This window comes from Furipterus horrens, unplaced genomic scaffold (genome assembly GCF_987537825.1).
Source record: "Furipterus horrens unplaced genomic scaffold, mFurHor1.1.pri manual_scaffold_3, whole genome shotgun sequence".
Taxonomy (NCBI): domain Eukaryota; kingdom Metazoa; phylum Chordata; class Mammalia; order Chiroptera; family Furipteridae; genus Furipterus; species Furipterus horrens.
In genome coordinates this window covers 101,506,639-101,650,817 of record NW_028327173.1, presented here as the reverse complement: position 1 = coordinate 101,650,817, position 144,179 = coordinate 101,506,639, and the positions used below count along the sequence as shown (strand labels likewise).

The following is a 144,179-nucleotide window of genomic DNA, read 5'->3' as shown; positions in this document are numbered from 1 at the left end:
GATCCAACATATATGGCTGTGTCAGACAGATCCAGTGTTAAGCAACCGTTGTTGATTGTTTTTAACAAAAACCTAAAGGTTAGGGCTGTTAGTCCAAAATGTCTCTGAATCAGGCAAAATAATGACAATCTCTGAAAATGGAGCTTTTTAGTAAGCTGCAAGAAAGGTCAAATAGGGATGCTTTTCTCAGGTGTTAAGCAAGCTTAAAAGCTGTTTGCACCCTGCAGTGGCAGCTAGCATTCTGGTTTTCAAGCTACAATACTTGTGAGACTGTTGTTCAAGCCTCATATGGAGCTGAGGAAGAAGAGATGAGAAGAGGCAAGATAAAAGGCCACAAAGATCATGGTTCTTCCTGACATTTAACCACTAAAAAAGAAGACTCTTCTTGGATTGTTGCAAACCTTTAGTTAATTTCCTAAAGTCTAAAAAATTGAATTTTAACAATTTATACCAGTGTTCTTGTTACAGAACCCCTGGGCTGCTCCAATTGAAAACAAACCCACGGGCTCTTTAGTTAGGGGTCCGATTGCCCGCCGTCAGAATTACAACTCTTAATACTTCAGTTGAGTGAAAAGAAAATTGTTTATTTAACAGTTACACATATCCTTGCCTCCCCCCTACCAAACCTAGCCAGTTTTAGGAAGGTCAGAAACACCGTTTCCCTACTTCCCAAACAGTTCAGTTTTACCAGCGGCTGCCAATCATTCAGTCTGATTGGGGAGGTCCTTTCTGTGCTGTGGTGTCCTTCAGCTCTCAATACAAAACCGCCAGGATTCTCAGCCTCCTTACAAACTGTCTTCTTTCTGTAAACCACGTGGATCTCCTCTCCTTATCCAGAGCACCCATGCGAACACCCACCAGCAAGGGAGACAGCCCCAGAGCGCGCCCCCCTAAAGTGTTCGCAGCTGCCTATATATCCCTGACTGTATCATCTGACGCAGTGGGTGTTGCCAACAGTTCTGACCATTCACAGAACCCCACGTAGGCTCTGTGTGCTTTCCATACCATCCCCTGGTTCAAGACTCCTCCCATCCACCTGAGGCCTTGGAATCATCCAAGCAATTTACATAATGAAAGACACCGGACATCAGCCTCAGGCATGTGGAGGCATTCTGAAAGCTGCTTCCTTCTCCCCATCCCCCAGCCACAAACTCCGGGGATTCTTGGACTCCCCTGTTTCTGTAACATTCTGGTTGTTTTTATGGAGAAAGTAGCATTCTGGAAGGCCTTACTCTGTCATTTCAGAGGTGTTTTTCTTTGGTTCAGAATTTAAACACAACTCTGGAGAAAAAAATGGGGTTAAGTCCAGTGTAGATTTAATTGTGATCCCGGACACGCAGATCATTCCAGCAAGCAGAATAATAAAAACGATCGGGGGAGCTGCAGTACTCTCTGGCAGTCAGCGGAGAGCATGAGACCCCCACCATCCTTTTATTATGATTTCAAAAGTTACAAAAAATAGAACAGTGGGGGGGTGACTCTACAGCCAATAGTGAAAGAATTTTTACAATGTATCATTAGCGTGTGAAATACAGCTAGGGTAACTTATGACTTAGCACCTATCAAGGATTCAAAGCAGACCTCAAGGCCAGCTCCAATTAAGACTTTATTTACAAGGAGGCAGATGGAGTACTTAACAGACCTCTTTGATCTCAGGATTCCATGACTCAGTGGCCTGTACAGCCTAGAGCCACAGGCGGAGACAAGGCCAGCTTATCTCCTGAGCCACAGGACACCTGGATGGAGGAGCATGTAGACATGCCCCTACCCAGAGATCTGAGTTCCTGCTACAGTCCAGGCTTGATTAGCAATATTGTTTTTCATTAATACCAAGATCTATTTTTTCTTTACATTTTGTTATCTCCAAAATTGAAATGTTTGTTGTTTTCACTATTTGCCAGTTAGCAGTCCTGAAGAACTTTTTATTGTCTACTTATGGACATTAAAATTATTCAATGTATCAGTAGCTTAGAAGAAATCCTGGAGAGAACAGTAAAGCACTATTTAAAAAGTGGTGTGTCACTATTGTTTATGAAAGTGTGGGGCAATTTTGGGTGAAAAAAAAGCACACAAATTAATGACTCTTAAAAAAGTTATTAAGAGGAGTCTAAAGGCTCTGAATATGAATGTTTTAGAATACCCTAAATTAATTTTTTCACTTATAATTTGATTTTCTGTAATACAAGGGTTATATGTAATAAAAATTTGGGTCTAGGTAAATCTATAATCTTTTCTCAAAAAATAAAATATAATTTTTTTACATATCTGTATCTCTATGTATATTAGGGACTTAATTTTTCAAATAAAGAGAGAACTATTTTCACTAAAAAAAATTGTTTTTCTATTACAATAGTCCCATTTTTTCCCCCATTGTTCTCCCCTACCCTGACCAAACCACCCTTCCATTGTCAATTCCCACCCTGCTGTCCATGTCTGTGGGTCATTTATAGTACCTTAACTAGACCCTTATTCTTTCTGCCCTTTACCCCCCCCCCCCCCCCCGTCACTGTAGTCTCTTCCTTGTTTACATGCCTCTGGTTCTATTTTGCTTGTTTGTTTGTTTTGTTCATTAGTTTCCTGCATTAGGTGAGATCATGTTATTTTTCTTTCATTGTCTTGCTTATTTCACTAAGCATAATCCTCTCTAGTTCCATCCATGCTGTCACAAAAGTAGCAGTTCCTTCTTTCTTTCTCCTGCATAGTACTCCATTGTGTAAATGTACCACAGTTTTTTCATCCACCCATCTACTGATGAAAACACGCTGTTTCCAGCACTTGGCTATTGTGAATAGTGCTGCTATGAACATAGGGGTACATAGGTTCTTTTGAATTGGTATTTCAGAATTCTTCAGGTATAATCCTAGCAATGTAATCGCTGGATCACATGGCAGTTCCATTTTTAGTTTTTTGATGAAATTCCATACTGTTTTCCATAGTGGCTGCACCAGTCTGCATTCCCACCAACATTGCACTAGGGTTCCCTTTTCTCCACATCCTCACCACCACTTGTTGTTTATTGATTCGTTTATGAAAGACATTCTGACTGGTGTGAGGTGGTATCTCATTGTGGTTTTAATATGCATCTTTCTGATGGCTACTGATGTTGAGCATTCTTTCATGTAGCTATGGGGCCTCTGTATATCCTCCTTGGAGAAGTGTCTGTTCAAGTCCTCAGTCCATTTTTAATTTATTATCTGTCTTCTTGCTGTTAAGTGTTGTGGACCTCTGACCAGCAGAGTCCACGGCATTGTGGATGAGGGAATAAATGCACAGCAACTGCAAGAATCCTATGGAGAAGAGGGGACAGAAGTGGCCACTTTCTAGAGGAGAAAGTGTGCTCTGCCACTGCCTTAACAGGCTTTTATTGATCTCTTAGGTGGATTACATCCAAGAAAATTGTGAATCATAGTGCCAATCATTGCCTTATGTGATGATTACTTTTACATATAAGAGAAAAGAATGTTACACATGCATAGGTGATAAGAATTACTTGTCTAGCCACATCCTGTTCTTAGAAATGAGCCCAGAATACGCTCTAAGAGACCGGTTCAAGGTTACACGCTGAACATCTGTTGTTCTCAGCCCAGGATGAGGGGGTCCTTTAACAGAAAGTAAGCTTTTAAACTATTACATAAATGCAGGCCTAATTCCCCACAGGAAAACCAGTGTGTGGAGTGGGTCTGGCGTGCCACCATGCTCCCAGTGGTTTTCACTCTGGGGCTGAGCTACATTTGTCACCACCAAAAACTCTGGCTTCCCATAGTTAAGTCATTAATTCTCTATATATTTTGGAGATCAAACCCTTGTTTGAGGTATCTTTGGCAAATACGTTCTCCTATACAATTTGTTTCTTTTTCATTTTGCTGATATTTTCTTTTCCTAAGCAGAAACTCTATAGTTTGATGTAGTCCCATGTATTTATCCTTTCCTTCATTTCTGTTGCCCTAGGAGATATATTGGTGAAAATATTGTACATGGAATATTTGAAATTTTCCTGCCTATGTTTTCCTCTAGGACTCTTATGGTGTCGTGGCTTACAATTAAGTCTTTAATCAATTTTGAGTTTACTCTGGTGTGTGGTGTAAGTTAGTGCTCTAGTTTCATTTTTTGCATGTCTCTGTCGAGTTCTCCCAACGGCATTTGTTGGAAAGGCTATTTTCATTCCATTTGATACTCCTTGCCCCTTTGTCAAATGTTCTTTTCTTTCTTTTTTTTTTTATTTTGGTTTTTCAATTACAGTTGTCCCCTTTTCCCCTAATTTCTCTCCCCCACCCAACCCACCCCCTCTCCCGCAATCATATCCCTCCCCGTTGTCCATGTCTTTTTCTTTTTAAAATTGTATTTTTTGGTTTTTCAATTACAGTTGTCCCATTTTTCCCCATTGCTCCCCCCCACTCAGCCCACCCCTTCTCTCAAAATGATATCCCTCCCCGTTCCCATGTCCATGAGTCCTTCATACACGTTTTTTGACTAAAATCTTCCCTCATTTATATCCCTTTTCTCTTCCCCTTCCACCCTTTGACTGTTATTCTGCTCATTGTCCTATTTAGTTCATTTGTTTACGTTGTTCTTTAGTTTCCTATATTAGGTGATATCATATGGTATTTTTCTTTCTTTGCCTGGCTTATTTCACTAAGCATAATTCTCTCTAGTTAGATTCATGTTGTCACAAATGGCAGGAGTTCCTTCTTTCTCTCTGTTGCATAGGATTCCATTGTGTAAATGTACCACAGTTTTTTGATCCACTCATCTACAGATGGGCACTTAGGCTGTATCCAGCACTTGGCTGTTGTAAACAGTGCTGATATGAACATAGGGGTGCATAAGCTCTTTTTAATTAGGGTTTTAGGATTTGTCGGGTATAATCCTGGCTGTGGAATTGCTGGTTCAAAATGCAGTTCCATTTTTAGTTTTTGAGGTAATTCCATACTGTTTTCGATAGTGGATGTATCAGCCTGCATTCCCACCAACAATACAGTAGGGGGCCTGATTCTCCACATCCTTGGCAGCACATGTTGTTTGTTGATTTGTTGATGGCCATTCTGACTGGTGTAAAGTGGTATCACATTGTGTTTTTTATTTGCATCACTCTGATGGCTAGTACTGTTGAGCATTTTTTCATGTACTGTGGACCTTCTGTATGTCCTCTTCAGAGTGTTTGTTCAATTCTTATGCCCATTTTTAAATTGGATTGCTTGTTTTCTTGATGTTGAGTTGTATAAGCTCTTTATATATTTTGGAGATCAGTGCCCTGTCTGAGATATCATTGGCAAATATGTTTTTCTGTATGGTTGGTTTCCTTCTCATCCTGCTGATATTCTTTTGCTAAGCAGAAACTCTTTAGTTTGATGTAGTTCTAATTGTTTATTTTTTCATTTATTTCTCTTGCCTTAGGAGATGTATCCATGAAAATATCATTACATGGGATATGTGAAATTTTCCTGCCTATATTTTCCTCTAGGACTTTAATGGTGCCACGGCTTACATTTAAGTTTTTGATCCATCTTGAGTTGATTCTCGTGTGTGGTGTAAGTTGGTGGTCTAGTTTCATTTTTTTTGCATGTCTCTGTCCAGTTCTCCCTGCACCATTTGTTGAAGAGGCTCTTCTCACTCCGCTTTATGTTCCTTCCTCCTTTATCAAATATTAGTTGACCATAGGGGCCTGAATTTATTTCTGGGCTCTCTATTATGTTCCACTGATCTATATGTCTGTTCTTATGCCAGTACCACACTGTTTTGTAGTATTGTTTGATGTCTGGTATTATGAATCCTCCTGCAGTGTTCTTCTGTCTCAAGATTGCATTGCTATTCAGGGTCTTTTTTGGTTCCATATAAGTTTTTGGAGTATTTGTTCTAGGTCTGTGAAATATGTCATTGGTATTATAATAGGGATTGCATTGAATCTGTAAATTGCCTTGGGTAGTATGGCCATTTTCATGATGTTGATTCTTCCCATCCAGGATCATGGTATTTGCTTCCATTTATTTGTATCTTTGTTAATTTCTTTCTTCACTGTTACGTAATTTTCAGAGTACAGGTCTTTTATCTCTTTCGTTAAGTTTAAACCTAGGTACTTTATTTTTCTTGTTGCTATAGTAAATGGTATTTTCTTTTTTGTCTCTGTCTCTGCTATTTTATTGTTGGTGTACAGAATTTCCTTTGATTTCCGTATATTTATTTTGTACCATGCTATTTTACCAAATTCACTTATTATAACGAATAGTATTTTAGTGGAGTTTATCGGGTTTTCTAGGTATACTATCATGTCATCTGCATATAATGATAGTTTTACTTCTTTCCCAATTTGGATGCCTTTTATTTCTTTTTCTTGTCTGATTGCTGTGGATAGGACTTCCAACGCTATGTTGAATTGGAGTGGAGCGAGTGGACATCCTTGCCTTGTTCCTGATTTCAAGGGAAATACTTTCAGTTTTTGTCCATTGAGTATGATTTTGGCTTCAGGTTTCTCATATATAGCCTTAATTATGTTAAGGTATGCTCCCTCTATTCCCATTTTTCTGTGTGTTTTCATCATAAATGGGTTTGTTCTTTATCAAATGCTTTTCCTGCATCTATTGATATGATCATGTGATTTTTGTCTTTCATTTTGTTTAGGTGATGTATTATATTTATTGATTTGCGAATATTAAACCATCCTTGCATCCCTGGGATGAATCCCACTTGATCGTGGTGTATGATCTTTTTGATGTATTGCTGGATCCTATTTGCCAATATTTTGTTGAGGATTTAGCATCTATGATCATCAGTGATATTGGCCTGTAGTTTTCTTTCTTTGTTGTGTCCTGACCTGGTTTTTGGATTAGGGTAATACTGGCTTCATAGAAAGAGTTTGTGATTTTTCCCTGTTCTTGGATTTTTTGGAATAGTTTGAGGAAGATAGGAGCTAGTTTTTCCCTAAATGTTTTGTATAATTCTCCTGTGAAATCACCCGGTCCAGGGATTTTGTGTGCTGGGAGATTTTGATTACTGTTTCAATCTCCTTCTTTGTTATTGGTCTGTTGAGACTTTCTACTTCTTCTTGGTTCAGTTTTGAAGGTTCTATGTTTCTAGAAATTTGTCCATTTTTTCTAGGTTGTCAAATTTCTTGCTATGTAGTTGTTTGTAGTAATTTTTTATAATCCTTTGTATTTCTGTGGTATCAGCCATGGTTTCTCCTTTTGTTGTTTCTGATTTTGTTTATTTTGGTCTTCTCTCTTTTTTTCTTGATGAGCCTGGCTAAAGGCTTGTCGATTTTGTTTATTTTTTCAAAGAACCAGCTCCTAGTTTTATTGATCTTTTGAATTGTTTGTTTGGTCTCCATGTCATTTAATTCTGCTCTGATCTTGATGATTTCCTTCCTTCTCCTTGCCCTAGGCTTTGTTTGTTGTTGTTGTTCTAGTTCTTGTAGCTTTATGATTAGGTTTTTTATTTGAGATTCTTCTATCCTTTTCATATATGCCTGTATTGCTATGAGCTTCCCTTTTAGGACTGCTTTTGCTGTGTCCCATTGCTTTTGGGCTGTTGTGTGTCCTTTATTATTAGTTTCCAGAAATTTCTGATTTCTTCCTTGATGTAATTGTTAACCCATTCATTATTTAATAGCATGTTATTCATTCTCCATGAGTTTGGATGTATTTGAGTTTTTTTCTTGAGGTTGATTTTTAGTTTCAAGGCATTGTGGTCTGAAAAGATGCTTGTTATGATTTTAACTTTCTTGATTTTGTTGAGGCTTGTTTTGTGTCCTATCTTGTGGTCTATATTTGAAAATATCCCATGTGCATTTGAAAAGAATGTATATTTTGCTTCTTTGGGGTGAAAATTTCTATATATATATCAGTTAAGTCCATGTGGTTTAGTGTGTTGTTCAATACCTCTAATTCTTGGTGTTTCTTTGCTTTGAAGATGTGTCTATTGTTGATTATGGAGTGTTAAAGTCCTCTACTATGAGTGTGTTATTGTTAATATCCTTCTTGTGGTCTTCTTGTATTTTCTTTATGTATTTGGATGCTCCTATGTTGGGTGCATATATGTTTATCAGTGTTATATCTTCTTGATGGATTGTTCTCTTGAGTATTATGAAATGTCCTTCTTTGTCTCTTTTTATTGTCCTTGCCTTGAAATGTGTTTGTCTGATATGAGGACTGCTACCCCAGCTTTTTTTTTCATGTCCGTTTGCTTGAAATTCCTTTTTGTATCCCTTTACTCTCAGTCTGTGTAAATCTTTTGTTTTGAGGTGTGTTTCTTGTAGACAGCAAATATGCAGGTCTTGTATTCATACCCATTCCGTTACCCTATGTCTTTTAATGGGAGCATTTAATCAATTTACATTTAAGGTTATTATTGACATGTATTTATTCATTTCCCTTTGTACCTGTGTTCCTCTCCTCTTTTTTTTCTTTTTTATCTTAAAACATTCCCTTTAGCATCTCTTGCAATGCTGGTTTTGTGGAGATGTATTCTTTTAGTCTTCCTTTGTGTGAGAAACTCCTTATTTCACCTTCTATTTTGAATGAGAGCCTTGCTGGGTAGAGTATTCTTGGTTGTGGGCCTTTGTTTTTCATTGCTTGAAATATTTTTGAGCATTCTCTTCTGGCTTGTAGTGTTTCTGTTGAGAAATCGGTCTATAGCATTATCAGAGCTCCCTTGTATGTTATTTGCTGGTTTTCTCTTGCTACTTAGAATGCTCTCTTTATCTTTCAATGTTGCCATTTTAATTATAATGTGCCTTGGAGTGGGTTTGTTTGTTTTGTTTTGTTTTTTTTGGTTCCTCTTCATTGGCACTCTCTGTCCTTCTTGAACTTGCATAACTTTTTCTCTCATCAAGTTCTTAAAATTTTCTCTCATTATTTCTCCTATCAGCTTTTCTATTTTTTGCTCCTCTTCTTGTCCGTCTTTAATTTTGATGACTCCGATGTTTTTCCATACTATCCTGTAATTCCCTTACATCTCCTTCCTACTTTTTCAATCTTTTTTCATTGTGTTGTAATATGTGCGAATTTTTTTCTACATTGTGTTCTAACTCACTGATTCCATCCTCTGCTTTGTTTATCCTGCTTTTGATTGATTCTACTGTGTTTTTCAGTTCAGTGATGGTATTCTTCATTTTTTCCTGGTTTTTGTTAATAGTTTATATGTGCTTTTTTATGCAGGTGTAGTTCTCTGTAATTTCCCTGTAATTTTCTTGGAGCTGTTGGTAACTTCCTTGGAGGTTGTCATAGTTGTTTTTGAGGTTGTCGAGTATATTGAGCTTCTTCACCACCATTGTTTTGAATTCCATGTCTGACATTTGGGCTATGTCTATTCCATCTACCTCTCTTTCTGGGGATTCCTCTTTTCTTTTCATTGAGAGGTTGTTTCTGCGTCTTACCTTGTTGAATTTTTCTTCTTTTTTTTTTGTTTGTCTGCTTTGACTTCCCACCTTTGTGGTATGAGATTCTTTATAAGTCATCTGGGGGTTTCAGTGGTGCAGTCTCTTTGGTCTTTTTAGCCTGATGTTCTGGGGTTACCCTTTATGTCGTTTGTTTAAGCTGTCTGTTTATATTTCAGATGCTCTTTGGTAGGATCTTCCTTCTGGCTAGTTGATTGAGAGTCACTCTGTCTACTTTGTCTTTAGTTTTTTTGAGTATATGCTGTTAAAAACATAAACATATAGCCCAGGCAGGAAACCCACACCCTCAAAAATATCCCCCATTTTCTATCCTATCGTCAGCAAATGAGCTAGTATTAATATAAATGTAGAGAGATTAGGGTGTTTATACTATAGGAAGAATAGTTAAGAGTTATTTTAAAAGAGAAATAATATGATTTTTTGAGAGAGAGGCGTGATAGATTAGTTATAGTAGCAAGTAGTGTCGAGACTATGCAAGACAGTAGGTTAAATTTACATTGTATGTTAATAATAATAAAAGAAAATGAGGGAAGAATGCAGAATATAGTAAGAAAGTGAAATTTTATAGTATTAGATTTATATAGTACTTATATTCTATTAAGTGTGAAAGGAAGACTAAACAAAACAGATAAACAAACAAGAATTAAGGCAGAAGGATGAGAAGGAGAGATGATATGAAATAAATTAAAGAGATAGTTAAAAATTTTTTTAAATAAAAGTAAAAATTAAAATTAAAGTTAAAATAAAAAAATAAGAAATTTAAAAAATTAAAATAAAATAAAATACAAATAAAAGACCTAAAAAAGAGATAAAAATTAAAAAATATATATATACACAAAAGGAAAGTTTTTACTCAGTGCAGCCTTTGTGTGTCATCTTCTTTTTCTGTGTTCACAGCTGGTCTAATGAGGCGGGCCAGAGGTTCCCGATCTTTGCAGGTTTGATGCCCATTTGGAGTCGGCCAGGGAGCTTGTGTGCACGCTAGCCTCAGGCCTGCTGAGCCGCGCCCCGGGAGTTGGTCTCTTTCCCCTTGGTGCGGGGCCCCAGACACTTGTGCACAATGGAGGTGAGGTCTGTGAGTCGCTGTTGCTCGCTGTTCCCGCGCCCCAGCTGCCTGCTGCCTGCAGTTCCTGCACCCGCCTGGGAGGACACTAGCAAAGCCCACGGAAGTGGTCTGCGCTTTGGCCTGGCACCCACTGGGGCTGGCCAGTGGTGTCTGCGCACGGTCTTTTGTGTGCCCAGTGGGCCCTCCCTGTGCCTGTTGAGGCACTGATCTTATGTCTGTTGGGGTGTGTTCGAGGGGCACCTGGACATGCGGCCCTACGTATCTGGGGCAGTGAATGAGGGCACTTCCCTGTGCGTGCCTGCGCGACCCAAGGGGAACGTTGGGGAGTGGGTGAGTGCACTTCTGTGCCTGCACCATTCAAGAATGTCCTATCACCCCTGACCTTTTTTTCCGTCTCCGCAGTTCACAAGAGAAAATTATAAAGGAAAATCACGTTCTGACATGTACAGCAGTACGCTGTTTCTTGTCTTTCAGCGCCAATGCCACATGGTCGAGTCCTGTCTCTGCCAGCAGGCAGAGATCCGCTCTCCTCTTGATTCCTCTCTGGGGAAGCCAAACAGGTCATTCTCCGATGGTTTTTTATAATCCAGCTGTGCAAGGGCTTGACTCCTGCCAGTGTCCAGCTGCTCAATGAGATGTTCTGTCTGCAATTAGCCCAAACTGCAGACGGGTCTCAGGAGCCAGAAAGAGCAGCTTCCCCTCACTGCTCCGTCATCTTCTACCTGTCTCATTTTTTAAATTGTTGTTCCATTACAGTTGTCCCATAGTTCCCCCATTGCTCTCCTCTTCCCACCACCTCTCCCCTTTCCCACAGTCAACTATATGTCTGTTCTTATGCCAGTACCAGACTTGTTTTGATTACAGTAGCCTTGCAGTATAGTTTGATATCAGGTATTGTGATTCTCCTACAGTTCTTCTTTCTCAGGATTGCTGTGGCTATTTGGGGCCTTTTTTGGTTCCATATAAATTTTTGAAGTATTTGTTCTAGGTCTGTGATATATGTCACTGGTATTTTAATAGGGATTGTGTTGAATCTGTAAATTGCTTTGGGTAGTATGGACATTTTAATGATGTTCATTCTTCCCATCCATTAACATGGGATATGCTTCCATTTATTTATATCTTCCTTAATTTCTTTCTTCAGTGTTATGTTGTTTCTGAGTATAGGTCTTTTTACCTCCTTGGTTAAGATTATTCCTAAGTTCTTTACAGTATTTTTCTGGTTGCTATAGCAAATAGGATATTTTTCTAGTTTATATTTCTGATATTTTATTATTAGTGTACAGAAATGCTTTGGATTTCTGAATATTGACTTGGTACCCTGCTACTTGCCAAATTTGCTTATTAGGTGGAGTAGGTTTTTTGTGGAGTCGATAGGGTTTTCTATGTACATTATCACGTCAAATTCAGAGAAGGAAAACTCTGACTCCAAAAAACCTCCGCTGCCTTGCGGCATACCTCTTCAGGGGAAAGGCTAAGGGAGTAAACCCCGACAGAAAATCCGGAGCCGGAGTCCCTAAGGCGGTTTGACGTTGTAGTCAACACCGGCAACTCCTGCGGCGCACCTGAAGCCAAGCTGTATTGACTCCGTCTTTCCCTTGGATCCTTCAGCTGCGAAGAGAGGGGGGGTCTGCTGCATGGGCAACAGCAGACCCTCCATATCACCCTGCCCAGGCTCTGTAGCTTCAGCTTCACTGGAGAGGACACTCCAGCGTCATCGCAAGATGTCGATTCAACACAGGAGGAGACAGATACCGTGTCACTCCCAAGTCGGACTGCACAGCCATTCTCGGCGGTGCAGATAGACTCTTAAGAAGCTACACCATCGTCTCTCGAGACGGACGGCTGCCGAGGATCATGTCAAATGCAAATAATGTCAGTTTTTCTTCTTCTTTTCTAATTTGGATGCCTTCTATTTCTTTTTCTTGTCTGATATCTGTAGCTATAACTTACAAAAATTTGTTGCACAAAAATGGAGAGAGTGGAAGTTCTTGTCTTGTTCTTGATCTTAAGGGAATGCTTTCTGATTTTGACCATTGAGTATGATGTTTGCTTCAGTTTTCTTGTATACGGCTCTTATGTTGAAGTATGCTTTCTCTATTCCCACTTTGCTGAGTGTTTCATCATAAATGAGTGTTGTACTTTATCAAATGCTTTTTTGGCATCTATTGATAAGAACAAGTGATTTTTGTCTATAATTTTGTTTATGTAGTGCATTGTATTTATTGATTTTTGAATATTAAACCACTCTTGTATTCCTAGAATGAATTGAACTTGATTGTACCTTTTTAATATAGTGCTGGATATGGTTTGTCCATATTTTGTTGAGGATTTTAGCATCCAGGTTCATAAACAATATTGGCCTGTAGTTTTCTTTCTTTGTTGCGTCTTGACCTGGTTTTGGAATTAGGGTAGTACTGACTTCTTAGAGATTTTGTGAGTTTTCCCTAAATCTTTGATCAAATTCGCCCGTGAAGCCATGAGGTCTGGGGCTTTTGTGTGCCGAGAGGTGTTTGATTACTGCTTCAATTTCACTTGTCATTATGTGGTACATGACTCTCCCTGGCTGGTTTGGCTCAGTGGATTGAGCGTCGGCCTGCGAGCTAAGTGTCGCTGGTTCGATCTTCCAGTCAGGGCACATCAGAGAAGGAAAACTCTGACTCCAAAAAACCTCCGCTGCCTTGCGGCATACCTCTTCAGGGGAAAGGCTAAGGGAGTAAACCCCGACAGAAAATCCGGAGCCGGAGTCCCTAAGGCGGTTTGACGTTGTAGTCAACACCGGCAACTCCTGCGGCGCACCTGAAGCCAAGCTGTATTGACTCCGTCTTTCCCTTGGATCCTTCAGCTGCGAAGAGAGGGGGGGTCTGCTGCATGGGCAACAGCAGACCCTCCATATCACCCTGCCCAGGCTCTGTAGCTTCAGCTTCACTGGAGAGGACACTCCAGCGTCATCGCAAGATGTCGATTCAACACGGGAGGAGACAGATACCATGTCACTCCCGAGTCGGACTGCACAGCCATTCTCGGCGGTGCAGATAGACTCTTAAGAAGCTACACCATCGTCTCTCGAGACGGACGGCTGCCGAGGATCATGTCAAATGCAAATAATGTCAGTTTTTCTTCTTCTTTTCTAATTTGGATGCCTTCTATTTCTTTTTCTTGTCTGATATCTGTAGCTATAACTTACAAAAATTTGTTGCATAAAAATGGAGAGAGTGGAAGTTCATGTCTTGCTCTTGATCTTAAGGGAATGCTTTCTGATTTTGCCCATTGAGTATGATGTTTGCTTCAGTTTTCTTGTATACGGCTCTTATGTTGAAGTATGCTTTCTCTATTCCCACTTTGCTGAGTGTTTCATCATAAATGAGTGTTGTACTTTATCAAATGCTTTTTTGGCATCTATTGATAAGATCAAGTGATTTTTGTCTATAATTTTGTTTATGTAGTGCATTGTATTTATTGATTTTTGAATATTAAACCACTCTTGTATTCCTAGAATGAATTGAACTTGATTGTACCTTTTTAATATAGTGCTGGATATGGTTTGTCCATATTTTGTTGAGGATTTTAGCATCCAGGTTCATAAACAATATTGGCCTGTAGTTTTCTTTCTTTGTTGCGTCTTGACCTGGTTTTGGAATTAGGGTAGTACTGACTTCTTAGAAATTTTGTGAGTTTTTCCCTAAATCTTTGATCAAATTCGCCCGTGAAGCCATGAGGTCTGGGGCTTTTGTGTGCCGAGAGGTGTTTGATTACTGCTTCAATTTCACTTGTCATTATGTGGTACATGACTCTCCCTGGCTGGTTTGGCTCAGTGGATTGAGCGTCGGCCTGCGAGCTAAGTGTCGCTGGTTCGATCTTCCAGTCAGGGCACATCAGAGAAGGAAAACTCTGACTCCAAAAAACCTCCGCTGCCTTGCGGCATACCGCAAGGGGAAAGGCTAAGGGAGTAAACCCCAACAGAAAATCCGGAGCCGGAGTCCCTAAGGCGGTTTGACGTTGTAGTCAACACCGGCAACTCCTGCGGCGCACCTGAAGCCAAGCTGTATTGACTCCGTCTTTCCCTTGGGCCCTTCAGCTGCGAAGAGAGGGGGGGTCTGCTGCATGGGCAACAGCAGACCCTCTATATCACCCTGCCCAGGCTCTGTAGCTTCAGCTTCACTGGAGAGGACACTCCAGCGTCATCGCAAGATGTCGATTCAACACGGGAGGAGACAGATACCGTGTCACTCCCGAGTCGGACTGCACAGCCATTCTCGGCGGTGCAGATAGACTCTTAAGAAGCTACACCATCGTCTCTCGAGATGGACGGCTGCCGCCGCCGCCGACGATTGGTCTAGTTAGGCTTTCTTTTTCTTCTTGATTTACTTTTGGAAGATTATGTTTCCAGAAATTTGTCTATTTAATCCAGGTTGTCAATTTTTCTGTCATACAGTTGTTCATAGGAATTTCTAACAATCCTTTGTATTTTTGTGGTGTCGCCTGTAATTTCTCCTCTTTTGTTTCTGTTTTTGTTTATTTGGCTACTCTCTTTTCTTTCTTGATTAACCTGGATAAAGGCTTGTCTATTTTGTTTATCTTTTCAAAGAACCAACTCCTGGTTTTATAGATCTTTTAAATTGTTCTTTTAATCTCTATGTAATTTAATTCTGCTCTGAACTTGATGATTTCCTTCCTTGTACTCTCTCTGGGCTTTCCTTGCTGTTGTTCCTCTAGTTCTTGTAGCCATAGGGTTAAATTTTTCAATGTCAGATTCCTCTATCTTTTTTACATAGGCCTGTATTGCTATGGACTTCCTTCTCAGGACTGCTTTCACTGTGTCCCGTAGGTTTTGGGCTGTTGTGTGTTTATTATCATTTGTTTTCAGAAACTTTTTAATTTCTTTCTTGATGTCATTGTTAACCCATTAATTATTTAATAGCATGTTATTCATTCTACATGAGTTTGAATGTCTTTGAGTTTTTTCCTTGAGGTTGGTTTTTAGTTTCAAGCCACTGTAATCTGAGAAAATGCTTGAAATAATTTCAACTTTCTTGAATTTACTGAGGCCTGTTTTGTGTCCTATCATGTGGTCTATATTTGAAAATGTTCCATGTGCATTTGAAAAGAATGTATCTTTTTGCTTCTTTGGGTGAAATGTTCTAGATATATCAATTAAGTCCATTTGATCTAGAGTGTTGTTCAATGCCTAAATATCCTTGGTGTTTTTTTGCTTCAAAGATCTGTCCATTGTTGACAACATGGTGATAAATTCCCCTTCTATGAGTGTGTTACTATCAATATCGTTCTTGAAGTTTTCCAATATTTTCCTTATATATTTGCGTGCTCCTATGTTGGGTGCATATATGTTTATCAGGGTTATAGCTTCTTCATGGATTGTTTCCTTAAGTATTATGAAATGTCCTTCCTTAACTTTTTTTATGGCCTTTGCTGTGTAATCTATTTTGTCTGATATAAGTATTGCTCCCTCAGTTTTTTTTTCATGTCCACTTGATGGAAATATTTTTTACATCCCTTCATTTTTAATCTGTGTAGATCTTTTGTTTTGAGGTATGTCTCTTGCATACAGCATATATGTGGGTCATGTTTTCTTATCTGTTTAGCTACCTTATGTCTTTTGATTGGAGCATTTAATGCATTTACATTTAAGGTTATTATTGATAGGTACTTATTCACTTTGATTTTTCCCTTTGTACCTGTGTTCGTTCTCTCTCCCTCTCTCTCTCTCTCTCTCTCTCTCTCTCTCTCTCTCTTTCTCTCTCTCCTTTTCACTCAGTCTTTTAATTCTTCTTCTTAAAGCATACCCTTTAGCAACTCTTGCAATCCTGGTTTGGTGGAGATGTATTTTATTAGCCTTCTTTTGCTTGGGAAATGATTTATTTAACCTTCGATTTTAAATGAAAGCCTTGCTGGGCAGAGTAGTACGGGTTATAGGCCATTGTTTTTCATTGCTTGAAATACTTTTTGCCATTCCTTTCTGGCTAGCAGTGTTTTTGTTGAGAAATAAATTAATAGTCTTACTGGAGCTTCCTTGTATATTATTTGCTGTTTCTCTTTTGCTGCTTTTAGTATTCTCTCTTTGTCTCTAAATATTGCCATTTTAATTATGATGTGCCTTGGAGTGGGTTTTTTTTTTTTTTTGGTTCCTCTTCATTGGAATTCTCTGTGCTTCCTGAACTTGCAGGACTTTTTGTCTTTCATGTTCGGGAATTTTTCTGCCATTACTTTTTCAAACAGGTTTTCAATCCATTGCTCCTTTTCTTTTCTTCCTGATATCCTTATGATATGGATATTATTATGTTCCATGTTGTCCAGTATCTCTCTTAAAACCTCTTAATTGTTTTTTATCTTTTTTCATTTTGTTGTATTGTCTGGAATTTTTTTTTTCTACATTGGCCTCTAGCTTGCTGATCCAATCCTCTGCTTAATCTAGCCTGATTTTGATTCCTTCTACTGTGTTTTTCAGTTCAGAAATTGTATTCTTAATATCTTCCTTGTTCTACTAGTAGTTTATATGTCCTTTTTAATGCTGGTATAGTTCTCAGTAAGTTCTTTATAGCTTCCCCAAGTTCTTTGTAGTTTCCTGGTATTCTTTGTAGTTACCCTGGAGTTTGTTGTAGTTTTCTTTGAATTTGTTGAGTTCATTGAACTTCCTTATTACTATGATTTTGAATTCCATGTCTGATAGTTTTCTTGCCTCTATTTCATTTATTTCACTTTCTGGGAATTCCTCGTTTCCTTTTTATGGGGTGTTGTTTCTTCATCTTCTCATTTTAGGTGACTTTTCTTGTTTGTTTTTGATTCCTAGATCGAACTGCTTTGACTTCCTGCCTTCTTGGTGTGACCTTCTGTGGTAGGTGTCCTGTGGAATTCAGGAGTTCAATCTCCTTGATATCCTGAACTTGATGATCCTGAGATGCCCTTTATGGCTTTTGTTTGAACTGTTAGTATTTTGGTTTTGGTTGTTGTTGTGTTGCTCTTTGGTGGGTCCTCCTCTCCAGCTACCTGAGAGTCACTGAGCCCATCACATCTTGTAAACTCTTGTTGAGCTGCTGCTAAATAAAAACCACCATCCCAGTCAAGAAATCCACACCCACAAAGATATCCTGCACCCTCAATCAATCGCTGTATCAACTGCAAATGAGCCAGTATTAATAAAAATTTAAGAAAATAAGACTATTATAAGAAAAGAAAAACAAATAAGAGTTTACTAACTGAAAGAAAAATAATTTTTGAAAGGGGGAGGAGCAATAATAGCAGTGAGTAGGGACAAAGCAATGCGAGAAAGTAAAATTCATATCGTATGTTAAAAAGGGAGGGAAGAAGGCAGAATAAAATAAGAGTAGTATTAGGTTTAAACAGAAGTTATTCGTCGTCGGCAGCCGTCCATCTCGAGAGACGATGGTGTAGCTTCTTAAGAGTCTATCTGCACCGCCGAGAATGGCTGTGCAGTCCGACTTGAGAGTGACACGGTATCTGTCTCCTCCCGTGTTGAATCGACATCTTGCGATGACGCTGGAGTGTCCTCTCCAGTGAAGCTGAAGCTACAGAGCCTGGGCAGGGTGATATGGAGGGTCTGCTGTTGCCCATGCAGCAGACCCCCCCTCTCTTCGCAGCTGAAGGATCCAAGGGAAAGACGGAGTCAATACAGCTTGGCTTCAGGTGCGCCGCAGGAGTTGCCAGTGTTGACTACAACGTCAAACCGCCCTAGGGACTCCGGCTCCGGATTTTCTGTCAGGGTTTACTCCCTTAGCCTTTCCCCTGAAGAGGTATGCCGCAAGGCAGCGGAGGTTTTTTGGAGTCAGAGTTTTCCTTCTCTGATGTGCCCTGACTGGAAGATCGAACCAGCGACACTTAGCTCGCAGGCCGACGCTCAATCCACTGAGCCAAACCAGCCAGGGTCAAACAGAAGTTATTATATATATAATAACAAACACACACACACACACAAATAAGGAAGATGAATAAAGAAGAAAAAATAGACACCAAATTAGAGAAAAAGTTTCACCACAGCACTATTAACACTCTGTGAGCTATGATTAATATAGGTGGGATGGGTGTAAGAAGTAAAAAAGAAAGAAAGAGGAAAAAAGATGGCGGCAGAGTAGGTAGCAGTGTTGTCTGCTTGCTCCCATCGTAGAAAGACTTAGAGTACGAACACGGTGTGGAGCGAGTGAGTGCAGACTTCAGATAGGGCAAACAGGGATGGGAGTGTAGGAGCAGTGTGAAAGAGGGCAGAAAGCTTGGCCGACGTTCTCCAAGCGGAGTCACTGGACTTCCTAACCCGGCACCTCTGCTGCACTGCACCCAAAAGGGGCAGCTGCTGACTGGATCATTAACCGGGATCTGCTTGGAAACTTCCCCCTGCCATAGTAACCCTGACCAGCAAAGTTCAGGATGGAGTCAGTGAGAAGGTATGATTTAAACAGTCTGAGGTGTGGGAAGAAAGAGAAGAGCCCCAACTGTGAGAAACTGTGTGTACTGAGTCTTGGTGGTAACCCACTGGGCTGGCAACCCTGTTCTCAGGGGCGCTCATGTCAAGGCTCCAGCAAAAAAAAAAAAAAAAAAAAAAAAAAAAAAAAACCCACAGAATTGAGCTGCAGAGAGAGGCCCACGTTGAAAAGCTGTGTCAAAATCCCAGACTTGGTGGGGACCCCGGGAAGGCAACATTTGTGCCTGTATGCATGCGTGCGCACACTACGGCTCCACCAAACAAAAATGCAGAACTGATCTGTGGAGAGGGGCCTATATAAGAAAGCTGTGGCGGAACCCCAAACTTGGTAGGGACTCCAGGCAGACAACTCTGTACGTGAAGGTGCACAACAAGGCTCTGCCAGGCAGGGATGCAGATTGGTGCTGCAGCTTTGAGGCAACTCAGAGACTTTTTGGAGGAAGAACAGAGACAGGACCCAAGGCAGGGCAGGGACTATGGGCATGCGCAGTGGATCGACAGCAGAGTAGTGTTTCTAGACAAGCCTGTGGAGTGCTGGAGTGTGCCGCAGGACCAGTAGTGGGGACCAAACTCAGTGTGGCTCACAGCAGAGAGCTGCGGCAGGCCCACAAGTGAGAGAATAGCAGCCACGGAGTCCAGCTAGATATTCTCACAGACAGAGAGCCAGAAAAGAAGATTTGAAACTCATGAAATTTTGACCAGGGGCAGATCCAGGAAAAGAAGACAGTGCTCAAAGCATCTCCACAAAAGAACTGAAGATGTGGAAGGCAGAGTGACTCTCAACTAGCCAGAGGTAAGATTCCACCAGAGTAACTGAACTACAACCAGACAGCTTAAACAAATGGTATAAAGAGTGTCCTAAGAGTATCAGGCTCAGGATATTAAAGAGACTGCAGTACTGAATCCCCCAGGTCTCCTATACAAAATATCATACCATGAAGATGGGAAATCATAGCAGAAAAATATAAAAAACAAAAACAAACAAGAAGAAGCACCCAACATGGAGAGACACAGAAACAACCTCCCAATGAAATGAAACGAGGAATCCCCAGGAAATGTGCTAGATAAAACAGAGCTAAGTAAACTATCAGATATGGAATTAAAAAAGAAATGGTTATAAGGAAGCTCAATGAACTTGACAAACTCAGAAAAAATTACAATGAACTCCAGGGGAGCTACAAAGAACTCCAGGGACACTACAAAGAACTCCAGGGAAGCTCCAAGGAACTTACAGAGAACTATACCAGCATAAATAGAAACATAGAAACTTTCAATAAGAACAAAGAAAAAAATGAAGAACACGATTTCTGAAATGAAGAACACAGTAGAATCAATCAAAAGCAGGCTAAATGAAGCACAGGATGGGATCAGAAAACTTAGAGGACAACATAGAAAACATTCCCAGACAATACAACAAAATGAAAAATGACTGAAAAAGAATAAAGAGGATTTAAGAGAACTGCAGGATGACATGAAATGAAACAATATCTGCATCATAGGGATACAAGAAGAAGAAGAGGAGCATGGGATAGAAAACCCGATTGAAAAAGAAATGACAGAAAACTTTCTTAACTTGAGAGAAAAAGTCATGCAAGTCCAAGTAGCACAAAAGGTTCCAATGAAGATGAACCCAAAAGGCCCACTGCGATGCACATCATAATTAAAATGAAAATATTCAAAGACAAAGAGAGAATCCTTAAAGCAGCAAGAGAGAAACAACTAATAACATACAAGGGAGCTCCGATAAGACTATCAACTCATTTCTCAACAGAAACACTGCTAGCCTGAAGTGAATGGCAAAAATATTTCAAGCAATGAAAAACAAAGGCCTACAGCCAAGATTACTCTGCCCAGCAAGGCTCTCTTTCCAAATGGAAAGTGAAATAAAAAATTTCCCAGACAAGGGAAGACTAAAAGAGTACATTTCCACCAAGCCAGCATTACAAAAGATGCTAAAGGGAATGCTTTAAGAAATAGAAGAAAAAGAGAGAGGGAGAGGAACACAGGTACAAAGGGAAATGATAATAACCTTAAATGTAAATGGATAAATGCTCCAATCAAAGGACATAGGGTAGTGGAATGGATACAAAAACATGACCCACATATATGCTGTCTACAAGAGACACACCTCAAAACAAAAGATTTACACAGACTTAAGGTGAAGGGATGGAAAAAAGTATTCCAAGAAAATGGACAGGAACAAAAAGCTGGGGTAGCAATACTTACATCAGTCAAAAAAAATTTCACAACGAAGGCCATAAAAAGAGACAATGAAGAGCATTTCATAATACTTAAGGGAACAATCCATCAAGAATATATAATCCTGGTAAACATATATGCACCCAACATAGAAGCACCCACATATATAAGGAAAATCTTGGAACACTCCAGGAAGTTTATCAACAGCAACACACTCATAGTAGGGGACTTTAATACCCCATTACCAAAAATGGACAGATCTTCAAAGCAAAGAAACACCAAGGATATTGAGGCATCGAACAACACTTTAGGTCAGATGGACTTAATTGATATATATATATAGAACTTTTAACCCCACAGAAGCAAAATATACTTTTTTTTCAAGTGCATAGGGAACATTTTCAAAGATAGACCACATCATAGGACACAAAATATGCCTCCACAAATTCAAGAAAATTGAAGTTATATCGATCATCTTCTCAGATCACAATGCCTTTAAACTAGAAATCAACCTCAAGGAAAAAAACTCAAAGAAATTCAAACTCATGTAGAATAAATAACATTACATTAAATAAAGAATGGGTTAACAATGACATCAGGGAAGAAATTAAGAAGTTTCTGGAAACCAGTTATAATGAACACACAAGAGCCCCAAACCTATGGGACACAGAAAAAGCAGTCCTGAGAGCAAAGCTTACAGTAATAAAGGCCTACCTGAAAAGGACAGAAGAATCTCAAATAAAAAAATCTAACCCTACAGCTACAGGAACTAGAGGAACAACAACAAACAAAGCCTAGTGCAGGTAAAATGAAGGAAATCATGAATATCAGAGCAGACTTAAATGACACAGAGACTAAACAAACAATTCTAAATAACCACAAAAGTAGGATCTGGTTCTTTGAAAAGATAAACAAAATTGACAAGGCGTTCACCAGGCTCATCAAGAAAAAAAGGAGGACCCAAATAAACAAAATCAGAAACAAAAGAGGAAAAATCACGACCAATATAACAGAAATACAAAGTACTATTAGAAATTACTACAAACAACTGTATGGCAAGAATCTTGACAACCTAGATGAAATGGACAAATATCTGGAAAAAATATAATCTTCCAAAACTGAATCAAGAAGAAAAAGAAAGCCTGAACAGACTGATGACAAAGAGTGAAATTGAAACAGTAGTAAAAAATCTCCCTGCACACAAAAGCCCTGGACCGGATGGCTTCACAGGCGAATTTTACAAAACATTTAGGGAAGAACTAACTCCTACCCTCCTCAAACTATTCCAAAAAATCCAAAAAGAGGGAAAATCCCAAACTCTTTCTATGAAGCCAGTATTACCCTAATCCCAAAACCAGGTCAAGACACAACAAAGAAAGAAAACTACAGGCCAATATCACTGATGAACATAGATGCTAAAATCCTCAATAAAATTTTGGCAAACAGGGTCCAGCAATACATCAAAAAGATCATACACCATGATCAAGTGGGCTTCATTCCAGGGATGCAAGGATGGTTAAATATTCACAAATCAATAAATATAATACATCAGTTAAACAAAATGAAAGACAAAAATCACATGATCCTATCTATTGATGCAGAAAAAGCATTTGACAAAGTACAACACCCATTTATGATGAAAACACTCAGCAAAATGGGAATAGAGGGAGCATACCTTAACATAATTAAGGCTATATATGAGAAGCCTGAAGCCAACATCATACTCAATGGGCGAAAACTGAAAGTATTCCCCCTGAAATCAGGAACTAGACAAGGCTGTCCACTCTCTCCACTTCTATTCAACAGAGTGTTGGAAGTCCTAGCCACAGCAATGAGACAAGAAAAAGAAATAAAAGGCATCCAAATTGGGAAAGAAGAAGTAAAACTATCACTATTTGCAGATGACATGATAGTATACCTAGAAAACCCTATAAACTCCACTAAAAGACTACTCGATATAATAAGTGAATTTGGCAAAATAGCAGGGTACAAAATAAATATACAGAAATCTAAGGCATTTCTGTAAACCAACAATAATATATTGGAGACAGAGGCAAAAAAACAAACAAACAAAAAACAAAAAACCATTTACTATAGCAACAAGAAAAATAAAATACCTAGGAATAAACTTAACCAAAGAAATAAAAGACCTGTACACTGAAAATTATGCAACAATGAAGAAAGAAATTAAGGAAGATACAAATAAATGGAAGCAAATAATACCATGTTCTTGGATGGGAAGAATCAACATCGTCAAAATGGCCATACTACCCAAAGCAATTTACAGATTCAATACAATCCCTATTAAAATACCAATGACATATTTCACTGACCTAGAACAAATACTCCAAAAAGTCATATGGAACAAAAAAAGACCCCGAACAGCAAAAGCAACACAGCAGGAGGAATCACGATACCAGACATCAAACAATACTACAAAGCCACTGTGATCAAAACAGTCTGGTACTGGCATAAGAACAGACATATAGATCAGTAGAACAGAATAGAGAGCCCAGAAATAAACCCAGGCTTCTATGGTCAACTAATCTTTGATAAAGGGGGAAGGAACATAAAATGGAGTGAGAAGAGCCTCTTTAACAAATGGTGCTGGGAGAACTGGACAGGGTCTTGCAAAAAAAATGAAACTAGACCACCAACTTACACCGTCGTCGGCAGCCGTCTGTCTCGAGAGACGATGGTGTAGCTTCTTAAGAGTCTATCTGCACCGCTGAGAATGGTTGTGCAGTCTGACTCTGGAGTGACACGGTATCTGTCTCCTCCCGTGTTGAATCGACATCTTGCGATGACGCTGGAGTGTCCTCTCCAGTGAAGCTGAAGCTACAGAGCCTGGGCAGGGTGATATGGAGGGTCTGCTGTTGCCCATGCAGCAGACCGCCCCTCTCTTCGCAGCTGAAGGGTCCAAGGGAAAGACGGAGTCAATACAGCTTGGCTTCAGGTGCGCCGCAGGAGTTGCCGGTGTTGACTACAACGTCAAACCGCCTTAGGGACTCCGGCTCCGGATTTTCTGTTGGGGTTTACTCCCTTAGCCTTTCCCCTGAAGAGGTATGCCGCAAGGCAGCAGAGGTTTTTTGGAGTCAGAGTTTTTCTTCTCTGATGTGCCCTGACTGGAAGATCGAACCAGCGACACTTAGCTCGCAGGCCGACGCTCAATCCACTGAGCCAAACCAGCCAGGGCTGACCAACTTACACCACACACAATAATAAACTCAAGATGGATTAAAGACTTAAATGTAAGCCGTGACACCATAAAAGTCCTAGAGGAAAACATAGGCAGGAAACTTTCAGATATCCCACATAACAATATCTTCATGTATAGATCTCCTAAGGCAAGAGAAATAAAGGAAAAAATAAACAAATGGGAGTACATCAAACTAAAGAGTTTCTGCTTAGCAAAAGAAAATATCAGCAAGATGAAAAGGAAACCAACCATATGGGAAAACATATTTGCCAATGATATCACAGACAGGGGACTGATCTCCAAAATATATAAAGAGCTTATACAACTCAACATCAAGAAAACAAACAATCCAATAAAAATGGGCAAAGGACCTGAACGAACACTTCTCCGAAGAGGACATACAGAAGGTCCATAGGCACATGAGAAAATGCTCAACATCATTAGCCATCAGAGAGATGCAAGTAAAAACTGCAATGAGATACCACTTTACACCTGTCAGAATTGCCATCATCAACAAATCTACAAACAACAAATGCTGGTGAGGATGTGGAGAAAGAGGAACCCTACTGCACTGTTGGTGGGAATGCAGACTAGTGCCGTCACTATGGAAAACAGTATGGAATTACCTCAAAAAACTAAAAATGGAACTGCCTTTTGAACCAGCGATTCCACTTCTAGGATTATACTAAAAAAATCCTAAAACCCTAATTCAAAAAAACTTATGCACCCCCATGTTCATAGCAGCCCTATTTATAATAGCTAAATGCTGGAAACAGCCTAAGTGCCCATTTGTAGATGAGTGGATCAAAAAACTGTGTTACATTTACACAATGGAATACTATGTAGCAGAGATAAAGAAGGAACTCCTGCCATTTGTGACAACATGGATGGAACTAGAGAGAATTATGCTTAGTGAAATAAGCCAGGCAAAGAAAGCAAAATACCATATGATATCACCTGATACAGGAAACTAAAGAGCAACACAAACAAATGAACTAAATAGGACAAAGACTAGAATAGTAGTCAGTAGGGGGGAGGGGGGAAGGAGAAAAGGGGGATAAGTAAGGGAAGGGTCTAATCAAGGAACGTGTTTAAATGACTCATGGACATGGACAATGGGGAGGTACATGATTGTGGGAGAAGGGATGGGCTGGATGGGGGGAGCAGTGGGGGAAAAAATGGGACAACTGTAATCGAAAAACCAAAATATCAAAGAAAAAAAAAGTAAAAAATTATCTTTTCAAATAAATAAATAAATAAATAAATAGAGAAAGAAAGAGAAGCTTAAGAGATATCTGGAGGAAAAGGAAGTGATTTTGAGAGGAATGAAAACCAGGTTAAGACAGGGAAATATTGAAATTTAAAATGAAAGAAGGAAAGGGCTGGAGGAAGGTACAAATGGAGTAGGAAAGGGAAACAATAAGATTTGAGATTTGAAATACCAAAATAGTGAATATCTATGAATAAAGTTGCAGAATTGCCTCAACTACCACCATATCACACTCAATGGGCACAGACTGATCAAGGGGGAGAGAGAATAAGTGTATTTTATGAATGGGAAAAAGAATGTGAGGTGACTAACGACAGGAAAAATGATATGGAAAGGCTGGAGAGGTGCAGAAATAATAAGTGCAGATTGGAAACAAGTTGTAGCATTAGAGAAGATAGAATTTAAAACAAAAATAAAAAGAGGAAATTAGATGGTAAAATTGATTAAGAAAAGGGAGGAGCAAAATATGAGATGAAATAAACTATAATATAAAGACTAGTTACTTAGAATGCTAAGGGAGTAAACCCCGACAGAAAATCTGGAGCCGGAGTCCCTAAGGCGGTTTGACATTGTAGTCAACACCGGCAACTCCTGCGGCGCACCTGAAGCCAAGCTGTATTGACTTTGTCTTTCCCTTGGACCCTTCAGCTGCGAAGAGAGGGGGGGTCTGCTGCATGGGCAACAGCAGACCCTCCATATCACCCTGCCCAGGCTCTGTAGCTTCAGCTTCACTGGAGAGGACACTCCAGCGTCATCGCAAGATGTCGACTGAACACGGGAGGAGACAGATACCGGTTACAAGCTCATCCGATTGGCGAAGGAAACGAGCGCCAGGGGTCTCCTCTGACGGTGGGAGAGGTCATCGCACCTCACTGGACAGCTACCGTCTCGCCATGGCTCGCCTGCCCCACTGGGTGCGTGGGGATCAGAGAGGCGCCTCTCGAAAAGTGGGCCACAAAACACCCGCACCAGTTAATTCCAAGCAAACAACAAGAAAGAAGCCTCCAGCTCTTCGCCTCGCTAGCTGGAACATCAGGACCATGTGCCCCGGACTTACTGCAGACGTTCCGTGGATCAAGGGTGCCAGGAAAACCGCTGTCATCGATAGGGAACTGGCACGACTAAACATCGACATTGCGGCTCTACAGGAGACCCGGTTGGCCGACAACGGAATTATCAGAGAAACCAACTACACCTTCTACTGGCAAGGGAAGTCTCCGGACCAACCAAGGCAGCACGGTGTTGGGTTCGCTGTGAAGAACATGCTTGTTAACTCCATAGAGCCACCCACAGGAGGCACAGAGAGATTACTTACCCTCCGATTGTCAACAACTTTCGGCCCAGTCAGCATTCTTAGCGCGTATGCCCCAACCCTCTGCGCCACCACCGAAGAGAAAGAACAGTTCTACCATGCACTGGACGAAGCGTTATCCAAGATTCCCAGAAGTAACGCTCTCTATCTCCTTGGAGACTTCAACGCAAGAGTAGGAGCCGACCACATGGCCTGGCCCACCTGCCTCGGAAACTTTGGGAGAGGAAAGATCAATGAGAATGGTCAGCGACTGCTTGAGCTTTTGTGTCACCACGGCCTGTGCGTGACAAACACATTCTTCAAGTGCAAAGAGATCCACCAGGTGTCATGGAGGCACCCCCGCTCCCGTCATTGGCACCAGCTTGACCTCGTCATCACCAGAAGAACGGATATTGGCAGCACCCTCCTCACCCGCAGCTACCACAGTGCAGACTGCGACACGGACCATGCCCTCGTGGTAAGCAAGGTGCGCATAACGCCGAAGAGGTTGCACCACTCCAAGATGAAGGGTCGCCCACGCATCAACACCAGTTGTGCCAGCAACCCAGTTAAGACCCAGCAATTCATCAACAAGATGGAAGATGCATTCGGCGAGGGAGTGGCGGCAGATGACATTATCGAATCCAATTGGCCACGTCTCCGCGACGCCATATACAACTCCGCCATTATTGCTTACGGGAAGAAAGAGCGGAAGAACGCTGACTGGTACGAGGCTCACTGGGAAGAAATGGAACCCGTGATCGAGGCTAAGAGGAAGGCCCTACTGGCTTACAAGGTCACGCCCACTCCCAGTACACTTCAAGCTCTACGGGCTGCCAGGAACAAAGTCCAGAAGACCGCCCGCCACTGTGCCAACACCTATTGGCTAAACCTGTGCAGAAGCATTCAGGAAGCCGCCGATATAGGCAACGCACGAGGAATGTATGAGGGTATCAAGAAGGCAACAGGCCCAATCCCCTCCAAGATCGCCCCCCTTAAGTCCAAGACAGGTGAGGTCATCACTGACCAGGAACAGCAAATGCGGCGGTGGACCGAGCACTACCTCGAGCTGTACGCAACGAAGAACACCGTAACAGACACTGCTCTTAAAGCCATCCCAGACCTACCAGTCATGGAGGAGCTAGACACCCCACCTACTGCGGCAGAGCTCGGCAAAGCCATCGACCGCCTTGCTTGCGGGAAAGCACCAGGAAGCGACGGAATCCCTCCAGAAATCCTAAAGAGCGGGAAACCAGTCCTGCTACAGCCGCTCCACCATCTACTCTGTCTCTGCTGGAAGGAGGGTTACATCCCCCAGGATATGAGAGACGCCAACATTATCACCATGTACAAGAACAAAGGAGACCGCAGCGACTGCAACAACTACCGGGGCATCTCTCTCCTCAGCGTCGTCGGCAAAGTATTCGCCCGGGTCGCTCTTGCCCGCCTGCAGACCCTTGCTTCCCGCGTCTACCCAGAGTCCCAGTGTGGCTTCAGAGCTGGCCGATCAACAGTGGACATGATCTTCTCCCTACGCCAGCTGCAGGAGAAGTGTCACGAGCAGCATAAACCACTCTACCTCGCCTTTATCGACCTCACGAAGGCGTTTGATCTGGTCAGTCGAAGCGGACTCTTCAGCTTGCTACGGAAGATTGGCTGTCCACCACATCTGCTTGCTGTGGTCATGTCCTTTCACGACAACATGCACAGCACGGTGTCCTACAACGGCGCAACCTCTGAGGCCTTCCCAGTCAGCAGCGGAGTAAAGCAGGGCTGCGTCCTCGCGCCTACGCTGTTCGGAATCTTCTTCTCCATGCTCCTCCAATACGCCTTTCAGGACTGCAGCGAGGGTGTCTTCATTCACACCAGATCCGATGGCAAGCTCTACAACCTGGCCCGTCTACGAGCCAAGACCAAAGTCAAAGAGGTGCTCATCCGTGAGATGCTCTTCGCCGACGACGCAGCTTTGACATCACACTCTGAAGAGGGACTCCAGCAGCTAGTCACTTGCCTTTCCCACGCATGCAAGGAGTTCGGACTAGCCATCAGCCTGACGAAGACGAATGTTATGGCTCAAGGCACGGGGACTCCCCCATGCATCACCATCGACGGGTACACCCTGGAGGTTGTCAACGACTTCACTTACCTCGGGTCCACCATCTCGAGCTCTCTGTCAGTCGACTTGGAGGTCAACCGGAGAATCGCCAGGGCAGCCACAGTTATGGCCAGACTGAACCGGCGAGCGTGGAACAATTCCAGCCTCACTGAGAAAACCAGACTGCGCATCTACCAAGCCTGCGTACTCAGCACTCTCCTCTATGGCAGCGAGACGTGGACCACCTACGCAAGGCACGAAAGGAAACTCAACAGCTTCCACATGAGGTGCCTGCGACGCGTCCTGCATGTCGCCTGGCAGGATAAGGTCCCCAACACCGAGGTGCTGAAGCGAGCCAATATGAGCAGTTTGCATGCAGTTCTTAGCGAGAGACGCCTCAGGTGGCTCGGCCAGGTCAAAAGAATGGATGCAGGCCGTATCCCCAAAGACCTCCTCTACGGCGAGCTAGCAGAAGGCAAGAGGATGACAGGGCGCCCAAAACTGCGGTTCAAAGACATCTGCAAAAAGGACATGACACAATGCTCCATCAATCTCAACACATGGGAAGTTCAAGCAGACGACCGCCTAGCCTGGAGGCTCGCGGTCAGGCAAGGTACGTCACGCGCGGAGGCTGCGCGCAACGAGGAGGCAGTCCAGAAAAGATCGAGGCGGAAGCAGCATCAACAGCAGCAACAACGGCCATCTGCCTTCACCTGTAACAAGTGTGGCAGGGATTGTCACTCCCGAGTCGGACTGTACAGCCATTCTCGGCGGTGCAGATAGACTCTCAAGAAGCTACGCCATCGTCTCTCGAGACGGACGGCTGCCGACGACGACGACTTAGAATGCCCAGACTGGACAACAAGGAATGATTGTTGAAAGGATATTCAGGAGACAAATAACTTCTGTAGAAGATCACAGTGGAATTCGTCTTTGTAGTATCTGGTTTTGACCTCTCCCTTCTCTTTCTGGATCTGCCCCTGGTGACATCAGATTGTGTCCCAGTGTGAATCTAGGCAGCCTGTCCGAGACTGTCAGCATTCTGTTGTCTGTCTGTCTCAGTTTTTATTCTAGTTGCTCTGTAGTCAGTCTTAAGCACTGTAGGGCAGGGCTGAATAATTTCTTCAGGTGGAGCTATTGCTTCCCCTCTGGCTGATGCCACTTGGAGGAGATGGTCTGCTTAAAATATTTCTCCTACAGCACTAGAGATGAGTCTGCACTGGGGTCCAGTCCACTGTTCTCCCAGCTCCCTCTCCCTGACACCACCTTCCTAAACTCTCTCTCAGCATCTCTAGTCCACTTTGCCTTACCTCTGCTGGAGGCCAGGGCAAGCGAGCACCAATGCAATCCTGCACATCCTCCCCTCAAGAATCTCACCATAGCTTTAGCTGTTCCTCCCCAGTCAGCAAAACAAACAAACAAACAAAATGCTGTTTTATGCCTCTTAGAGCCAGACACCATCTGGCTCATTCTTGGCTCTGCCAGCACTAGCCCTGATTTCTGCCCCCATCTATTCTCAGGGGGAGTTCTCAGGGAACTGAAAAATCTCTCCACACAACAAGCAGTTGCCTGCGGGAGCCAAGCTGGTACTTGTAGCACTCCCATGTCTACACCAGACATGTCGTGATGAAGCAGCCTCTTCTGCCAGCCCACAGATACAAGCCTTAACTCCAGCCAGTGTCCAGCTGGTCATCCAGCTTATTTCTCCACAATGAAGTCGAAATTTCAGTCCAGGCCTGGGAGAAGGCAAGCGCAGCCTCCACTCACTCCTTTGCCATCTTGATTCTCAGCTCCACTTTTATTTTCTAAATAGAAAATTTATATACACTTTGTAAAAAGAAATTCTAACAAAATAGAAATACATAAGGTAGGAGGGTAAAGCCAGTGATTTCATATTCCTGAAATAGGAACAATGACATCTATAACCCTCTAGATGTATTTTCTTTATGTGTACTTATTATTTAAGAAAGAAATGTGTGAGAACAATAGAGTCTGTCAAGCTCCCTCACCCTGGATGCTCAGGCATGGGCTACTTAGAGATAATCATTAGATTCACATGCGCAGCACACTCACAGTTATATAAGAATTGATGTCATATTTTGGCTAGTAGCCAGCTTTGTCTATGCATAGTATATAAGGGGCAGAACCCCTACGGTAGTATTGTGCAGTGAGTGGCAGGAGCACAGTTGACGGGTGGCTGGTGGTCCAGCACACACATGCACCGGAGGACAAGCATGAATGCTGTTATTATATCTGTAATAAAGGAATGTCAGAAATCCCATCTTTACCTTTCATATTCTTCCAATTGCCAAGCAAGAAGAACCTGCATTGGTTCCGTGACAAAGTGGTATAATATCATATATCATTTTATAACACTTTCTTAAACTGATTATATTGTGGACTTATTTTTTATTTTTATATTTTTGCCTCTTTTTATTGTTCTTCTAGAGCTGTCCCAATTTTTCCCTCATTGCTCTCCTTTGAGCCCCTCCCCCTGTTCTCACAGGCAATCCCCACTCTGTTGTCCATGTCCATGGGTTCTTTATACTTGTTCCTTGACTAGACACTTCCCCTTCTTTCCCTTCTTACCCCCATCTCCATTCCCATCTCCTCTGGTCACTGTCAGTCTGTTTTTTGTTCCCATGCTTCAACAAATAGAATATTTTAAGTTATTATTGTTTACTGGAAATATGTGAGAAAAGACAACATTTTAAATCTTCTAGTAAGCACGTTAAAAATGTAAAGGGGAGCAGGTGAAATTAATTTTAACAATATATTTTTATTTTAACCAATTTATCTAAAATGTTGTTTCAACTTATCAATAAAACAAAATTATGGAGATATTTTACATTCATCTTTTCATATTAGTTTCTAGAAATCCAGAGAGTATATTTACACTATGCATCTCAATCTGAGGAGCCATGTTTCAAGCATTCAGTACCCACATACGGCTTGTTGCTAGAGTGTTCAATGGTGCACACCTAAATGAGATGTAAGACATAGTTTAATTACAGCAGTTTTCTTTGTAATGGTACACAAAAAGGAGGGTGCATCTTATACTTACTTATGTCTTAGATGAACTATGATAGTTTTTACCTTCTGTTGGAAAAGGAATTCAAGATAAAAATTAAGTTTAGTTATGGAAAAAATTAAGTCACACTTCTTATACATTCCTGTGATGTAGTTTAGATTAGAGACCTCAAGAAAGGAACTCCTGCCATTTGCAACAACATGGATGGAACTAGAGAGAATTATGCTTAGTGAAATAAGCCAGGCAAAGAAAGAAAAATACCATATGATATCACCTAATACAGGAAACTAAAGAACAACACAAACAAAGGAACTAAATAGAACAAAGAGCAGAATAGCAGTCAATAGGGGGGAGGGGAGAGGGAGAGAAGGGGGATAAGTAAGGGAAGGGATTAATTAAAGAGCCTGTATGAAAGACTCATGGACATGGACAACGGGGAGGGATATGATTGTGGGAGAGGGGGTCGGTTGGGTGGGGGAGAGAAATTGGGGGAAAAGGGGACAACTGTAATTGAAAAACCAAAATAAAAAAATTAAAAAAAAAAAAAATAAATTAAAAAAAAAAAAAAAAAAAAAAGAACACCACTTTTGGCTCAGTCTTCTCAGATAAGCTCTGTGAGTCACTCTCTGACCCCTACAGGGGACAGCAGCAGCACCATTGCTACTGGCTCATCATCTACTGGGGCTCAGTGACTACTAGGGCCTCTGTATGTCTTCCTCTAGGTTTTCCAGTGCTCTTTTGGGCTTTCAACAGCTTTCATAAATGAGAATAAGAGCAGTTCCAAGGCCCCTCTCCAATCTTGTGTCAGAATGGTTTTCAAAATAGCCAAGGGGTATGTTGCTATTGTAAGTCTGTTTTTGTGAATATTCAAAATTCAGCAATAACAAGGAGGAGATATATTTTGCAGTTACTGATTTTTCTTTTACTTTGAGTTTTGTGATCAGTTTCTCAGCTGGTGTCTCATTTTTCAACTTCGGTACTGTTTTTTTTATTTTCCCCCCAGCATGATACAATTCTGTGAGGATAGCAGCTAGGGAGAGAGCTGATGAACAGCTAGTGTCCTTCATGTCTGCTTTCACTATGCCATGTCAGCAGTATTCTTCACATCAGATTCTGACAGAGAGACTGGTTTTTAATAACAAAATAAAATTGTACTTGATTGACACATGTAGTTCAGATACATTTTAATGTTCTAAGAATTTAAAAAACTTAAAAATCCTGGGCCCTTTTTTAATCTCCATAAATTTCAAAACACCATTTTAAAAAATATAGAAGTACAATTATCCTTCAAACTGAGCCCTTGGAGTATGTTGGGGTATGTGATTCTTGAGATTAGAATAGTGGCTCAGGGAGAGGCTGATTTAAAAAGCCTAATTTACTGGTTCCAAGAGTAAGTTTTGAAGTCCGACAAGGACTGCAAATTTGGCTCTGTCATTTCCCAACTGTGTGATTGCAGGCTGATGAATTAACTAAGCTCTCTGACCCCATGTTTCCTGGAGCTAATATAATTGTCTACTTTGACAGTGGTTTTGTGAGGACAGCATGCACACTACCAGAAGGCATGGCTAAATAGTCTTGATAAATTATACTTGAGGGTCAGTGCACCTTCTCTGCAAAGGGCGAGATAATAAATATTTTAAGCTTGGCAGGCTCTATAGTCTCTGTCACAACCACTCAACTCTTCCTTTATGTAGTAGTCATAGACAGCATGTAAACAAATGAGTGTAGCAGCTTGCCAATAAAACTTTATTTACAAAAATAGACTATGAGCTATGAACTTCCAACTCCTGCCATAGGCAGTGAGGAACCAGGGGAGGTTTAGTGGGGGGGGAAGCCTCCCCTCCTCCTCAGATCTGTATACCAGGCTTTCCTGGGCACCGAACTTCAGTGTATAGAGCTGGCTCGACAGATGAGCCTGTAGTCTTGACGCAGTTTCGTATCTGAATTAATGATTTTGATATGTAAGTGGCACTAATTTTTACTCTTTCTCACTTCAGTCTTCCTTTTCCCTACTTTGCTCTTCACCACACCTCGTCTTCCCCTTGCTTTCCTTTTCATGCTTTTGAGCCCTACCTGAAGGGCTTTTGTTTGATCTCAGAGGCTGCCTAGGCTGTATGTACCCCGTGTCCAGGCAGGCTCCTTTTAGGTTGTTCTCTGGGAATAGCTTTCTTTGAGAGTTCCACCTCTGGTCCTTCCCTAATCAGGCTCCATGGAGCCTGCATTTTAATTACCAGGGGGCAAGCAGTCATATTCCAGGGCAAGAGAAGGAACTTGTAGGTGGGGGCAGTCTTTTCTGCTTCAGCAAAACTGTCAGAGGTGATTTAGGTCTCCCAAATTCCCCTGATACTTCCATCAGTCCTCACATCAAGAACCCTAATTCTTCCCTTCAAGAATCCCTGCACATTCTAACCAAGAAGTACAAATGCCTGGAATTTCTTTCCAGGAGCCCGATTTCCCTTCACATGGCAAGTATGAAAATAGCGAGGCTAATTTGATGTGGCAGTGAATTGAGGTAATTTCACTGTCTCTAGGCTTTCCACTAATAACATTTATATTTTCTGACTTGAAGCCCTGTCAAAGTGAGAAAGTCTCCCAATGCAATAAATTAATCATAATGTTGGGCTAAGTCAACATCAGAATATGTTAGCCTAGCTACACCTTTTCTGCTGGTTTTGCCACTGCCATTTTCCTGGAAGTGGCAATTAATCCCTGGACAAAGCCCAGGGATGTTTATACTCATAGTTGGAAGGCATGTTGTTGCTATTTCTTCTACAGGCTTCTAATTAGATTTCAGCTTTCCAACATTCCCTTTTCTAGGGATGTTCATTATTTTGCCACTCACACATTATCTGTATGTGCAACTTCTATCATACAAATTAAAACAGAGGAACTTTTAGACAAATGAAAACATGTTTTATTTATAAGAAAAAATCTGTACACTATATATACATAAAATATACAAAACCAAAATAGAAAATATCAAAATGTTAAAATGTGTACAAACACTTTAAAATGTGACTCCTGGAAAAGCTCAAGCCTTAATTAGTTTGAATAGTACACATTTCATTTAAAAAATTATCATACAAAAAAATTCCCAAATCTGTTTAAAAAGTTCAGTGGTTTTCACTGGAAAAAAAATCATAAGTATTTGCTTGAAACCTACCTAGTAAGAAGACTCTTTTCCATAGAACCAATAAATGTTTCTTCCCCTAATCTTGTAAAGGCCATGAGCTGTAAACTTCTCATCAAACTTTAGAGTGAAATTAGGCTATCTTCAGGTAGTGGGATCCACCTTTATATAAAGTGACTTTTAAATATGTCTGATGTGTTTTTTAATGCAACCAGGATGTATAAAATATGAGTGTGGAAAACTAATTTTTTTTAACAGAAGGACATATAACATTTACTTCCTTCTCTTAAAAAATTGGTGTTTGTATAATTAAAATGAAATGTATCATAAAAGTTTCAGCAATAAAGTTTGGTGAAAAAAGACAATATAAAACCAACCATGTGTACAGATGTGTATATACAATTACATAACTCTATCTATATGCACGTTTTCTATAATGAGTGAGAACTACATCAATGTTTTTAACTTTTTAAATTCTACTAGCCCAAACTTGTAGAGGAATATGCTGGATTGTTTTTTCTTACCAAAAGGCTTCATTGATTTAATAAAACAAGAATTAGCATTTTATTTTATCCTTGAATTGGCAGAGAAATGCCTTTTGTTTACCAGTTGTGAAGATTATGCCCCAGTGGCAGAAACATGCAGAATATTTTCACAATGAAAATGTATGTAACCTGTGGGTAGAGTTCTAAACTATCAGAAAGTGAGAAGTCAAAACAGATATATAATAGAATATAGTCTTAGACTATTTGGCCTATATATTTAGTCATGTATTTCTTGATAATTCTCCCACCTCCTTTCCCTATTTCTTTCCACAGCTAAGCAGAAATGAGACCAGGTCACTTTGGCTTCCAACCACAAACATACACTGTGCCATGATCTTGAAGAAAGGCTGGAGAGAGAACATGAATCATGTCATTTGTGCACACTAAATTCTTCCATCACATACTGTAACACATGTGAGATTGATCCTACCTAATGTGGCCCAACAGGACCTAATTAATTCAGTGGATGGAAGTGCTGCCACCTAAAAGGGTTAGCCAACAACAGAAGGTATTAATATGTCCCACCAGAATGACCTGGCTCATAAACATGTAACAAAGGAACCCCGTGATAGCTTCAGTTACTTTTATTTCCCAGTTTTAAAAATGCTAATAATTATTTCAGCACTGTTTTTTCCAGATGCTATGGCTATAAAAGCCATGCTGTCACACAATTTTATTTAATTATATGGCTTTGTTATGTTGCTGACAAAAAACATACCTGTGAAAACAAGGATGAGATTCCTAAATGTGCAACTATAAGGAGAATTAGTGTTGGATTTTTTAATAGCTGATATTAACCTGAAGAAATCCTTATAAAAGACATAGGTGTGCATCCCCAGAAGCACAGCATTACTGCTCTGCAACCTTTTCTTCTGGATTGGAAGGGGCCCTCTCCCACAGGTGTGTTGTCCTTGTCAATGTGTAAAACTATAAAGGCTGTGGGAAGGACTGGCAGGTGAGAAAGTAAAGGTGGGTATGCTGACTGGAACTGTCCTATCCAGGGCCACCCTGCAGCCTTGTGATTCTGTGTTACTTGTCAGTGATGTTCCTTTGCATCTGGGTGACACTCCTAGTTGAGTGAGAAAATACTGCAGGAAAACCAAGTGTCTCCTCAGAGGTGCTAGTCTAGAATTGGCTTGTTCTTAGACTGTTCAACATGGGTGCTCTGGTTTTAGAAATGTGTCCTGATACACAGAGCAAGTCATTCAGTGGGCAACAAGAAGCACAGATGGTGAATGCAATGGTTTGGAAACACAAGCACCTCATAGGATATCCTAAAGATTTTTTGCTGTTGCAATTAATGCATCTGAGTGATAATTCAGACATTCATCATAAACTCTAGACTCTTTAATGATGAAGGCCCATACAAGTGACACACTAGATATTATACTGTAACTCAATGTCAGTGTTTTGAGGTATAAACCATTTCTCAATATTAGGTGTATCACTGAAACTGACCCTGATTAGCAGTGTTCATGCATAAAGGAAGCTAAACATTTTCATTTACCTTTTTTCCAGCAATTCCTTTTTTTGCATCTTTCATGATCTATGTTTTTCCTTTTAATTCCATTATTATATTCAAAGTAGTAATAAATACTCAGTAGCTTAGAAAGAGAAGAATTCTCGTGGCCATCACTAAATTACAATTTAAAAACTCAAGACTACATTGCCTAAAATATAACTTCAAGTATTGTTTTGTGACTTAGAGCACAATAGTAGTATCTTATTGCACATTGGTTCTCAAGAGTCCCTTTTCACGAGCTGGGGGCAGGGCAGCGCACAGCCCTCAGCCCCGGTAGGACCACCTTCCCCTTTTGCCGCAGGTCTGCCCTGGCGCCTGTGTTCAGGCGCTGCACCAGCAGCTTCTCGTAGAGCAGTGGGTGGTATGCCCCCAGTGTGCAGGCTGCGTCGTAGTACAGTTCATGGTAGTGACAGAGCTCCGTCTGCCTGAGGGATGGGATGTACTCGTATACGTGCACTTCACTGCACAAGGACATCATGAGGAGGATTCCTGACATGGAGAGAAAAGTGGAACCTGATGAACTCCAAGTGGGAGGGGAATGTTGGGACAGTGGTGAAAAGGAATGACAGTGGCAAAAAACCCTTGCTCTGCATTCATCATTACAATAGCAGGGTTCCAACTTCCAGTAAATGGGTATACTGGTTCATGGGGCATGGGGCACTTTAAGTTGGAATACTAGCATGTATATACTTGCTCAATTGATTATTGTGGGGCTGAAAATAAAAGATAAAGTTACTTAACTTAAAGACCTATAATTCAGTGAGTGACAGATTTGCATCCCCCCAAGTTAGAAAATCATGTATCACATTCCATGCTCAGGTCCATATGATTTGTAATAGTAGAACTGCTATGTTCCAAAGAAACATACTATGAAAATTGATCATAAAATAACTGCTTGACTATATATTAAGTATAACACAGTAAGGGACTTCTGGCCAAGATGGAGGCCTAGACAGATACACTGCATCTCCCTCCACTCCACAACTAAGAAGGAATACAACTAAGTCAAAATTAGAGACAACCAGAAGTTCCAGAAAATCGAGCTGCATGAAAGTCCAACAAACAAAGATATAAAGAAGAAATACTCATCCAGACAGGTAGGAGGGACAGAACTGGGGTGGAGAAGACGTGGTGTGGTGGCAGTAGCAGCAGCAGACCTACATAAAGTGCAGTCAAATGTTTTAAAAAGTAGGGAGGGACACCTGGGGAGTGCTCCCAGCACCAGACAAGACCACAGAGCTCACGGGTTCCAGCGCCGGGGAAAATAAAGCCTCATTGGTTCTGACTGTGAAAACCAGTGGGGGTTGGGGTGGTGGAAGAAACTGCTGGTCTCTCAGTAGAGTCTGCTTGTTTAAAGGGCCCCCACAGTCCTAGAATGTCCACAGACCCACCCACTCTGGGAACAATGGCCAGGATAATAGCTAGAGCAGTGCCCATCCCATACGGAAGTGTGAGAAGTACCTGGAAAAGGGGGCAGTGCTGAGCAAGTGTCATTGTTCCCTCTCAGGCCCCTCCCCCCCATACAGCACCACAACGTGGTGAAACAGTTCACCTATACTGATGAATACCTAAAGCTCCACCCCTTACAACATAACAGGTGTGACAGCTCTACCTAAGACACAGAGGCAAACAAAGACAGGAGCCTGTCAGAATGAGGAGACAGAGAAGTATGCCCCAAAGAGGAAATGCATCAAGGTTCCAGTGGGAGAACTAAGCAATGAGGAGATAGCCAACCTAACAGAGGAGGAGATATCCAGCCTAAGAGATATGGAGTTCAAAGCACTGATGATAAAGATGCTCACAGGCTTGACAGATATGCTTAAGTACGGCAAATTTATAAGGGAAAAAGTGAAGGCTATGCTAAATGAAATGAAGGATAATCCGCACAAAACCAATGGTGAAGGGAAGGGAAATGGGGTTCAGATCAATGATTTGGAATATAAGGAAGAAAAATACAGTCAACCAGTACAGAATGAAGAAACAAAAATTGAAAATAAAATGAGGAGAGGCTTAGGAACCTCTGGGACAACTTTAAATGTGCAAACATCCAAATCATAGGGATGCCAGAAGGAGAAGAGGAAGAGCAAGAAATTGAAAGCTTATGTGAAAAAACAATGAAGGAAAACTTCCCAAATTTGGTAAAGAAAATAGACAAACAAGTCCAGGAACAACAGAGAGTCCCGAACAAGCTAGACCCAGAAAGGACCACACCAAGACACATAATTAAAATGCCGAAGGTTCAAGATAAAGAGAGAATCTTAAAAGCAGCAAGAGAATAGCAGAGAGTTACCTACAAAGGGGTGCCTATAAGACATTCAGCTGATTTCTCAAAAGAATCTTTTCAGACAAGAAGGGACTGGCAAGAAGTACTCAAAGCGATTAAAAGCAAGGCCCTGCAACCAAGATTACTCTATTCAACAAAGCTATCATTTAGAAGGGAAGGGCAGATAAAGTGCTTCCCAGACAAGGTAAAGCTAAAGGAGTTCATCATCACCAAGCTATTATTATATAAAATGTTAAAGGGACTTACTTAAGAAGAAGATCAAAACTTGGAACACTAAAATGACAACAAACTCACAACTAACAACTGAATCTAAAAAGTAAAAACAAAATTCAACTAAGCAAACCAGAATAGAAACAGAATCATTTGGAGGGTTATCAGCTGGGAAGGGGAAGGGGAATAAATGGGGAAATGGAGCAGGGAATAAGAAGCTTAACTGATTGATACAAAATAGACAGGCGGAAGTTAATAATAATGTAAGAAAGAGTGAAGCCAAAGAACTTATATGCATGACCCATGGACATGAACTAAGGGGGTGGGATTGCTGGATGGAAGGGGGGTACTGGGCAGATGAGAGCAAAGGGAAAAAATTGGGACTACTATATCAGCATTAATCAATAAAATACACTTAAACATATGATATAGTTGTCTGAATGAAAGAAATGGAGTTGTAAACACAGAGTTTAAGATTCATATTAACAAAATTATTTTTGTTACTGGAACTGTCAGTATTAAAGTTGCTTTAATTGCTTTATTTTAATGTTGTAAATAGAGAGCTATAAAACTTCATCATTGAGCAAATCTAGTTTTTGACCTAGGCTAATGGGCTTTTACCCTAGCATCACCTTGTTAACATCCTTTAAACATTAAAAAATATGTGCACACCTCTTTAATTAAAAAGAAATCCCTTGTTATGGAAAAACAGTCACACAGTTAGTTCCTGTTATAAGCAATATTTGTCTGCAGAGGACAATCATGTTTCTAATTAGGCAACCCTGTCTGCATCATGAAAATCCCACAACCAGAGAAAGTCTTCCATGAGTGACACCAAGAGGGAATAAAGAGGGGCCTAAGAGAGGGCAGCCTAATTTTGTGCAGGAGATCCAGAAAACTTGCCCAGGGAGGGGAGGCCTGACCCTAAAAGGGCAGCCTGGAAGACAAAGGGTGGAAGGGAAGCAGGAGAAGGGGAGCTGCTCCAGAGACAATGGTATCCTGGTTAGAAGACTTTAGAAGATGTGACTAATAGTCATAATACAGTATTGTGGCTGAGAGTAAAACATATTCCTAACGAAGAGAAGATTATTCCGTTCAAGTCTATGAAGTAAAGTTGTTCTCAAGAACTAATGTCAAAACTCCCAGTTATTGGTCTCCATTCTACTAGCTTCCTCCTCCTCTTCCATGGCTGACCTATTGCCTGGCTGTGGCTCCTTCCTTGGGCTGACCGAATGTGACAGTAATTCAGGTGAAGCTCAGAGAGAACCACCAAGGACAGTCGCTTCTTCCTGAAGTTGCAGATGGAGTGGGCACCAGCATCTGAGCACACAGCACAGGCGAAAAAAAGTCCCTCCTTCTGAGAAGCAATTACTGCTCTATGAACATTTTTTCTATTCCTCAGAAACTCATCTTAAAGAATTGACACAGTGAACGAGAAAGTTAAGTGTCCAGAGAATTAAATTCTCTTTTTATTCCCAGTTACTTTAAACCTGCAACAAACAGGGAGCCCTGTGATGTGTATATTCTCTCTCTTTGAGGGTCATGGGATCTGTGTCTGTGGAGGGAGAATGGCTTCAGTGTTTCCTAATAACAGCTACCCAACAAGTTCTTTGTCATGGCTCAGCAAGGATCTTAGCATGGGTCAAGTCCTACACATTATCTACCAGTACATTATTACCCATTTGCCTGCAGATGGCAGTGAAGAGGCCTCAAGGGTGTCTGGCACAAAGGCATTTCGTAAAGTAGCAGTGGAACTGAACCAGATACCTTCCATGGGGACTGTAGTCAATTGTATACCAGCTGCTTTCTTTGAAACTCTGGTTCTTAAAGTGCATAGCCTTCGAAAGTTAATGTTATACTTGAGAAGTATATCACTTTGTTGTTCCTCATCCTGAAGCAGTTCTCAAACTTCAGCCTGAAATAAATGATGTGAGCAGCTTGTTAAAATGCAGATTCCTGGGGCTTGTCCTCATTCCCAGAGATTTGGGTCCCATTGGCTTATGTTGGGTTCTAGGAAACTGAATTTTTAACAAGCACTCCTAAACTATCTGTGGTGAAAGCCCACTTAAGAAAGTGTTAATCCATCACAGAGCAGTCCTTTTATAAAATACAATACCAATTAATTATTAGAGAAATGATCACATATTTGGATGACATGTGCTGTCAAATTTCTAGAAAGATTTCTAAATACTTTCAATTTCCACAGTGATCTAGTTGTAGACCAATCACAAGCATTCCTGGCCCAGTGCTGGCCCACTGACCATGTTTAGAAGACCATGCTGGTCTAAAACATATTCTTTGAAAAACTCTGCTATAAGGGATCCCCAAGCTGCCTCATAGTAGCTAGACAATCTATGTGCTACACAGCTAACATACCCAAGAAGAACTCTGGGTGGCTTTCCTAGACATCCTTGTTATATATTGTCTTGGTCTCAAAGGTCTATTAGATGCTTGACTCTGATTTTTTTTTTTAAGTTTTCCAGAGAAAATTTTTACTCTTGCTGCTAGTTAATTATGGTACATTTTAAACCATTCATTTGCTAAATACACAGTATAGATTTTGTCATAAGAATAGGCAAAAAAATATGGTTTTTCTATAATAGGCACATTTTAGCAATTTCATAAATATTTTATATTTTAAAATAACTTCTAGAGCTTCATAAATATAGGAACTTGTTAGTTCATGAAAGTCCAAAATAAAGGCCAACAGAGGTTAAGAAAGTATTGCTTCTCATCTTCAGGTATTTGTGTAATTCCTCTTGATTTCTACTTGTCTTACACAGAATTAGCAACAATGGGTTTCCACATCATTTTGTGCTCTTACATGAATGTGTGGCTTCCTGAAACTACAAGACTTGGCCAAGCATCCTGAAATTTAAGTAATAGCAGAATCTGCTCTAAGTGTTTAAATAGCTGCCAACTGATAGCATAATTAGTATGGCAGCACCTTCAAAAAAGAAGGGAAATTAATTTATAATTCATTGGTTACATGTAAAAGATGGACAAGATTTATGGTACCAAAGGTGGAGAATTTTTTGAAATTATTTTAAACTATTTTCAGGCAGCATATTCATACTCTACTTTTTAATTTATTCAGGCCATTATTACAAATAAATTTGAGTTTAGATTCAGACTTTATCATATAATATATACTGAAAATCATTATTAAATGCAAATAAATCTACACATCAGTTTTCTTAAGAATTGTTAATAGCACTTAGAAGTACACAAAATCCTAAAGATGAAATTTCTTCTCTGGCACAGTTCAGAGTATGTGTGTTAAAGTATGGGTGTGTGGGGAGTAAATACTGCAGGGAGGCAGGATTACACAGGACTGGGAAGAGACCAGAGCCTTCAAGTACTGTTGGAGACCTCTTCAAATAAATTCAACATTTATTAAACTGGGTGCAGTGCTAATCATTGGGAATTTAGAAAATTTTTCTTTTTTTCTTTTTTAATCCTCACTTGAGGATATTTAAAAGATTATTATTATTATTATTTATTTATTGAGAGCACGCGCATGAGGCACGCACACACACACACACACACACACACACAGAGAGAGAGAGAGAGAGAGAGAGACATCAATCTGTTGTCTCCTGTACGCACGCCAACTGTGGGCCAAGTCCACAACCTAGGTATGTGCCCTGACTAGGAATTGAACCTGCAACCTTTTGTTGTATGGGATGATACTCCAACCAGCTGAACCACCTGGCTAAGGCTAGAAAACATTTCTATAAGAAAAACAATTAGCAAATTAAACTAAAGAATTAACCTTTAAATTTAAAAACAGAGCTAAGCTTATAACCTAAAATTGTTAGGATGACTTGAAGAAAGTATCTTAAATATTGTACTAAGAAAAATGTTTGGTTCCCTGGCTGCTATGGCTCAGTGGATTGAGTGTCAGCCTGCGAACCAAGAGTCGCTGGTTTGATTCCCAGTCAGGGCACATGACGAGGTTGCACGTCAGATCCCCAGTTAGGGGAGCATGAGAGGCAACCACACATTGATTTAAAAAAAAAAATGTTTGGGCACTAACCAGCCTCTCTGCTGAAATGCTATGATGCTGAGCTCTATCACCCACAAATGACACAGGTACCCACAACACATGATTTTAAGATGGTCTCTAAATTACCACCAGTAGAATTCTGTGTCTGGAGTCCCCAGCTAACCCTTGGGTTTTATGATAGGCTGTGAGGACTATATAAGCATATGGTCATACTCAGCTATGATTTATTGTGGCAAAAGTATACAAGGCAATATCAGCAAAGAAAAAGTCACATGGGGAGAAAATTTCAGGGGAACCAGGGGCAAGCTTCCAGAACCCGTTCCTGGTAGTCACACAAGTTTATTTAATTACCCAAGGAGCACATGTGGAATGCTGCCAGCCAAGAAGTGTTCTTAGAGACTTAGTACTCAAAGGTTTTCACTGGGAGCTGGTTGCACAGGCAGTCTCTGTCTGGCAAAACCAAAATCCAGACAGCCAGAAGAAAAGGAGGTGCTCAGTTATGAACCACATTGCTTTCATAAACAGTCTAGACACAATGAACCACTCTTATCCGATCAGTTATGGGAGTAGGAACCCTCCCCAAGTCTGAGTTCCCAGTTGTCAACCTTATAAGCAAGCCTTCCTAAGCATTAGCAGGCAGGCTTATTATGTTAGGATTTTTCCTGCTCAGATACCATATATGTACAAATTCAAAGTATCATGTTACTTTGTAATCATTTCCCCGTGCCAGATCAACACGGGAAATCCACATCTGGTTATGCTAATAATGTTATTACTATTTTTTTCATTTCCTCTCTTATGATTGCTCAGGATTACCCAAAAAGAAAGAAGAATATAAATCATCTAATACAGTGCTATTCAGTAGATAACTTTTTAAAAACCACTGAAGGATCTTTTATGTTAAATAGTTTTGTTTATTGACTACCAAAAAGAAACTGCTTTCATCACTAATAAGGTTTTACTGCTTTTATGTGGAGCTGCATTTTTTGACAGGCAGATTAATATTTAGACACTTTTCATGTATTTTTACAAGCCAATCAATTGGGCACATGGCCAGCTTTTTAAAATAATTAAACATTATTCAATTAATTAATGTTAAATTTCTTTGGCCAGATTTTACAAATGAATCCATACTAGCGATTCTTTTAAGAAAAAAAAAGTGTAAAATTTTCCAGGCAATTATGACTCAAGAGGCATTCATATGTTAAACTGCATGTTTTAAAATATTGTGTAATGCAATATAATTATCATGCCAATTAAAAAGCATTTCAACTGGTCTTAATAAAATGTCACATTATATAACTCAGAATAACAAGCAGTATATATCCTTATTTATTTGCTCCAAAATGTGGATAAAAAGCAAACTTCAATCCATGTTCCGATGATCATAAATTCAGAATGAATGAGGATCCTTCTATGAAACTCTACTCTAACAATGTGTTTTCAGAGTCTAATATAGTTTAGTAACTTAGCCTTTAGCTTTACTGTGATTACACTAAAATTATCTTGCTTTTACCCAGCAATATTTAAAGTAATATTCAAACTTTTAAAAAATAATAGAATTTTCTCCTTGACAAATACCATATAATCTCACTTATATGTGGAATCTAACAAACGAAATAGAACCAGAGACATGGATACATGGAACAGACTGACAGCTGTCAAGAGGGGAGGGGGGGATGGGGGGAGTGGCCTGGATGAAAGAAAGTGAAGGGATTAGCCAAAGAACATATATGTATAACCCATAGACACAGACAACAATGTGGTGATGGCCAGAGGGAAGGTGGGAAGAGGACAGGAGAGAGATGGGCAAAGGGGTGGAGGAAAATTAGGGCTTGTGTAAATAATAAAAATAAAGAAAAAAAATAGAATTTTTTCCTTGACAAACATACTGTTTTAATGTGTGGTGAAATAAGCTATGTATAAACAGAACATAATGCCACTGACTGGAAAAATACTGGCTTATATCACTTCCAGTAACTACTGAATGTAAATTTTATATTAGGTAAATTAGTAATTTTTGAGATGGATCAATAGGACATTGCAAAATGTATTTCTCAATGAGTGGTGAGGATGTAAGGCTACATGTACTGAATATGCCAGTCTAATGGAAATCTAATAGCTGTTTTGTGGTTTCTCCATAAATTCATTATAAAATGCAAACTTATGAGAACTAAGACTATTTAAGGAACAAAAGTATTTTTAAGTTGAGATTTCCCCAAAATATTTGTAATTAAAAGGTTGTTTGGAAATTTGAACTTCATGTAATAAAAAAATAATTTAAGAAGCATCTACTATGTTAAGTAAAATTATATAATGAAAAATAATACTTGAAGGCCAATTTTTAGCTCATTTATTTGATGGTAATACACATTCAGAATTCATTATTTACAGGGAAATGCAAAAAGTTTTCTAACCAACATAATTGTTATGCATTTTACAGGATCATAAATATGGATGTTCAGTGGCTTATTATTTTGTGTTAATATATTGTTTCTTTGTGTTAATCATGAGTTTGGATGATATACTGAAAAATCAGAACCCAAAAAGCAATATAAAACAGAAAAAAGAAAGGAAGTTATGACGTGTTAAGCATATTATTCTTGTGTGTGTATTAAACAGCCTAAAATTAAAATGTTTGTATCTTTGAATTTTATTTTATTTTTAAAAGATTTTATTTATTCTTAGAGAGAGGGGAAGGGAGGGAGAGAGAGAAGGAGAGAAACATCGATGTGTAAGAGAACCATCAATCAGTTGCTTTTCTCATGCTCCCAGCTGGGGATCTAGCCCAGGCCTGTGCCCTGATGGGGAACTGAACCTGCAACCTTTTTGTTTCTGCGATGATGCCCAACCCACTGAGCCACACCAGTCATGGCTCTATGAATTTTAGAAATAGTATTTATAATAAACTGTGGCTGTCTTTTAAAAGGGGGGGAGATAACAGTGATTTCTATAATAAAAATACTGTCAGTAGTAGATTTTAAGTGAGTCCATCTCAGTGCTGCAGGTTGAATCCTATGCTCCAGGCTTGTCTGCCTGATGGTGCTCAGCCTATGAGCCTGGGCTGTGAAACTGGTACCTCCTGGCTTGGCTGAATGCCCTACCTCATGTAGGTGGCACACCAATCCAGCTATGCTTTGTGACTCCAGGTGAGCTCACCGACCTTCTATAAAAATACCTGTCTTTATAAGAGCAAAATGAAAGCCATGGCATTCCAAGTAAATAATTTTTTACCCTCAGTCAGGCTATAATACAGTCAAAATGACTTCACGGTACCAAATAACAAGGTCAATCTTTAATACTCAAGTAAAGGTGAAAGAAAGAAATGCTATTCATATGTGAACAACTAGCTCCCCAGTGGGCTTTGGGTAAGAAATCCAATAAGATGAATCATCTAGATTATCCAATAAGATGGATCATCTAAATTGGTATGATCCATGTTACTTTCTTTTAATTTGAAAAATGCAAGTGCAGACCAAGAGGTGTAAACCCCCTTTAATATTTCGCTGGAGAAAAGGGTGGTACAAGTAATATATTTCCAATGTATCTATTGACGTGCCTCTTTCTCGGAACTGTAAGGACAAATATGGACTAATCAGGAATTCAAAGAAAAAGCAGTATGAGGACTTAACAACAATTATCAAAATGTCATACCCTTTAGTCAGCACTAATACTTCTGGGAACTTAAGGGAATAGGTTAAAGAAAAAAATATTGAATCAACTATAGCATATCATTAGTACATAGATATAATAACGACTCATCAATATAATTGTTTTGATTTATCTTAATGAAAAAAGGTCTTTATACATTTGGGGATATAGTCTCATTTGATCTAGCATAAAGTTTTAGATGAGATACATCACAATAATAGTAAACAGTAAATATTAGCTATTGTACTAGGCACATTCTACTTCAGAGATAAAGGTACTATCAGTGTCTTCTAGTTGAAAAAAGCGAGGCTTGGATACATTCAGTAACTTGCTTAAGATCACATATTTAGTTGACTGTTTGAGCCATGATTTGATCCTGGTCTCTATAGAGCCTAAAGTTTTAACCACACATAAAATGGTACAAAAGAAGGTGGGTATCCTTCTATGTGTGAGACCAGATGAACCACAGGTGAGAGTGTGAGGTGACATAAGTTACAGCTTCCCATTCTTTTGTTCCTCCCTGCACTCATTAAGCTAACATTTATGGTGTGCCTGTTTTACGGTGCCATGAATTGAAGGAGCCTCATTTATTACAACAATGTTTAGAATAAGTAAATCTAGATGAGGTCAAAATTTGGACAATTATAGACTAAAATAAAATCAGGACGGCATACTGAGAGTGGGAGAGTTACTTGGTATTAAAAAAATGTTTAAATATTTTATTAGAATGTATATATCTCCCCTTCTTATAGATTCTGTAAAGGAGAATCTTCAAAAAAAGTTGCAAAAAAAAAAAAAAAAATCTTCTAAAGCAAGAGAGTCACTCTACTCCTTAAGGTTTACTGAAAGATTTTCAGTAATGTCTATGGCAGGCAAAGTAATCTCTCTAAATCTCCTCTGACATATGTAAATAAAATGAGATTGCTTAAAAAGTTAGTCAAGTTTTCACTAATTTCCACTTGATGACCTTGTTTCCAAAAGTCAAAATGTATTTGTACAGTCATATTTAAATGTTTTGGAAGTCATTCAGTATTCAGTGCGTGACTATGAGTTTTTTGGTAAAATTGTGATAATATGATGTTAAAAAGGTAGAAAATATGGTTTAAAAATATTCACTTAGGAATTTGAGATGACTAACTTCAGTATACATCATAGATATTAAAACAAAAAAGATCATACTAACATTAAATAGGTTTGATATGACAGTATAGTTTAACTCATTTAATATTAAAGTTTATTTATATTGCATCAACATTATAATTGTTCACTTATGTATTTCTAATTAAGTTTCATTATAAAAAAGCATAATAAATTATTAGCTTTGATAAATTCTCTACATAAGTGAACTGCAAACTAAGAGGTTCTTACTTCAGTGCTAGGTCAACGTGTTCATCAAATTCTACAACTCGCCACTCCTTCTCTATAAAAGAATAGTCTTTTCATTTGTAGATAAGCAAGAATAATTTATTTAGCTGCAAAGTATTTGTGCCCAAATCTGATTGTACTAGGACATCTTGCTCAAAAGAGGTCTTCTCCATAAGAACTGATAATACGTAGACCCCACAGAACCCAGGAAAAGCAAAGCCCTGTGACTCTCAGGCATTGTGACCAGGACATTGCTGCTGCGGAAGCATCTCCAGGCCCACTCTCAATAAAAACACGCCGAAAGGTGTGCTTCCCTTTCCCAGCATGCCAACCCCCACCCCAGTTTCTATTCAACAAGGCAAACCCACAAGATTTGTGTGCCATCAAGGAGGCTGCTGGTACAAAAAGATGTTATACTTCCTGAACAAAAGATGCTTGTTGAACCATCTGCTCAGATGCTACTGAGAGGCTAGTTTCCTGAAATCCATGAAGAGTTGGGACCTTACTTTTTGTTTCCCCAACTTATACCCCACTAGTCAGTATATCCAAGAACCTGGTTCCCAAGATGATGGAACCAACCAACTAACCAATGAAACTAATAAAAATCCATTAAAAAATATGTTCATTGATTCTAAAGAGAGCAGACAGGGGTGGAGAGACAGAGAGGGAGAGAGGGAGAGATGGAGAGAGAGGGAGAGAAGGAGAGAGAGAGAGAGAGAGAGAGAGAGAGAGAGAGAGAGACTGAGAGACAGAGATTGTTGTGAGAGGGAAACATTGACAGGCTGCCTCCCACATGTGCCCTGACCTGGAATTGAACCCCCAACCCTGTAGTGCACAGGATGACACTCCAACCAATTGAGCCACACCAGCCTGGGCAAAAACCCACTTTTAAGAAGGTATTTACAATCAGTCATTACATATGCAGTAAAACGAGTCTATCACGTGAGTAAATTTTATAGCTATCTTTTCAAAGAAACAAAAAGGATAATGTATTTGTAGAATTCTGGGTTCTCCTACTGAGCCAAATGCCTATCACTGGGATGGTATGTCTATCAATATAGAGAACCTGTGGACTATATTTCTAAAATTCCCTCCAACTTTAAGATTCTAAACAGTTCAAAGAATGGTTCTCAAAGTACAGTCCCATCAGTTGGCATGACTTGAGAAGCTATTAGAAATACAAATTCTTGTGACCTTCAACTGTTCAGAAACTTTAGGGGTAGGCCCACAATCCTCCTTCTTTCTTCTTCTTCTTCTTCCTTTCTTTCTCCTCTTCTTCTTCTTCTTCTTTTTTTTTTTTTGAGAGAGAGAGAGAAATTTGTCGTTCCACTTATTTATGCTTCTTGTATGTGCCCAGGCTGGGGATCAAACCTGCAACCTGGGCATATGTAGACAATGCTCTAACTCAGCTAGTTGGCCAGCACTCAGATATCCCTTAAAAAATCTGTAGTAGCCAGCTACTAGCATGGTCCCCAATGGTCAGTACCTAGTATTCACATCTTTGCGTAGTTCCACATCGCAATAATGAGGCTGACTTGTACAGTAAACAGAAAGTGGCCGAAGTGATAGTTTATGATACCATGAAAAGTGCTGTGACCTCCTCCATTCTTGCTCTCTCTCTCAGATTCCTTGCTCTAGGGCAGCCAGCTGCCATGCTGTATGGAGACTCAAATACTCAAGCAGCCCTATGGACAGGTCCATGTGACCTCTGACCAACAGCCATCATACAAGTGGCTACCTTAAAAGTAGACTGGCTGGCTTAAGTCTAAATAGCATGACTGCACCTCCTGAAAATACTAAGCCAATCTGCTCCCAAATTACTAACCCACAAAAACTGTATGAGATAATAAATGCTTATTCTTTTCAGTATCTGAGTTGTGGGGTAATGTGCTTTGCAGCATTAGGTAACTAGCATACAAACCCTCTGGGTGATTCTGGTGCATGCTAAACTTTGAGATCCACTGAGCTAGAACATTCATCCGTTCTCCAAATAATTATTTTTTTCTATTTACTGTGTGTGCCAGACTAAGAGCAGGAACCTAGACCTCCACACATCCTACTCTTTTCCTTCACTGCACTTATCACAGACTGTATATTTTATTTATGTGCACATACCTACATAACGTCTGTCACCCACTACACTGTTAGTTCTGGGATCAGGACCTTCGCCTGGCTTCCTCACTACCACAACCCTGGGACCCAGCCTGTGCTCGGCACATAAGAGGTGCTCATCTAATATCAGCTTGTGGATTATGTTTCCTCTCTACCTTCACTGCCTTCCTCTTACACAGTGAATTCAGCCCCCAGGATCAGGCCTCTAAATAGTACCAATAATATTACGTTTAAGGGGCCAGGTGTGTTCCCCTGGGAATCTAATAGCCATTGGCTAAATTTCCATAAAAAATATACATCTTTTGTGTTCAAAATAGTCACCTTTCAGAGTCCTCTACTTTACACATGCAGGTTCATAAACGCATACAGGGAAAATGTGTGCAGTAGGTTTTGAGAGGTAAGACATTAAGTGTGAGACAGTTTTTCGCAGCTGGATGAGCAGCACATCAATAAAGAAAAGGAGTCATCTGCTTTGCCTCCAGGTGGAGCCCTGTGCAAATCAGGAAAGCAGAAAGTCGAGGGGTTGCTATGTAGCTCCTCTTCTCTGATGGTAAGTGTCCACTGTCCTCACTGTGCACCTGGCCAAACCCACAACTGTGTGCATGAAAACAGCCTAACCTCGCTGATGGGCTCGATGATGGCTTCTTTTGTTCGGTAACTGACATCACAGGTTAGTGTGTTAGGAAATGATGAGGTGGTGAGACAATAAGTCAAAAGCTTTTCAACAGGACCTTAGAACATGAGGGGACATTTGGAGAACACTTTTTGATAAAAGAAAAAAAAACACTCACTGATCTTTAAAAATTCTGGAAGATACATTAAGATGCAGGTGACATCATTTTACTGATATATGAGAATGTCAGACAAATTAAAGAATGGACTCTGACTCTAGTATATTTCTGAACAAGATCAAGAAGAGGTAGAAAGGTTGTAACATTGGCAGGAGAGTCAGAGGGTGACAGGGCTCTGCTGGGTAGAGCTTGGCCAGGCTATATCTCCCGGCCATCTTTAGTGAGGAGCTCACACTGAGATATGACTGGGACAAGAGTGGCATGTAAAGTCAATGATGTTAGGCCATGCCTTCCACACATTGGCATCCCCACTGACCCCAGCCTGCCTAGTAGGAACTTAATGACACTTTATCAACTTGCTCTTTTTCATTCTTTTGTGACTAGCAAAAGCTAACAGTGCTGCCTGCAGAACTTTCTGTGATGATGGAGATGTTCTCTGTCTGCATTCCCAATACAGCAGCCAGTGGGAGCATGTGGCCCTGAAACTTGAAATGGGGCTAGTAACGCTGAGGAACTGAAGTTTTCCTCTTATTTAGTCCTAACTGACTTAAATGCATATAGCCATTTATGGCTAACAGCTGCCATACAGGACAGAGCACTGCTACAAAATAATCACAACTGCAAGTTAGCCACTAACTTATCTTTTCAAAGGTTTTTAAAAAATGTATCTTATTGATTATGCTATTACAGTTGTCCCAATTTTCCCCTTTGCACACCTCCACCCGGTTACCCCCTTCCCTCCAGCAATCCCCCCACTTATTTCATGTCCATGGGTCATGCATATAAGTTCTTTGGCTTCTCCATTTCCCATACTATTCTTAAGAACCCCCTGTCTATTTTCTATCTACCTTTTATGTTTCTTAATCCCTATACCTTTTCCCCCATTCTCTCCCTTCCCCCTCCCAGCTGATAACCCTCCAAATGATATCCATATCTATGATTCTGTTCCTGTTCTAGTTGTTTGCTTAGTTTCTTTTTTTTTTTTAGATTCAGATGTTGATAGTTGTAAGTTTGTTGTAATTTTAATGTTCATAGGTTTGATCTTCTTTTTCTTTAATAACTCCATTGAACATTTCATGTAAAAATGGCTTGGTGATGATGAACTCCTTTAGCTTTACCTTGTCTGGGAAGCACTTTATCTTCCATTATAAATGATAGTTTTGCTTGGTAGAGTAAACCTGGTTGTAGGTCCTTACTTTTCATCACTTTGAATACTTCTTGCCAGTGCCTTCTTGCCTGCATTTTCTTTTGAGAAGTCAGCTGATAGTCTTATGGGAACTGCTTTGTAGGTAACTCTCTCCCTTTCTCTTGCTGCCTTTAAGATTCTATCTTTATCTTTAACCTTTGGCATTTTAATTATGCTGTGTCTTGGTGTGGCCCTTTTTGGGTCTAACTTGTTTGGGACTTTCTTTCTAGACTTGTATGCCTCTTTCCTTCACCAAATTAGGGAAAATTTCCTTCATTATATTTTCAAATAAGTTTACAATTTCTTGCTCTTCCTCTTCTCCTGGCATCCCTATAATTTGGATGTTGGCACTTTTGGAGATATCCCAGAGTGTTCTTAAACTCTCCTCATTTTTAAAATTTCTTGTTCCTTCATTTTGTTCTGGTTGAATGTTTGTTTCTTATGTTCCAAACTGTTGATTTGAATCCTGGCTTCCTTACCTTCACTGTTGGTTTCTTGTAGATTTTTATTTATTTCACTCAGTGTAGCCTTCATTTCTTCCCTTATGCATTTGCTGTACTCATTGAGTTCTCTGAGCATACTTATCACCAGCATTTTGAACTCTGCATCTGATAGGTTGGCTATCTCTGCTTTGCTTAGCTCTTTTTCTGGGGTTCTGTTATGTTCTATTATTTCATTTGGGCCATGTTTCTTTGTCTCCTCAACTTGGCAGCCTCCCTGAGTTTGTTTCTGTGTACTAGGTAGAGCCACTTTGTCTCCCTGTCTCAGCGTACCTGTTATGTTGTATGGGGCAGAGCCTTGGGTATTTGCCAGGGTGGGGTAACTCGCTTCACCACTTTGTGTCTCCGTGCGGAGGGAAGGGGGTCAGGGAGGGGGCAATGGAACTGCTGCCTGACTTCTGGAGGCTTGCCTGGCACTCATCCAATTTCCAGTCACTTACCCACTTCCTGTATGTGACTGCTGCTTCTCCAGCTGCTGCCCTGGTGGCGGTACCCTGAGTGGGTGGGTTTGCATACATTCCAAGCCTGTGTAGCCCCTATAAATGGATTCTCTTGGGAAACTGGAAGTTTCTTCTGCTGCCTTAACCCCCGCTGGTTTTCATAACCAGCAGTTATGAGGCTTTATTTTTCCTAGTTCTGGAACCCTGGGCTGTGTGATCTGGCCTGGGGCTGGGATTGCTCGCTCACAAGGTATCCCCCCAATTTTTACCCACCATATGTGAATTTTTATCCACCCATTCTGCTGCCTCATGGCCACACCTTGCCCTCTCCACCCCAGCTCCCCATCTCTGTCCCTCCTACCTGTCTGGATGAATACAGTTTCTTTAAATCCTTGGTTGTCAGACTTCCATACAGTTCAAATTTTCGGCAGTTCTGCATGGTTTTTCTTTTGAGGTTAGTTGTGATTCTTCTCATGGTTGTGCAAGGAGATGAAGCATGTCTACCTATGCCTCCATCTTGACTAGTAGACCCTCAAAGATTTTATTATTTGCATTTGTCACACGAGCATATGGAGGCTCACAGGATTAAGCAACTTGCTCATAATAAGAAAGCTAGTAAATGGTAAAGAAGAATTCACATTCAGTCTGTCCAACCTGATGACATTCTTGCAAAGACATCAAATTGCAATCTCCCTTTTTCATGTAAAAGAAGACTTAAAGGGAAGTATCAACTCTGAAAATTCCAAATTTCAGTAAATAGCTATGAAAGGAAGCTGGCCTTATATATGTTATATGATTAGTCTCAACAAAAACACATGGGGAAATCTTTTTTCCAGCTATGACTATCTCAAACTACATCATAATAAGTATATCTGACAGGCCCCTAATGTGCCTTAAAACTCTTGCTCTAATCAAGTATTAGCCAAATTACTTCACGAGAAGGCAACAATAAGGAAAAAGGCTTTATTAAACTTCTTCACATCCTATTATGCTATCTAAGTATTACATTATTCTGTTCTGTTCACCCTTTGTTAACAAACTAGATTATCTTATTTTCCCCCTAAATCAATAGGCTCCAATGGAACTGTACAAAAGATAAAGAGGTTAGGATCTCAAAAGAGTGATTTGGAAATAGAGTGTCAAAGGCATGACTTCGAAAATCAAAAGAGGGGGATCCATGATTAAAAATAATATGCAGAATCATAACGTAAATTTTGTCTTGAATTCTGCATAAAATAGTCACATTATTACAATACCAAAAACCCAATCCAACATCTGCAAGCCCCAATTCAGATATTGTGTATGTTCTGTGTACCCATAATAAAACCAGCGTTATCTCCTTAAATCTCTCATTTATTCATAGGCATCCACTATGCAGCCCAAGTTAAGGTACAGGATTATACATTCAGTGAAACTAGGGTGGAGAATATAATAGTTTCTATGCACAAGACTAATATCCTTTGGTTCTTAGCTTTCATATTTCCAAGGAGATCTAAGAAATTCCTTAATGTTACCAAACTCAGTAAAATCAAAGAAATAATGGGGCAATAAGCTGAAACATAGGTAAAGAAATGGGGTAAGACCACAAATTTTGAGGATCAAAGCCTGGCTGAAAAAGAAAAAAACATAATAAGCCAAATATGATAATCTTGTTATATAAAATCTCTTTTTGGATTAGAGCTAGTGGGCTCTAGTGGTGAGAACTGTAAAAAGTGCTAGAATTAGTCTCATCAAAGTCTGGACCAACTATCCTGTGTCCACATATTTAGCTCCCCAGCCTGGCTTCAGGTCAGCAATGTGCACCAGAGTGGGTGGTGGATCAAAGATGGCTGAGGTGGGGTCTATGCATATTCCCCTTGAAGCTGATAGGACCTTAAATCCGCTAACACATAGAGCACAGTACAGTGATGTTGTGCATGTCTCCAGGCCTCAGCCTTAAGAAACTGGCAGCTTTCATTTCTTGTCTTTTGGGACACTTGCCAGGAGCCCATGTAAGAAGTCCAGTTACCCTGAGACCACCATGTAAGAGAACACGTGCAGCCATAGGTGGACAGCCCCAACTAAGACCAGCCTCCCAGCTGTCTCTTCCAAGGGGCCTGTTGTGAGAAACAAGCTGTCCAATGAAGCAAATGAAGTCAACCAAGTGACCCCCAGAAATGCCTGTGGAACAACAGAATTGTCCAAACAAGCCCATCCTGACCTACAAGATCATGAGAGAAAATAAAGTAGTGCCTTCTTAGACCTTGGAATTTGGGGGCAGTAGGTTATGCAGCAACAGAAAATGGAACAGAATGTTTCTTCTTCAGTTAGTCTATTTTTCCTCTAAAACCATCTATTAGTTGCTCTTATTATATAACATGAATATATATTTATTAACACATTGCATACGGGTGATGAGAATTCTTGTCATTTCTAAAAGGCATTTAAATTCCCTGGTATGCAATGTGTTAATTATCAGGCCTAACCCTGCCTGTGCACCCAATCTTTCCAATTTTTAATATATACCTACCAATGAAGCCAGAAGATGGTGGGTTAGGCTGAATCTTCTCCTTAGTGTTCTCCTGGATAATGTCCCAAAGCTGCCATATAAATTTAGGATGAAGAATGTAAAATGGCTGATTTGGGTTTCTCTGACGATGCTGAACATATGGAGTGAACAGGTTGTAATCTGGCTTCTTGTACCACTAAGAGAAAAAAAAAAATCAACACAATCAACTACTGAGGACCACACTGTGAAAAGGACACAGGGCAGCACCCAGGAGGGAGGGATTCAGAGGTGGAGGAGGGAATGAGTACAAAGAGAGAAAAGGGTTCTAGCCCTGAGGGTCTGACACTTTATTCTTTAGTAACGTTGGGGAGATGGCTAAGGCAGCAGTCAGCAGACTTTCTGTAAAGGTCCAGATAATCAACATGTTTTGTTTTTTGGGTTATACAGTCTGCAGCAACTACTCAACTCTGTCTTTGTACTGGGAAAGCAGCCACACAAGATCCAAGATAAAAGGCATGGCTTTGTTCCGATAAAACTCACCACATAGAAGAATAAATTCAAAATGGATTAAAGACTTAAATATTAAAACCCAAACCATAAAAATCCTAGAAGGAAACATAGACATTGCTTGCAGTAATATTTTATCTAATATGTCTCCCCAGGCAAGGGAAACAAAAGAAAAAATAAACAAATGAGACTACATCAAGCTAAAAAATTTTTGCACAGCAAAGAAAGCCATCAATAAAATAAAAAGACAACCCACAGAATGGCAGAACATATTCGACAATATATCTGATAAGTGGTCAATATCGAAAATGTATAAAGAACTTACAAAACTCTACACCAAAAACCAAACCATCTAATTAAAAAATGGGCAAAGGATCTGAATAGACACTTCTCCAAAGAGGACATACAGATGACCTATAGACATATAAAAAGATGCTCAATGTCACTAATCATCAGAGAAGTGCAAATTAAAACCACAATTGGATATCATCTCACATCTGTCAGAATGGCCATCATTAATAAATCAACAGACAACAAGTGTTGGTGAGGATGTGGAGAAAAGGGAACTCTTTTGCACTGTTGGTGTGAATGCAGATGGTGCAGCCACCATGGAAAGCAGTATGGAGATACTTCAAAAAATTAAAAATGGATCTGCCCTTGGTCCAGCGATCCCACTCTGGGAATATATCAAAAGAAACCCAAAACACTAATTTGAAAAAAACATAAGCACCCCTATGTTCATTACAGCATTATTTATAATCACCTAAGTGTCCATCAGTAGATGAGTGGATAAAACAACTATGGGACATTTAAACAATGGAATACTACTCAGCTGTAAAAAAGAAGAAAGTTTTACCTTTTGCAACAGTATGGATGGACCTGGAGAACTTTATTTTAAGTGAAATAAGCCAGTCAGAGAAAGACAAATACTGTACCATATGATTCCACTCATATGTGGAATCTAATGAACAAATTGAACTAACAAGCAAAATAGAGACAGACTCATAGAAAGAGAGCAGGATGACAGCTAAGAGGGATGGAGGTTAGGGGGTAGAGGGATAAAGCAAAAAGGTAAAGGACTTATAGAAATGGACAACAGTTGGGGTGATTTCAGGAGGGAAGGGGTTATATGGAGTTAAATGGCAATGAAAAAAATACAAAAAAACAACAAACTTTATTTAAAAACCAGGGCCAGATTTGGCTCATGGTTGTAGTTTGCTGACCCCTGGGCTTAAAAATGTTTTCCAACTCTAATCTATAATGACAAAGCAAATCAGTTAAAGCCTATGCCTGGGGTTAGGGTTGGAAAGACTGATAGGTGGGGCACAAGGGAACTCTCTGGAGTGATTAAAAATATTCTATTTCTTAATTGTGGTGGTAGATAATGACTATATATTTAATACTCATCAAAATGTATACTGTAAGTATATATTAATTAATTGTACATAAAATATTTTATAAAAACAATTAACTATAGGTTGGTTTAAAAAATGTTTGCAGAAGTATCTCAGGTACCACCATGAAATGGAATTTGGAGTACATATATGGAGGACAGGCTCAGCTCAAAGGGCTTAAGGCCCCTTGCTCCCTTCAAACAGATACTCTGGTCTACAGTAATATCCCATGGAATATTCCAAGGTTGAATATGTTCTGTTTTAAGAATATTGAGAATAACTGGGCCAGATCATCTTAAGTGAACTATGGTTCCAAGCCCTGAGGCAGTGGGAAGGGTGCCAGAAGGACATGGACTTGCTTCTCTACTCCTCCTCCCACTCCTGACCCAGAGGTATTGAAGGCCAGGCTCCACAGGCAGCAGCCCTGTCACATATTCAGCACCACCATCGTCCAGTCCAATGGGGCTAAACAGAGCAAAAAACAAGGTCCAACAGCTAGAAGTTCTCTGTCTGTCCACGAACTGCAAGAAACTACTAGATCTTAAAGCCAGAGAACCTCAGGCTGGGAAGGAAGCTGGAAAGTTCAAATACGGATTTGATGCTTGATTCTCAACAGAGGGTACATATGAAAACCTACCAGGCTTTCTCAAAAAACACACATCAATGCTGAATGCTACAGTGAACTGGGGCTCTGATAGTTATATGGGAAAAATACTCTGCAGGTGGTTCTGATCAGCAATCCTGGTGAACAGCTGGTTAGTAATCAGCTCAGTAAAGGTCCAATCTCAGTGTCAAGGTGAACACAGACCAAACACTCCTTTCACCCTTGGACAGCTCCCTTAGAAAGCTGCCACTTGGTGGAGCCAAGATAGGTTCCCCTCAACAAGACTGCATTCTCTTGAGTCATAGCAGAACAAGTCGAAAAACACTCATTGGCACAGCATCTTCCACAAGTTAAATTATCATCCATCTTCCCAGCCCTCTTAAAAAAACACTGCACTAGCTTTCATCCAAGGTTTCACCAAGAGTAATCAGCTGCTTGTCTAGATAGGCAATGATTTACCAGAAAGTCATGTATATGACTTGCTTACATTTTGATGGCTAGTAAAAATTTTGTTTATGTTATATCACAAGATTAAATAGGTTTAGAAGCTAGAGCCAAAGAGTGACACACTCAAGGAAAGCCTATAACAGGTTCATTTAAATAATAATAAGCTACTGATACAAAAATTTAGATTTTCTAGCCAAGGACTTCCAATTTATTTCAAAAGGTCTTGTAACTTCTTGGAAGGCGATGTAACCCTATCATAATGGGAACAATTTCAGTTTAATCAGCCCAACCTCCAGTGTAACTAGGAATTTCTGAACATTTGGACATTAAAAAAAAAATCCTGCTCCCAGTATGGGAGAAGGTATCAAAATAATATGGATCACATGTATTTAAGTAGCACCCACAATCAGTTTCATTATGTCTACCAAAGCTTAATCCTTTATTTGCTCCTATGAGTAAATGGTCAAAGGTACCTTCTGACCATTAGGGTTGAGACAGGGGCAACAAAGGAAAAACTTACCAGGTTAAGATTTGCAGAATAAGGAGCGGGGTCCCAGGCCACCAAAATGACATCTTTATACAGTGAACTTTCAATGAAGTGATGGTTGGGGTTGGTCAGAATCTGCAAATGCATAGAAAAATCACTTCAAAGCAAGTATTTGGTTCTTCAAAGTAATATTTTAAATAGAGACGAAAAATATTTTTTCCTTGTTCTGATGCATTTTTAAAAAGTTCCTAAGACTTTGTTTTCCTCTGGGGGAGAGAAGAGAGGCTGGCATCACATGTTAAATCACTTAAAAGAAATGTTTGGAGAACTAAAATTGTTTTGAAATCCACCAGTTTTTACATTTTTACCAAGCACTGCAGTCATATCTAGTGGCATTGAATCAGCTCCTGAAAGGTGTAACCCCCTGGCTAATTCAGGCCCCCACAACCTTCTACAATTGCCTTCATAGGTAATTTGGAGAGAGAGTTGCAGCTGGGGATGAACTGAATTATGAAGTTGCCTCCAGCGCACTAGTCTCAGGACAAAGAGATCACAGCAGGCCAGTCACCTGAGTCAGCCCTGGAATGACTGTCCTCCATCTGTGGCCCTATTTAGTCCTGGATGAGTTCTTCAATCTCACCTGCCAAGTATCATTTTTTAAAGTACAGTTTTGAAAAAATAATATATTGTTTTCCTCAGTTTTAAGGTGCAATTTTTTAGTTTTTTTCTTCACATTTTAATGTTTCTGAAGTTAAAATGTATCTTACAGGTTACATGTATTTTAATTTGGTGGGATTTATCTTCTCTCTGAAAAGCTATTGTTAAATGAATGATGACTCATACAATCAATGGCATCTATAAATTAAGAAAATATGGTAATTGTTTTTTACCTTGTTGTATGCTGCCTGGCTCAGGGTAGAAGGCAGAAATATAACCTTTTATTCTGCAAACACTCATCATAAATCATTTATCACCTCATGTTTTTCTATATAGTTTGAAACTCTAGAAATTATTGTGATTTGTTCTGAGGATGATTTTGTTACAAATTTGGAAAACATTAAGAATACCAAGAAAAGATATATTTTCATTTTCAATTCAACAATCCATTTTAATTTTTAAAATTTTCAAATAACAGACTAAAGTTTTCAAGCTACCCTACTGGCCTTGAATTTTGTACCTTTGCTTTTCTCTCCTTTACCCTCTGCCTTCTCATGGCAATGACTTCTTCCAAGTTTAATACCTTTTCTAAGTCCACAGGATGCAACATGGTAAGTCTATGAATATATACATATGTACAGATTTTTCATTTTGATCTTACTCATTTTTTTCTGTTCATGTCACACACGAATTCCCATTTGTTTACATTTTTTCCTCATTCATTCTTTGTAATTACAAGACCCATAGAAATAAGGAAGATCATGATTATTGGTAATTGAGTAATTTCTTTTCACTTGTCCAGTTAAACTATTTACCTATGGAATGCACATCCATGAAAACATTCCACCCATCTTACCTGGGAATTAATGATGCGCACAGTAGTTTTATTTCCAACATCTTTCTCATAGCCACGTGTAGGAGCAGCGTTAAATCTCAAAACTGCATCATGAGAATCTAAGGGCACATAAGTGAGAAACACTTTTTTTTCTCTGTAGAATAAACAATCTAGGATAATATCTTAAAGCAAATCTTTCTATATCTTAAGCTAATTAGACACCAACAATTAAGAGATGCACACACATACTTTTCAGTATACTGTTATTTAGAATGAGATACTGCTTAGGGGCAAATCAACATGGAAATAAAAATACATTCACTTACAATTGGTCCTAAATCATTTAAGTTATATAGAGATATGTATGGGTTCACATTTTTTAAAGGGTTGTGCTTTTTGCAGTCATTCTCGTAAAGATCCCAAAACATTTTGAAGATGGAATCCATGGAACCAGGTAAGGATACTATAATCAGGATGCTTGCCTGTGGCTTCTTATTGCTTGTAGAGAATGGAGGCTGCCCCCAGTGCCTCTAACAGTGCTACCAGAACCAAGATCAAGTGTGTGTCTCACATAGTGAGAGCCCCAGCCTTCAATGCAACTTTATCACTTTTGTGCATCTCTACATACGCTGACCATGCCAGGCAGACCCATGTGAGAGCAATCTTAGGGCATTTTTTTGTTTCTAGCAATGGCTTGACTTAGTACCTCAACAGGAGGAAGGGACAGACCACCAATGGTTTGGCTACCAAGGCTATTTATAGTCCATGAGGGCAATCTTGGCTTACTGAGCTTCAACCACAACATAAGTCTATGTCTCTCTTCATTTGACTTGACAAACTTTCTCAACTTCTCTGAGGTCCCCAAAACAAGGCTCCATATTGTGGAGGCTGACAAAGAAGACAAGCTAATGGAAGAGGAAAGTGGGCTCACCTGACTAAGGGATCGACTATGGGAGATATGTTCTCTTTCCACAAAGCATTCTACATATGGGGTTGGCCAAAGAGTCTATTTAGTCTTTTCTGTAAAATAAGACACATTTTTTATTTTCACCAATAACTTATTGATTTGGATATTCTGAGTATTTCAGCTATCTCCTGAGTGGTATAATGTGGATTGTTCTCAATTAATATCTTGATTCAATCACTATCAATTTTAACTGGTCTACCCAACCATGGAGCATCATCCAGCAAGAAATATCCAGCATGAAATTTTGCAAACCACTTTTGACGCATTCAATCAGTCACAGCACCTTCTCCATACACTGCACAAATCTTTTTTTGTGTTTCAGTCATATTTTTACCTTTCTTGAAATAATGATGCATACTTTATCAAAATTATTGCATATTTTCTTCTCTCTTCAATATTAAAAAGGCTACACAAAAATACACCAGTTTTTTTAAGTATGTTTTATTGATTATGTTGTTACAGTAGTCCTAATTTTTTTCCCCTTTGCTTCCCTCTGCCCAGTATCCCCTGTCCCCCAGCAATCCCACCTCCCTTAGTTCATGTCCATGGGTTATGTATATAAGTTCTTTGGCTTCACTCTCTCCTATATTATTCCTAACTTCCCCCTGTCTACTTTGTACCAACCAATTATGCTTCTTAATCTCTTCGCCATTTCTTCATTTCTCCCCCTTCCCCCTCCCAGTAGATAACCCTCCAAATGATCCCTATACCTATGATTCTATTCCTTTTCTGGTTTGCTTAGTTGGATTTTGTTTTTATTTTTTAGATTCAGTTGTTGATAGTTGTGAGTTTGTTGTCATTTTAGTGTTCAAAGTTTTGATCTTCTTATTCTTAAATAAGTCCCTTTAACATTTCATATAATAATGGCTTGGTGATAATGAACTCCTTTAGCTTTACCTTCTCTGGGAAGCATTTCATCTGCCCTTCCATTCCAAATGATAGCTTTGCTGGATACAGCAATCATTTTATTTTAATTTTTTTATTTTTTGTTTTTCAATTACAGTTGTCCCCTTTTCTCCCAATGTCTCTCCCCCACCCAGCCCACCCCATCTCCCGCAATCATATCCCTCCCCGTTGTCCATGTCCATGAGTCATTTATATACCTTCTTTGACTAAACCCTTCCCTTACTTATCCCCCTTCTCTACCTCCCCCCTTCCCCCTATTGACTGCTTTTCTGCTCTTTGTTCTATTTAGTTCTTTTGTTTGTGTTGTTCTTTAGTTTCCTGTATTAGGTGATATCATAAGGTATTTTTCTTTCTTTGCCTGGCTTATTTCACTAAGCAAGATTCTTTCTAGTTCCATCCATGTTGTTGCAAATGGCAGGAATTGCTTCTTTCTTTCTGCTACATAGTATTCCATTGCGTAAATGTACCACTGTTTTTTTTTAATTAATTAATTAATTTATTTATTTTTTGGTTTTTCAATTACAGTTGTCCCCTTTTCCCCCAATTTCTCTCCCCCACCCAACCCACCCCCTCTCCCGCAATCATATCCCTCCCCGTTGTCCATGTCCATGAGTCTTTTATATGGGTTCTTTGACTAATCCCTTCCCTTACTTATCCCCCTTCTCTCCCTCTCCCCTCCCCCCTATTGACTGCTATTCTGCTCTTTGTTCTATTTAGTTCCTTTGTTTGTGTTGTTCTTTAGTTTCCTGTATTAGGTGATATCATAAGGTATTTTTCTTTCTTTGCCTGGCTTATTTCACTAAGCATAATTCTCTCTAGTTCCATCCATGTTGTTGCAAATGGCAGGAGTTCCTTCTTTTTTTCTGCTGCATAGTATTCCATTGTGTAAATGTACCACAGTTTTTTGATCCACTCATCTACAGATGGGCACTTAGGTTGTTTCCAGCACTTAGCTATTGTAAACAGTGCTGCAATGAACATAGGAGTGCATAAGTTCTTTTGAACTGGTGTTTCAAGATTCTTCGGGTATAATCCTAGTATTGGAGTCGCTGGTTCAAAAGGCAGTTCCATTTTTAATCTTTTGAGGTAATTCCATACTGTTCCCCATAGTGGCTGCACCAGTCTGCATTCCCACCAACAGTGCAGTAGGGTTCCCGTTTCTCCACATCCTTGCCAGCACTTGTTGCTTGTTGATTTGTTGATGATGGCCGTTCTGACTGGTGTAAAATGGTATCTCATTGTGGTTTTTATTTGCATCTCCCTGATGGCTAATGATGTTGAGCATTTTGTCATGTGTCTATGGACCTTCTGTATGTCCTCTTCGGAGAAGTGTTTGTTCAGGTCCCTTGCCCATTTTTTAATTGGGTTGTTTGTTTTCTTGATGTTTAGTCGTATCAGCTCTTTATATATTTTGGAAATCAGTCCCCTGTCTGTGATGTCATTGACAAATATGTTTTCCCATATGGTTGGTTTCCTTTTCATCTTGCTGATGTTTTCTTTTGCTGAGCAGAAACTCTTCAGTTTGATGTAATCCCATTTATTTATTTTTTCCTTTATTTCTCTTGCTTTAGGAGATGTATCCATGAAGAGATTGTTACGTGAGATATCTGATATTTTCTTGCCTATGTTTTCCTCTAGGACTTTTATGGTGTCACGGCTTACATTTAAGTCTTTGATCCATCTTGAGTTTATTCTTGTGTGTGGTGTAAGTTGGTGGTCTAGTTTCATTTTTTTGCAGGTCCCTATCCAGTTCTCCCAGCACCATTTGTTAAAAAGGCTCTTCTCACTCCATTTTATGTTCCTTCCTCCTTTATCAAAGATTAGTTGACCATAGAGGCCTGGGTTTATTTCTGGACTCTCTATTCTGTTCCACTGATCTATATGTCTGTTCTTATGCCAGTACCAGACTGTTTTGATTACAGTGGCTTTGTAGTATTGTTTGATATCTGGTGTTGTGATTCCTCCTGCTGTGTTCTTCTGTCTCAAGATTGCTTTTGCTATTCGGGGTCTTTTTTGGTTCCATATGAATTTATGGAGTATTTGTTCTAGGTCTGTGAAATATGTCATTGGTATTTTAATAGGGATTGCATTGAATCTGTAAATTGCTTTGGGTAGTATGGCCATTTTGATGATGTTGATTCTTCCCATCCAAGAACATGGTATTTGCTTCCATTTATTTGTTTCTTCCTTAATTTCTTTCTTCAATGTTATGTAATTTTCAGAATAAAGGTCTTTTATCTCTTTGGTTAAGTTTACTCCTAGGTACTTTATTTTTCTTGTTGCTATAGTAAATGGTATTTTCTTTTTTGTCTCTGTCTCTGCTATTTTATTGTTGGTGTACAGAAATGCCTTAGATTTCTGTATATTTATTTTGTACCCTGCGATTTTGCCAAATTCACTTATTATATCGAGTAGTCTTTTAGTGGAGTTTATAGGATTTTCTAGGTATACTATCATGTCATCTGCATATAATAAAAGTTTTACTTCCTCTTTCCCAATTTGGATGCCTTTTATTTCTTTTTCTTGTCTGATTGCTGTGGCTAGGACTTCCAACACTATGTTGAAAAGGAGTGGAGAGAGTGGACAACCTTGTCTAGTTCCTGAGTTCAGGGGGAATGCTTTCAGTTTTTGTCCATTGAGCATGATGTTGGTCTCAGGCTTCTCATATATAGCCTTAATTATGTTAAGATATGCTCCCTTTATTCCCATTTTGTTGCGTGTTTTCATCATAAATGGGTGTTGTACTTTATCAAATGCTTTTTCTGCATCTATTGAAATGATCATGTGATTTTTGTCTTTCATTCTGTTTAGGTGATGTATTATATTTATTGATTTGCGAATATTAAACCATCCTTGCATCCCTGGAATGAAGCCCACTTGATCATGATGTATGATCTTTTTGATGTATTGCTGGATCCTGTTTGCCAATATTTTATTGAGGATTTTAGCATTGATGTTCATCAGTGATATTGGCCTGTAGTTTTCTTTCTTTGTTGTGTCTTGACCTGGTTTGGGGATTAGGATAATACTGGCTTCATAGAAAGAGTTTGGGATTTTCCCCTCTTCTTGGATTTTTTGGAACAGTTTGAGGAGGATAGGAGTTAGTTCTTCCCTGAATGTTTTGTAGAATTCGCCTGTGAAGCCATCCGGTCCAGGGCTTTTGTGTGCCGGGAGATTTTGGATTACTGTTTCAATTTCCTTCTTTGTTATTGGTCTGTTGAGACTTTCCACTTCTTCTTGATTCAGTTTTGGAAGGTTTTATGTTTCTAGAAATTTGTCCATTTCTTCTAGATTGTCAAATTTCTTGTCATACAGTTGTCTGAAGTAATTTCTAACTATCATTTCTATTTCTGAGGTATCAGTCGTGATTTCTCCTCTTTCATTTCTGATTTTGTTTATTTGTGTCTTCTCTCTTTTTTTCTTGATTAGACTGGCTAGAGGCTTGTCGATTTTGTTGATTTTTTCGAAGAACCAGCTCCTAGTTTTGTTGATCTTTTGGATTGTTTGTTTAGTCTCTATGTCATTTAGTTCTGCTCTGATCTTCATGATTTCATTCCTTCTTCTTGCCCTAGGCTTTGTTTGTTGTTGTTGTTCTAGTTCTTGTAGCATTGTGGTTAGGTTTTTTATTTGAGATTCTTCTAGCCTTTTCAGATATGCCTGTACTGCTGTGAACTTCCCTCTCAGGACTGCTTTTGCTGTGTCCCACAGGTTTTGGGTTGTTGTGTGTTCATTATCATTAGTTTCTAGAAATTTCTTGATTTCTTCTTTGATGTCATTGTTAACCCATTCATTATTTAATAGCATGTTATTCAATCTCCATGAGTTTGGGTGTCTTTGATTTTTTTCTCTGAGGTTGATTTCTAGTTTCAAGGCATTGTGATCTGAAAAGATGCTTGATATGATTTCAATTTTCTAGAATTTGTTGAGGCTTGTTTTGTGACCTATCATGTGGTCTATCTTTGAAAATGTCCCATGTGCACTTGAAAAGAATGTATATTTTGCTTCTTTGGGGTGAAAAGTTCTATATATGTCAGTTAGATCCATGTGGTTTAGTGTGTTGTTCAATGCCTGTATATCCTTGGTGTTTCTTTGCTTTGATGATCTGTCTATTGTTGATAATGGAGTGTTGAAGTCCCCTACTATGCGTGTGTTGTTGTTGATATCCTTTTTGTGGTCTTCTAGTATTTGCTTTATGTATTTGGGTGCTCCTATGTTGGGTGCATATATGTTTATCAAAGTCATATCTTCTTGATGGATTGTTCCTTTAAGTATTATGAAATGTCCTTCTTTGTCTCTTTTTATTGTCCTTGCTTTGAAATCCATTTTGTCTGATATGAGAACTGCTACCCCCGACTTTTTTTTCCGGTCCGTTTGCTTGGAATATTTTTTTATATCCCTTTACTTTCAGTCTGTGTAAATCTTTTGTTTTTAGGTGTGTTTCTTGTAGACAGCAAATATGTGGATCCTGTTTTCTTATCCATTCCGTTACCCTATGTCTTTTAATTGGAGCATTTAATCCATTTACATTTAAGGTTATTATTGACGTGTATTTATTCATTTCCCTTTGTACCTCTGTTCCTCTCCTCTCTTGTTTTTACCTTTTTTTTTCTTAGAACACTCCCTTTAGCATCTCTTGCAATGCTGGTTTGGTGGAGATGTATTCTTTCAGTCTTCCTTTGTCTGAGAAACTCCTTATTTCACCTTCTATTTTGAATGAGAGTCTTCCTGGGTAGAGTATTCTTGGTTGTAGGCCTTTGTTTTTCATTGCTTGAAATATTTTTGACCATTCCCTTCTGGCTTGTAATGTTTCTGTTGAGAAATCAGTTGACAGCCTTATCGGAGCTCCCTTGTATGTTATTTGCTGCTTTTCTCTTGCTGCTTTTAGGATTCTCTCTTTGTCTTGGAATGTTGCCATTTTAACTATGATGTGCCTTGGAGTGGGTTTTGGGGGGTTCCTCTTGATTGGAACTGTCAGTGCTTCTTGGACTTGCATAGCTTTTTCTCTCATCAGGTTCGGAAAATTTTCTGTCACTATTTCTCATATCAGATTTTCAATTCCATGTTCCTTTTCTTCTTCTTCTCGTATTCCGATGATCCTTAAATTATTTTTCCTAATGCTACCCTGTAATTCCCTTACATCTTGTTCATATTTTTTAAATCTTCTTTCATTTTGCTGTATTGTCTGGGAGTTTTTCTCTACATTATCTTCTAACTCACTAATCCGATCCTCTGCTTCGTTTAGTCTGCTTTTGACTGATTCTACTGTGTTTTTCAGTTCAGAGATTGAATTCTTCAATTCTTCCTGGTTCTTGTTAACAGTTTCTATGTCTTTTTTTATGCTGGTGTAGTTCTCTGCAAGTTCCCTGTAATTTTCTTGGAGCTGTTGGTAACTTCCTTGAAGGTTGTCATAGTTGATTTTAAGGATGTCGAGTATATTGAGCTTCTTTACTACCATTGTTTTGAATTCCATGTCTGACATTTGGGCTATGTCTATTTCATCTATCTCTCTTTCTGAGGATTCCTCTTTTCTTTTCATTGAGGGGTTATTTTTGCGTCTTACCATGTTGGATTCTTTTTGTTTTTATTTATTTATTTTTTTTGGGGGGGGGTAGTCTGCTTTGACTTCCCTCCTTTGTGGTGTAATATTCTTTATCGAAGGTCTGGGAGTTTCAGTGGTGCAGTCTCTTTGATCTCCTGAGCCTGATGTTCTTGAGTTACCCTTTATGTCGTTTGTTTATGCTGTTTGGTTATATTTCAGATGTTCTTTTATAGGATCTTCCTTCTGGCTAGTTGGTTGAGAATCACTCTATCCGCTTTGTCTTGAGTTCTTTTGTGGATATGCTGTTAAAGACATAAACACACAGCCCAGGCAGGAGACCCACACCCTCAAAAGGTATCCCCCACTCTATCCTGCTATCGTTAGCCAACTAGCCCGTATTAATATAAAAGTAAAGAGATTTGAGCTTTTATACTATAAGAAGAATAGATAAGAGTTGTTTTGGGGGAGGAAAAATATAATTTTTGATAGAGGGGGTGATAGATTAGTAATATTTGAGACTGTGCAAGCCAGTTAGTAATATTTACATTGTATGTTAATAAAAATAGAAGAAAAGGATAGAAAAATACATAATATAGTAAGAAAGTGGGATTGTATTGTATTTGGGTTTATATAGTAAATATATTATATTATTTAGAGTGATAGGGGGGCTAAGCTAGACACACAAACGAATAAACCACGATTAAAGAGAAAGGATGAGAAGGAGAGGTTATATGCAACACGTTAGAGATAAAGTTTGTTATTATTGGAAGAGGTGAAGGAAAAACACCCCCCAAAAAAATCCCCAAGAAAATAGAAGAAGAAAGAGAGAAAGAGAAGAAAATAAAAAATTTACCACAAACCCCCCCCAAAAACCCCAAAAGGTAAGAAAGAAAGGAACAAAGAAAGATAGAAAGAATAAAGAACAAAGAAAGAAAGAAAAGAGAGAAAAAAATATTGAAAAAAAAAAATATATACCCCCCAACACCCCCCCCGAAAAACCCCAGGAAAAGAATAAAGAAAGAAGGAAAGAAAAGAAATGATTAAGAAGAAAGAAAGAACAAGGGAGAAAAAAATTGGGAGAAAAAATTTGGAAAAAAAAATTTTTTTAAAAAGCGATGTTTTTACTCCGTTTTAGCCTTGGTGTGTTGCCTTCTTTTTCTGGGTCCGCTGCTGGTCTAGTGTGGCAGGTCAGAGGTTCTTGTTTTTTGCAGGACTGGTGTGCGCCCCCGGTTGCAGCTATGGTGCGCGCCCGCGGTTGCCGGCACGGCGCGCTCCCTTGCTGCCCGCTGGAGCCAGTTGAGGTGCCCTTGCGCTCGAGCCCTTGCGCGTGAGCCCCTGCGCGCTCAGGCGGCCCAAGAGTTTTCCCCGTGGTTGGAGCCCACTGCTGCCGGGCCGCGGTGGTTCCCCGTTCGCGCCGAGGTGTCCCTGCGCGCGTCCCTGCACTCGCGGGGGGGCCCGAGAGCTTTCCCCGGGATTGGCGCCCCCTGACCCCGGGCTGAGGTGATTTTGCGCTCCCGCGCCGCCCCGTGCCCTCAGTCCCGCTGAGCCGAGCACCAGGAGTTGGTCTCTGGCCTCTTAGGGCAGGGCCGGGGACACTTGTGCTCAGTGGAAGCAAGCGTCCGTGGGTCGCCTCCTCCCGCTGTGCCCGTGCTGCAGCCGACCGCCTTCCCTCACCCGTCTGGGCGGGCACAAACAGAGCCTGCGCTAGTGGTCTGCTTTCCGGCCTGGGGCCCTGCGCCCACGGGAGCTGTCTAGGGGTGTCTGTGCACGGTTCTCTGCCTGTTCAGTGGGTCCTCCCTGTGCACGTAGGGGCACTGATCTTATGTCCGTTGGGGAGTGTCCGAGGGACGCCTGGACTCACGGCCCCATGCACCTGGGCCAGTGAGTGAGAGCACTTCCCTATGCGCGCCCCGCGACCCAAGGGTAGGGTGGGGAAGTGGATGAGCGCGCCTCTGCGCCTGGCCTCCTCCAGAACGGCCTACCACCCCCAAACTTTCCTCCCCTCTCCACCGTCCACTAGAGAAAAATATAAAGGAGAATTATGTTCTCACTTGCCCGGCAGCACGCTGTCTCCTGTCCTTCAGCGCCAATGCCACTTGGTCGAGTCCCGTCTCTGCCAGCGGGCAGAGATCCACTTTCTGCCTGCCTCCTCTCCGGGCAGCCTGTGGTCGCCAAAAATCCTTTGTGTGCTTCCCGCCGCAGCTCGGGCAGCCGCCCCAGTCAGGAATCCCGTTTCGTTCCCTTTTTCTCCACTATCCTCACTAAACAGGTTGTTCCCAGATGGATTTTCTCTAATCCAGCAGTGCCTTGGCTCAACTCCCACCAATGTCCAGCTGCTCACTGAGATGTTCTGTCTGCAATTAGCCCAAACTGCAGACGGGTCTCCGGAGCCTAAAACCGCAACCTCTCCTCACTCCTCCGCCATCTTACCTTCTCTTGTACCACTGTTTTTTGATCCACTCATCTACAGATGGGCACTTACGTTGTTTCCAGCACTTAGCTATTGTAAACAGTGCTGCAATGAACATATGGGTGCATAAGTTCTTTTGAATTGGTGTTTTAAGATTCTTCGGGTATAATCCTAGTAGTGGAGTCGCTGGTTCAAAAGGCAGTTCCATTTTTAATCTTTTGAGGTAATTCCATACTGTTTTCCATAGTGGCTGCACCAGTCTGCATTCCCACCAACAGTGCAGTAGGGTTCCTGTTTCTCCACATCCTCACCAGCAATGCTGTTTGTTGATTTGTTGATGATGGCCATTCTGACTGGTGTAAAATGGTATCTCATTGTGGTTTTTATTTGCATCTCCCTGATGGCTAATGATGTTGAGCATTTTGTCATGTGTCTACGGACCTTCTGTATGTCCTCTTCGGAGAAGTGTTTGTTCAGGTCCTTTGCCCATTTTTTAATTGGGTTGTTTGTTTTCTTGATGTTGATTGGTATCAGCTCTTTATATATTTTGGAAATCAGTCCCCTGTCTGTGATGTCATTGGCAAATATGTTTCCCCATATGGTTGGTTTCCTTTTAATCTTGCTTATGTTTTCTTTTGCTGAGCAGAAACTCTTTAGTTTGATGTAATCCCATTTATTTTTTCCTTTATTTCTCTTGCTTTAGGAGATGTATCAGTGAAGAAATTGTAACGTGAGATATCTGATATTTTCTTGCCTATGTTTTCCTCTAGGACTTTTATGGTGTCACAGCTTACATTTAAGTCTTTGATCTATCTTGAGTTTATTCTTGTGTGTGGTGTAAGTTGGTGGTCTAGTTTCATTTTTTTGCAGGTCCCTGTCCAGTTCTCCCAGCACCATTTGTTAAAGAGGCTCTTCTCACTCCATTTTATGTTCCTACTTCCTTTATCAAATATTAGTTGACCATAGAGGCCTGGGTTTATTTCTGGACTCTCTATTCTGTTCCACTGATCTATATGTGTGTTCTTATGCCAGTACCAGACTGTTTTGATTACAGTGGCTTTGTAGTATTGTTTGATATCTGGTGTTGTGATTCCTCCTACTGTGTTCTTCTGTCTCAAGATTGCTTTTGCTATTCGGGTCTTTTTTGGTTCCATATGAATTTATGGAGTATTTGTTCTAGGTCTGTGAAGTATGTCATTGGTATTTTAATAGGGATTGCATTGAATCTGTAAATTGCTTTGGGTAGTATGGCCATTTTGATGATGTTGATTCTTCCCATCCAAGAACATGGTATTTGCTTCCATTTATTTGTTTCTTCCTTAATTTCTTTCTTCAATGTTATGTAATTTTCAGAATAAAGGTCTTTTATCTCTTTGGTTAAGTTTACTCCTAGGTACTTTATTTTTCTTGTTGCTATAGTAAATGGTATTTTCTTTTTGGTTTCTGTCTCTGATATTTTATTGTTGGTGTACAGAAATGCCTTAGATTTCTGTATATTTATTTTTTACCCTGCTATTTTGCCAAATTCAGTTATTATATCAAGTAGTCTTTTAGTGGAATTTATAGGATTTTCTGTGTATACTATCATGTCATCTGCATATAATGAGAGTTGTACTTCCTCTTTCCCAATTTGGATGCCTTTTATTTCTTTTTCTTGTCTGATTGCTGTGGCTAGGACTTCCAACACTATGTTGAATAGGAGTGGAGAGAGTGGACAACCTTGTCTAGTTCCTGAATTTAGGGGGAATACTTTTAGTTTTTGTCCATTGAGTATGATGTTGGCCTCAGGCTTCTCATATATAGCTTTAATTATGTTAAGGTATGCTCCCTCTATTCCCAATTTTCTGAGTGTTTTCATCATAAATGGGTGTTGTACTTTATCAAATGCTTTTTTGGCATCTATTGTTAAGATCATGTGATTTTTGTCTTTCATTTTGTTTAGGTGATGTATTATATTTATTGATTTGCGAATATTAAACCATCCTTGCATCCCTGGAATGAAGCCCACTTGATCGTGATGTATGATCTTTTTGATGTATTGCTGGATCCTGTTTGCCAATATTTTATTGAGGATTTTAGCTTCTATGTTCATCAGTGATATTGGCCTGTAGTTTTCTTTCTTTGTTGTGTCTTGACCTGGTTTGGGGATTAGAATACTGGCTTCATAGAAAGAGTTTGGGATTTTCCCCTCTTCTTGGATTTTTCGGAACAGTTTGAGGAGGATAGGAGTTAGCTCTTCCGTGAATGTTTTGTAGAATTCGCCTGTGAAGCCATCCGGTCCAGGGCTTTTGTGTGCAGGGAGATTTTGGATTACTGTTTCAATTTCCTTCTTTGTTATTGGTCTGTTGAGACTTTCTACTTCTTCTTGATTCAGTTTTGGAAGGTTGTATGTTTCTAGAAATTTGTCCATTTCTTCTAGATTGTCAAATTTCTTGTCATACAGTTGTCTGAAGTAATTTCTAACTATCATTTCTATTTCTGAGGTATCAGTCGTGATTTCTCCTCTTTCATTTCTGATTTTGTTTATTTGTGTCTTCTCTCTTTTTTTCTTGATGAGCCTGGCTAGAGGCTTGTCAATTCTGTTGATTTTTTCGAAGAACCAGCTCCTAGTTTTGTTGATCTTTTGGATTGTTTGTTTAGTCTCTATGTCATTTAGTTCTGCCCTGATCTTGATGATTTCGTTCCTTCTTCTTACGCTAGGCTTTGTTTGTTGTTGTTGTTCTAGTTCTTGTAGCTTTATGGTTAGGTTTTTTATTTGAGATTCTTCTGTCCTTTTCAGATATGCCTGTATTGCTATGAACTTCCCTCTCAGGACTGCTTTTGCTGTGTCCCACAGGTTTTGGGCTGTTGTGTGCTCATTATCATTAGTTTCTAGAAATTTCTTGATTTCTTCTTTGATGTCATTGTTAACCCATTCATTATTTAATAGCATGTTATTCAATCTCCATGAGTTTGGGTGTCTTTGATTTTTTTCTCTGAGGTTGATTTCTAGTTTCAAGGCATTGTGATCTGAAAAGATGCTTGATATGATTTCAATTTTCTAGAATTTGTTGAGGCTTGTTTTGTGTCCTATCATGTGGTCTATCTTTGAAAATGTCCCATGTGCATTTGAAAAGAATGTATATTTTGCTTCTTTGGGGTGGAAAGTTCTATATATATCAGTTAGGTCCATGTGGCTTAGTGTGTTGTTCAATGCCTGTATATCTTTGGTGTTTCTTTGCTTTGACGATCTGCCTATTGTTGATAATGGAGTGTTGAAGTTCCCTACTATGAGTGTGTTGTTGTTGATATCCTTCTTGTGGTCTTCTAGTATTTGCTTTATGTATTTGGGTGCTCCAATGTCGGGTGCATATATGTTTACCAATGTCATATCTTCTTGATGGATTGTTCCTTTAAGTATTATGAAATGTCCTTCTTTGTCTCTTTTTATTGTCCTTGCTTTGAAATCCATTTTGTCTGATATGAGAACTGCCACCCCGGCTTTTTTTTCCGGTCCGTTTGCTTGGAATATTTTTTTATATCCCTTTACTTTCAGTCTGTGTAAATCTTTTGTTTTGAGGTGTATTTCTTGTAGATAGCAAATATGTGGGTCCCCTTTTCTTATCCATTCCGTTACCCTATGTCTTTTAATTGGAGCATTTAATCCATTTACATTTAAGTTTATTATTGATGTGTATTTATTCATTGTCCTTTGTACCTCTGTTCCTCTCCTCTCTTGTTCTTCTTTTTTCTTAGAACACACCCTTTAGCATCTCTTGCAATGCTGGTTTGGTGGAGATGTATTCTTTCCGTCTTCCTTTGTCTGAGAAACTCCTTATTTCACCTTCTGTTTTGAATGAGAGCCTTGCTGGGTAGAGTATCCTTGGTTGTAGGCCTTTGTTTTTCATTGCTTGAAATATTTTTGACCATTCCCTTCTGGCTTGTACTGTTTCTGTTGAGAAATCAGTTGATAGCCTTATCGGAGCTCACTTGTAAGTTATTTGCTGTTTTTCTCTTGCTGCTTTTAGGATTCTCTCTTTGTCTTGAAATGTTGCCATTTTAATTATGATGTGCCTTGGAGTGGGTTTTGGGGGGTTCCTCTTTATTGGAACTCTCAGTGCTTCTTGGACTTGTATAACTTTTTCTCTCATCAGGTTCGGAAAATTTTCTGTCACTATTTCTCCTATCAGTTTTTCAATTCCATGCTCCTTTTCTTCTCCCTAATTCCGATGATCCTGATATTATTGCTTCTCATGCTAATCTGTAATTCCCTTACATCTTGTTCATATTTTTTAAATCTTCTTTCATTTTGCTGTATTGTCTGGGAGTTTTTCTCTACATTATCTTCTAACTCACTAATCCGATCCTCTGCTTCGTTTAGTCTGCTTTTGACTGATTCTACTGTGTTTTTCAGTTCAGAGATTGAATTCTTCAATTCTTCCTGGTTCTTGTTAACAGTTTCTATGTCTTTTTTTATGCTGATGTAGTTCTCTGCAAGTTCCCTGTAATTTTCTTGGAGCTGCTGGTAACTTCCTTGGAGGCTGTCATAGTTGTTTTTAAGGATGTCGAGTATATTGAGCTTCTTTACCACCATTGTTTTGAATTCCATGTCTGATGTTTGGGTTATGTCTATTTCATCTATCTCTCTTTCTGAGGGTTCCTTTTCTTTTCATTGAGGGGTTATTTTTGAGTCTTCCCATGTTGGATTCTTTTCGTTTTTACTTATTTATTTATTTGTTTTTTTGGGGGGTGGGATGGTCTGCTTTGACTTCCCTCCTTTGTGGTATGAGATTCTTTATGGGAGATCTGGGGGTTTCAGTGGTGCAGTCTCTTTGATCTCCTGAGCCTGATGTTCTTGAGTTACCCTTTATGTCGTTTGTTTATGCTGTCTGGTTATATTTCAGATGTTCTTTGGTAGGATCTTCCTTCTGGCTAGTTGGTTGGGAGTCACTCTATCCGCTTTGTCTTGAGTTCTTTTGTGGAGATGATGTTAAAGACATAAACACACAGCCCAGGCAGGAGACCCACACCCTCAAAAAATATCCCCCATCCTCTATCCTGCTATCGTCAGCCGACGAGCCCGTATTAATATAAATGTAAAGAGATTAGAGCTTTTATACTATAATAAGAATAGATAAGAATTGTTTTCAGGGAGAAAAAATATAATTTTTTATAGAGTGCGTGATAGGTTAATAATAGTTGAGACTATGCAAACCAGTAGGTAATATTTACATTGTATGTTAATAAAAATAGAAGAAAACGATGGAAAAATGCATAATATAGTAAGAAAGTGGGATTGTATTTTATTGGGTTTATATAGTAATTATATTGTATTATTTAGAATGATAGAGGGGCTAAACTAGACACACAGTCAAATAAACAATGATTGAAGAGAAAGGATGAGAAGGAGAGGTTATATGCAACACGTTAGAGATAGTTTGTTTTTCTTTTGGATGGGAAAAAAACCAACAAAAAAAGAAGAAAAGAAGAAAGAAAGAAAGAGAGAAAAGAAGAAAGAAGAAAAAACTAAAATAAATAAATAAAATAAAATCCCAAGAAAAAAGAAGAAAAGAAACAATAAAGAAGAAAGAAAGAAAGAAGAAAAAGAGAGAAAAGAAAAGAAAAAGTGAAAAAAACAACAACAAAGGGATGTTTTTACTCCATTTTAGCATTGGTGTGTCGCCTTCTTTTTCTGCGTCCGCAGCTGGTCTAGTGTGGCGGTTCCCCGGTTCTTGTTTCTTGCAGCACTGGTGTGCGCCTGCGGTTGCAGCAATGGTGTGCGCCCGCGGTTGCCGGCACGGCACGCTCCCTTGCTGCCCGCCGGAGCCAGCTGAGGTGTCCTTGCGCGCGCCCCTGCCCCGCAATTGGGGCCTATTGTTGCCGGGCAGAGGTGGTTCCCTGTTCGCGACGAGGTGTCCCTGCGCGCGTCCCTGCATGGGTGCGAGCGGCCCGAGAGCTTGCCCCGCGATTGGTGCCTATTGTCCCCAGGCTGAGGTGTTTTTTTGCTCACGTGCCCGTGCCCTTAGTCCCGCTGAGCCGAGCTCCCGGAGTTGGTCTCTGGCCTCTTAGGGCAGGTCCCGGACACTTGTGCTCAGTGGAAGTAAGCTTCTGTGAGTAACTGCCTCCCGCTGTTCCCGTGCTGCAGCCGCCTGCCTTCCCTCACCCGTCTGGGTGGGCACGAGCAGAGCCTGCGCTAGTGGTCTGCTTTCCAGCCTGGGGCCCGGTGCCCACGGGAGCTGGCTAGGGGTGTCTGCGCACGGTCCTCTGCGTGTTCAGTGGGCCCTCCCTGTGCCCATTGGGGCACTGATCTTATGTCCGTTGGGGAGTGTCCTAGGGACGCCTGGACTCACGGCCCACGCACCTGGGCCAGTGAGTGAGAGCACTTCCCTATGCGCGCCCCCAGGACCCAAGGGTAGGGTTGGGGAATGTATGAGCGCGCCACTGCACCTGCGCTCCTCAAGGACGGCTTACCACCCCCAAACTTTCCTCCTGTCTCCACCGTCCACTAGAGAAAATTATAAAGGAGAGTTATGTTCTCACTTGCCCGGGAGCACGTTGTCTCCTGTCCTTCAGCGCCAATATCACTTGGTCGAGTCCTGTCTCTGCCAGCGGGCAGAGATCCACTCTCCTCCTGACTTCCCTCTGGGGAAGCCTGTGGTCACCAAAAAGCCTTTGTGTCCTTCCAGCCGCAGCTCGGGCAGCCGCTCCAGTCAGGAATCCCATTTCATCCCCTTTTCCTCCGCTATGCTCACTAAACAGGTTGTTCCCAGATGGATTTTCTCTAATCCAGCAGTGCCTTGGCTCGACTCCTACCAGTGTCCAGCTGCTCACTGAGATGTTCTGTCTGCAATTAGCTCAAACTGCAGACGGGTTTTGGGAGCTGAAAACGCAGCCTCCCCTCACTCCTCCGCCATCTTCTGGATACAGCAATCTTGGTGGTAGGTCTTGCTTTTCATCACATTGAATACTGCTTGCCAGTCCCTTCTTGCCTGCAAAGATTCTTTTGAGAAAACAGCTGATAGTCTTATAGGCACCCCTTTGTAGGTAACTCTGCTTTTCCCTTGCTGCTTTTAAGATTCTCTCTTTATCTTGAACCTTTGGCATTTTGATTATGATGTGTCTTGGTGTGGTCCTTTTTGGGTCTAGCTTGTTTGGTACTCTGTACTTCCTGGGCTTGTTTGTCTATTTTCTTTGCCAAATTTGGGAAGTTTTCCTTCATTATTTTTTCATATAAGTTTTCAATTTCTTGCTCTTCCTCTTCTTCTGGCATCCCTATGGTTTGGATGTTTGTACATTTAAAGTTGTCCGAGAGGTTCCTAAGCCTCTCTTTTTTTTTTCAATTCTTGTTTTCTCATGCTGTACTGGTTGACTATTTTTTTTCTTCCTTATGTTCTGAATCATTGATTTGAACCCCGGTTTCTTTCCCTTCACCATTGGTTTTGTGTGGATTTTCTTTCGTTTCACTTAGCATAGCCTTCATTTCTTCCCCTATTTGTTTGCCATATTCAAGCATATCTGTCAAGTCTGTGAGCCTCTTTATCACTAGTGTTTTGAATTTTGCATCTGTTAGTTGGCTATCTCCTCCTCTGTTAGGTTGACTATCTCCTTGTCACTTAGCCCTCCCACTGGAACCTTGATCTGTTACCTCTTTTGAGCCATACTTCTTGTCTCCTCATCTTGACAGGCTCCTGTGTTTGTTTACCTCTGTGTCTTAGATAGAGCTTTCGTTCCTGTTATTTTGTAAGGGGCGGAGCCTTAGGTATTTGTGAGTACAGGGTGACCCATTTCACTACGTTGTGTTGTTGTATGTGGGGGAGGGGTCAGAGAGGGAACAATGCCGCTTGCTCAGCACTAGCCCCTTTTCCAGGCACTTCTCACACTTTCGTATGGGCCTGACACCTCTCTAGCTGTTGTCCTGGCCATTGTTCCCAGAGTGGGAGGGTCTGCAGATGTTCTAGGACCACTGGGGCCCTTTAAACAAGTGGACTCTGCTGAGAGACAGGAAGTTTCTTCTTCCACCCCAACTCTCACTGGTTTTCACAGTCAGAAGCAATGAGGCTTGATTTTTCCTGGGGCTGGAACCATGAGCTGTGCAGTCTGCTCAGGAGCTGGGAACGCTCCCTAGGTGTCCTTCCTCACTTTTTAAAACGTGTGACTGCGCTTTCCGCCGACCTGCCACTGCCACCACACCACATCCTCTCTCCTGGCTCTGCCCCTTCTACCTGTCTGAGTATTTCTTCTTTATATCTTTGTTTGTTGGACTTCTGCACAGCTTGATTTTCTGGAACTTCTGGTTGTCTCTAGTTTTGAGGTAGTGAATTCCTTCTTAGTTGTGGAGGGAGATCCAGCATGTCTGTCTAGGCCTCCATCTTGGCCGGGGTCCCCAGTTTTATTTTTAATGCATGCTGATATGACAACTGTCACAATACAGTCTAACAAAATTGTTTCAAATGATGTTAAAGACAACCAAGCACTACTACAGCCATCTTATGGGAAAAAAAACCAATAAACTTTTTGGACAACCCAATACATACATATGTCTTGAAATTTCCTGTGCCAGCTCATGGGTTTCTCAGAAACCAACCTAAAACCAGAGTTAATCAGCAATAAGGTATTTCCATAGGCCATCTTTAGTTTCAAAAATTCTATGTATATTTCGAGTTCAACTTGGAACAATGACAATACCTATCTGTGAGAGAGTAAGAGGTAAAATTATGCATTTCTGATTTGCCAAAGAGCCTTGGGGATACATACCACATTTATGGTGACCATACCCCACTCAAGTCCCTAAAGTGGTTTACCTTCTGCACATGAGTCCTGCTATCCCTTCCTGCAGAGTGTCCTTGGGAGAGATCATCCTACTCCTTGAATAGTAGAAACTCGGCATTGTGTGCCACCATTAAAATCACATTTCAAAAGGTGCCTCTCTTGACAAGCACTGAACCAGAATTCATATTCCAGATTTGAGCACCAAATACTATAGATATACTTTGGAACACAAACAATGCATACAGGGTACCTAGGTATGTCATCAAAAAGCCCTACAATGTTCTTTTAGGAGAAATTTTGCAACAGTCAGCAAGCTATTACCTGCCACCTGTTTTAGTAAATAAAGCTGTACTATAACAAACACACACTCATTTATTTACCTATTGTCTAACAGCAGAGTTCAGTTGTGAGACTCTATGGCTCACAGAGTCTAAAACATTCACCACCTGGCTCTTAAAAGCAAAAAGTTTGCCACTCTCCAGAATCTTATTTTTTTGGTTTCAGAACCCTTTTACATTCTTGAAAATGTATAACAACCAAAAGACATTATGTTTATTTGGAGGATATCTATCAATTGTACCACATTAGAGTGGATAATAGAAAAAATTTAAATGTTAATTTAATTTAAAATAACATTTTTTATTAAAAATACACTGAGTGACTTTCTAGAAGACAGTTGGTTTCTCTCAGTTGCTTCTGCATCTAATCTGCTGCAAAATATTGCTTTAGTTGAAGTATATGAAGACTCAGATATATCATTGAAAATAAAGGACTATTTGAAGTCTTTCTAGATTACTAGGAAGTCTTATTTGATTCTTCATTAAAACTTGACAAGTGTGGGACTTTCAGCCAAGATGTAGGCGTAAACAGACATGCTGTGTCTCCCTCCACAACTAAGAAGGAATACAACTACCTCAAACCTAGAAACAACCAGAAGTTGCAGAAAATCAAACTGCATGGAAGTCCAGCAACAAAGACATAAAGAATACTCATCCAGACAGGTAGGACGGGTGGACCCGGGGCGGAGAGGACATGGTGTGGTGGCGGCAGCGGCAGGCTGGCAGAAAGCACAATCACACATTTTAAAAAGTCAGGAGGGACACCTGGGGTGTGTTCCCAACTCCTCACCAGACCTAGCAGCTCATGGTCCCAGCACTGGGGAAAATCAAGCCTCATTGCTTTTGACTGTGCAGACCAGTGTGGGTTGGGGTGGAAACAGAAACTGCCTGTATCTCAGCAGAGTCCGCTTGTTTAAAGGGCCCTCATGGTCTGGTCCTAGAAAGTCCGCAGACCCACTCACTCTGGGAATGACGGCCAGAGCAGCAGCTAGAGGGGCGCCAATCCAGTGTGGAAGTGGGAGAGGTGCCTGGAAAAGGGGCGAGTGCTGGGCAGGTGGCATTGTTCCCTCTCGGACCCCTCTACCACATACAGCGCCACAATGTGGTGAAACAGGTTGTCCTGTACTGACAAATCCTTAAGGCTCCTCTCCTTACAACGTAAGAGGAGTGATAGCTCTACCTGGGATGCGGAAGCAAACACAGGAGCTTGTCAGAATGAGGAGACAGAGAAGTATGGCCCAAAAAGGGGAACAGATCAAGGTTCCAGTGGGAGGGCTAAGTGACGAGGAGATACCCAACCTCTCAGATGAGGAGATAGACAACCTAACAGATGCAGAATTCAAAACACTGGTGATAAAGATGCTCACAGGCTTGACAGATATGCTTGAGTATGGCAAACGCATATGCTAAGTGAAACGAAAGAAAATCCACACAAAACCAATGGTAAAGGGAAGGAAACGAGGTTTCAAATCAATGATTTAGAACATAAGGAAGGAAAAAACAGTCAATCAGTACAGAATGAGGAAGCAAGAATGGAAAAGAATGAGGAAAACTTCCCAAATTTTGTGAAAGAGATGGACATACAGGTCTGGGAAGCACAGAGGGTCCGGGCGAGCTGGACCCAGAGGGGACCACACCAGGACACATTATGATTGAGATGCCAAAGGTGAAAGATAAAGACAGAGTCCTGGGGGAAGCAAGAGAGAGGCAGAGAGTTGCCTACAGGAGGGTTCCTATAAGACTGTCAGCTGATTTTTCAGAGGACACTTTGCAGGCAGGAAGGGACTGGCAAGTAGTATTCAATGTGGAAAGGCAACCTGCAACCAGGATTACTCTATCCAGCAAGGGTATCATTTGGAAAGGAAGGGCAGATGAAGTGCTTCTCAGACAAGGTAAAGATAAAGGAGTTCATCATCACCAAGCCATTACTATATGAAATGTCAAAGGGACTTACTTAAGAAAAAGATCAAAACTATGAACACTAAAATGACAACAAACTCACAACTATCAACAACTGAATCTAAAAAAATAAAAACAAAATCCAACTAAGCAAACCAGAATAGGAACAGAATCATAGGTGTGGGGATCATTTGGAGGGTTATCAGCTGGGAGGGGTGAGGGGGAGAAATGGGGAAATGGTGCAGGGACTAAGAGGCATAATCGGTTGGTACAAAATAGGCAGGGGGATGTTAAGAATAATATAGGAAAGGGTGAAGCCAAAGAACTTATATGCACGACTCATGGACATGAACTAAGGGGCGTGGGATTGCTGGAAGGGAAGGGGGTACTGGGAAGAGGGGAGAGCAAAGGGGAAAAAATCGGAACTACTGTAGCAACATAATCAATAAAATATACAAAAAAATATCTTGACAAGTGCTAGTTCTGTGAAAGGTAGTTGCAATGAGGAATGTGACACAATATCAATGAACTTTTCATGCTAATGAGTTGCATTAAAACCCATTAGTTTATCTTGCTCTTAAAGTGGATAATTCACCCATCTATAATTTTGTAACACTGTAGGATGATCATCTGGAATTATCAGTTCAATAAGTTAACCAGATCTTCCAAATATTTATGTATTTTGTTATAAAAGAAATCAGGCTCTTGCTTGAAAGCCTAAATTTTATCATTGGCAACAAACAATGTTAGTTATTTTCCTAAAAGTGACAGACTCACTTAATTCCTTTATGAGAGAATATCTGCCAATGTCCAAGACTGAATAAAGTCTGTCAGTTACTGGTTTCAAGTAAAACTTATGTTTCATGATAAAAATTGCTAGTTCTGTTCAAAACTCACATAAATGTTTTTCCACTGTGTGTTGGTATGCAGAGTGCTTTTCAAGTTACTTTGCACTTTGTCTTAAAACACTGGTACTCGAAGACTGAAATTTAATAATACCAGCAACTTTTACTGCTTCATCAAGGATACCCCTAAGTGAAACTGGAACTTTTTTCTCTTACTGCTGTAGATGGCAGTGAAAAGTACCATGTCTAGTAGCACTGGATCCCACTGCCTTGATTTGTACCAAAAAGCAGTTATATCCACCAATGTTTTTGTAACATCAGTGCAAATATAATTATAAAAATGGTTTTCACTGTGTGAATTCCTGAAAGGGTCCTGGGCTCCCCAAGTATAAGCAGACCACACTGTGTAAACCCAAACCTCAGGCAACCCTGCCTGACAAGGCAGAGCATGAGAAGAGTCTGAAAACAGAGAGGGAAACTGTAGGAACACAGAGGTAGTCCGGAGGTGCTGCCAGTTCTCCCACTAAACCATGCTACTCTCAGACACAGCTCTAAGTTAAGGTGAACAAACTGAGGATCCTAAGCAGTGGCTGCATTTCAAATTAGGCAATTCCAAATTCATCTCATCAGTCCTGAAAACTGCACAGCTTTTAAATGCCAGAGTTCACACTGAGGTGTTTTAAGCCTTCAAACACCACCATATGGCACAGGGCACAGAAGTATAATTTCGATGACCTCCTTTAGAAGTGGTAGGAGTTTGAAGAGTTAAAAGGCCAATTCTGTGGTGGAGGCAGGGAGGTAGAGCAAAGGCTGAAGCTCCTTAAAGCTGTCTGTGAGCAGAATTGGGCCAGGTAGAAGGGCAGTGTGAAGAGGACAAGCTGAGAGTGTGCCCATCAGACAGACTTGTTTTGTAAACATATGTCTGGCTGTGTGTGCCCCACCTTAAAGAGGAAGCCGTCTTAGAAAAGAAGAAACAAAACAGACAGCAAGCACAAGGGGAGTAAAGTAAAGCCCCATTTCTGGAAAAGGTATTTCTAGGCTAGAGCCGGTTTACGTCGACTTGAGAAAAGAACCAGGCTAGATGCACACACTGAAGGAAGATTAAAGCCCTTCAAGGAGTAGCCAGCCAGGAGGCCCACAAGCAGTCACTGCCCTGCCCTGGGCATGGCTCCCACACCTCTCCCTCCTTTCTTACACTCATCCAGAAAACAAAATTTGCAACAGTACGGAAGCAAAAGCCTGCAGTCCTTAGGGAATTCATCTTGTTCTGACTCCCCCACCCTCGTCTGTCTCACCTTTCCCAGGACTCCTGCAGTGTGACTTACTTTCTTCATGCCATCAAATCTAGGCTCTGGAATGATTTCTCTAAAATAAAAAAATGACCCATCAATCCTCTGCTTCAAAGATTGCAATGTTTCTCACCCTGGGCCCAGTGGTCAGAGCTGGAGTTTCTGGAGACCCAGATTGGGGTTGGATGGAGTCTAGGCTCCACCCACTGGGCATTCTAGGTGCCTATTCCTTATCTGTAAAACAGGAGTAATTGCATCTATTATTTAGGGTTGCAAGACTCCGGCAGTTAACATAAAAGCGTCTGGTACTGTAACACCCTACCTATAATTACAATCATTGAGAGAAGTCTAACTTCTGGAGAAGGATGCACAAGTGTTACGGCTACATAGGCGAGATTAAACACTCTGACGTGGTTTATAAAGTAAGCAAAGGATTTTTAATGATGGCCAGGAGTTGGGCAGACCCTGAGCTGGTCTCTAACATGCTCCAACCTACAATGGAGTCTAAACGCTGGGTTTTTATACTGGTGCAGTCTCTTTGTTTCTTCTTTGGCGGGAAACAGCCTTAGGAAGAGGGGGCTGGGCAGGACTGCAGGAATGTCTTGGCAGTAACAGAAACAGAAATTCACAAGGCTATAAGGTTATCTTCGGCGGCAGCATAGCTCTTCAGCCAGGGACAAACTCCCTGCGAAGCAATTTATTTTCAAAGGGCTAGACATTCTGCAAAGCACAACCTTCACAAATGTTATAAACCAGACACAAGTAAATGGAAGGTGATAGAGGCTGAGGTCCTTTTAGCTTGTAAATCACTAATTGCTATAACATTCTTTCTTACATTCCTTTTTCCAAGGCCTTTTAGCAAGTCCTTGCTACTTCTTACAAAGAACACTTAAAGCCCTTACATACTTACATATTAAAACTTTTTACAGGGAATATTTGGTGCCCATACACAAGCACATCTTGAAGCTGACCTCTTGTCCACTTATCTTCCTTTCTTTCCTGTCCCCTCCCAGCCCCTGCTGCCCCTCCAGCTCTCTTCACCTGAACCCTGCACCTGTGGCCTGGATTCCCCTCTTCTGGGCAGTCTTTGTTAACCTCCTCTCTCTGGTCACACATCAGCCCTTACCTTGGGTTAGGAGTCTGTTGTCTTCCTTTTCAGTTTATGTCTTTCTCAGTCCTTCTCCGAACCACAGTATTGTCATTGCCTGTTCACAGCCTGTCTTCCTCACTAAACTACAGAGGATTTGAGGTTTAGGCCTGTTCCCTATTCATCTTTCTGTCACTAATACCTAGCAGAGTTATCGGGCCTCAGAGAGATGGGGATCAATAAATACTAAATGCTTGTTGAATAACTTTATGATCTATCCTTCTTTTTCTTTTCTTTCCTTCCTTCCTTCCTTCTTTCTCTCTTTCTTTTTTCTTTCTTTCTTTCTTTCTTTCTTTCTTTCTTTCTTTCTTTCTTTCTTTCTTTCTTTCTTTCTTCTTTCTTTTTCTTTCTTTCTTTCTTGAGATGGCACACCCAGACTCTGCCCACTGGGAGGTACTATATGCTCTCACCAGCAAGTACTGCGGGCTCCACTCCCTACACACACCCTCCCTCCATTTCCCACACACTTTCCAGAATTTGAGTTTCAAGTACACAGGTCCTGATCTCCCACATCAAGGTCACTACTGTTACTTTAGAGTACACAATTCTCCTCTGCAGTGTGTTTCCACAGGACTGCTGGCAGATGATCTCACTACCAAATTATTCTTTATATAAATACTTGGGCGATGAAAAGATCTCACTGCTTCTAGGAAAGAATGTTCCACATTGCCAAGACAGTGCAGTTTGCTTTTCAATAACGTATTCAAAGCGGAAGTGTTGACAACTGTGACAGCATTCTTTAAAACAATTACAGCCTAACAGAACTGGGAAACAGGAATAGAACTGTGAATAGAACCAGCAGAGGGAGCCAGAGGGAAGCCAGCTAATATAGAAACCCAAGGGCAACTGAGTCTTCCTCTTGGGGGGTGAAGGGGCGTGACTGCTAAATTTTCAGGGCCAGTTCAGCCTGGAGACAACTCCTGGCAGTGCTGACATGGAGCTAGCACCAGGTTCTTCCCTAGCTCTGCCCTCAGTTTTTCATGAGACTATGTTTGTAAGTATTTTGATCTTCACTTAACCAATCCACAAGAAATTTTTAGGGGTCAAGATGAATTTAGCTAAATAGTGCAGCATGCTCCAGTATTACAAGCTGCCTGGAAGAATCTACTAGTGACTTTGTGTTTATCAAGAGAACCATTAACAACTATGTGTTGATAAGCATGTATACATTCAGGTGAGTAGGAAGGAGAAACTCACCACCTCACATGCACAAGTGCTGATACTAAGAGATACCAGCTTATAAAAATGAAGGAGTTTTTGTTTTTATAAATTGTACTATGCTATGATAACATAGTCTTAAAATGGTAGGTACAAAACTGGATTCAAAGGAACCTAAGCAAAACAATAGAAAACTTTAAATACTTGTGTTTTTCAGTTAAGATTCTCCAATTCTAATAATAAAGCCTCATGTGAGTGCAGAGAATATATTAAATCTGGATAGTAGAATTAATAAAGATGTGACATTTCATGTTCCTCTGAAACGTGTAATGTCCAGTGTCTTTCACACTATTCCAAATTGTGGAAAGAGTTTATGAGACATTGGTCAGGGACATTTATGCCAGAATAAAGAGCAGAGGAATTCTCACTGACATCCAAGAGCAATCCAAATGTGCAACTATGATTCAGAGGTGTTTAAAATCCTGCAAAACAAAACCAAAAGCTAGTTACTGCCTGCTTTACAGTATAATATTTAAATTCCTTCTTATATTATTAACGATGATCCTGGAAATGAGGAAGAACTGGTGTTACTTCACTCCAGGAACCTCTAAACCACTGCTTTTCCTCATCAATTGCAGGCTGCTCTGCTCCAGCTTTGGCTACACATTTATGTGACACATGGACAGTGTTATTATAAGTCTGCTGTAATGTCAGCAAAGGGACACTGGGACTCCAGACCTCAAATCTAGATTTGTGTCTTTTTTTTTTTAACTTAAAAAAAAAATTCACATTCAGTCTCATTCCCAAGAACATCTGAAATGAGGTCTGGGTTGTGAAGCCTGATTACGATGGCATCACCCCATCTAAAGATGGTTCTGGATCTGGATATTAACCACTCCTAAAGGACACAGAACAGCTAACAGGTCCAGGAAACAACAGGTATTCTTTTCTAACAAGTAAGAGATGTGCCCTGAATGTCACTTCCAGATTAGTTATCAGCAACAATTGTGAGAATGTATTAGATTTGGTTGTTTTACATTGGCACTTCAGGCGGAGGCTGTGTCTGGTTCACATTTTTTTCTTTGGCACCTAGTACAGAAGCTGGCACATAGTGGCAGTTAAATACCTGTTTCTTAAATGAGTTAATGGGCCTAAAGGGACAAGCTGCTTGCTCACTGGTGCAGCAACAGAATTAGTCTGGGAATGGAGGGAAGTCAAAGTCCTTAGAGCAAAGACTGAAGTTTCCTGAAGAAGGAATTCTGTGTTCAGGCAAATCCTGCCTGAGCTTCCCACCTGCCAGCCTGTCCTGCAGATTTTAGGCTCCAGATATCACCTTTTACATGAACTTCTGGATCACCTGCTTTCTCTACAAATTTCAGAATTGCCAGTCCCCACAATCACAGGAGCAAGTCCTTAAAATAGTTCTCTTTCTTTCTATATATATAACCCATCAATCTGGACAGGAACTATGAAACAGATGGTCCCCAGGGCTCTTGACAAGGATTTGAAAATGGGCATCTGGGATGTGGTCCTGTTACAGAAACAGGAGAGTCCAAGAATCCCTGGAGTTTGTGGCTGGGGGACGGGAAGAAGGAAGCAGCTTTCAGAATGCCTCCACATGCCTGAGGCTGATGTCCGGTGTCTTTCATTATGTAAATTGCTTTAATGCATCCAAGGCCTCAGATGGATGGGAGGAGTCTTTAACCAGGTGATGGTGTGGAAGGCACACAGAGCCTACGTGGGGTTCTGTGAATGGTCAGAACTATTGGCAACACCCACTGCATCAGAGGACGCAGTCAGGGATATATAGGCAGCTACGAACACTTTAGGGGTGGCGCGCTCTGGGGCTGTCTCCGTCGCTGGTGAGTGTTCGCAGAGGTGCTCTGGAGAAGGAGAGGAGATCCACGCGGTTTACAGAAAGAAGACAGTTCGCAAGGAGGCTGAGAATCCAGGTGGTCCTGCATTGAGAGCTGGAGGGCACCACAGCACAGAAAGGACCTCGCCAATCAGATTGAGTGATTGGCAGCTGCTGGTAAAGCTGAACTGTGTTTGGGAAGTAGGGAAACGGTGTTTCTGACCCCCCTAAAACTGGTTAGGTTTGATAGAGGGGAGGCAAGGATATGTGTAACTGTTAAATAATTTTTCTTTTCACTCAAATATAATATTCAGAGTTGTAATTTTGGTGGTGGGCAATCGGACCCCTAACTAAAGAGCCCGTGGGTTTGTTTTCAATTGGAGCAGCCCAGGGGTTCTGTAACAGTCCTGTTATTTACCTTCTTGGAGAAGAGCCCTGCTCGATGCACCGGCTATAACCAAAGGTGAGATTTGTACCAACGGGTGGAAATTCAGAATTCATTATTGGAATAGGAAAGATGTTCTCTCAATAGCAACCAGGTTCTCTTCAAAGCCCACACATCGGTTTAGTGCCTAACTACAATCACCATGAATACTTCTCTTTGGAGGTGGCACATCTACCTTTCCTTGCTTCTTGGGAATTCTCTTTCCTTTCTCGCCTCTTATTATAACTACCACACTACGGGTTCATCAGGCTTTTGAGGACCAGGCTGGGAGACTATCAGCTCAGAACATGGTTTCTAAGGGAGAGGAATCCTGAGATAGAAGCAGTGAGGAAGGTCATGGCTGCAAAAGGCGGGGTGCTGGTCTTCCACTCCTCCTGACACCCACCTATGTGGAGCATATCTCTGCTCTAAAACTGCCCGGAAGGATACCTCTGCTGGGATCTCAAACAGGGTCTTATAGACTCAGCTACAAAAAGGCACTCCTCAGCTAATGTCCAAAAACATCGAGCGCTATGGCACAAGTCTGCCCTGCCAGTGGGGACAGAGGAAGGTGAAGACACAGCTAGCCCTAATTACACACCGAGCTAAAGCCTGTGATCAGAGGCCCCACGATGACACTCACCTATCTCCTCCCCCAAGGAGGAGTTGAGGATGGCGCCAGCAGACATGACCACCGCGCAGGAGCGAAAGCCCCGCGGGTGCAGTTGGCTGAGTGGCACGGTGGGGACCACTGCCTGCCAGCCCAGCGCCGAGAAGGGCGGCTCAGTGCCATCGAGCGTGCGCACGCGCACCCGGTGCCGCAGCCCGCACAGCAGAGCCGCCCGGCTCCGCCCCACCGCACGTCTCCCGCGGAAGCGCACACCATGCTTGTTGGAGGTCAGGTAGTCCTTCATGGCCTTCTGCAGGCGTGGGATGAGCATCTTGGAGGAGACGTTTCCCTTCCAGAGTCGGTGCAGGAAGGCCCTAGACATGGAGGAGTACAGCCTGTCTCCATCGTCTCCCTTCTCCAGCAAACGGCTGCTTCTCTGGTATAGGTGCCGTTTCTTAACCATGGATACTCCCAACCGCCGGCCAGGGTGCCTGGCAGAAAGCAACTCCAATGCCCCCTGAGTAAAGCTATGAGGCCCTCGCTGACCAGCAGCAAAAAAGTAGTCGTCGTCCTCCATGTAGAATGTACTTTGAGATTTTCTTCCAATCTGGGATGAAAAGAACTTATTTTCAACCCCACTTTGCACCTGGGCCCATTTCTGCACGTCGCGAGGCCTCGTGGTGTGTCCATCCGCCAACCCCTTGTGTGCCTCCACGCTTTCGGGCAAGGAGGGCTCCTGCATGGCACCCATGATGGCTCTCTGCTTCCCCTGCCTGGGCAGGAGCCTCTTGGTCTTCAGGAAGGCAAAGGAGCCAGGCGCAGGCTCTGCAGGGCTGCTGTCCGTGAAGTAAATGAAAATCACCAGGAGGAAGAGACCCCAAGCAAATATCCCACAAAGCGTTCGTCTTCTCCACTGCTTCAAGTGTGGTTTCATGGCAGGGCTCTGCGGTCAACAGCTGGTGTCCTAAGGCAGCTGGCGTTGAATGAACCTGAAAAACAGGTCTGCGGTTAGCCAATGTGGACATCTGACAGACATCACTGGGGACAATCTATCTTTGCAGTGTTCCTGTTGAGGAGGGTCAGAATCGGCACCAGAAACCAGGATCATCAGGGAGGTTTTACTAAATTCAGGTGTCCTATTTCTCCCAACCCCCAACCTCTGCAAAGGGTCCCATCATCTCAGCTGAGAGTTTTGAGACAGGAGGTGGAGTGGGTGTGTATTTGGAAACCCTCTCCAGGTCACTCAGTGACCTGTTTGTCTCCCCACCTTGACAGCTGCTTAATAGGGACTATACCAACAACCTTTCCCTGAAACTGGGTTTATAGAATTATAATTTCGTGAAACAAAGCAGGAGAGTTGAGCAGAGTCTGCCTTCTCTTACCTGCATATTAGACAGCCAAAAGCTCAAAGCATGTATATTGTACAGCAACATTGCTGTGTATTACTAAGGGGTGACAACCATACCTGATTCCCCGCGGTCTCCCCCAGGTCTGGGAGGCTGCCTGAAACACACCAGTAGTCCACCCATGGTTCTGAATAGGCAGTGCTTCAGTGAATGTTGCTGCAGGGGGATGTTATCCCAAGGTGTCTGTGGACTTCAACAGTGCCTGAAATAATGCCCACCTACTTCATCCTCACCTTGAGTCTCTTAGGAAATGACAGAAGAGATGAGAGAGCTTGCTGATTCTAGATGAGCCTCCAACAGAGAAAGAGTGACAAAGGGGGCAGAGATGAAGTGTAAGATGGAATGTAAGGGAGAAGGAACCTCTCCTCCATACAGTATTGCAACCATGTTTATGGCTACATTGATACCTGGGTGGTATAGTGCTTGTACTAAGGGAAACAATGAAATGTTAATAAGAAATGCACCTAAGCTTCAGGAATGTAAGCCAAACACCAGAAAGGCAAACACATAGAGCATGTTTGTGGAACAATAATTGAGCTTTCTGAACTCAAAGCAGAGAGCACAGCACCCAGCACCAGCAGACACTGAATTAACATGAGCTGAAAGAATGATATGCGGTTGTGTGTATGCATGTCAGTGTCTGCAAGCATGCATGGCTGTGTATTTGGGTGACACTGTTGAAAGAAGTAGGGAGACCATTTGGTGAAAACAACTGGAAAACTAGGCTCTCTCAGCTGTGGGTAACCTCAAGGGCCTACCTGGATATCTGGGCTGTACGAGGCATGGGAGGAGTGAAGTTCTCTAAGCAAGGGTATGCTGCTTGCATGGGCTTTAGGAAGATGACATTGTAACAGGTAAGGCAGGACAGGGAGGAGTGTTATGAGGAGGTCATTAATACAGATCAGACAGGGCTGATGGGAGGAGTTCATGCGGAAATCAATGACTCGCGTCATCCCTCCCTAGCATAGGCCACCTGCTACTATAATACTTTGGTATGTGAGGTGTGGCCCTAATACAGCACAATACTGACTGGGTTTTTACTCAGATAAACACGGAAGTCAAAATGAGTGATACTATGTCAGTGTAGTCACCTTGGGAAGCTAACCACTGCCTTTAGTGGAAAAAAAAAAGGCCAAAGTAAGGAAACACATTTTCCTTAAAGATGAACACATATCCTTTGACTTTTCCTATGGATAGATGGGGTCTATGTCTTCTCTTGAATAAGGATCGGGTGAAGTCTGTGACTTCTTTGATCAGTTACCAGGCCCAGATCTAGCTGATTCCATTTTCTGCCTCGCAAACAGCTCACTCTAGGGGAAACCAGACAGATATCTCTATAACCTGAGTCCACCATGCAGTGAGGAAGCCCAAGTTAGCCATGTGGAAAGGTCACGTGGACTGAGAGGTAGATGCTCGGTCTTCCCTGAGCTGTTCCAGCCGTACCTGTCCCATTTGGATGGACAGCCCAGTAGAGCTTCCAGATGACTCTTGTCTCACCCACCTCTGACTATACCCACATGGAAGACCCCAAGTAAGAGCCCTTCTGAGCCAGTCAACCCACAGAACCATGAGTGATAATGACAGGTTGTTATTCTAAGCCACTGAATTTTGAGGTGATTTATTAGATTAGAACAGATTGTTGAAACAGGCTCTAATAAAAATGCCAAATGAGAAGTGCCTAGAATGAGTCCAACAATTGTGGCATCCTTGAGACAGATGAGAGTCTAGCCTCTCAGATAGATGACATAAAGTTCAACATTCATTTACATGCATTAATTGCGGCTTTTCAAAAAACGTTTGCTTTACCTTGTCTTCACATGAAAGCAAGGCTGTAGATTTCATATACCATCGTAAATTAAATATACGTACACTAAATGTGCTTTCATCAAGCCAGAGACACTGATGCCAAGAAGTGAACTCAGAAGAAATGATACCAGCAGTTAACTTTCTATGTGCCAAACCCTGTGCTTAGCACTTTCCCTGGATTATCTTATTTAGCTTCCAAGCACGTAATAAAGTAGGAAATACTGCAGTATCCATTTTAGAGATGAAAAACTGAACCCCAGAGAGACTAAGTATCATGCCCAAAGCCACGGAGAAAGTAAGAAGCAGTTATTGCATGCATACCCATTTGCTTAACTCTGGGCCTTACACTCTTGACCCTGATATCTGATTCTATCTGCTCATACCAACTGAAGCATTATTTTCTAAATAAACCTTCTTAAACTATCTGTAGAGAAAGGTATCTTTTTTCACAAATTGTTACAGTCTGATGATTTTATATTTCTATTCCTGAATGGCTTGGCAATGTCCAATTACTGTGAAAGTTTCTAGATGCTTACCTTCATTTTATGCATACTTCAACAGGAACTGAGAACAGTTTACAGATGCCACACTTTGAGTAGAATCTGCTAAATGATCTTTCTAAACCTGCCCACTCAGGAGATAGTACTTCAAACTGTAATGCCCAACCTGAAGATCTAAAACTATTGCTAGTATTTCAACATTTGTATTAGAAATCAGAAAAGTATCCTTAGTAACAGTTATCCTGCTTCCACCCCCACTGAGCACTTTGCAACAGAATTCTGACTCTAACCACTAGAGTTAGCACAGTCCCATGAGAATGCTCCCACTTTAGACATCAGTCTTAATTTATATCCCAAAAGCCACCTGCACTTCTCACAATTTGGCCACCAATCTGGGAGGTCCCCACAATACCCTTCAGGTTTGATAATTTGCTAGAATGACTTACAGAACTCAGGAAAGCTATACTATACTAATGATTAAAGGATTAAAGTGGGTTTTTTTTTTCTTTCATTTTTTGAAGGGATAGATGTACAAGGTGTGTGTGTGTACTGAATGGAGAGAGATTTCATGTTTCCATGTCCACTTCCCACAGTCAGGCAACATCATCCTTTTGGGGTATCTATGTGTTCACCATTCAAGAAATGCCACTGAACCTAGGTATCCAGAGTTTTTACTGGGGTTTCATTATGTAGGCATCACTGATTGAATTATTGGCCATGTGACTGAGTTCAATTTCCAGTCCCCTCTTCTCCCCAGAGGTCAGGTTGGCCTGAAGTCCCCTACCCTCTAATCACAGAGTTGGTCTTTCTGGTGACCAGCCCTCATTCTGACACTATCTAGCAGCCCACTAAGATTTACCACATTAGCACAACACAGACACTCCTGTCACTGAGGAAAATCTAAGGGTTTTTAGAAATTCCATCCCAGGGACCCAGTACAAAGACCAGACAAATGATTAAACAAACCATCATAAGCTCCAGTAGCTATTTTAAAAGGCAGCCTTTCTGCTTCTGGCAGGAATTATCATCTCCTGGTTGCCCTGCAACAGCTCTGGGGGCTTATTCTAGTGGATTAGTAAAGAATGGAAAATGAAGCTCTGACCAGGTGGCTCAGTTGGTTGGAGCAGCATCCCTTGCACCAAGGGTTTGTGGGTTTGATCCCCAATAAGAGCACAAACCTAGGTTGCGTGTTCGATTCTAGGTCAGGGTGCATACGGGAGGCAACAGATCACTGTTTCTCCCTCACATCAATGTTTCTCTCTCTCTCTCTCTCTCTCTCTCTCTCTCTCTCTCTCTCTCTCTCTCTCTCCTTCTCTCTCTCTCTCATAAAAATATATCATCTGGTGAGGATTTAAAAATATAAATAAAATAATGGGAAATGGATGTTCTTTACTTCATTCAGCATTTGCTTGAGAGACTATTTTAAAAACACAAAGTCAAAAGGGCATGTGCATATAATTGCAGTAGATGAAACAACAAACAGGGCACCTTGGTAGGTTGGGGAATCTATGGCCTCAGGGACTAAAGCTGAGGACCTGTGTTCTGCATGCCAGATGGCCCTTAGCTGCCTCAGTTCAGCAGAGTCAAGAAGCCACAGAAACAGGAGCTGAGAAGGTGAATCTGCTAAATTCACGTCCAGGACCTATACAGAAATGTCTAGTTCCCAACCAAGGCATGCAAAGTCTTTTTCCTTTTTCCCATGGGGAGATGACAGACATGAAAGGTAAGGGAGGAGAATGAGAGGACATCTGTGGACACAGAGAAAGTTTAGGAAAAGCCTAGCTGGGTGGAAGGAGCTGCTGTGCGACCAGGACACTGGGAAAGATTTTGTCCTCTCCACCTTCTTGTCTGGAAAGTAGAAAGGGTGGGATTTTTGAAGCTCTCTGAGCACTGTGAAAAGAGTTAAGTATCACAACGCAAAGAATGAGGATTTTCATTTGGTAGGAGTTATGTGGCTCCTCATCCACAGTAATGAGAGAAAGTGCTGGGGTCCTGCCTCAACTCATGCTTAGGCTTTAAATTTCAGTGATCCAAAAGCTCCCCTGCAACTTATATCACTGCTGACCTTTTGTTACCAATTACAGGAACATTCTCCAAAATGATTACATCTCAAGACAACAGTAAATTTTCTGCTAGCAAAATGCTACAAAAATCATTGCATGTATCCTGGATCCTCATCATCAGCATAGTTGTAAAAACCCAGGTTAGAAAGGTAGAGGATATTGATCAATATCACAGCCTTAGATCATTCTCTCCTGTAGAATAACCACACAGACTAATAGGAAGAAATGTTTGTCTAAGCAGTAGGAAAAGACACATATTTTTCTCTAATATAGTACATCTGATATTAACATAGCTTAAATGAAGTGGTTCTGTAATGCTTGCTATGTCCCATGATTAGCTAGTGTAATATAAATTGCATTGGGGACATATAAGTAGCACATCGGGGAAATGATTTGTCCCCGGGCACCAATAAAGAAGTGCCTCCTAATCATAAGTCTACATGTGCTTTGTCAGGCATGGTCTCTAAATGACTGTGGTCACTGAGTTCTTCCCAGTTTTCACTTGGGAATGGAACTGGCCAAATTAAATGCATAGTTTGTGTGGTGTGACTTTCTCTTTTTTTCCATGGTAATTCTGATATTATTACCTGGCCATGCTAAGGTTTAAATGCAAGTGGATGTTCTCTGCCTATTTGAACTGCACTTCTCCATTCTCATCCTTCTCCCGCTTTTTGTGGCCTCTATAGTCAAACTTCTAGGAAACTTGCCTGGTAACACTAAGGCAATGATTACAGGCAAAATAAAATTAAAAAATGACCCACTACTACAAATTATTTTGATTAACGATCAAAATACCTGCTCAGGAATTTTGGTGCCTCTATCTTAGATACTAATTCTCAAACAAGGAAATGCATCACATTTCCATGTAAATATTCAGTATAGTACAGAAGAGTGTCTAATTTCTCATTCAAATTGTTTTAAAAAATTACAGTTTCCAAAAGGCACAATTTATTACAAGTTGTCAAATGAAATTATGAAGTGTAAGTACTGCCACAGATGAAGGTTATAATGCATCTTAGGATGAATACAACTACCTGGCTTTTAATTCTGTTCAAGGGTAAAGAGAAGTTGATTCTGGGTTTTTCCACTTTAATGATGTCCCTTGTAAGCCCTGAGGTTGACAAGCTTTGATCACCAGTTTTCTTGAATGAAGAGTATTTTTAACACACTTTGATTGATGTGTCTGCTACAACTGCCTTCTGGCCAGGTTTTCTGTGGTGTGAGAAATAGTCCTGTCTGTTTTGTGTCTAAATTGTCTGAACTGAACTTAAATTTACATGTTTATTTTAACATTGAGATAACAAACAGTGTGTGAACAATGAGAAACTTATGTATCTTAATAACCTTCATGCGTAATTTTCTTTCAAGAATCATTTTTTCTAAAATTAGCTCTTGTCACACAGCCAAGAAAAATCAGTTTACATAAAAGAGGAAGGTACCAAAAAAAAAAAAAAAAAAAAGAGGAAGGTACCATTCCCACTGAAACTCTTCCGTGTTCACAACCACAAAGGCTCCTTTTACAAATGACCCCTTTCCTTTCCCTTTTTCAGTTTTTATAAAACAAAGCCTCCAGACTGCAAAATACATGATACTAAAGGTCCACTCCCTAATTCATTCCTCCTCTGATCCCAGCCTATTCTTAAGCTGATGTCCAGAAAAGCAGAAAGGAAAAGGCCAACCTAGGTCCAGTAGAGCTTGATGATGAGAGGGCACCCCCTCCATTTCTCAGGCAGGGGTGGGGAGGGGGGCAGAACAGCCAGTTCATTTTCCTGGAAGAGCAGTCCCACTGACAGTGGCCTTGGCACAGCCACCAAGTGGATTTTGCCAGTCAGAATGAGTTGACATTTCCAGAGAGGATATAGGTGTGAAGGCCCATGGTCTCAAGGAGTTTGTTATCTAGGTAGAAAGGCAAAATGATTCTGACTGCTTTGTTTCTCTGCCCCACAGTGGGTGAATGTACAGAGGAGTGATATGGATTAAAGTAATACTGGAGTGCTTGAAAGAGGAGGGGTACTAGAGTTGGACATTGAACACATCAATAAGGAAGGAAGACAGTCACTTCCAGCTGATGGAACACCTGAGCCAGGTGTGCCTGAGATGAAAATATGAAGAATATGGTATACAGCCTGGTGATTAGGAGTGATGGGCTCAAGCTGGACAAGGGTGGGCTGCTCTTATGAAGATGATGGCATTAATTTCTAGGCAAATAATTTTTGCTTTGTAAGATTTATCCTAGAGTGACAGGGAAGATGGAAAATAATTTCAAAGGCAGACTCACATATGGGAGCCACTCTGGGTAGCTTTTAGCTTTCAGAACTTTCTGTTATGAGGTAACAGGTGCTGCTGGGGCAGGGGAAGGCAGGAATGATTCCAGACATCTATTATTGGTTGTACAGGGACAACATAGCTGCCTTCTAGCCAGGGTCTGCTGACTTCTGGAAATAGCATCCATGTGCTTTGGACACAGTGGCCTGTTTGTTTTACAATAATCAGCATTCAAATATTTATACTTTACACCAATAATATGCGAAGGCTCATGATTAAAGCTGTAAATTAGCTTCAGCACTGATGGTTAATAGTAAAAAAGATGGAGGCTTGCATAACCTGCCATTGTGATTTGAAAGTTGTACTCTGATTTCTCAAATGTAAGTGGGTTTTGTAGTAAAAGTGTAGGTGGCTGGCAGGTGGCTCTTATAAGGAGGCCTCTGTATCAGCAGAAGCCACACTCTCTTAGGAAAAGCACACCTTTCCAGCATAGCCCAAGAAGGGCACTGAGCATCAATATGGGCCACACTGATGGGCATGTGATGGGCACCAGTCAGGTGGCAAGTCAGAGTCACCATCGCTGACCTATACATGGGAGTTATAGGATTAAATAGATGACTACTCATTAGGAGGAGTTAAGGCAGCGGTTCTCAACTTGTGGGTCGCGACCCCTTTGGGGGTCGAACGACCATTTCACAGGGGCCGCCTAAGATCATCAGAAAACACATATATAATTACATATTGTTTTTGTGATTAATCACTATGCTTTAGTTATGGTTGGGGGTCACCACAACATGAGGAACTGTATTAAAGGGTCGCAGATTAGAAAGGTTAAGAACCACTGAGTTAAGGCAATATGTGGTTGACCAGAAAGCCCTGTGGTCAGACAGCCTGTTCATATCCTTGCCAACTGTGTGATTTTGGAGACATCCTTTGAGCCTCAGTTTTCTTCATAACACTGCTTAAATCATCATTGATTTATGAGATAAAGAAATGAGGTATTGTGAATGATGTGACTGGCATGGTGCCTGGACCATAGAGAGAGCTCAATTGATAGGATTTTTTAGTCCAGCTTTTGAAACTCTGTAAAAACTTAAGAAGTGGTATAACAAGCATAGCTTTCACTGTGTCAGTACTGGTCCCATGTATATACACTTGACAGTTTCCCAGTAGGCATTCCTCTCTTTAAATGACCCCAAACTGATGGGCCCTGGTTTAGATGAACACTCATACCTGACTCAAGCTAATAAGCACTAAATAAACCCTGCCTGAACAAAGACTTCTCTCTGGTGTTTCCATTAAGAAAAGTAAACCTGTCATGGACTCAGCACCTGATAAGTAACTTTTAATGGCCTCATCGTGTTAATCAACTTATTATAATTTACACAACAAATACTTAGCCTAGTGTAAAGGTGAATATATATTACATGACACTTTGCCTTTGAGGAACTGGATTAAGTTCTTGGGGAAATAAAAATTAAAATTTTTAGTTACAATAAAATGGACAAAAAGTACACCACAGATTCAAATTCCAAAATCTCTCTTTAGTCCAGACAATAAGACCCCTGACAAAATCCCAGAGCAGAAAGGATGCTTAGGAGAACTGCTTTCCTGTTACAGAAGACTTGAGTCCCTGTGAAGCACTGGTTTCTTCATCAGAAAGAGAGTGTTTTGTCAAATGTAGTTGAAAAGTAAAACAAAATTATTAAAAAGGAAAGTGTTTTACATAGCAAGTGTCACATCTTAAAAAAAATGGCTAAGTGCTTTGGCTCCATCTTGGTGGATTAGCCGGAGTAAATCTTAAGTGTAGTACTAAGGGAAAGAGAACTGCAGAAGGAAACTCACAGAATCACACCATTTATGTAAAATTTTAAAACACCAGTACACACTTCAGTTAGTAGCCCCCTCTGAGAAGGGAGGAAAGAGATTTGATTGAGTAAAAAGAAGAGAAGATGCTTGTGTCATTGCTAAAATATTTATTTTCTTATAAATAAAATAACTGAATCAAATGGCAAAATATTAACTTTCATGAAATATTATATATAAACTCACTTAATATATTATTTTCTCCATTTGACAAAAATTTAAATAATTTTAAACATAACAAAAGTTGTAAAAATAATAAAAGTTGCAAAAATAAGAAAGAGAAATCATTAATTGTGTTAATATGCACATCTCTATTTCCTTATCTTTTTGGGTAATAATTTCTAATATATAAGCACAAAATACAAATCTAACATTTTACACTGATTTCCAGCTTTGGTTAAAACTTTCATGTGACCACCTTATTAGTCTAGAAAAGAATAACTTAGAGGCACAATGATTTATGAAAGCCCAGAAGAGCCCCGATCTACAGTAGAATAGGATTCTGGCCCCAACTCTTAACTATCCATGTGAATTTGAGCAACTTACTTTACCTGTTGGAGCCTCAGCTTCATCTTCCGTAAAATGCAGATAATCCTGACCCTAAAGGATTGTTGTAGGACAACATATTTTAAATGATAAAATGCAAATAAAGTACCTATAGTTAATACCAGAAATATCATCTATGCTGGCGGTTGCAGGCTCTGAGCCAAGCACTTATGTGTGCCATCTTGTTTATCCCTAACTGGTTGGGACATTTGAGTCTTTCCTAGTTTTGTGCTTCTGTACTGAGGGATGTCTTTAGACCAACACATCTGGCCTCTGCTTCACCTCTTAATTCTCTACACAGAAAAAGAGTCACCAAGTCCAATCATGGCATGGATTTCTGTTGACCCAAGCTAAGTTAACCCAAGATATAGATTTGGGTGTCTGGGGAAAAATGGGGAAGACTGGTAATCCAGTTTGTTCTCACAGCCAGGCTGTGCATGACTTTAACAGTAATACAGATATTATTTTAGTTTCCATCTGTCTGACAGTCATAGTACCAACTAAAGTGATGAGCAGTCATTTCAGTGTCCTTCAGATCCTATAACCTGGGAATGATTTGGAAGCCCATTTTATGATGAGAAACAGGAGTCACAATGAGGTTACCTAAAAGCCCCACCCTTAATATGTGTTGGATAGCAAATGGCATATTTTTAGTCAATCAAAATGAGGGCTGTATAAATGTACACTCTCCTTACCTCCCAGGGATGTTGAAAATAGCCAGGAAAAAATATATTTAGATGGCCTACAAATTCATTCAGTTTTCATGATATGTGGAATTATCAATATTTAGACTGAATTATGTCAAAGTAACCTTAATTGATTGTTTCATGAAATAAGTGTAAGCAAAAAGTCGACCTCAGTATACATTAAAAATATCATTCTGGCAATTGGAGAAGTGCCAGGGAGAATTGCACACAGGTGGTCACTGGGCAAGTAAAGATAGTGGTAATTTGTTTTGCAAGGCTGTTTAGTGGCTTTAGTAATACAGTCTTAACACTTCTGAGGTTTGGTTTTTAGATGGAAATTTTAAAACCTTACTAAGACAAAATTTTGATTTGTTAAATGACCCAACACCATGCTCCTTACACTTGCATAGAAGAAGGTAAGCCAGCCATGTCTTCTTGGGGAACTATTTACAATAGAAGAATTTGGATGGGAAAATATACTAATTTTTATACTGACACACATATAGACACATATTATGGAGTCAAATACAAAGTCAACTTGAAGATTTAATATAAAACATAATATAAATCAAAGAAATTTCTCACTGTGGAGCTTTCATCTTTGCCCTCTGGTGTTTCAAACCTGAATGTTCTTCTCCATCCTCAGACCTCTCCCTATAAAAAAGTTTGAGTAGCTGGGGTGAGACTCAAGAAAAAGTGCCCCCTAATCCCCTGGCAGACTTTAAAATAACTAGGAAATAGTTCAGATGTTTTCTCTCCAGTATGCTCCAATTTTCATTTCTCATAGCCAATAAAGGTTGCCAGGTTATGAAATAATTCCTAAAGTTTCTAACTCTGAGGATTATCTCACCCTTATAATATCGAATTGCCAACCCTAGTTATGGTCAGTCACTGAAGCAGAATTCCCATGTGAACAGCAGCACAACATTTTTTGTATCTGTATGCATTTTTACATATGAGCACAGTGGTGATATTGCATTACACCCTCATTATTCATTCACAAATTCTATAGATAGTTGAACATCTACTACATATTGGATGCTAGGTATACAATGCAAATCAAATCAAATATAACTTCTCTCCCCTTTGAGCTTACAGTGATGTGGGAAAAATAGAAATTAAGTACTCAAATCTTGCGGCATACTATGTTGTCTTAATTGATTTGCTCATCACAATCCTTTACCCCTTGGAAACACACAGAATCCGAACAACTAACTGACTATGCTTACAACTCACTCTCGAGTTGGCCCATGTCCACTCAGGTGCATACTTTTTGCTTCTTTTGTAACTGCATCCATAGCCTGACCTCTTTATTTTTCTCTACCTGAATAAAAATTGCTTTATTTTCATTCTCATTTGTCTTTAAAACCTTTCCTGGGCAAATCAAAGGCCTGGAGGTTGCCTGACACACAAAAGGTCCTGGCCCATGCGGAGGCAGGGCCAGTCCCCAGTGTGGAAGCTGTCTGGTAAACAGTATGACTTCTCAAGTTTACTTCTAGAAGTAGGAAGAGAAAAAAGTGAAAATAATAATATATACACAACCACCCAGCCTTACATGATTGAACATACTTTTTTCAGGGCTTCTGTAGAACCAAATGTTTATAGTTAACACACTGAGGAGGCACCTATGCTAAACGCTGGAAACGCGGACTTGCTCTTGAGAGGGGCCAGCCCAACTCTTGAATGACAGGGACATAAATTAAAGGAGGGATAAAAGGGTGAAGCCATAGTCACATCTACATCATCAAATACTGAACTTAAAGCTAACCAGGATAACAGGAAAAAAGCACATCAAAGGAGATGGAAGATGCTGTCCGAAAATTGTGTTTCTGAGATGATACCATGAATCACAAATTGTTCTGTTGAATTCTGGTTCTATATTTGTGCTGAGAGTTTTTCACCTCCACCCAAAACCAAATTGGAAATTCAACTAAATTGGGGAAAAACTACCCTGAACGACCAACTGAAGATTGGCAGAAGAGGAGATTTAGAACCAAGAGTTGTAAAATAAGCCATGTGGAGACTGGTAGGAAGGGCAAAGAAGCAAAAGGGGCTAGCCCTGCTCTCATAGATGGTGAGGTGGCTGAGGTGCTGGAGGTCGGCTGTGTGGGGTTCCCCCTGAGAGGCACAGGGTCTAAACCCCAGCACAGGCTTCCCAGTTCAGAGCACCAGAGAGCTGGGAAGAGAGTCTACTGAGCATTGGGTGATAAAAAGTGGGTGGTTTTTGTCCACCAAGGAGAGGTGGAGTCCACTGGAAGTGCAGGCACCCTCTTAAAGGACAATGCACAAAAGAGCATTTGCAGCCGCTCACCCTGGCTGCTGGTGGAGGGAAGGCAGTACAGACTGGAGTCTCCTGAGAACCGTCTGGGGTGTTTGGCTCTGGAGAGATTTGGGGGAATAGTCGCCAGGATCTCAGTGCTGAGTCTTTCTCAAATGCCAGCAGTAGACAACTTTTCTGGGTGGAACAATCCCCTCCCACCAGCATCAGCCTGGAGGAAGGCAATTACCCCACCTTTAGGATTTTCTTCTGCCTCACTGGAGAAAACAGGAGCATAAACTGGGGCTGGGTGTAGCAGTCTAGGCAGACTCATGGGGTATTAGTGACTGGCTGTGGGGAGGGATTATTCTCCCCAATGTACCGTGAACTTGACTGGCACTATCCTCCTCATGGAAATGCCCTCCCAGCTTCTGTCAGACCCAACCTGTAGGCTCTGGAGGCCCCACCCACCTGAATACTAAGGGCTGGGCCCTGCAAACGTCAGAGCAAAATCCAGGACCGATTCAGTGGCTCTGGGTTGGGGCCACACCCACAAATTTCCCAGAAGCCTGAAAGGCACCTCCCCCTCACTAGAGACCCATTGGCTTCATCCTCTCAATTCTGCCAGAGGCTCTCTCAGTGACTAAGCCTAGCAGGCAGCTGGCAGGCCACTGGAGGCAGATGAGGGAAGACCCCGGGCACCTCAGGATGTTTGCTGGCCTGTCCTCAGGCTCCATGCTGGAAAAAGCCAGCGTTGGAGAGCAGCTTGGTCCTTCCCAGGTACAGTCAGGTCTATGAGAGGCAGCCACAAAACTGTGGAATGCTTGTAGCTTCAAGCAAGTTGCTGAAGGCAAAACATGGACAGCGTTTCTGCCATTGGCGTGCGCCAGAGTCCCACTCTAGGTACCCAGAACCAACACGCAGAGAGGCCAGCACCAGATAGTCAAGGAGCGAGATCCAACAAACTTCAAAAACAGTATATTTAAAGGGAGAATGCAGAAGGCACCAAAATCTGCAAAGCGGAATTCTGTTTTTCTCTTTTTCAAAAATTTTAACTTTTTGCTTCTCTCTTTTCTAAAAATTGTTTGATTTTCTTTTCCATTTGTTGTGTTCTTCTTTTTCTTTTATTTTTTGTTTTCCCTTTCTGCTTTTCTTATTCTTCTTTCACTTTTTTAATTTTAATTTTTTATTATTTCTTTTTAATTAACTTATTGTTTTTTTTATATTTTATATTTATTTTTACTTATATATGTTTTAGATATATGCTATTATTTCTTATGTATCTTTACTTATCTTTTTTGAATCAGCACACATGAAGCAGCTGCACATGGTTATCTCACAGTCAGTCAGCCTGAGGGTTGATCACATGCACAAATGGACAAACAGCAATCAAGACTCAATTACAATAGAAGAGCCAACAAAACCAAAACAAGGGATATTCCTAGAGCACCCAGTTCAGAAGATCATGGAGACCGGATGACTGGGTCCCACAGGATACCTACTACACAAAGCTACCCCATGAAGACTGGGTGTCTAGAAAATCTAATACATAGAAACAAGCACAAAGAGACACCCAAAATGAAGAGGAAAAAAAAAAAAAAACAGGCCAAAAATGAAAGAACAGGAGAAATCTCCAGAAAAAAAGCTAAATGAAATGAAGGTAAGCAATTTATCAGGTATAGAATTCAAAGTAATGGTTATACGAATGCTCAAGGAACTTACTGAGAACTACACCAACATGAAAAAGGTCATAGCACCCATGAAAAAGGATCAGTTGGAAATGAAGAATAGCATATCTGACATCAAGAATACATTGGAAAAAATAAAAAGTAGGCTAGATAACACAGAGGATTTTATCAGCAATTTGGAAGACAAGGTAGAGAAAAACACCCAATAAGAGCAGCAAAAAGAAAAAAAAAGACTTAAAAATAATGAGAATAGTTTAAGGGAACTTTGGGAAAACATGAAACATAACAATATCCAAATTATAGGAGTACCAGAAATAGAAGAAAGTGAGAAACTGTTTGAAGAAATAATGGCAGAAAACTTCCCCAACTTGGTGAAGGAAAGGCCACAGATATTGAGGAAGCACAGAGGGTCCTAAAAAGATGAACCCAAAGATACACATTATACTCACCATAATTAAAATGTTAAAGTTTGAAGACAAAGAGATACTCTTAAAGGCAGAAAGAGAGAGAGAGTTAGTTACCCACAAGTGAGTTCACATAAGGCTGTCAGCTGATTTATGAATAGAAACACTTCAGACCAAAAGGGAGTGGGCACAGCACATTCAAAGTAAAGAAATGCAAGGATCTGTAATCAAGACTACTCTACCCAGCAAGGCTATCATTTAAAATTTAAGACAAAGTGAGGAACTTCCCAGGCAAAAAGTGGCTAAAGGAGTTCATTATCACCAAACCTGTATTGCAAGAAATGTTAAAGAGCCTGTTTTAAGAAGAAGAAGAAATAGGAGAACAGAACATAGGCATAGAGAAAAAATGGCAATAGGTAAGTTCCCATCAATAATAATCTTAAATGTAAATATATTAAATGCTTCAGTCAAAAGAAACAGGGTAGCTGAATGAATAAGAAAACATGCCCCATATATATACTGTCTACTCACTTCGGAACAGAAGATTCACAGAGGCTGAAAGTGAAGAGATGGAAAGAAGTATTCCATGCAAATGGAAACAAAAAAAGAGATGGGGTAGCAATACTTACATCTGAAAATATAGACTTCAAATCAAAGGCCAGAATGAGACAAAGATGGTTACTAAAGGGATTGATCTGACAAGAGGATGTAACCCTTGTTGACATGTATACATCAAATATAGGAGCACCTAAATATATGAAGAAAATCTTGATGGACTTTAAGGGAAAGATCAACAGTAATACAATCATAGTAGGGAATTTTAACAACCCACTATCATCACTGCATAAATCATCCAGACAAAAAAATCAACACAGAAACAACAACCTGATCAGATGGACTTAATTGATATTTACAGAACATTCCATCCCAAAGCAGCAGAATATACATTCTCCTCAAGAGCACATGGAACATTCTCAAAGACAGACCACATGTTAGGACATAAAATAAGTCTTAAGAAATTCAAGAAGACTGAAAGCATATCAAGCATTTTCTCAGATTACAGTGGCATGAAACTAGAAATCAACTTCATTAAAAACATTCGGGGGGGGGGGAACCAAGATGGCCGTGGAGTAGGGACAGTGTTCTCAGCTCGCTCCTGTTAAGGACAGAATCCAGGAACAAATGCGGAGAGGAGTGAGTGTGGATATCTGATAACGTGAAAGGGGAGGGGGAGGAGATCGTGGGAGCAGAGTGGAGGGGGGTGGAGGGGTTTATCACAAACTGCAGGCTGAGTCATTCTGAGACGCCCTGTGTTTGCAGTATCAAGCCGGAGAGCTCACTAGCCGGGAGTGAATTCTTGTAGGGAGTTAGGGAGAGGATTTGGCCGAAAAAGCCAGAGGAGGGAGAGAACAGTGAACAATCAGTACTGGGAGAAACTGTGTGATCTGAGTCTAGAGAGAAACATCCTCAGCTGCAACCTCCGACCGAAAGCTCGGCACTCCCGACAAGCCCAGCACTAGCGCTAAGGCCCTACAGAACAAAGGAGCAGTTTTGGGGCAAGGAGAACGGCAGCACAGAAAAGCTGCTGCGGAACTCCGGACCGGGGGAGAACTGCGTTCTTGAAATCACTGTTTGCTCTTTAGTCGCGCTAGAATCCCACAGAACAAAAGGCTGGTCTGGGGCTAGGAGGGAAATAGGACGCGCAGGGTGTGAAAGTAGGGAAGAGAGCGGAGGCGGAGGTTCTGGAGGGGAGATGGTTTTAGGGCAGGGAGAAGGGGCCGCAGGGAAGGGCTGCTGCGGAGCTCCAGACTGGCAGAGAGCCCCGGGGTAGGAGAGTGCTACGCTGACCGACCACACTAGAATCCTACAGAACAAAGGGACGGTGCTGTGGCGGGAAGAGAGATAGAGCGCGCAGGCTGATAGACAGGGAAGCCAGCGGAAGCTGTAGCTCGGAATAGAGAAAGTTTTGGGGCAAGGAGAAGAGCCCACGCGGGAAAGCCACTGCAAATCTCCAGACTAGGGGAGAGGCCCTGGGCAGGAAAGGGCCACTGGGCCTGGCACTTTGACCGACTGTGCCAGAGTCCTGCAGAACAAAAGGACGATCTTGAGACAGGGAGAGAGATAGGGTACGCAGGCATAGAGACAGGGAAGAGAGCAGAAGCTGTAGCCTGGGAATAGAGACAGGACTGGAGGCAGGGCGGGGATTTCTGGCAGGCACAGGCTGGACCAACAGAGGGAAGGAGTAGTTGGACAAGCCTGAGGAGGGCTGAGGCTGCCTCAGGAGGGGACAACTAAACGCAGCTCACAGCAGAGCGGTGGTAGGCCCACGAAAAAAAGACTAGCAACACCAGAATCAAGCAGAACCCTCCCACAGCCAGCCAACCAACCAGAAAAGATTGGAAACTCATGGAATTTTGAATAGGAACGGACTCAGGAAGGAAGCAAGGAAAAACCAAAAAACAAACAAACCAAAAATACCCAGAGACTGTGCATAAAAGTTGAATTGAGTTAAAATCCTCATTCTTTTATCTCTCACTCTCTCTCTAACTACCCCTACCGTCAGTCCCTTCTTATTCTCTCTCCTTTTCTCCCCTCCTCTTCCCTCCCTTCTCTCCCCTTAGCATGTCTCCCCTTCATCCTATTCTCAGTTAATTTTATAATTTTAAGTTCTCTCCCTTTCTCACCCTCTCCTTTCTCTGCGCTACGCGTCTTCAACTTTATTAAATCTCTTTATTTTGTCCCCCTTCAGTCTACATTCGTTTTTCTTTCTTCTCTTGTCCTTGTTTTCCTTCTTTCCCTATACATATTCTCTCTCTCTCCCTATTACACTTTATATTCTAATCTCTTAATATTCAAATTATAATTCTAATCTACCCCCCTCTCCCTTTACTCTCCCATTCTTACCCCTTCTCTTTTTCTACCCCATCCCCTCACTTCTTTCTCTACCTCTTGTATTTCTCTCCTTCATCCTATCTTTTGTCAACTCTTCAATTTCAATTCTCCCCTCCCTAATATCTCCTCTTCCTCCTGATTTCCTTCCCTCCTCTGAACTCTTTTCCTCCCAAATCCTCTTGCCTTCCTATCTCCTATTCCTCTCTCTCTCTATTCACCCTTTCTCTCTATCTTGCAACTTTATATCATGTTTTAATCTCCTAATCTTTTGTATAATATACAATTCAAAAAAGAATTTTAATCCAGTCCCCTCTCTTCTACTTCCCCTTCTTCTTTCATTCTCTCTCCTACCCTTCTCTTCTCTACTTTCTCTCTCTCTTTCCTCTCTCCCTTCCTGTCTTGATATTTTCTACTCTGTATTTTTATTCTTAAAAAATTCTCTCTCAATCTGTTTCCTACCTTCTAACCTCCCCAGCCCTCTCTTTCAATTTCTGGCTGTCTGTCTACCTGGATGTCTGTTGTGTCTACCCTACCTCCCACGCTAATCATATAGTATATACCGATTATATAATCCTAATACTATACACTTCCACTTTCTCACTCCACAGTGTAACCCTCCCCTCCTTTTCAAACATACAGTGTAAGTGTTAATTGCTCTCTTACATAACCTTGATCCCAACTGCTAATATTAATACTCTATCAACCTCCAGCTCAAAAATTACCCTTCCTTCATTTAAAACAACTCCTTTCTGTTTCTCCTACGAAATAAGAGTCCCAGTATCTCCACAAGTATATTAACACGGGCTCATTTGCAGCCTATAGTGGGATTGTATTTGAGGGAGTCATTGGAGGGTGTGGGTTTCTTGCCTGAGTTGTATAATTATGTTTTAGCAGCACCTTCACAAAAGAACTCAAGACAAGGTGGGCAGAGTGACTCTCAATCAACTAACCAGAGAAAAAGACCCACCAAAAAGTAGCTGAAATACAACCAGACAGATTAAAGAAATATCATCAAGGACAACACAGACAGAGATGCAGGAGGGTGGAGGAGTAAGTGGAAGCTACACTAACCCCCTCCCAGGACCAGCCAGTGCTGACTCAGCCCCAGTACTGCAGGCAGACCATTCCTCTCCAAGTGGCATCATACTAAGGGGAAATAAAAGCCCTGCATACAGGAATTAAGTTGGCACACCCACGGTCCTTAAGACTGACGGCCAACCACAGATTGAGTATAGTAACAACTAAAGAAGAGAGACAAAGGTAGTAGATCACTGGAAGTCTCCAATAAGCTGCCTAGGGCCAGTCTGGTACATGATCTGACGCTACCAGAGGCAGATCCAGGAAGAACTGATCATTCTAAGAAGCACTAACAAACAAAAAGAATCACAAAAATGGGGAGACAGAGAAACAACCCCCCATCAAAAGGAAAGGTAGAATCCCCAGAAAGAGTGCTAAATGAAATAGAGGGGAGCAAAATATCAGATACGGAATTTAAAACATGGATTATGGAGAAGCTAAATGAGATCAGCGGAAACTACAAAGAACTCCAGAAAAACTACAGTGAACTCCAGAAGAACTATAAGGAACTTACTGAGAACTATACCAGCATCAAAAAGGACATGGAAGCTATCAATAAGAGCCAGGAGGAAATGAAGAATACGATCTCTGAATTGAAGAACACAGTAGAAGGAATTAAAAGCAGGCTAGAGGAAGCAGAAGATCGGATCAGCGAGCTGGAGGACAACGTACACAAAAACTCCCAGACAATGCAACAAAATGAAAAAAGACTGAACAAGACTGAAGAGGTTCTAAGACAGCTGCAGGACAACATGAAACATAACAATATCCGTATCATTGGAATTCCAGAAGGAGAAGAAGAAGAGCAAGGGATAGAAAACCTCTTTGAAAAACTAATGACAGAAAACTTCCCTCACATGAGGAGAGAAAGAGTCACGCAAATCCAGGAGGCACAGAGGGTCCCAATGAAGATGAACTCCAACAGGCCCACCTCAAGACACATCATAATTAAAATGGCAACATTCAAAGACAAAGAGAGAATCCTAAAAGCAGCAAGAGAGAAACAACTAATAACATACAAGGGAGCTCCAATAAGGCTATCCTCAGATTTCTCAGCAGAAACACTACAAGCCAGAAGGGAATGGCAAAAAATATTCCAAGCAATGAAAAACAAAGGCCTACAACCAAGAATACTCTACCCAGCACGGCTCTCATTCAAAATGGAAGGCGAAATAAGGAGTTTCTCAGACAAAGGAAGACTAAAAGAATACATCTCCACCAAACCAGCAATGCAAGAAATGCTAAAGGGTCTGCTCTAAGAAGATAAAGAAACAGAGAGAGACAGAGAAGAACACGAATACAAAGGGGGAAAATGACAATGAATAAGTACTTATCAGTAATAACCTTAAATGTAAATGGATTAAGCGCTCCAATTAAAAGACATAGGGTAGCTGAATGGATTAGAAAGAATGACCCACATATATACTGTCTACAAGACAAAAGATCTACACAGACTGAAAGTAAAGGGATGGAAAAAAGTATTTCAAGCAAATGGACATGAAAAAAAAGCCGGGGTAGCAATACTTATATCAGACAAAACAGATTTCACAGCAAAGTCCATAAAAAGAGACAAAGAAGGGCATTTCATAATACTTAAGGGAAAAATCCATCAAGAAGATATAACCCTTATAAATATATATGCACCCAACTTAGGAGCACCCAAATATATAAGGAAAATCTTGAAAGACTCCAAGAAAGATATAGAGAGCAACATAAGCATCGTAGGGGACTTTAACACCCCATTGTCAACAATGGACAGATCTTCAAAGCAAAGAAACACCAAAGATATTGAGGCACTGAACAACACTTTAGATCAAATGGACTTAGTCGATATATATAGAAGTTTTCACCCCAAAGAAGCAAAATATACATATTTCTCAAGTGCACATGGAACATTTTCAAAGATAGACCACATGGTAGGACACAAAACAAGCCTCAATAAATTCAAGAAAATTGAAATTATATCAAGCATCTTCTCAGATCACAATGCCTTAAAATTGGAAATCAACCTCAAGGAAAAAACTCAAAAATATTCAAACTCATGGAGAATGAATAACATGCTATTAAATAATGAATGGGTCAACAATGACATCAAGGAAGAAATCAAAAAGTTCCTGGAAACCAATGATAATGAACACACAACAACCCAAAACCTATGGGATACAGCGAAAGCAGTCTTAAGAGGAAAGTTCATAGCAATACAAGCCTACCTAAGAAAGCTAGAAGAATCTCTAATAAAAAATTTAACCCTACAGCTACAAGAACTAGAGGAAGAACAACAAGCAAAACCCAGATCAAGTAGAAGGAAGGAAATCATCAAGATCAGAGCAGAATTAAATGACATAGAGTCTAAAGTAACAATTCAAAAGATCAACAAGAGTAGGAGCTGGTTCTTTGAAAAGATAAACAAAATTGACAAGCCTTTAGCCAGGCTCATCAAGAAAAAAAGAGAGAGAACCCAAATAAATAAAATCAGAAATGAAAGAGGAGAAATCACAACTGATACCACAGAAATACAAAGAATTATAAGAAATTATTACGAACAACTGTATGGCAAGAAATTTGACAACCTAGAGGAAATGGACAGATTCCTGGAAAACTATAGTCTGCCCAAACTGAATCAAGAAGAAGCAGAAAGTCTGAATAGACCAATAACAGCTAGTGAAATTGAAGCAGTAATCAAAAAACTCCCAGTACACAAAAGCCCAGGACCGGATGGCTTCACAAGTGAATTCTACAAAACATTTAGGAAAGAACTAATCCTATCCTCCTCAGACTATTCCAAAAGATACAAGAAGAAGGAAGACTCCCAAACTCGTTCTATGAAGCCAGTATAACCCTAATTCCAAAACCAGGTCAAGACACAACAAAGAAAGAAAACTACAGACCAATATCACTGCTGAACACAGATGCTAAAATCCTCAACAAAATATTGGCAAACCGGATCCAGCAACACATTAGAAAGATCATACACCACGATCAAGTAGGATTCATCCCAGGGATGCAAGGATGGTTTAATATCCGCAAATCAATAAACGTGATACACCACATAAACAAAATGAAAGACAAAAACCACATGATCATATCAATAGATGCGGAAAAAGCATTTGACAAAGTACAACACCCATTTATGATAAAAACTCTGAGCAAAATGGGAATAGAGGGAGCATACCTCAACATAATAAAGGCCATATATGAGAAACCTGAAGCCAACATCATACTCAATGGGCAAAAACTGAGAGCATTCCCCCTGATATCAGGAACAAGACAAGGATGTCCGCTCTCTCCACTCCTATTCAACATAGTCTTGGAAGTTCTAGCCACAGCAATCAGACAAGAAAGAGAAATAAAAGGCATCCAAATTGGAAAAGAGGAAGTAAAACTGTCATTATTTGCAGATGACATGATAGTGTACATAGAAAATCCTTTAGACTCCACAAAAAAACTACTCAATCTAATAAGTGAATTCGGCAAAATAGCAGGATACAAAGTCAATATTAAGAAATCGAAGGCATTTTTATACACCAACAATAAAAACTCAGAGATAGAAACTGAAAGAAAAATCCCATTTACCATAGCAACAAGAAAAATAAAATACCTAGGAATAAACTTAACCAAAGAGGTAAAAAACTTGTACACAGAAAACTACATAACACTGAAGAAAGAAATTAAAGAAGATACAAATAAATGGAAGCATATACCATGCTCATGGATGGGAAGAATCAACATCATTAAAATGTCCATACTACCCAAAGAAACTTATAGATTCAATGCAATCCCTATTAAAATACCAGCAACATATTTCACAGACCTAGAACAAATACTTCAAAAGTTTATATGGAACCAAAAAAGAGCCCGAATAGCCACAGCAATTTTGAGGAAGAACACAGTAGGAGGAATCACAATACCTGATATCAAACTATACTACAAGGCCACGGTAATCAAAACAGTCTGGTACTGGCATAAAAACAGACATATAGATCAATGGAACAGAATAGAGAGCCCAGAAAGAAGCCCAGGTTCATATGGTCAACTAATATTTGACAAAGGGGAAAAGAACATCAAATGGAGTGAAAAGAGCCTCTTCAACAAATGGTGTTGGGAGAACTGGACAGGGACATGCAAAAAAATGAAACTAGGCCACCAACTTACACCATACACCAGAATAAACTCAAAATGGATCAAAGACTTAAATGTAAGCCGTGATACCATAAAAGTCCTAGAGGAAAAAATAGGCAGGAAAATTTCAGATATCCCACGTAGCAACATTTTCACTGATATATCTCCTAAGGCAAGGGAAATAAAGGAAAGAATAAACAAATGGGGCTATATCAAACTAAAAAGTTTCTGCTCAGCTAAAGAAAACATCAGCAAGATGCAAAGGAAACCAACCACATGGGAAAATATATTCGCCAATGACATCTCAGACAAGGGATTGATCTCCAAAATATATAAAGAACTCATACGACTCAACACCAACAAGACAGACAACCCAATTAAAAAATGGGCAAAGGACCTGAACAAACACTTCTCCAAAGAGGACATACAGAGGGCCCATAGACATATGAAAGTATGCTCAACATCACTAGCCATCAGAGAGATGCAAATAAAAACCACAATGAGATACCACCTCACACCAGTCAGAATGGCCATCATCAACAAATCAACAAACAACTTGTGCTGGAGAGGATGCGGAGAAACGGGAACCCTGGTGCATTGCTGGTGGGAATGCAGACTTGTGCAGCCACTGTGGAAAAGAGTTTGGAATTTCCTAAAAAAACTAAAAATGGAACTGCCTTTTGAACCAGCAATTCCATTGCTAGGATTATATCCAAAAAATCCCGAAACACCAATTCAAAAGAACCTATGCACTCCAATGTTCATAGCAGCACTATTTACAATAGCCAAGTGCTGGAAACAACCTAAATGCCCATCTGTAGATGAGTGGATCAAAAAACAGTGGTACATTTACACAATGGAATTCTATGTAGCAGAGAGAAAGAAGGAACTTCTACCATTTACAACAACATGGATGGAACTAGAGAAAATTATGCTTAGTGAAATAAGCCAGGCAACAAAAGAAAAATACCTTATGCTGTCACCTATTACAGGAAACTAATGAACAACACAAACAAATGAGCAAAATTGAATCAGAGGTATGTAAACAAGAAGTAGACTAACAGTAACAAGGGGGGAGGGGGGAGGAAAAGAAGGGTGTAAGGGGAAGGGTCAAGTAAAAAAAAATATATATATATATGAATGACCCACAGACAGGGGCGACTGAGTGGAGACTAAATGTGGGGGAAGGGAGGGACAGGGTGCAGGGAAGCAAGAGGGATAAAAAAGTGAGACAACTGTAATGGAAAAACAAACAAAAAATTTTTTTTAGTGGGGGAAAAATGAAAATATGAAGAATGGAAATGCCAGTTCAGTGAATATTAGGACAAAGATTTTCCTTCACGTTGTATATTTTTCTCCCTATTTGATCCCTCCAGAGTTTGGCATTCTAAACAAGTAATGACATAGGTTTCTTTGCATAGAACTAATAAGACCAGTTGTGAATAGAGGTTCCTTTTTTTTTTTTTTTTTTTCTGACCAAGTCTTTGACTGGAATGTCAAGCCTAAAGGAAATATACCTGGGCTCAGATTGTTACCAAAAAGCCCTGAGGAACTGGGAATGACTTTCAAAGGTAATAAAAGCCCATGAGATAAAAGGCCTGGTACCATGGTTGGCTGTGCGGTCCACAGCAATCTTTCCAGGGAAGGAACGAAGGTTGTTTTCCTGAAAGATGGCTAGAAGGGACCTTAAGGCGCAATGAAAAACCAGAAAGACTTGGAAAAAACAGGTGTGTATAGGCAAGGCTGAATGCCAGGTATGTGGCTCAGCTTCCGTGCCCTGAAGAACAGACTGAGGGTCACCCCAAATATTCCTTGGGTAAGTTCCAGCAAAGCAGAACTAAAGATCATAAGTGATCATTTGCTGCTCTTGTTATGTTTATGCAAACGAACAGGATAAGTTAAAATTGGACTAAATGTAGTCCCTTTAAAGACAAGGAGGGTAACCTTAGGGAGAAAAATTATTATTCAAGGAAAATCACAATGATCAGTAGTAGAGTATAAAATAGGGCAACTAACCGTCTTAAAAGTTTCTTCTCATTTAAAATATGGTTTCACTTGAAAATTAAACCGTGTCTGTGATATCATCAAAGATATTCAAGTTGCAGGCAAATAGAATTTCAAGTACCTTGCAACTGGATGTCTTCCCAATAAGACAGTCTTACAGATTTAGAGACTTGTTTGTGGGTTATGTTACATAAATTAACACGTGTTTTCTGTTTTCAAAGGACATAAGCCTATGATCGCATTACCTGAGTGATTGTCTGTACGCATAAGCCTCACTTAATCCTCTCTGCAGCGCTGCCTCCTGAGACTCAACGGTTTGACTGAACTAAATGGCTGGGTTGGGGAAGAATGGGGTGGTCTGTGGGCTTCACTTTAAAACGGGTTTCTCTTTTCTATCCTAATGGCTTGGACAGAAAAGGCCCAGAGGTCTGAGAGGGGGAAAACCTAAACTATTTACCTCAGCCCAAACTAAGTATAATGGGCAAAAGGGTTTTGGACAGGTGAGATGTGCCTAACACACCTTCTTACAAAGAAGCCCCCCCCTTTTTTTTTTCTAATATGGAACATTGGAAAATTAATCCCTGCCTTTTGTCATCTAGTAGTTATGGAGTGAATGATGTCTTTTAACCCTTTTCGCCAAATCTGTTGCCCCCAGAACACAACAAGGATGCCAGCCTGTTAAACCAAGCACGCCGTTGACCGGAGACAGCCAACTGACCTGGAGTCTGCACGATCCTTCCCCATGTGGGAAGGCCACCCTCCCCTCCACACCCCCACTCTTATTAGGGTTTTCTGGACCCAAGGGTAGGTAGGACGACGACCATGTCCAGCTTGAAGCAGCTAGAAGAGCTTGAGACCTTCGCCCATTGTCCTTTACAAGATTACAAAGGGTCCTAATATCTGAGGGGGGGTGATAGTTAATTTTTATGAACCAGGGGTATGGACTTGGGGGGGATTGCTAGGGGAGGGGGGTGCTGGGTGGAGGGGAGCAAGGGGGAGAAAATTGGAACTGTTGTAACAATATAATCAATAAAAAACATTTAAAAAAAAAGAAAAAACATTCAGACATTGAAATACATGGAGGCTAAATAGCATGTTATTAAATAATGGGTTATCGAAGAAACAAGATGGCGGAGGAGTAAGTGGAAGCTACACTAACTTCCTCCTAGAACTAGTCTGGATTTACAATGTAATTTTGGAGAAATCATCTGGAATAACGAACCGAACACCAGCTGGAGAGAAGTCTTATAACCACGGAGAGACAGAAAAGGCCGCTACATCACAACGTGACCGGTAGGGAGTGCGGAGACGTGGAAGGGCTGGCTGGGCTCCCACGGGTGGCAGCTGAAGGGGCTGAGAAACAGCTCAGCAGCCGGGGATTCCCCCTGAGAAGGGCAGGGTCTAAACCCCCAGCTGGGCTTCCCAGCCTACAGCGACAGAGTGGAAAGTAAAATAGTATCAGCTGTGAAAAGCGAAAAGCCACAGGCTTTCTTGCTAGTCGGAGAGAAACAGCAGGAGAAAAAAAGCTCTTAAGTGGATCACATACGAAAATATTTTGGCCACCACTTACCCTGGGCTCAAGCAGAGGGAAGGCAGAGAGGACTGGAGACACTTGGGGAGAATTTGGCACGGTGGCTTTGAGGGGAGAACTGGAGGAGCAGCTGACTGGGTCCCAGTGCTGACTCATCCCCAGTACTGCGGGTAGACCATTCCCCTCCAAGTGGCGTCAGCCTGAGGGGAAGCAAAAGCCCTGCCTACAGGAATTAAGCTGCCACACCCACAGTCCTTAAGCCTGACAGCTAATCACAGATTGAATAGATTAACAATCAAAGAAGACAGACAACAGCAGTAGATCCCTGGAAGTCTCCAACAGGCTGCCTAGGGCCAGACTGGTACATGATCTGACGCCACCAGAGGCAGATCCAGGAAGTGCAGATCATTCCAAGAAGCACCAACAAACAATAGGAGTCAAAAAAATGGGGAGACAGAGAAACAACCTCCCATCAAAAGGAAAGGTAGAATCCCCAGAAAGAGTGCTAAATGAAATAGAGGGGAGCGAACTATCAGATATGGAATTCAAAACATGGATTATGGAGAAGCTGAATGAGCTCAGCGGAAACTTCAAAGAACTCCAGAAAAACTACAAGGAACTCACAGAAAATTACGTGAGCATGAAAAAGGACATAGAAGCTATCAATAAGAGCCAGGAGGAAATGAAAAATACGATCTCTGAATTGAAGAACACAGTAGAAGGAATTAAAAGCAGGCTAGAGGAAGCAGAAGATCGGATCAGCGAGCTGGAGGACAACCTACACAAAAACTCCCAGACAATGCAACAAAATGAAAAAAGACTGAACAAGACTGAAGAGGTTCTAAGACAGCTGCAGGACAACATGAAACGTAATAATATCCGTATCATAGGAATTCCAGAAGGAGAAGAAGAAGAGCAAGGGATAGAAAACCTCTTTGAAAAACTAATGACAGAAAACTTTCCTAACATGACGAGAGAAAGAGTCACGCAAGTCCAGGAAGCACAGAGGGTCCCAATGAAGATGAACCCCAACAGGCCCACTTCAAGACACATCATAATTAAAATGCCAACATTCAAAGACAAAGAGAGAATCCTAAAAGCAGCAAGAGAGAAACAACTAATAACATACAAGGGAGCTCCAATAAGGCTATCATCAGATTTCTCAGCAGAAACACTACAAGCCAGAAGGGAATGGCAAAAAATATTCCAAGCAATGAAAAACAAAGGCCTACAACCAAGAATACTCTACCCAGCAAGGCTTTCATTCAAAATGGAAGGTGAAATAAGGAGTTTCCAAGACAAAAGAAGGCTAAAAGAATACATCTCCACCAAACCAGCATTGCAAGAGATGCTAAAGGGTCTGCTTTAAGAAGATGAAGAAACAGAGAGACAGAGAGGAACACGAGTACAAAGGGGGAAAATGACAATGAATAAGTACTGAAAGAAAGAAGGAACTTCTACCATTTGCAACAACATGATTGGAACTAGAGAGAATTATGCTTAGCGAAATAAGCCAGGCAACAAAAGAAAATTACCTTATGCTGTCACCTGTTACAGGAAACTAATGAACAACACAAACAAATGAGCAAAATTGAACCAGAGGTATGTAAACAAGGAATAAACTAACAGTAACAAAGGGGGAGATGGGAGGGAGAGAAGGGGTAAGAAGGGGAAGGGTCTAGTCAAAGAACATATATGAATGACCCATGCACATGGACAACTGGGTGGGGACTGACTGTGGGGGGGGGCAGGGTGCAGGGAAGCAAGAGGGGAAAAAAAAGTGAGACAACTGTAGTGGAAAAACAAACAAACAGAAAATTTTTTAGTGGGGGGGGAATAAAAATATAAAGAATAGAAATGCAAGTTCAGTGAATATTAGAAGGACAAGGATTTTCCTTCCGATAAGACAGTCCTACAGATTTAGAGACTTGTATGTGGGTTATGTTACATAAATTAACATGTGTTTTCTGTTTTCAAAGGGCATAAGCCTACAATCTCATTACCTGAGTGATTATCTGTATGCATAGGCCTCACTTAATCCTGTCTGCATTGCTGCCTCCTGAGACTCAATGGTTTGGCTGAACTAAGTGGCTGGGTTGGTGAAGAACGGGGTGGTCTGTGGGCTTCACTTTAAAACTGGTTTCTCTTTTCTATCCTAATGGCTTGGACAGAAAAAGCCCAGAGGCCTGAGATGGGGGAAACCTAAAATATTTCCCTCAGTCCAAAATAAGTATAATGGGCAAAAGGGTTTTGGACAGGTGAGATGTACCTGGCACACCTTCCTCCAAAGAAGCCCTTCTTTTCCCTAATGTGGGACATTGAAAAATTAATACCTGTCTTTTGTCATCTAGTGGTTACGGATTAAATGATGTCCTTTAACCCTGTTGCCCCCAGAATACAACAAGGATGCCAGCCTGTCAAACCAAGCATGCCGTTGTCCAGAGACAGCCAACCAACCTGGAGTCTGCACGATCCTTCCCCTTGTGGGAAGGCCACCCTCCCCTCCACATCCCCACTCTTATTAGGGATTTCTTGACCCACGGGTAGGTAGGACGACGACCATGTCCAGCTTGAAGCAGCTAGAGGAGCTCGAGACCTTCATCCATTGTCCTTTATAAGATTGTAAAGGGTCTTAAGTCTGAGAGGGAGGAATTGTTATTTTTTATTGTTAAAATATTTAACTAATTAATTAATTAATTTTAAAAAAAAGAAGAAGAAGAATATATAAAAGGGTGAGGCGGGAGAGCTTGTATGTACGACCCATGGGCATGGACTTGGAGAGGGGATTGTTGGGGAAGGGGGGTGCTGGGCGGAGGGGAGCAAAGGGGAAAAAAAAAATTGGAACTATTGTAACAATATAATCAATAAAATATACTTAAAAAAAAAAATAATGGGTTATCAATGAGATCAAAGAATAAATTAAAAAAAATACCTGTAAACAAATGAAAATGAACACATAACAACCCTAAATCTATGGGGCACAGCAAAAGAAGCCCTGAGAGGGAAGTAGCCCTAGAGGCCTATCTCAAGAAGCGAGGAAACTCTTAAATAAACAATCTAGCCCTACACCTAAAATAACTATATATACAACAACAAACAAAGCCCAGAGTAAATGGAAGGAAATAATAAAGGTCAGAGTGGAAACAAATGACATAGAGACAAAAAGACACAATACAAAAGATCAATGAAACCAAGAGCTGATTCCTTGAAAAGAGAAACAAGAATTAACTAACTTTTAGGCAAAATCATCAATAAAGAAAAGAAAGAGGTCCCAAATAAATAGATACAGAAATGAAAGAGGAGAAGTAACAACTGACACAATGGAAGTACAAAGGATTGTAAGAAAATACAATGACCAACTGACAAGAAATTGGACAATCTGAGAAAAATGGATAAATTTCTAGAAACATACAATCTTCCAAAATTAAATAAGGAAGAATCACACAACCTGCATAGACTGAAAACAACTAATGAAACTGAAATAGTAATCAAAAACTCCCAGCAAACAAAAATTCTGGACTGGATGGCTTCAGAGGCAAATTTTATCAATCATTCGAAGAAGAACTAACAGCCATCCTTTTCAAACTATTCCAAAAAACTTCAAGAGGAAGGAAGACTCTTAAGGTCTTTTTATGAGGCCAGCATTATCCTAACTTCATAACCAGATAAAGAAACTACAAAGAAAGAAAATTATAGACCAATATCCCTGATGAAAATAGATACTAAAATCCTCAACAAAATATTAGCAAATTGGATCCAGCAATAAATTAAAATGATTATAGGCTATGATCAAGTAGGACTTATTCCAGGGATGCAAGGTTGGTACACTATTTACAAATAAATATATATGATATATCACAAAGAAAATGAAAAGTAAAAATCACATGATCATATCAACATGTGCAAAAAAGGCATTTAATAAAATCCAGCACCTATTTATGATAAAAATCTTAGCAAAGTGGGAATAGAGAGATCATTCCTCAACATATTAAAGGCCATATATGAAAAACATACACACAAAATCATTCTTTATGGGCAAAAACTAAAAATGTTTCCCTTAAGATCAAGAACAAGGTAGGGATGTCCACTTTCACCACTTTCATTCAACATGATACTAGAAGTCCTAGCCACAGCAATCAGACAAGAAGAAATAAAAGCAACCAGATTAGAAAGAAGTAAAACTCATTTATTTGCAGATGACATGATAGTGAACATAAAAATCCCTGAAGACTCCACCAAAAAACTAGATCTATAAATGAATTCATCAAAGTATAGAATACAAAATTAATATTCAGAAATCAGTGGCATTTACACACTAATAATGAACTGTCAGAAAGAGGAACTAAAAACAATAGCACTTGCTATTGCAACAAAAATAATAATAATGGTATATAAAAATAAATTTAACAAAGGAAGTAAAAGGCCTGTATTTGGAAAATTATAGGACATTAAAGAAAGAAATTGAAAAGATATAAAGAAGTGAAAGCATGTATCATGTTTATGGACTGGAAGAATTAACATCATTAAAATGTCCACACTATGCAGAGCAATCTATGTATTGAAGCAATTCCTATTAAAATACCAATGACATATTTCATAGGTCTAGAAAAAAATATTCCAAAAATTTATAAGGAACAAAAAAAGACCCCAAATAGCTTCAGCAATCTTGAGAAAGAAGAACAAAGTTGGAGTTATCAAAATACCTGATATAAAAATTTACTACAAGGCCATTGGAACCAAAACAGTCTAGTACTGGCATTAGACTAGGCATATATATCAGTGGAACAGAAAGAGAATCCAGAAATCAACCTACATCTTTATGGTCAATTAATTTTGACAAGAAAGGCAAGAGCATATAATGGAGTAAAGACAATCTCTTCAATAAATGGTGTTAGGAAAATTAGACAGGTACATGCAAAAAAAAAAAAAAACTGAACTACACCACGAACTTACACCATAAACAAAAATAAACTCAAAATGGATAAAAGACTTAAGTATAAGTTACAAAACCATAAAAATCTGAGAAGAAATCAGAGGCAGTAAAATCTCAAACATTTCTTGTAGCAATTTCTTTACTGATACATCTCCTAGGGCAAGTGAAATAAAGGAAAAAAATAAACAAATGAAACTGTATCAAGCTAATAAGTTTCTGTACAACAAGAAAAATCATCAACAAAATAAAAGGAAATCTACTGTATGGGAGGACAGATAAGGGGTTAATTTCCAAAATATATAAAGAACTTATAAAACTTAACACCATGAAGACAATCCCAATTTTAAAAATGGGCAAAGTACCTGAACAGACACTTCTCCAAAGAGGACATATAGATGGCCAATAGACATATGAAAAAATGCTCAATGTCACAAATAATCATCAGAGAAATTTAATTAAAACCAGATGAGATATCACATGACACCTGTCATCATGGGTCTCATCAATAAATCAACAAACAACAAGTGCTGGCGAGGAGATAGAGAAAAGGGAACACTAGTGCACTGTTAGTGGGAATGCAGACTAGTGCAGCCACTATGGAAAACAGTATGGAATTACCTCAAAAACTCAAAGATGGAACTGCCTTTTGACCGAGTGATTCAACTTCTGGAAATACATCCTAATAATCCTGAAACACTAATCAGAAAGAATATATACAATCCTATGTTTATAGCAGTGTTATTTATAATATCCAAGATTTGGAAACAGCCCAAGTGCCCATCAATAGATGAGTGGATAAAAAAGCTGCGGTGTATTTACACAATGAAATTCTGTGTCTGTAAAAAAGAAGAAAGGAACTCTTACCTTTTGCAACAGCATGGATGGACCTGTAGAAAACTATGCTGAGTAAAATAAGCCAGTCAGAGAAAGACAAATACCATATGATCTCACGCATATGTAGAATCTAATGGAAAAATAAACTGAGGAACAAAATAAAGCCAGAGGAATGGACACATGGAACAGACTGATAGATCTCAGAGGAAAGGCAGGTGGGGGAGACTGGAAGAGAAAAGCCAGAGAATATACATACATATATGCATAACCCATCAACACAAACAACAATGTGATGAAAGCCAGGGAGTGGCCAGCTTGTTGGAGGAAGGAAAAGGGAGGGAAATGCAGACATTTGTAATAGTGTCAACAATAAAAAAAATCTATGCTACACAACTACTCTGATTACCTCCCCAGCCCAGCTGACCCCAGCCCCTTTTCCTTACTGCTCTAATTTCTATCTGATCTGCAAAAAGCTCTTCTGTCTAATTTGTAAATGAGTCAGGGCATATAAGATGCTCACTTCCCATTAATGGGTATGCATACAAACACACACACACACACACACACAAATCAAACATATGCATTAAGCATTTGCTAAATGTTCAGGCACTGTGTTAGATGGAGGGATTTAAAAGGACAATACAACAGTTTTATCTTTCATGATTCTAAAATTTAATGGAAATACCTACTAAAATTGTCCTCATGGTACCTGTGTCAGCCAAGTATACTTTATTGTTAAATAAAATTGATATTCATTGTTCACATTTCTTACTCATGTAAATATGCAAATAATATTACAATTACATAGCTGTATCTCATTTCCATGCTGAGTAAATAAAAGCTCTGTAACAGAAAAAAAAATCACCGATCCAACATCTATTCACTTACCAAAAATCTCTTAAAAGGCACACACACAGACCTAAAATTATTAGTGACCACACCATTTATTACATGCGGTTAACAAGGGGCTAACAGCACTATACCACAGTAATACAACAGTACTCATCTTTATGTTGCCTCTCACACCAGTGTGCATTTGCTCATTTTATTTCCGCTCCTGGTAAATTTAAATAAAGGCTTTTTTCCTTTGCTGTATAAATATTTGCAGCAGCTATATTACACTGACTTAACACAGCACTGACTACAGTACCAATACTCGCTTTCCAGGCTGCATTTTGAAAAAAGGTAATGTTTATGATTTCAGAAACACTAAATTCATCAGTCTAAAATTATTTAAAAAGTCAGATGAGTTTGATAAAAAAATCTTTAGCTGGAATTTATTTCTGAATAGTGCAGAGTTATTACTTTGAAGTCAAAAGAAAAGAATACCCTCTATAACATGTTCTGCTTTCTCAGAATGTAAAGTTCAAGTTAAGTCATGTACAGCTACTGTGTTTATACTGCATTGTGGGTTAAAGAAGCATTTCTGACATAGTTGCCCTTCCCATTTTAGTAAGATTTTAGTATCAATTCTACAATGAACCAAGATATCAGTTCTAAGAGAAAACAACTGAGAAGCATGTGCTGAGATTAATATAATTTTACTATGTGTTACTTTATAACCCTAGCATTCAACAGAGGCAGGTTATATATGAAAAACACATTTCCAGATTCTCAGCAGCCAGGAAAAGTGACTCAACACTAGAGAAAATATAAAATTGAACTATTTTAATACAATCTAACTGATTTGTAGAGTAAAATGCATTTCTATTTTTCCAAACCCAAAATAAATGAATATAATACTAGAATCATAAATTCATTGTTCACAATGTAAATGCATTATTTTATTTGTCTTGGAAAAGACAAAGAATGAGAAATGAGGAACTTGAGAGCCCTAACCAAAGCCGAGGTAGACCAATGAAGAGCCCAGAGTCTGGAGAAAGAAATGTTACCTGTGGTTATGAAACTAGTCACAAACAGACACAGAATGAGAATACAGTATTCCCTCACTTATCACGGGTATTATGTTCTAGACCCCCTAACCCTCGCGATAGGTGAAAATCCCTGGAGTAGGAACCTTACATTTATTTTAGTATTTATATATATTTTAAGACTTTATAAACCCTTCCCACACACTTATAAACTGTTCCCAGTCCCTTAATAACCTTTCCTACTCCCTTATTAACCTTTTCCACACTTTTATAAACACTACTTATGTTCTTTTAAATTTTATCTTTATTGTTTTTCTGTTACAATTGTCCCACTTTTTCCCCTCACTGCTACCCCCCACCCAGCCCACCCCTTCTCCCACGGTCAAACCCGACCCTGTTGTCCATGTTCATGGATTATTTGTATTAGTTCCTTTGTTAAACCCGTCCCCTACTTAGCACCTTCCCTCCATACCCCCTCCCCCCTGATAACAGTTACTCTGTTTCTTGTTCAATTTTGTTCATTTATTTGTATTGTTCATGAGTCTCCTGTATTGGGTGATAGTATATGGTATTTTTCTTTCATTGCCTGGCTTATTTCGCTAAGCATAATGCTCTCTAGTTCCATCCATGTTGTCGCAAATGGCAGGAGTTCCTTCTTTCTTTCTGCTGCATAGTATTCCATTGTGTAAACACACCAGTTTTTTAATCCACTCATCTACAGATGGGCACTTGGGTTGTTTCCAGCACTTGGCTATTGTAAACACCGCTCCTATGAACATAGGGGTGCATAAATTCTTTGGAATCAGGGTTTCAGGATTCTTCGGGTATAATCTTAGTAGTGGAATCGCTGGTTCAAAAGGCAGTTCCATTTTTAGTTTTTTGAGGAAATTCCATATTGTTTTCCATAGTGGCTGCACTAGTCTGCATTCCCACCAACAGTACACTAAGGCTCCCGTTTCGCCACATCCTCACCAGCACTTGTTGTTTGTTGATTTGTTGATGATGGCCATTGTGACTGGTGTAAAGTGGTATCTTCTTGTGGTTTTTATATGCATCTCTCTGATGGCTACTGATGTTGAGCATTTTTTCATATGCCTCTGGAGCCTCTGTATATCCTCCTTGGAGAAGTGTTTGTTCAGGTCCTTTGCCCGTTTTTTAAGTGGGCTTTCTGTCTTCTTTCTGTTGAGATGTGTATATATTTTGGAGATCAATCCCTTATCTGATGTATCATTGGCAAATATGTTTTCCCATATGGTTGGTTTCCTTTTCATCTTGATGATGTTTTCTTTTGTTGAGCAGAAACTCTTTAGTTTGATGTAGTCCCATTTGTTTATTTTTTCCTTTATTTCCCTTGCGTTAGTAGATGTATCAGTGAAAATATTGTTACGTGGAATATCTGAAATTTTCCTGCCTATGTTTTCCTCTAGGATTTTTATGGTGTCACATCTTACATTTAAGTCTTTGATCCATCTTGAGTTTATTCTAGTGTGTGGCGTAAGTTGGTGGTCTAGTTTCGTTTTTTTTTTGCACGTCGCTGTCCAGTTCTCCCAGCACCATTTGCTGAAGAGGCTCTTCTCATTCCATTTTATATTTCTTTCCCCTTTGTCAAATATTAGTTGACCATAGAGGCCTGGGTTTATTTCTGGGGTCTCTATTCTGTTCCATTGATCTATATGTCTGTTCTTATGCCAGTACCAGGCAGTTTTGATTGCAGTGGGCTTGTAGTATAGTTTGATATCAGGTATTGTGAGTCTTCCTATTGTGTTTTTCTGTTTCAAGATTGCTGTGGCTATTCAGGCTCTTTTTTGGTTCCATATAAATTTTTGAAGTACTTGTTCTAGGTTTATGAAATACGTTGCTGTCATTTTAATAGGTATTGCATCGAATCTGTTAATTGCTTTGGGTAGTATGGACATTTTAATGATGCTGATTCTTCCCATCCATGAACATGGTATATGCTTCCATTTATTTGTATCTTCCTTAGTTTCTTTCTTCAATGTTACATAATTTTCAGAGTACAGGTCTTTTACCTCCTTGGCTAACTTTATTCCTAGGTATTTTATTTATCTTGTTGCTATAGTAAATGGGATTTTTTTTCCTAGTTTCTATCTCTAATATTTTATTGTTCATGTATAGAAGTGCCTTTGATTTCTGGATATTGACTTTGTACCTACTATTTTGGCAAATTCAATTATTAGGTCGAGTAGTTTTATGGTGGAGTCTATAGGGCTTTCTATGTATACTATCATGTCACTTGCAAAAAGTGACAGTTTTACTTCTTTTCGAATTTGGATGCCTTTTATTTCTTTTTCTTGTCTGATTGCTGTTGCTAGAACTTCAAATATTATGAGGAATAGGAGTAGAGAGAGTGGACAGCCTTGTCTTGTTCCTGATCTCAGGGGGGATGCTTTCAGTTTTTGTCCATTGAGTATGATGTTGGCTTCAGGTTTCTCGTATATGGCCTTTATTATGTTGCGGTATGCTCCCTCTATTCCCATTTTCCTCAGTGTTTTTTTATCATAAATGGGTGTTGTACTTTATCAAATGCCTTTTAAGCATCTATTGATATGATCATTTGGATTTTGTCTTTCACTTAGTTTATGTGGTGTATTACATTTATTGATTTGCAAATATTAAACCATCCTTGCATCCCTGGGATGAATCCTACTTGATCATAGGTTATGATTCTTTTAATGTATTGCTGAATCTAGTTTGCCAATATTCTGTCGAGGATTTTAGCATCTATGTTCATCAGTGATATTGGCCTGTAGTTTTCTTTCATTGTTGTGTCTTGACCTGGTTTTGAAATTAGGGTAATACTGGCTTCATAGAAAGAGTTTGGGAGTTTTCCCTCTTCTTGAATTTTTTGGAATATTTTGAGAAGAATAGGTATTAGTTCTTCCCTAAATGTTTTTGTAAAATTTCCCTGTGAAGCCATCGGTCCAGGTCTTTTGTGTACTGGGAGTTTTTTTTATTACTGTTTCAATTTAACTCTTTGTTATTGGTCTATTCTGGCTTTCTGCTTCTTCATGATTTAGTTTTGGAAGATTATATGTTTCTAGATATTTGTCCATTTCATCTATGCTATCAAGTTTCTTGTCATATAGTTCTTCGTAGTCGTCGTCGTCGTCGTCGGCAGCCGTCCGTCTCGAGAGACGATGGCGTAGCTTCTTGAGAGTCTATCTGCACCACCGAGAATGGCTGTGCAGTCCGACTCGGGAGTGACAATCCCTGCCACACTTGTTACAGGTGAAGGCAGATGGCCGTTGTTGCTGCTGTTGACGCTGCTTCCGCCTCGATCTTTTCTGGACCGCCTCCTCGTTGCGCGCAGCCTCTGCACGTGATGTACCTTGCCTGACCGCGAGCCTCCAGGCTAGGCGGTCGTCTGCTTGAACTTCCCATGTGTTGAGATTGATGGAGCATTGTGTCATGTCCTTTTTGCAGATGTCTTTGAACCGCAGTTTTGGGCGCCCTGTCATCCTCTGGCCTTCTGCTAGCTCGCCGTAGAGGAGGTCTTTGGGGATACGGCCTGCATCCATTCTTTTGACATGGCCGAGCCACCTGAGGCGTCTCTCGCTAAGAACTGCATGCAAACTGCTCATATTGGCTCGCTTCAGCACCTCGGTGTTGGGGACCTTATCCTGCCAGGCGACATGCAGGACGCGTCGCAGGCACCTCATGTGGAAGCTGTTGAGTTTCCTTTCGTGCCTTGCGTAGGTGGTCCACGTCTCGCTGCCTCCTCCTCCTCTTCTTCGTAGTAATTTCTTACAATTCTTTGTATTTCTGTGATATCTTCTTTTTCATTTCTGATTTTGTATATTTGGGTCCTTTCTCTTTTTTTCTCGATGAGCCGGGCTAAAGGCTTGTCGATTTTGTTTATCTTTTCAAAGAACTAGGTCCTAGTTTCGTTGATCTTTTGAATTGTTTGTTTAGTCTCTATGTGATTTAATTCTGCTCTGATTTTGTTGATCCCCTTCCTTCTACTTGTTCTGCACTTTGTTTGTTGTTCTAGTTTTTGTAGCTGTAGGGTTAGATTTTTTATTTGAGATTCTTCTATCCTTTTCATGTAGGCCTGTATTGCTATGAACTTTCCTCTCAGAAATGCTTTCGCTGTATCCCATAGGTTTTGGGCTATTGTGTGTTCATTATCATTTGTTTCCAGAAACTTTTTGATTTCTTCCTTGATGTCATTGTTAACCGATTCATTATTTAATAGCATGTTATTCATTCTCCATGAGTTTGGATGTTTTTGAGTTTTTACCTTGAGGTTGATCTCTAGTTTCAGGGCATTGTGATTTGAGAAGGTGCTTGATATGATTTCAATTTTCTTGAATTTGTGGAGGCTTGTTTTGTGTCTTATCATGTGGTCTATCTTTGAAAATGTCCCATGTGCATTTGAAAAGAATGTATATTTTGCTTCTCTGAGGTGAAGCATTCTAAATATATCAATTAAGTCCATTTTGTCTATAGTGTTGTTCAATGCCTGTGTCTCCTTGGTGTTTCCTTGTTTCGAAGATCTGTCCATTGTTGACAATGGGGCACTAAGGTCCCCTACTATGAGTGTGTTGCTGTTGATATATTTTTTGTAGTCTTCCAATATTTCCTTATATATTTTGGTGCACCTATGCACCTATGTTGGGTGCATATATGTTTATGAGGGTTATATCTTCTTGGTGGATTATTCCTTTAAGTATTATAAAATGTCCTTTGTCTCTTTTTACGGCTTTTGCTGTGAAATCTGTTTTGTCTGATATAAGTATTGCTACCTCAGCTTTTTTTTCATGTCCCTTTGCTTGGAATATTTTTTTCCATCTCTTCACTTTCAGTCTGTGTAGATATTTTGTTTTGAGGTGTGTCTCTTGTAGATAGCATATATGTGGGACATGTTTTCATATCCAATCTGCTACCCTATGTTTTTTGATTGGAGCACTTAATCCATTTACATTTAGGGTTATTATTGACAGGTATTTATTCATTTCCCCTTGTTCCTGTGTTCCTCTCCCTCTCTCTTTTTCTTCTTTTTCTGAAAGCATCCCCTTTAGCATATCTTGCAATGCTGGTTTGGTGGAGATGTATTCTTCTAGTCTTTCTTTGTCTGGGAAACTCCTTATTTCACCTTCCATTATGAAGGAGAGCCTTGCTGGGTAAAGTATTCTTGGTTGTAGGCCTTTGTTTTTCATAGCTTGGAATATTTTTTGCCATTCCCTTCTGGCTTGTAGTGTTTCTGTATGTAATTTGCTGTTTTTCTCTTGCAGCTTTTAGGATTCTTTGTTTTTGAATGTTGCCATTTTAATTATGACGTGCCTTGGAGTAGGCCTTTTTGGTTTCATTTTCATTGGGACCCTCTGTGCTTTCTGGGCTTGCATGACTTTTTCTCTCATCAAGTTAGGAAAATTTTCTGTCATGAATTTTTCAATCAAATTTTCTATCCCTTGCTTTTCTTCTTCTCCTTTTATCCATGATTTGAATGTTGTTTTGTCTCATGTTGTCCTGCAGTTCTTTTAAAGACTGTTCACTCTTTTTCAGTCTTTTTTCATTTTGTTGTATTGTTTGGGAATTTTTTTCTACGTTGTCCTCTAACCTACTGATCTGGTCCTCTGCTGCATTTAGCCTGCTTTTGATTCTACTGCGTTCTTCAGTTCAGAAATTGTATTCTTCATTTCTTCCCGGTTCTTGTTAATAGTTTTTATGTCTTTTTTTATGTTGGTGTAGTTTTCAGTAAGCTCCTTATAGCTTCCCTGGAGCTCTTTATAGTTCCCCTGGAGATCGTTATAATTTTCTTTGAGTTTGTCAAGTTCATTCAGCTTCCTCATTACTGTTGTTTTGAATTCCATGTCTGATAGCTTGCTTACTTCTATGTCATCTCTCCTTCCTTCTGGGGATTCCTCCTTTCTTTTTGGTGAAGTATTGTTTCTGTTTGATGAGGTGTTATTCCACCTCCATATTTTGGGCACTGGTCTTGTTTCTGCTTCTTAGATTGATCTGCTTTTATTTTCTGCCTTCATGGTGTGAACTTCTTGTATACAGCTGTGGAGCTGCTGTCTCCAGTTGACGCCACTTGGAGGGAACCAGTCTGCTTAAGTGATTTCTCCTGTAGGTCTTGGGATTCTTCTGCACTGGGACCTAGTCTGCTGCTCTCCCAGCTCTTTATCAAGGGCCATCACCCAAAACTTATTAAAATTGCCTCTAGTTCATTTCACTGTCCTTTGTCCTCAGCCAGAGGTGAGTGCCTTCCCCTCGTGAAGGCCAGGGGCAGGCTGACCCACTGCGCACCGGGGCGGGTGGGTCCAAGGCAGACTGGTTGCTCTCCTGTTCTGGTGGAGGGGGGGGCTTCTACTCACTGGTGGGAGGGTTTGTTGTGGGCCTATTGGGGTGGGTGGTGCATTGGTTTCACGCCCACTGGCGCATGCCTGGGTGGCACCTCAGTGCAGTAGCTGGTGCATTGGTTTGGCGTCTACTGAGGCGGGTCAGAGGTTCCTGGGTGCGGCGGCAGTGGTGTGTGCCTGTGTGCAGCGTTGGGAGTGCTAGCCTTGCGCCCGCTGGGTCACGCACCTGGGTGGCCGGCACATTCGTTTGGCGCCTGTTGGATCCAGCCGGGGTACTTGTGCGCTAGCCTTACACCTGCTGAGCCGTGCACAGGGCATTGGTTTTTCGCCCCTTGGGGCAGGGCCCCAGACACTTATGCATGGTGGAGGTGGGCGTCTATGAGCTGTGGCTGCCCACTGCTCTTGAGCCCGCTTGGGCGTGCACGAGTACCTCCTGGGCAAGTGGCTGGTGCGTTGGTTTGGTGCCTACTGGGGTGGGCCAGGGGTGCCTGCGCACTGTGGTCTGTGTGCCCATTGGGTTGATTTTGCGCCCGTTGGCACGGGGCCGCAGGCACCTGAGCATGGGGATTTGGGCGTCTATGCCTGTCCACTGGTGCGTTGATTTTATGCCTGTTGGGGTGGGCCCAAGGGACACCTGGGTGCAGTGTCCAGCGACTTGGTTGCGCACCTGGGCCAGTCAATGGAGGCACCTGCTTGTGCACGCTCTCGTGGCCCAGGGGTAGGGTTGGGGAGTGGGCAAGTACACTTCTGCACCTGAGCTCCTCAAGAATCTTGCCCAACCCCCAACCTCTCCTCTCCCCTCCACAGAATACAAGAGAAAAAGAAAAAGGAAAGACACGTTCTTACATACACAGCAGTATGCTCTTTCTTGTCTCTCAGCACCAGATGCCACCTGGCCCACTCCTGGCTCTGCCAGCGGGCAGAGCCCTGCTCTCCTCCCGATTCCTCTCTGGGGAAGCCTGTGTTCACTAAAAAGTCTTTGTTTACTTCCAGCCACAGCTCGGGAAACCAACCCAGTCAGAAATCTTGTCTAGTCCCTTTCTCCTCCATTATTCTCACCAACAGGTCGCTCCCGGATGGTCTTCTCTGATCCAGCAGTGCCAAGGCTCAACTCCTGCCAGTGTCCAGATGTTAACTGAGATGTTCTGTCTGCAATTAGTCCAAACTATAGACAGGTCTCGGGAGCCAGAAAGCACAGTCTCCCCTCACTCCTCCACCATCTTCCTCTTTACTTATGTTCTTAAACATATCCTACACTCTTAAACCAATGTAATTTTAACAACATACATATATAGTACCGCAAAATCCCGTGATATAGCAAAAAATCTGCGATAAATAATTAAATATATTTTAAAAAATCCCGCAATACAGTGAGGCCGTGATAAGTGAACCACAATATACCAAGGGACTACTGTATAGATTTCCTGGCCGAAGCCTCCTCTGGTTCCATCTTGCTCTCTTCACTAAGTGACAAAAAGAGACTGAATATTTAAAACCTATAGAAATCTAGTCTAGTGGCAATACCCTGCTTGTTATCCAGTGATACTAAATAGATCGGATTATGGATTTTACTTGCAGAATATTTTAAAAGTTCTGTAGCTGAACAGAACTCTGTAGAAATTAAGAATGAGAGGCCTTAAAAATAGAATTACTATTTTACATTGTACAGTGTGTAGAGCTATTCCAATAAAGTTCAAAATAATTTGGGGAGCATCAGTGGTCCTCTGTTTAAGGCACAATGTTTCTGAGGTTGGCCCCAGAGCACATCATCATTCAGGGCAGGTGGCATCTTGGACACATGGGCAGCACCCCCTATGGGCACTGTACACCCACAGAAAATACACTAGCAAATGCATGAAGTCTGGGTCTTCCATTTGCTAGCACTGGGACCTGGTGCTACTTAATTAACCTCTGTCATCCTCAGTTCCCTTAACTGTAAAATGAGAAAAGTAATTAACTGTTCTGAACATCTCACAGGTAATTGTGGGGATGGAAAGAGACTGGATATAAAGTGATGTACAGCTCAGAATAGCTATTATTATTAGGTATGTGTCCTTCTTCCTCATTGGTGAAGACAGCACACAAACTAGAGAACAATAACATTTTTCAGTGTGTGGTACCTGGCGCTGCCTCCAAACCTTTATGGATGTATGGAAAAATGAAATTTCCTGCGGTCTACCCAAGGCTTGCTGAACAAAATCTGACGGGTAAGGCTCATGAGCTAGCATCACAGAAGCTTCCTTTTGACTGTGTGGTCTTGAAAGGGCTGCTGCTAAATAAGTAAAAGCCAGAGATTAGTGAGATGGATACTGACTTCAACATGTGCCTCAGGTATTAATGTGGCAGGAATCCCCAGACTGCCCATAGGTGCCGCCTGACCATAATGTTCTCATTTCTGTCATGTCTACTAAGCCAACTTCTCCACCACATGTTATACTCTGGAGAGTGCACACAATGCCAGGCACACATGGAGAAGCCCTGCTGGGGCTTCTTCCTCCATGCAAAAGCTGGAGCTGTCACTCATGAAGAACCAGCTTAGCACTGGCTGGTGTGGCTCAGCAAGATGGGCGTTGTCCTGTGAACCAAAATGTTGCTAGTTAGATTCTTGGTCAGGGCATATGCCTGGGTTGCAGGTCAGGTCATTGGTTGGGGGCTTGAGAGTGGCAACTGATCAATGTTCTCTCGCACATTGATGTTTCTCTTCCTCTCTTTCTCCCTCCTTCCCCCTCTCTTGGAAATAAATAAATAAATAAATAAATAAAATAAAAAAGAACCAGCTTAGCATCCTCCTCTGACATTCCCTGGTCATTCCTTGGGCTCCCATGGCACTGCACACATACCTATTCTTCCCTCAGGTAGAACCTTTAAATGACCAGTGGCTGGCACATATTTGACTTTAAACGCTTGATGTACAAAAAAATTAGTGAAATAAAAAATATAGTATTACTTATACTTAAAAATAATCTTACCATGACATTTACCAATACTTCCTTTGCAAAATATATTCATAGAAAAAATAAGAAAAAGAAATTGAGTCACAAACACCTCCTTTCAAATACTTAACAAAAAACATAAGTTTCTTCATTTATCAGCTGTAGCAAAGTGGGCAAATTATTAAAGCACATATCAGTTTCAACTGCAAGACTAAGGTAATAGCATGCTGCTTAGCCAGCCTTTAAGAGAATTTTAATTAACCTCTATATAAAAGTTAATTCATGTATTGCCAGCCACAGATTTGAAGAATGTTCATTCTCTTCTTCTCTTTTTCCTTTTTCATACATTCTAATGGGTTCTATAATGGTCTACAGTAGGCACAGCTTGTAAAAAATCTTCCAAAAGAAACTTCTACATGAAATCTCATTCCTATTCAGTCCTGTGCTGGTAAATGTTTTATAATTGGCCCTCGGGGAAGGGTGGTGTCGGGAGGAGACCTGATTTTTAACCTTTACCCATTTCCATGGTATAAATAGTTCCATCGAGGCCGATTCAAACTACCAATGTGATCTTGCTGCACATAGAGTTGGGGAGAGACCAGCAGAAGCCCATCACCACACAGTATTTGCACCACACAGATGCAGTGCATAGGAACAATGCCAAGGCAACAGACAATTGTAAAATGTAATAAAATAATTATGAAGTGATGTTTTTTGAGAGTTTACTACCTTGATTCTTAATATAATAATTGGCTCACAAAATTCCTCAAAATTTACAAGCCAGCTCAACACATCACTGTACCTCACCCCAATGAGAAAATGCTGACTACACAAGGGTGTAATTCCAGGGCCTAATGTTTTTCAGTCTAGCTAGAGAAATTCTTCTGCAGGGCCCTTTGAACAGATGCAGAAAGTAGACGCTCACTTTCTACAAAGGCAAAATATGAAAACAAAACAGCACATGTCTGTACAGCACATAGTGCACGTGTGCATAGTCCTGCTGGACAACAAACAGCCTTGGTCGTGGAATGAAAGGCCTTTAGTGTTCAATACACTACCAGCACCCAGCCAATGTGAGTGGTGACAATGAAACTGACTTATTGTAGCTCTTATCTCCATGATGTCTTCATTACATATATTAATATATCTGTGTTTATCTTAGATTTATTCTAGTTATAAGACATTATGCTAAGATGGGACAATTTCTAGTATGTGTGTCAGATATCTGACACTCCTGCTTTACATGTGAGGAAATTGAGGTACAAAGGAAGACGGTAAGTTGCCTATAGTAAAGAGATGTGTACTGGATGCCATGTCTTACATCTTTAGGAAACCACTTTGCTCTTCAAAACCCTTAAAACACTATAGAGTATTTTGTTAGCTTACTCACTTGTACAGAGACAGATTCATTTCAAAAAAGATAATAAAATATAGTGTGACTTACAAAATTTGGTTTGCATTCTGTTCAATTCTAGAAGTGAGATTTAATGGCTCTGGCTTGCATCTGCATTAGGTTGTCTTTCCAACAATAGAGGAATCTTGTTTGAAGACTTTCTTAGTAGTGGAACTGTAGGAAGGATGTTTTAGTAAAGACTGTGTGGTACTACGTAAACCATAAACAGAGATTCATTTAAACATAAGAACAACCTGTGAGTCTGGTAACAGTGTTACCTGAATTTAAGGAAACAGAAGCTCTTTGAGGGAAGAACCTATCAGACATCACTAGGGCCATCAGGTGCATGTGACTTATGCAGTCCCACAGGACCCCATAGTCAGCAGGGCCACACTTGGTTTAATGCTCTTCTGTCACTCTTTGGGTTTGTGTCGTAAGTGAAGTCCTATGAGACAATAAGGCATGTGTGTAAGCAAAGCAGATGTATATAATATATGTGCACTATGGTGTCCACAACTCCTTAATGCCCCATATACATACAGTTACAGCATTTGGGATAGTCCATGAGCACAAAATTCTAGTGAGCCCATAGTGCGTGGGAGTTCAGTAGGAGTCAGCATGAGAACACGGTAAGCATGTTCTCTGTCAGCATGAGAACATGGTAAACATGTTCCTCTGTGGCTGAGTGGGAGATCTGATGGCCTCCAGGGGCCATGCTTTCTGTTAGAACCAGAACTTGCTTTCAAAGAAAGAAAAAAAAAAGAAAAAGGAAAGAAAGAAGGAGGCGGCAGCAGCGGTATTCTCATAAACAGTCTCAACCACGGATCCCAATGGCATCTTTTTTTATTTCCCTGTTAGCCATCCACATGTACTGAAAATGATGACATAGAAGGAAAGTCCCTCCTCATCAGAAGATGAAGATCAAGTGTTTGTAGAATGCGCATGTACCATGAAGTACAGTAAACACAGCTGACTTAGTTCTGAGCTATGGTTCCACTGTTCTGGTGAGAATAAAATACATAGGCATGTGCCAGTTACAAAGGACATACTGTGCCATTCTGGTGATTCCTCATGGAAGTTAAATGCTCTTATATTTGTATTTAAAGTCAATGTAAGGATTAACAATAAAACACATGCTAATAATTAAATTTTATTTTTTCATTTCTTAGGACATTGAGAACAACGTAAGTCAAGAGAAAAAAAAGAAAAGGAAGGGAAAAGTGTTTTGTTTAGTACTATTATGGGTATTATTATTCCTGCTTCTTGAACACTGGATCCATTTTAGTGTTGTCTGCAGTCCTTCAGCCAGTCCTGGATGTCACATAGCTTGTCAGTGGCAGAATCAGCATCTGAACTCAGGCTGATTGCAAAGTGCATTTGCTTTGACACCATCTGATTCAGCCTTCCATTAAAAGCAACAGGGTTCATATAGTTTTGAAAACAATTTTGTCATTATTTTGCTGTCAGCAATCTGGACACCTGACAATTAATTGTTTATCCCCTTTGGCTTTTCTTGTTTTTTTTTTTTCTTTCTTTCTTTCTTTTTTTTCCTTCAACCATTTAACCTGTATTTTCTCCAACCACTGAGTATTTACTCTGTGCCAGAAACATGTTAGGTATATCTGCAAAGCCTACAATTTTAGGGACAACAAATGGCTAAGTCATTTCTAAAATCTTTAATAGAACATATAAATGGTGAGTTTTAGGTAAACTGAAAGTTTTTCAGCTTATTTCTGCAATACTCAATTACCTCTAAAACTAGAGATAGCATGTGTAATCTTTGAAAGTATGAGCTGTCTAGAAAGAAAGAAAGAGAAATAAAATGAGTACATCGGTGCTAAGCAGACATTCTGTTTCTCAGAGGGCTTGTTCAGTTGAATTCCAGGCCATGGACTAGAAGCAACAGCTTAAAATTCTGTGTACTTGAATCCAAAAGAGGACTCAAAGTCAGAAAATTTTCTTCCCACAACCCCTCTGCATCCTCATGATCCCAAACCATTGTCTGAGTTGTAAGTTATATCAACCATAAGTCACTTCAAAGAATATGGTATTATAGAAGAAGGTAAGCAGTAGCAAACAAACATTTATGAAGACTGCTCAAAAGAAGGGGCATAAGGAATTGCTAGACATGCAGCAAGTCCATTTCCTTTGTTGACTATGTTCTAATAATAATACTACTGAATACAAATGCCACCCTTGTGCCAAGTGCAGATATGCTGGTTAGCATGTAAAAATACTGTTTGTCAAAAAAAAAAAAAAAAACCCAGATCATTTACTCTCATTTTACAAAGGAGGAAACTGAAACCTAGAATATGGTTAATTTTTTCCTATTTTGTTAAAACAAAAAGTAGGAGAAAAAAAATCACAGACTTAAATGTAAAATGCAAAACTATAAAACTTCTAGAAGATGACAAAAAAAAAAGTTTGAGACATTCAACATTAAATGATGTTTGCTGGAGAGTGAGAAAAAGGACAATTAGCTTGTTAACAGCTATGGGCCAGCGGACAAGAGGTGCTCACATTCCTATACAGCTGTGGAACTTTGGATTAACTCCCAGGTGGCCATTTCCAAGATTATCTAAAGAGAATGACCAGATGCCACTGCATCCTGGGTGCCTCTGCTTCTTGCTTACATGAAAACTGTCCAGACTGTTGCCCACAATTAATCCAAAGAAGCAAACATTCTTCCTTACATATTGCACCTATCCCAGAACTAGTTCTGCTCTACCTTCGCCCACCCCTTTTTCTATGGATAATGTAAATTCTTTTAAACAATTTACGTCTCTTTCATCCTCCTTGATATATACGACTTTCCTCCAACTCCAGGAAGCAGGATGCTTGTCTTTTCACCTAGCCATGTGCTGCTGGTTTAGACTTCATGCCCCCAGACTGAGTCATTTTCTTGCTAGCAATGGCCTAATGAATCCTTTCTTTTAAAAAAGACTTCCATCCCTGGAAGTTAAAATTTATGTTTAGCAAAGATAACATAGTAGAAAACCTACATGACCTTGGGTATGGTGAAGACTTTTTAGATACAACACCATGAAAGAAATAACTGATAAGCTGGACTTCATTAAAACTAAAAACTTCTGCCCTCTGAAAGATAATGTCAAGAGAATGAGAAGACAAGCTACAGACTGGAAAAAAAATTGCAAAGACACATCTGTAAAGGACTGTTATAAAAAATGTAAAAAGAACTCTTAAAACTCAATAATAAGGAAACAACCTGATTGAAAAATGACCAAGACCTTTATAGACACCTCATTAAAGAAGATATATGGGTAACAGATAAGCACATATAAAAGCGCTCCACAGCATATTTTTTAGGGAAATGCAAATGAAAACAATGAGATATCACTACATGCCTGTTAGAATGACTTAAATTCACAACACTGACAACACCAAAGGCAGCCAAAACGTGGTGCTACAGGAACTCCCCTCATTTGATGCTGGTGGGAATGCAAAATGGTAAAACCACTTTGGAAGACAGTTTGTCAGTTTTGTACAAAACGAAACATCCTCTTACCATACCATAACCCAGCCATCATACTCCTTGGTATTCATCCAAAAGAGTTGAAAACACATGTCCATAAAAAAAGCCTGCACACAGACGTTTATAGAAGCTTTATTCATTATTGCTGAAACTTGGAAGCAATCAAGATGTCTTTCAGTAGGTGGATGCATAAATAGAGTGCATCAAGAGATCAAATCAAGACAATGGAATATTATTCAGTGCTAAAAAGAAATGAGCTAGCTATCAAGCCATGAAAAGACATGGAGGGAACTAAAAGTATATCACTAAGTAAAAAAAGCCAATCCGAAAAACTTACATATTGCATGATTCTGATTACATGACATTCTGGAAAAAGCAAACCATGGATACAGTGAAACGTCAGTGGCTCTAGGAGCAGTGGAGGGAAGGGAGGAGTAGGTGAGGACAGATGATGCTCAGGCAAGTGAAAATACCATGTGTGATACTATACTATAATGACGGACACAAGTCGTTAGACATTTGTCCAAACCTGGAGAATATGGGACAGTAAATGAACCCTAAGGTAAACCATGGTGTTGTAACAAATGCATCACTCTCTGATGGGGATAACTGTTAGGGGCAAGACTGTGCACATGTGGGGGCAGAAGGTATGTGGGAAATCTCTGTATGATTGGTTCAATTTTTCTGTGAACCTAAAACTGCTCTAAAGTCTTAATTAAAAAAAAGTAGGGGAAAATAAAAAAGAAAGAAAGAATAACTCACACAAATTTCCCCAAAGTGGAGGCCTGGAATTCCAGTCTATTGACTCTTCTCGGGTTGCCCTTTGCAATTTACAAAGAGCTTTCACCTGTCGGGCAACACAGTGTCATACGGATTTCAGATTAAGTGTCCAATTCTGACCTCAGTTACACTCAAAATAAACTTCTCATATATCATAAATTTTTAGAATATGATGTACTAAACTAAAAATCTGTGTACAAGTCCCAAAGCAAAGAGAACTGTCCTGAAAACCTTGAGAAGTGCTTCAGTAGTACTTGTTGTTAATGGTCATGTGTCTACATATGCAGAGAAGGGGATGGGAGACTGGAAGCTAAAGAAAGAAAGGTGAGGAGAGAATCCAATATTTAAAAAAACTGTCACCAGTCTAGCATCAAGTTAGAGTTTGCGGGCTTATGTGATCATTATAAGCCAATTTTCTTCCATTCTTAAGAAGAAATTTTCTAATCTAAGAATGTTCCTTCTATAAATTTCTGCTTCCACATGTGCTAGTTATGGCTGAAGACCATTAATAGGAGAGTGCAATTAAAAAGCCCTATTAAATACACTATCTGTTGAAGGAGTGCCATTACATTCAGTGATGTTAGTAATAAGATAAACAAGTAAATAGCTGGCAATCCATTGCTAGGTTGCCACAAACTTATCATTAAAGAAGTTCCTTCCATTCAACAAATACCTAAAAAAGGACTTTGCTAGCTCCTGGGGACACAAAGGTAAATTATATAAGCTCCCAGATGTAAGAATTTGGGAAGAGAGGTTAGAGAGGATATAGGGGTGATAGCCAGAATATTCCCAAATACAGGACAGGTACCCCAGGAGATAAAAGCAGCACTGAGGAGGTCTCGGGAAGGGAGCTCCAGACTCAGTAGAATGAGCCATCTGGAGGGGCACTTTTCACCACGTGCAGCCAGTGAACAAGGGCAATGGCATCTGGACCCTGCAGGTTCCCTTGGTACAGAGCTTTACTCTTCCACTCAGATATTCCAAGAAAAACCAAACTCGGATGCCTTTGTTAATCTCCTCCAGCAAACAGAAAACATCATTTCATCTTTCCCTGCAGGAGCCCCCACACAATAACTGCCCTTTGAACTCAAGAGGAACTGTTCCTATCCTAAAAAGCCTGCTGAGATCAGAGGCAGAGGGACCCCTATCCTGTGTTCTAGGTCAGGGAGGGATGAGTCTGACAGATTACAAAGTGCAGACTGCCATTCTTCAGGATGATAGGCATAGTGCCTTCAAGTCTTCCCTCCAAATGCAAGGTAGGAAGATCTCACTTCCCAGTGTCTTGGCTGTCTGGGAAAAAGTGGGGTCTTCAAAGCTGTCCATCAGGCCCTTCCAGAATTATGAAGAACCCTGGGGAGGTAAGAAAGAATTTGTTTGGTTTTAAGCCCTTCTCATTAAGTTGACTGAGAGCTGAAGTATGCACCGCACTCAGCAATGCAAGGATCCCAGGCTGAAGTTGAGGGCCCAGCCAGGAGGCCCCTGATCTTTGAGCCTGGAAGATAATTATCATTTATTTATTCATTTGTGAGAACTATACTCAAGCAGACCTCTGCACTGAGCCATATCTCACTTTTACCTGGCTGACCAATACAGGGACCTGGGGTGACTGCTAGGAAGCCTGTTTGCAAAGCGGCCAGTGAGAGGAAAGGAGGGCAGGGAGAGCCAACTCCATAGGTACAGACAGTCACATGGGGGAGCACTGTACTCAGCCACTGTTTGGTTTGGATGAGGGACTTTTCCTGTCACCACGGAGGGAGATCTCCACCCCCACTTCATTTGGTGGGGAGAGCTGAAGGCATTATGCACATCACCCTGAAGGCTGGTAGCCTTCCCTTCTCAGGGCCCCCAAGAGGAGGCCTTTCTTTCCAAAAGAATAAGGACAATTATTTTTGTGTGCAAACTGAATGTTTAGTAGTAGTTCACCAAGAGGGCCTGAAATGTTAAAATTTCCAATTACTTCAGACACTTATGGCGTGTAAACAGGGTAAATGCAAGATTGTTTTTGTTATATCCTTATTATTTATTACCAGTTTCTAGGAAACCACAGAATTGTTTACTTTAAGGCTCACTGCTTGAGAATAAACCTTCAAAGTGTCTAAAGCAGTTGAAGAAAAGAAACCCAAACAAATAAACAAGCAAAACACCAACCCCATTACTGCAGGCTTAGGCCAAGTTTACCTTCCTCCCAAAAGCTTGGGATCCATTTGAAACCAGTTCCAACACCTAAGGATTATGAGTTTCCTGAAGAGTACAGCATAAATTTGTGGGTTGGCTTTATCATGGGTTAGGCCTTCCTGGCTGGCACCAGAATTCCAAAACACAGTAATGGAATTTTCTAACCAGATCTAGTTATCAAAAACCTGTCCAAGACAACAACATAATTAAAAAGTACAGAGAAATCAACTGGCAATGCAAATCTTATTAAGCTAACATAGCAGGACTCATAAGGAAAATTAAAAGGGCTTGAGGGTATACAGAGATCTAAAGTTATTAAGAAAAATGAAATAATTTTCATAGATTTTCAAAATGTAATGTATTACTTGAAGTCCCGATTCCCTGGGACCCAAGCCAGACTTGTCACAGTAGAATGAGTTTTCTGACTTAAAGACGTTCCTTTGCCTGGTGTGTGGCCCAGGGACTGGACTGAGCTGAGCCGGTGCTGATGTGGAGATTCCCCACAGCACAGGAGGCAGAGGGTCAACAGAACTACCAGAGTGCCACCATCAGCAGCACAACTGCTAATAGCCAACATACACGAAGTCATTAAAATCCACTTAACCCGACTTTGAAAATGATTTAAAATTATTTCCATGGGTGAGAAGAAATCCACACTTCGGTTCTCTCTTTACTCCCAAGCTGTCCCTGGTATGTTATGCATATGTAAACAGAACAATAAAATTGTTTGATATAGCCCTGGTTGGTGTGGCTCAGTGGATTGAGCTCCGGTCTGGGAAGGAAAAGGCTGCTGATTTGGTTCCTGGTCAGGAAACATGCCTGGGTTTCAGGCCAGGTCCCCAGTTGCAGGTGAGGCAACTGATCGATCTATATCTCACACACTGATGTTTCTCTATCTCTTTTTCTCCCTCCCTTCCACTCTCTCTAGAAGTAAATAAATAAAATCTCTTAAAAAGTTGTTTGATATATATTTGAACTCTGCGAGTTTCCATTAAATTTCTGTAATGTTCTATTTACCATTGAGAATTACTAAAGGTCCCTAACTTCAACCACTGGTTACATTTAAAATTTTTTTTATTCTACTATGGGTTCTGAGCAAAGGACAAAGTCCCTTTAATTACAGACACATCCCAGACATTTTCCTATCTCTAACTCAACATTTTGGGGAGACTGCAACATTTAAAAGAAAACCTTCTTAGACTTCCGCCCAAGATGGAGGCCTAGACTGACATGCTCCGTCTCCCTCCACAACTAAGAAGGACTACAACTACCACAAAACCAGAAAAAACCAGAAGTGCCAGAAAATAAAGCTACGTGGAAGTCCAACATATGAAGTTATAAACAAATGGTGCTCGCCCGGACTGGTAGGAGGAGGAGGGGCAAAGCTGGGGTGGAGAGATCAAGCTGTGCTGCCAGTGGCAGCTGCAGCAACGAGCAGCAGGACTGTGATAAGCACAGACACCCATATTTAAGGGGAGGCGAGAAGCGCCAGGGGAGCACCCCCGGCTGCAGTCCAGACCCGTCAGCTCACAATTCCAACACCGGGGAAGGCAGACCCCCATTGCCTCAGACTGTGAGGCCAAGAGGGCGGAGGGATGGAGGAGGAGGAGGCTCCCAGTCTCTCAGCTGAGAGTGAACGGCAGGAATCCATCTTGGACCCCCGCCCCCCCACAAAGCACCACAGTGTGGTGAGAAGGGTCACCTGGTAGTGATGAGTGCATGGGGCTCCGCCCCCCATAGCGTTTGAGGTGTGACAGCCTCGCCCAAGAAGGAAGATAAACAAACCTGTCAGGATGGCAGGGATAATGACAGAGATACCAATTATGCAGCTGACCAGAAAGCAAATACACGAATTAACGGACAAACAGATAGATAATCTTTCTGATGCTCAGTTCAGAGCTATAGTTATAAGACAGCTTACAGAAATAACAGTGGGACTTAATCAAAATGGGGAAGGAATGAAGGCTAGTCCTGCTGAAATGAAACAAGTGGTGAGAGAAGGAAAACCAGGGATCAAATCAGTAAATCGGAACATAGGGAAGGAACAGTCAACCGGTGCAGAAAGAGGAAACAAAAAGTGAGGAAAATGAGGAGAAGCTCAGAAAACTCTGGGACAACTAAAAGAGAGTGAATATCTGAATTATAGGGTTGCCAGAAGGTGAAGAAGGAGAACTAGAAATTGAAAAATTATGTGAAAAAATAATGAAGCAGAACTTCCCTAACTTGGGGAAGGAAATAGACTTACAGGTCCAGGAAGCACAGAGAGTTCCAAATAAACTGGACTCAGGGAGAACCACATCAAGACATATTATAATAAAAATGTCAAAAATTAAAGATAAAGAGAGAATCTTAAAAGCAGCAAAAGAGAAGAAGAGAATTATCTACAAAGGGGTCCCAATTAGCCTATCAGCTGATTTCTCAAAGGAGACTCTGCAGGCAAGAAATATTCAAAGTAATGAAAAGCAAAAACCTACAGCCACAATTACTCTATCCAGCGAAGCTGTCATTCAGAATCGAAGGGCAGAGAAAGTGCTTCCAGGACAAAGTAAAACTGAAGGAGTTCATCAGCTCCAAAGCACTGTTACATGACATGTTAAAGGGCCTTGTTTAGAAAAAGGAGGATCAAAACTATGAACATTAAAATGAAAACTGTATTACAACAACCAACAACAGAAGCTAGGGAATTGAAACAAAGGCAAACTAAGTAGGCAACAAGAGTGGAAAAAGAATTATAGGTATGGAAACATATTGGGGGGAGGTCAGTGGGGAGGAGAGAGGGGGGAGGGAGAAAAAGGAGGGAGATGGTGCAGGAATTAAGAAGCATAGTAGGAGGGAGTGGAGTAGACAGGAAGATGTTGAGAAGAACTATATGCACAACCAGTGGGCATGGACTAAGGGGGGGGTGGCAACTGGAGGGAAGGGGGTCACTGGGTGGAGGGGAGAAGAGGGAAAAGAAATTGGGACAACTGTAATAGCATAATCAATAAAACACATTTTAAAAAAGCAAGAAAACCCTCTTAGATCATGGGGAGAGATGCATA

At 40.6% G+C, this 144,179-nt stretch overlaps 1 protein-coding gene across 1 annotated transcript; it reads right to left on the bottom strand.

Annotated features, from left to right (window-relative positions):
- Positions 1–37,420: 37,420 nt before the first annotated feature.
- On the bottom strand, positions 37,421–90,224 carry ST6GAL2 (ST6 beta-galactoside alpha-2,6-sialyltransferase 2). The gene is made up of 5 exons (XM_090271778.1): positions 89,324–90,224; positions 61,177–61,274; positions 59,697–59,798; positions 56,246–56,420; positions 37,421–37,677 (listed from the first exon to the last, which is right to left on the bottom strand). Exons 1-5 carry the CDS (start codon positions 90,222–90,224, stop codon positions 37,421–37,423), a joined length of 1,533 nt encoding a protein of 510 aa, XP_090127904.1.
- Positions 90,225–144,179: the final 53,955 nt, after the last annotated feature.

What these genes read in the sequence shown, in the direction of transcription:
- ST6GAL2 (XM_090271778.1), bottom strand. Translation starts at nt 90,224, where the DNA reads ATGAAACCACACTTGAAGCAGTGGAGAAGACGAACGCTTTGTGGGATA. An exon ending in TGCGCATCATTAATTCCCAG is followed by an intron (nt 59,799 to 61,176) that starts GTAAGATGGGTG and finishes ATGCATTTGCAG; the next exon opens with ATTCTGACCAACCCCAACCA. An exon ending in ACCATCTTCTGGCTTCATTG is followed by an intron (nt 37,678 to 56,245) that starts GTAGGTATATAT and finishes TCTCCATGTCAG; the next exon opens with GAATCCTCCTCATGATGTCC.